Source organism: Neoarius graeffei, chromosome 17 (genome assembly GCF_027579695.1).
Source record: "Neoarius graeffei isolate fNeoGra1 chromosome 17, fNeoGra1.pri, whole genome shotgun sequence".
Lineage (NCBI taxonomy): Eukaryota > Metazoa > Chordata > Actinopteri > Siluriformes > Ariidae > Neoarius > Neoarius graeffei.
This window is the reverse complement of record NC_083585.1, coordinates 7,181,339-7,325,517: the sequence shown is the minus strand read 5'-3', so window position 1 is coordinate 7,325,517 and position 144,179 is coordinate 7,181,339. Positions and strand designations below refer to the sequence as shown.

General features: G+C 43.8%; 2 protein-coding genes and 1 pseudogene across 6 annotated transcripts; 1 reads left to right on the top strand and 2 right to left on the bottom strand.

Moving 5' to 3' along the window:
• Window positions 1-38,153: 38,153 nt before the first annotated feature.
• Window positions 38,154-131,683, bottom strand: LOC132901334 (zinc finger protein 271-like). Of its 5 annotated transcripts, none has more exons than XM_060943648.1 (6): window positions 131,280-131,683; window positions 108,120-108,282; window positions 87,761-88,032; window positions 51,394-51,461; window positions 51,046-51,224; window positions 38,154-40,296 (listed from the first exon to the last, which is right to left on the bottom strand). In XM_060943648.1, the coding sequence occupies exons 2-6, from the start codon at window positions 108,268-108,270 to the stop codon at window positions 38,252-38,254; spliced, it is 2,715 nt and encodes a 904-aa protein (XP_060799631.1). In that variant the 5' UTR covers window positions 108,271-108,282; window positions 131,280-131,683; the 3' UTR covers window positions 38,154-38,251. The 5 variants fall into 5 exon arrangements, with proteins under 5 accessions (XP_060799631.1, XP_060799630.1, XP_060799633.1 ...); XM_060943647.1 differs by lacking the exon at window positions 131,280-131,683 and adding an exon at window positions 129,880-129,992; XM_060943650.1 differs by lacking the exon at window positions 108,120-108,282.
• On the bottom strand, window positions 48,701-51,023 carry LOC132901336 (uncharacterized). The gene is made up of 4 exons (XM_060943653.1): window positions 50,612-51,023; window positions 50,442-50,495; window positions 50,231-50,341; window positions 48,701-50,123 (listed from the first exon to the last, which is right to left on the bottom strand). The coding sequence occupies exons 1-4, from the start codon at window positions 50,706-50,708 to the stop codon at window positions 49,165-49,167; spliced, it is 1,221 nt and encodes a 406-aa protein (XP_060799636.1). The 5' UTR covers window positions 50,709-51,023; the 3' UTR covers window positions 48,701-49,164.
• LOC132864576 (zinc finger BED domain-containing protein 5-like) lies at window positions 117,168-117,934 on the top strand (annotated as a pseudogene).
• Window positions 131,684-144,179: the final 12,496 nt, after the last annotated feature.

Genomic DNA, 144,179 nt, shown 5'->3' with positions numbered 1-144,179 from the left:
AGCACTCTCAAAAATGTGTGGGTTTGCAACGCCCACTTCATCACAGGTAAGATCAGGCTATTTATTAAATCTTTCTTTTTTATTCTTTCTAGTCTTCGTTTATTGATGTAGCAAAATACTTTGGTAATGTTTGTCTGATTAGCTGGGTCATAGTTACAGATTGAAACACCTCGCTCAAGAATACAGCAATGACTACCCTCTTGGTGCACAGTTTGTGATGAAGAATTTTTATGTTGATGATGGCGTTACTAATGTAGTCAACTCAGAAGATGCAATCAGACTAGTGACAGAGGCGAGAATGCTCTGTGCAAAGGGTGGTCTTTGGCTGCATAAATTCATGTCCAATGACAGTGCTGTTATGGAAAGCCTCCCCACATCAGAACGAGCTGAGGTGAAGGATGTTGAATTTGCCTTCGATGATGTCCTATTAGAACGAACTCTAGGCATCCAGTGGCAAAGAGAATCTGACTGCTTCAAGTTCAGAATCCATGTTCAAGAGCAGTCTGCCACAAGACGTAACATACTGTCCACAGTAGCTTCTGTATACGACCCCCTCGGGTTCATCGCACCTGTGCTGCTTAGTGGCAAACGAATCCTGCAAGAAATGTGTAAACACGGCATGAATTGGAATGACCCCTTGCCTCCTGCACTTACACCATGGTGGGAGCACTGGAAAAGGGATCTTGACAACCTGAAAGATCTAAGTATATCCCGCTGCTATATGCCCACTAGTTTTGGAGAAGTTGTCAGAGTAGAATTGCACCATTTCTCCGATGCAAGTACTGTAGGATATGGCCAATGCTCATATTTAAGACTCTGTAACAATAGGGGAAACATACACTGCGCACTAGTCATGGCAAAATCAAGAGTGGCCCCCCTGAAAGTGACCACAGTTCCCAGATTAGAGCTGACAGCTGCTGTCACCTCTATCAAAGCAAGCAGCATGCTTAAGGCTGAGTTAGAATATGAAATTGCAGGTGAATTTTTCTGGACAGACTCCAAAGTCATACTTTGGATATGTCAATAATGACGCGCGCCGCTTCCATGTGTTCGTTGTGAACAGAGTACAGAGAATACACCTTAGCTCAGAGCCACATCAATGGAAATACATCCTCACAGAAGAAAATCCAGCAGATCATGCGTCGAGAGGGTTGACGGTTGATGAGATGTCGGCCTCTAACTGGTTCACTGGACCCAAGTTTTTATCGGAAAAGCAGATTGATCTCTCTATGGCGATTTCACCAGAGCTGTCAGTAGGAGATCGAGAAGTAAAAGTAGCTCAAGTCCTTAACACAGAGAGTACAGATCAGCCGGGTCTAATAGACCATTTGTCCATCTTTTCTTCTTGGTCCCATGCTACCAGAACTGTCGCCCGTCTCCTGAGATGGGTAAAGAAAGACAAATCAAACCACCTTGCCACTGTCACTGAAAGAAAGAAAGCAGAACATGTCATTGTCAAGGGTATACAAAGGGAGACATATAAGGGTAAAATGAACACAATAAACAGACAAAAATGTACCACAGAACAAGTTGTTTGCTCTTGACCCCCTCATAGGAGAAGATGGAGTGCTTAAGGTGGGAGGGAGGCTCGGCAACTCTGCATTGCCTTATGCCTTCAGACACCCTATAGTCATACCTAAGAGCCACCCCATAACCAGAATGATCATTGCAGACTGTCATGAAAAGGTCAAACACCAAGGCAAAGGATTCACAATGAATGTGATAAGAGCAAACGGATTTTGGATACCAAGCATGAATAAGGTCGTGGCATCTTACATTCGACAATGCATCATCTGCCGAAAACACAGGAGACCCACCAAGGAACAGAGATTGGCTGACCTGTTGTCAGAAAGAGTAGACCGCTCACCGCCATTTAGCTATTGTGGAATAGACTGTTTTGGCCCTTATCTTGTTAAACAAGGGTGCAACACTCACAAAAGATATGGCCTTCTTTTCACGTGTTTCTGTTCTCGGGCAATCCACATTGAGATGCTGACTGACTTGTCGACAGATGCCTTTATCAACGGGCTGCGCTGCTTTATTGCTATACGCGGTACAGTTAGGCAAATAAAGTCAGATCAAGGGAGTAACTTCATTGGAGCCCGAAATGAATTGCGAGAGTCACTAAAGGAACTTGATCAAGAATGAATAGCTGCTTTCCTGTCTGACAAACAGTGCAACTTCATCATGAATGCTCCTCATTCAAGTCACGCTGGAGGAGTGTGGTAGTGACAAATAAGGACATTAAAGGCTGTATTGAACACCACACTCTCGCTCTCACCAGGAAGGATGGATGATTCTTCACTCTGTGCTTTCTTTTATGAAGCAATGGCAATAGTGAACAACAGGCCCCTCACGGTCACAAATTTAAGTGATCCAAATAGCCTAGAGCCCCTTACGCCAAACCACTTACAGCCCCGCCTAGCAGTATTGGCACCCCTTAATTTTATTCACAACTTTTGTAATATCTCCAGAAATAAATGGAAATGGACACAATTTGCAATACCAAGATCTTTTAATTGAAGGTCCAAAGGAACTGAAAAGTTGTTTTCATTCAAAATAGGCATTTTAATTTCTAAGACAACAAAAAACAGAAATACAGCAGGTGCAGGAATATTAGCACCCCTCCTTAGTATTTGGTTGCACACCCTTTGGCAGTGATGACGGCCTCCAAATGTTTCCTGTAGCCATCAATGAGCTTCTTGCATTTGTCTTGTGGTATTTTCTCCCACTCGTCCTTCGCTATGCGCTCTAGGTCTTGGATATTTGAAAGATTCCTTCTGCCAATGGCAGATTTCAACTCCCCCCAAAGATTCTCAATTGGATTGAGGTCAGGACTCATTGCTGGCCATTTCAAAACAGTCCATTTTTTTCTTTTCTAACCATTTTTGTGTGCTTTTAGATGTGTGTTTGGGGTCTTTGTCCTGCTGGAGTACCCAAGATCTTCGCCTCAAACCGAGCTTTCTTACACTGGGCAGGACATTTTGCTCCAAAATCTGTTGATAATCTTCAGATTTCATAATCCCTATGACACGGGTAAGGCCTCCAGTCCCAGATGCAGCAAAGCAGCCCCACCATTGATCCTCCACCATGCTTGACTGTTAGTAGGGTGTTCTTTTCTTTGAATGCTTCATTGCAGCACCTGTAAACATACTGCCTGTGAGAATTCCCAAAAAGCTCTACTTTTGTCTCATCTGTCCACAGGACATTTTCCCAGAAGGACTGTGGCTTGTCCAGGTTCTCTTTCGCAAACTCCAGACGGTCCTTTTTGTGTCTTTTTCAATAATGGGGTCTTCCTTGGCCTCCGCCCATGTAGCCCTGCTGTGTTGAGTGTGCGCCTTATGGTGCTTCTTGAAACAGTTACCCCAGACTGTTCCAGGTGGGCCTGCAGGTCCGTAGATGTTAACTGAGGTGATTCTGCCACCAATCGCACCAACCTTCGACGACTTCTATCATTGATTTTTCTCTTACCCCCACGCCCAGGGAGGTTCTTGACAGTTCCATGCTTCAAATATTTCTTAATAACATTACGCACTGTTGACACAGGGATACCAAGCTCTTTGGAGATGGCTTTATATCCTTTGGAGCTCTTGTGTTTGTCAACAACTGCATTTCTTGTTTCTTCAGACAGCTCTTTTGTCTTCACCATTGTGAAAAAGGGACTGAGTGAAACAGTTGGTTTTTCAAAACACAAATCTCATCATTCATTGGCCATTTCATGTCACATGGGCACAGACAGGTCTTCACAGGTGATTTCCATTTGTAATTTACCATAGGTGAGTCAAATTAGGTTTAGTTAGGTTAGGTTTTAGGACTAACAGCAAAGAGTGCCAATACTAGTGATATAGCAAGATTTACCTTTTTAATTTTTTTCACTCTAATTGTTTATTTTTTTATTTTGTTGATACTTTGCTCTTTTATATTAACCATGAGCTATCTGTAGAAAAATTCTGCATCACTACATCACTTTTGTTCAGGAGATGCTTAACTTTAAGTACATAAACTTCAAGGGTGCCAATACTACTAGGCAGCACTGTACTTACCCTTAAGTCCACAGTAGCATTGCCCCCACCAGGCAAGTTTACCAGGGAAGACCTATATACACGCAAGAGGTGGCATCATGTGCAGTTTCTAACTGAGCAGTTTTGGAGTCGCTGGCACAAAGAGTATCTCGCCAATATTGTCATTTAGACAACGCTGCCATGTACCTAGAAGAAACCTACAAATAGGTGACATAGTGATGGTTAAAGATGAGGACTTACCAAGAAATGAGTGGCAGCCCAGACGAGTGTTAGAGACTAACGCAAATAAGGATGGGCTTGTCATAAAAGTTAAAATTAGGTTGGGGGACAGAAACCTGAATCACAAAGGTGAGCTTGTATGCAAACAATCAATAGTGGAATGCCCCATACAGAAACTAGTCCTTTTAATGGAGACCTAAAAATTAGCTTAGTATCTGCCACTAATTCTCTTTACCTAAATGTGTAGGTTTGAAGACTCATGACGTAAAATGGACCCATGGTTTAAAAGGTCACTTTATGATTTATAAGGTCATTTAATATGTTAAAAATAGGTCATTTCATGATTTAAAAGAGGCTAATTGATGATCCAAAGGTATTTAATCTGCACTGTGTTAAAAATGTGTTTGAACAATTTATGATTTAAGATGTATGTATGGTGCATACTTTAAATGGGTTGTTTGAAGTTACATTGTTATGGAATGCTTATCCAGGGTCATTTTAGATTGAAATCATTCATTCCTGTTGTGACATGAACTCCTGATTTGGTGGGAGTGTAGATGACCCTGTCAATCACACTTTTGAGTTTGTTCATTTGAATCTATAAGATATAGAAAAGGACTTTTATTGATGTATTGAAGAACATTAATGCACTTTCAAGAAGGACTTTTATTGATTTAACATGTATTGCAACAGAGACTCTTATTTTGATATGTGCACTTCAGAGGAAGAAAAACGAGACTTGTCAGGGGAAAGCTGCGCATTAGCATTTAATGTTCAAATGATAGCGCACGTTGCTGATAGGGTCACCAAGCTCTTACGGTGTTTGAAGGGTGTCCCAGTGTTTATGGTGCCAAAATGTAACGTATTTCTACAGTTTAAGGTTACAGTAAAAGGTTTACAGTTCTCCAAAGACACATTTTGTAACCGTATTTACCTTTGGACTGAATTTTGTAATAAACACCGCTTTTGACATCAGTTTTTGAGCCATCTATCAGCGGAGGTAGCCACAGTCTTTTTATTAGTGTAGTGGCAACTTTTCAGGTGTCTCAGCAATATTGTGGGCATAGCGGTAAAGAAACATTGCATATTGGCCCGATATGCTGAAAAGGCCTAGTTAGAACCTTGAATTCAAAACAGAAAATATTCCTATTCAGCCCACATCAACCCTACCCATGCCAGTTTGACCTCCTTCCTAAAATTCATAAACTCCCAGAAACATACTGTTCCCTTTGTAGTTCTCCCTGGAAGACCTATTGTTTCTGAATGTGATAGTACCACCGACAATGTATCAATATTCATTGACCACTATCAAATCCCCCCCCCCCCCCCCCCTCCACCAAACACCCTTCCTACATTAAAGGCACCTACAACTTCCTGGACAGAATCTGACCCATGGCAGCCCCCAACCACACTCTCCACTTCACCCTTGATGTAGACAGCTTATACACCAACATCCATACACCCATGGGCCTACAAGCCCTATACAACACATTCCATAAATATCCAGACCCCACCACACCAGATCACATACTCTTTTAATTAATAGAAATATGTCTCACACACAATTACTTCCTGTTTGACAATAAATATTCCTTACAAATTCACAGGACTGCCATGGGTCAGAGTCTTGCAGCTTCATTTGCCAACATATACTGTACGTGAGTGAGTGGGAACAAGCTGCCTTATCCAAATGCCCACTACAACCCACTTTCTTCTTCCATTTCCTAGATGACATGATTGGAGCTAGGCCATATTCCCTACCGGGTTTCGATAACTTTTTAGACATTCTCAACTCTCACCATCCTTCTGTTCAACTTTTGGTCCCCTCCAAATCCATCAGTCTGGATACCCCCAACCTGGTCTATGCCATCACCTGTTCACTCTGCCAAATGATTTACATAGAAGAAACTGAGAACACACTATGCACACATCTCAAAGCAACACCTACACAAGATACCCAAAACCAAAACACTTACTTGGTCACTCACTTCCAAAAATATGTTGTCTCCAAACTCCAGAGTTCAGGTCTTGAAGTGAATTCAGGCTGGACACACCTGCAAAGAAAAAGAGCAAAAAGATCTTGGATATTAAAATTAAATACAATTTTTCAAAATGGACTGAACGAGAAAGAAAATTAAAAATTAATTACAAAGTATAACCGCTTTTTACTATAGAGTTGGACACCTCTCTCATCCATTCTTTTTTTGCCACTTATGAGTAACCTTATACCTTTAGAGATTTAGCTCAGTGGTTAGAATGGCTGTCCTTTAACCCAAAGTTCCAAGCTTGCACATGGCATTGTCCATAACTTAATCTCACAATATATCCTCCTTGAATGATTTTTTTTTTTTACCAGTGACCCCGTACTAACCCCCTTTGTCCTAATTGTTTGAATGTGGAGCTCATGAAATGTACAACTATAAACCAGTTCAAAAAAAGGTATAAGGAACAGATCTTTATGAGGTATAGGAAGGAGAAATTACAATAACATTCTATTGATAATGTGTGTGTGTGTGTGTGTGTGTGTGTGTGTGTGTGTGTGTGTGTATGGGTACGTACGGATATACAACCCCGATTCCAAAAAAGTTGGGACAAAGTACAAATTGTAAATAAAAACGGAATGCAATGATGTGGAAGTTTCAAAATTCCATATTTTATTCAGAATAGAACATAGATGACATATCAAATGTTTAAACTGAGAAAATGTATCATTTAAAGAGAAAAATTAGGTGATTTTAAATTTCATGACAACAACACATTTCAAAAAAGTTGGGAAAAGGCCATGTTTACCACTGTGAGACATCCCCTTTTCTCTTTACAACAGTCTGTAAACGTCTGGGGACTGAGGAGACAAGTTGCTCAAGTTTAGGGATAGGAATGTTAACCCATTCTTGTCTAATGTAGGATTCTAGTTGCTCAACTGACTTAGGTCTTTTTTTTTAGTATCTTCCGTTTTATGATGCGCCAAATGTTTTCTATGAGTGAAAGATCTGGACTGCAGGCTGGCCAGTTCAGTACCCGGACGCTTCTTCTATGCAGCCATGATGCTATAATTGATGCAGTATGTGGTTTGGCATTGTCATGTTGGAAAATGCAAGGTCTTCCCTGAAAGAGACGTCGTCTGGATGGGAGCATATGTTGCTCTAGAACCTGGATATACCTTTCAGCATTGATGGTGTCTTTCCAGATGTGTAAGCTGCCCATGCCACATGCACTAATGCAACCCCATACCATCAGAGATGCAGGCTTCTGAACTGAGCGCTGATGACAACTTGGGTCGTCCTTCTCCTCTTTAGTCCGAATGACACGGCGTCCCTGATTTCCATAATGAACTTCAAATTTTGATTCATCTGACCACAAAACAGTTTTCCACTTTGCCACAGTCCATTTTAAATGAGCCTTGGCCCAGAGAAGACGTCTGCGCTTCTGGATCATGTTTTGATATGGCTTCTTCTTTGAACTATAGAGTTTTAGCTGGCAACGGCGGATGGCACGGTGAATTGTGTTCACAGATAATGTTCTCTGGAAATATTCCTGAGCCCATTTTGTGATTTCCAATACAGAAGCATGCCTGAATGTGATGTAGTGCCGCCTAAGGGCCAGTATGGTTTTCCGGCCTTGACCCTTATGCACAGAGATTCTTCCAGATTCTCTGAATCTTTTGATGATATTATGCACTGTAGATGATATGTTCAAACTCTTTGCAATTTTACACTGTCGAACTCCTTTCTGATATTGCTCCACTATTTGTCGGCGCAGAATTAGGGGGATTGGTGATCCTCTTCCCATCTTTACTTCTGAGAGCCGCTGCCACTCCAAGATGCTCTTTTTATACCCAGTCATGTTAATGACCTATTGCCAATTGACCTAATGAGTTGCAATTTGGTCCTTCAGCTGTTCCTTTTTTGTACCTTTAACTTTTCCAGCCTCTTATTGCCCCTTTCCCAACTTTTGTGAGATATGTTGCTGTCATGAAATTTCAAATGAGCCAATATTTGGCATGAAATTTCAAAATGTCTCACTTTTGACATTTGATATGTTGTCTATGTTCTATTGTGAATACAATATCAGTTTTTGAAATTTGTAAATTATTGCATTCCGTTTTTATTTACAATTTGTACTTTGTCCCAACTTTTTTGGAATTGGGGTTGTATATTTACATTATAATTTCTTTATACAGGTTTTTGGCGTCTCAGCCAGAGCCAAAAACTTGCCTTCTCTGCCTCCTCAGATAGCCCCCTGATGGCCCTCTGCAGACTGGTGCCACGCAGGCCTAAGTCTCTCAGCAGCCGGGTTGTCGAGTCTGCCACAAAGCCTCTTACCCCTACCTCCACAGGGTATAGCCTCGTACTCCATCCGGCTTCCCTGCACTCTACCAGTAGGTCAGAGTACTTTGCCCTCTTCCTCTCGTGGGCAGCTGCCAACCCCTCTTCCCATGGCACAGTCAACTCTACCAACAGTGCTTTTCTCTCCACTGTGGTCCACAATACCATGTCAGGTCGCAGGGAGGTACTGCAGATCTCTTGGGGAAATTGAAGTTGCCTGCCCACGTCCACTGCCAGCCTCCACTCTGCACCTTGATTGAGGAGCTTTGATGATAGTATCCTTCCTAATCCGGCTGGCAGTTCTCCCTGCCTGAGGAAGTGGATGTGATGTTGGGCTCCCGCTGTCTCTCCTCTGCTCACCTCATGCCTTGCTGTTTCCACGATCTCGGCCAGCTTTCGGAGGATCTGATCATGACGCCCTCTCAACCTCCCCTGTGTCAGAGCTATCCTGCATCCTAACAGGACATGTTGTAACGAGGCGTTGTTGATACCGCATAGGTCGCAGGCTTGTTCTGTCCCCAGCCACTGATGTAAGTTACGAGGGCAGGGTAAGGTGTCATACGTTGCTCGGATTAGGAAACTGAGGCGGGCCTGTGGAGTCTTCCAGAGATCCGCCCAGCTGACAGTTTTTCTCGTCATCCCCTCCCATGTTGTCCAATGGCCCTGCTGGCCCAGAGCGATGGCTTTGACTTTGAGCTCCTCCTGCTCCATCCTGGCCATCTCAGCAGCCACCAGGTCCTTCCTCTCCTTCTCACTTGCTCTGGACCACATACGGGGTGGCTCCCTCCATCCAAGGCCTGCCCTCCCTAGCTGGACCATGCCAACACTTCCTGGTGTTGTATCCTGCTTACTACCCTCTGCACCTCCTCCTCCACCTTCCACTTCCTCCCTGTCTTAACCCGTACCCACTGGTCCTTCACCGCTGTATCGGAAGACTCCCTCAACTCCATTACAAGCCTTGCTTTCTCCTGCCTATACCCAAGGGTGATGGACTTTAGGGGCAGTTGGAGTGCATTCCATCCATACAGGCCTGTTGCTGAAAAGCACTTTGGGAGCCCCAGCCATTTACGGATGAAGGCATTGGCTTTTGTCTCCATCCGAGTTACAGCTGAGGAGGTGACCTCACAGAGCTTCAGCGGCCACATTACTCTTGGGTACAAGGTAAAGTGGTAACACCACACCTTGTACTTTCCGGGCAACTGGCTGGCATCGATCTTCTCCAGGCCTGCTGATAGCTGCTGCAGAATGGTCCTCCCCATCGACTTGTCTGAGAGACTGGATGTATATTGTCTTCCCAGACTGCGGATTGGCTGGTCAGCAATGAGGGGGATGTTTTCTCCTCCTATGGTGAACGCGGCCCTGTCATTACATTCTCCCTTGCGCATAGAGAGGCTCCTAGACTTGCCGAGTTTAAACTTCATTCTGGCCCAGCTAATCAGCTCGTCCAAGCATCTGAGCAGCCTCGACATGCATGGAGCCGTTTGTAGAAGGCATGTGATGCCGTCCATGTAACTTCATAATGGGGGAAGCCGTCGGCCCTGCGGCAGTCTGACTCCCCCCACCACCTGCCTTGCTCCAGTTAGAATGACCTCAAACGCAGCCACAAAGAGGGTGGGGGAGATGGAACACCCCATGGCAATGCCTACCTCCAGTTGCTGCCACTTGGTGGTAAAGTTTTGCAGCCTGAAGCACATGTGCATGTCTTGAAAGTAGCTTGCTATCATGGCCTTGATGTTAGTGGGGATATAGAAGAAGTCCAATGCAAATGCGATGAGTTGATGGGGCACTGAGCCATATGTTTTTTTTTTTTGTTTCCGGTTGAGAGTACGTCGTGCGCATTCTGGCTGCTGCTTCTCACCGGAGCTCTTATTTTATTTCTTTTTCTATTTTTTTTCTTTCCTGTGTGTTTGTGTAGTTTGGTGTTTGAGTGTTTTGTCCGCCAGTTGTGGTGTAGCTCCGGACCCAGTTTGGGGCGTCGGTTCCCTCCAGGCCTTGGTTCGCTGTGGGTGATGCCTGCACTCCCAGCTGTGGACTGCAGTGAGCCTGTTGCTCAATTTACATCGTGGTTGTCCAGCGCTCTGTGCTTTAATGCTTGGCGTGATGTTCTGAGCGATGTTGCTCGGTGGCGTCGCGGCGGCTGTGCAGGCGGTTTGGGACACACCAGCGCTCTGCGTGGCAGAGCTTCTCTGCTCGCTGTGTGGATCCACGGCGTCGTGTTCGAGCGATGTTGCTGACGGCGTCACGGCGGCGGTGCTGGAGATGTGGGACTTGTTTTCATGCACCTTTTGGTGGGACTGTGGCTGCTACACCACGGGAATTACATCCTGACCCCTACTTGGTGGACTTTTTACTTATTATATTTTTATTTATTTATTTTTTAATTTTTTCTTTCCTTGCCTATAATTGTAAAGCGTCCTTGGGTTTTTTGAAAGGCACTATATAAATTTAACTTATTATTATTATTATTATTATTATATGCATTCGCTATGTCTAGCCACACTACATGCAGGTCCTTCTTCTCCCTCTTTGCTGTCTGGATTTGATCCCATATCATTGAGGCGTGTTCCACACACCCTGGGAAACCGGGAATCCCTGCCTTCTGACAGCTGATGTCTATATATCCATTGGCCATGAGGTATGCGGTCATTCTTCTCACCATTACTGAAAAGATCATCTTCCCCTCAACATTCAGCAAGGCTATGCTTCTAAACTGATAGAGGGTTCTAGAGTTTTGCTCTTTAGGAATTGGGACTGCTACCGCCCTCTGCCACTCAGCGGGGATGGTCTGTTTAGTCCAGGCAGTTTTCATCAGTGTCCACAGGAGTTTCAGCACTTGTGGGCAGTTCTTGTAAAGTTTATATGGGACTCCATTTGGCCCTGGTGCTGATGATGACCTTGCCTTGTGGACAACTTGCCTTACTTCGCTGAGTTTAGGGGGAGACACGTCGAATTCTGTTGTTGGTTCAGCTGGCTTTGGCACATAGCCTGGTGAGCTCAGCTGTTCGCTCCTAGCTGGGTCGCTATACTGGGCCTGGATGTGTTTCTCTAGGTCCTCCTTGGATACCTCCAACACTCCACTGTTTTTTTTTCCTCCAGAAGGCCTCGTGCATGCCGGAATGGATTCTTGAAGAAGTTCGCCCTCTCCTTCTCCTTCCTTTTCCTCCATAGTCGGATGCGCTCGGCCCTTTGTAGGGCAGCCAGCTTTCTTCTGATGTCTCTCCAGAGGGCCTTTAGACCCTCTTTCTCTGCATCTTCTGCTTTCCTCCAATGCTTCTGGAGACGCCTTCTATCTACCACCAGGTCCTCAATTTCCTTCTCCCTCCTTCCCTTGGCCCTTTTGCCAGCTTTCCGGCTGACAACTTCGCCAAGCCTGCTGTTACATTCTTCATACAAAATCTCGCCAAACAGGTTCAGCCTCGATTCTACTGATCCACGCAGAGCATTCTGGAGGAGTCCACTCAGATGTTCATCCAGCCTTCTCCACTCCTCCGTCTCATTGGACTTTGGCCATTTGATTCTGTTCCTCTGCACTAATGTTTTCAGGCTTCTGGTTTGTGGGGATGGCCTTGTTCCTGGGTTGCTTGGGGGTGCTGCTGGGATGGATTCTTGGGGATCGTTACATTCCCTCTCTTCCTCCTCCCTCCTCTCGTCCTGTTCTTCCTCTACGACACTGGGCCCGATGGCACTGTGGTTTTCAACCTGGCCTTGGATCCCACTTGTCTGACCTGCCTGAGTAGTGCAATGTCGCTTGAAGCTCTCTCCACACTTTTTCTTCCCCATATGGACATGAAGACCCCTAAGTGTTGTCATTCTTTCCCATCCGCACCCGCACTTTCTAAGAATCTTAGTCTCGTTTGTCGTCATACTAATGTCCGTAACCGTGTGATCCATCCTGGTAGGCCCTTCTTCCATCCCGCCTCTCAGAGGGCCTTCGGGCTGTTTCTTCTGTCTTATTTTCATGGTTTGGTTTGGGTGTCTTCCCTTCGGGAAAACTAGAAGGTAGGGTTACCAACCGCCTTCTCCCTGTGCAGTCTTTCCTGCTGTCACCAGTCTTTCCTGGTTGCCCTCCAGTCTTCCCTGGACACCAACTGCCCTATTCACAGTAGTCACTGTCTCCAGAAGTGCATTTCTTTATACAGGTAGGTGTTCTCCTGCACTGCCTGTTGGCATGCAGCACCTCCACTGGTGCCTTGTTTGCTAGCTGCAGGGTCATCAGCTGGGGACCACCGCTCATAGATGTTTCACCCCTTAACCCAGAACATCTCCTGGTGGTGGGGCAGTGAACAGGGACGTCTCCCTGCTACCCCCTGCAGCTAGCATTCTTAAATCGTGCCTGCTCCCCACGCTACATCCCTCCGTCTCAGCCAGAGCCAAAAACTTGCCTTCTCTGCCTCCTCAGATAGCCCTCTGATGGCCCTCTGCAGACTGGTGCCATGCAGGCCTAAGTCTCTCAGCAGCCGGGTTGTCGAGTCTGCCACAAAGCCTCTTACTCCTACCTCCACAGGGTATAGCCTCGTACTCCATCCGGCTTCCCTGCACTCTACCAGTAGGTCAGAGTACTTTGCCCTCTACCTCTCGTGGGCAGCTGAGCCTCCCTCGTTGTCTTAGAGCAATTGCCCATGACACACACACAATACATATCAGTACATATACATATAACACGGGCAATTGCTCTAAGACAACGAGGGAGGCTCAGCCTCCTCTAAAAATGACGAACATCATGTAGGATGAATTGCGCTAGGCTTATGTTATAGCCGACCTTATAACATTGCTATTTCAGATCCAGAATCATAGAAATATATGTGCTCAACCCACTACAGTGCGAAATCATTCCCTTATAACTTTAATGTGTGCGTGAGTTTTTCCCCCTTGTGACAGAGCGATGCAGCCCAGCCTCAGTGGACTTCAATGGCATTTGGGAGCTATGCGCTTTTCAGTCTCAAAATGCAAGACGGTTATTGGACAAATACTGTGAAAATGCCCGCCTATGGACTCCCAGCCTCACATGGGAGGGACATGGCAGTTTCCGCGAGGAGACTGTTGATTGGTGAAAGCGGCCAGATATTTTCTTTGATTGACAGCTCGTTTCAACTATAGACAGGCAGCGGAGAATTTCAGTTCAGTCCCATGCAGATTCACAAGTGCTGTAGTGTATTGTAAGAGATCAGCTTACATTTCGATTTCATTCATTACATACGGTTTCTACCAGCTTTTTTAGTTTGTATATATTTTCATTGTAAATATAGTGTTGTCAAGTTTGCTATCTTAGTTCCAGAAATTTCGTTTATTTGAGTGACTGAACTTGAACTTGAGGGGGCTAGTCAGCTAGCAAGAAAGCTGCGCATGGATGCCAAGCATTGCTGATTTAATTTTGGCGAAGCCATTTGCCAGTCTTCCTTTTGAGGAAAAAATTAACATTAAAGAGCAGGGTAGACCAACGCCTCAAATTGACTTGGTGAAAAAGGTAGGGAATAATACTCGTTCCTTTCAGCTCTCCTGGTATGAGAAAGTGAATTGGCTAACAGCAAGTGACCCACATCAACAACAGTAAATAGGCTACTTTAGTAATATGTCATGGATGGACCAAAAATATAGAATCTATTTAAAATGTTTATGCTGAGTATATTATATTGGAATATATATTTTTCTGGATATGAATTAAACACAGCTACAATTTGGAAAACATTTTTAAACAAAAACACAGCCGAGAACATTTCACACTACAGACCTGGATTAAAAGTGAAGGGTTATCAAAATTGTCAATAAAACATTTCCCAGTCAAAATAAGTAAAATATAGGGAAAGTGTCATTGAATGAAATCTGTGGCACCCAGCTCTATGTTTGGCTCCCCAAGGTCAGTGCTTGTGCCTATTCCAGAACACTCTACTGTTACTGCTGAGGTTCCTGACAAAGAGCTGCTTTCAATAATGATCAATTTTTAAACAACATGCCACAATTTTAAAATATAAAATGTTAAAATATACCCCCCCAACACCACCATCATGTATATTGGACAGTAGGCTAATGGGCCAAAAGAACCTGTTATTTCACAGTTTGTGACCCTGCCAACAATCAGCTAGATCAGAGGCAAGAGTATGGGCAAAATTGATGTGTTTTTTCTTTTTTCTTTTAAAATCTGGAAATATCGTAACCGACCAGCCTCCCCTGTTTGAAAGACTACCAGCCGCCACTGCTGTACAGACTGGGAGGTCTTTGACTGTGAGGACTTGGACAATCACGTTGAGACAGTTACAGCCTACATCAACTTCTGCGTGGATAGTCTGATCCCTACGAAAAAAAAAATGTTTGCCAACTCAAAACCATGGATCACAAGTGATATTAAGAAACTGTTGGTGGAAAAAGAGCGGGCGTTTAAAGCAAATGATCGGCACAGGGAGAAGTTGATTCAAAGGGAGATACAGGTGGAAATTAATCATAGCAAGGGAATATATAAATCAAACATGGAACAACTGTTGATGAATAACGACTCACGGATGGCGTGGAGAGGAATTAAAACTATGATTGGACAAAGTAATCAGCCAAAAATTCCTGAGCACTCAGTCGAAGAGGCAAATGCCTTGAATAAACATTTTGCTAGGTGGGAGAGCGGTCTGTGGCCTTTTCCAAACTGGCCGGACAATGCAACAGAAAGCACATCAATCAGTGTCTATAGCAGGGAAGTCGAGCGGGTGTTCTCGCAAGTCAAACCCCGTAAAGCAGCTGGCCCTGACAAGCTGCTGAGTATGGTTCTCAGGACATGTCATGAACAACTCAGCCATGTTTTCTGTGACTTGTTCCAAAAGTCATTGGACACACACATGGTACCTAAAATTTGGAAAACAGCTGAAATTCTGCCTCTGCCAAAAAAAACGAAACCGAAAATTTTAAATGATTTTAGGCCTGTAGCTCTTACCTCCGTAGCAATGAAGTGTTTGGAGTGGATCATTTTGACCCACTTAAAAAAACAAACAGTAACTCAAATGGACACACTTCAGCTTGCATATAGACAGAAAAGGGGTGTGGAAAATGCAATTGCTACCATGTTAAATGGAATATACAAGCACTTGGAATTACCTTCATCATATGTACGCATCCTGTTTGCTGATTTCTCATCAGCTTTTAACACTATTCAGTCACACACCCTTATTGAGAAGTTGAGAACAATGGGAGTTAACCATTCACTTTTGAAATGGATTTTTGACTTTTTAACTGACAGAGTTCAATATGTTAAGGCAGGTAATGGTCAGTCATCTGTCATTAGTATAAATAGGGGTGTCCCCCAGGGGAGTGTCCTGTCACCCCTATTATATATACTGTACACAAATGACTGTGTGAGCCACACCCCTGAATGTTCTCTTTTTAAGTTTGCTGATGATACTGCCATAGTGGGTTTCTTAACAGGTGATGAGACTGGCTACAGACAGGAAATAGACCAGTTCTATAAATGGTGTAATGAACATTCCTTGATTTTAAATATTTTGAAAACCAAAGAAATGGTTATCAACTTTAGGAAAAGGTCCGCTCTTAAACCAGTTTCTGTACACGGGAGTGATATTGACATAGTGGAAGAGTACAAGTACTTAGGTACTATTATATACAATAAGCTCACATGGAGGGCAAATACTCTTGCAAGATATACAAAGGCACAACAAATACTTTATTTTTTAAGGAAACTGCGTAGCTTTAAGGCTGATACAGTGATTTTGAGATTGTTTTATTTAACTTTTATACAGAGTGTTGTGACCTTTGTAATTCAGTGTTGGGGGGGTTATCTGTTCAAAACAGGAATATGTTGGATAAGATTACAAAACTTGGTAGGAAAATAACTGGATCAGAAAAGTATCATGCAGATTTCTGATGAATACACCATTAATTTGGCCTTGAAGATACTGGATGATCCATCCCACCCCTCTTCCCTGAGTACTCCCCTCTCCCCTCAGGACTCCGTTATAGAATGCCACATGTAAAAACAAACAGAGCTATAACATCTTTTGTGCCAAGGAGCATTCAGCTGCTAAACAGGCTGAATTCAGACAGGTTGACACCATTCTAAAGTATGCACCTTTTATATACATATTGTTTTTTTGTTTTGTTTATTTTAGATTTGTTTGTTATTCTATGTATTATTGTGCAAGTCTGCATGTTTAAGTGTTGTTTTGTTTTATGTAATTTATGGCTCCTAAGTGCAAGACAAATTCCCCTTGGGGCAATGAAGATTTCATTCATTCATTCATTTATTTATGTCATCTAAGTATGCGGCCGCATAGGTAGCGTGGGGGCGGAGGACCCTGTCCATAAGCCACTAGAAAGTAGCGGGCACCCCAAACAGCCCAAAAGAAAGTGTGACAAATTGGTGTAAGCCAAATGGTGTGGAAAAGGCCGTTTTTTCTCGGGATAATGGAGTCAAGGGGATCTGCCAATAACCCTTTGTCAAATCCAGTGTCGAATAAAAGCGAGCCGTGCCTAGTTGATCCAGCAACTTGTCAATACGAGGCATTGGGTACGCATCGAATTTAGACACTGCGTTGACTTTTCTATAGTCTACACAGAACTGGACCGACCCGTCGGCCTTGGGAACCAAGACCACCGGGCTGCTCCGGTCACTGTGGGACTCCTCGACGATGCCCATGACGAGCATGGCCTCGAGTTCTTCCCGAACCACCTTTTTTTTTGTGTTCGGGCAGCCTGTAAGGGCGGCTACGCACTACCACCCCCGGGGGCATCTCAATGTGGTGTTCTATGAGGCGGGTGTGGCCGGGCAGGGGCGAGAACACGTCCGAAAATTCGGTCTGCAACTGGGCAACCTCCATGAGTTGGGTCGGGGAGAGGTGGTCTTCACAGGGGACCGGAGAGGTAAGCGATGTCAGTGTTCCCTTTTGAATCTCCAGCCCCAGCTCCACCTTCTCCAGAACCAACGACACCAACGCCATGGGGACCTCCTCATTCCAGAGTTTGAGCAGATTGAGATGGTAAATCTGTAATGCCCCACCCCTGTCTATTCGCCTCACCTCATAGTCGACATCCCTGACTTGCCGTGTGACCTCAAAGGGTCCTTGCCACTTGGCGATCAATTTGGAGCTCGACTTGGGCAACAGCACGAGTACTTTATCTCCCGGTGCAAACTCCCTAAGGCACGTACCCCTGTCATACAGGCGGATTTGCCATTCTTGGACCTGCCGCAAATTCTCCTGGGTTAGGTCTGTGAGTGTGTGGAGTTTTGCGTGCAGGTCGATAATGTATTGAATTTCATTTTTACTTCTTGATGGTCCCTCCTCCCAATTTTCCCGCAGTACATCTAGGATGCCACGCAGCTTACGCCCAGATAATAATTCGAACGGGGAGAACCCCGTGGAGGCTTGTGGTACCTCTCACACTGCGAATAACAGAAGTTCGAGCCATTTATCCCAGTTACGTGCGTCCTCATGTACAAACTTTATAATTATGTTCTTGAGGGTGCGATTGAACCGTTTGACTAAACCGTCCGTTTGTGGGTGATAAACGCTGGTGTGGATTGGCTTAATTCCCAGTAACCCATACAGTTCACGCAGTGTGTGTGTGACATAAACGGAGTGCCTTGATCAGTCAGAATCTCTTTGGGGATTCCAACTCAGGAGATGACGTGGAAGAGTGCTTCCGCAACACTACGTGCAGAGATATTGCGAAGAGGCACTGCTTCCGGGTATTGCGTTGCATAGTCCACCAGAACTAAAATAAAGCAATACCCTCGTGTTGACCGATCTAATGGCCCAACGAGATCCATCCCAATTCTTTCGAATGGGATCTCGATTAATGGTAGAGGGTGCAAAGGCGCTTTTGGGATGGCCACTGGATTTACTAACTGGCATTCGCGGCACGCCGTACACCACCTACGGACATCGGTGCAAATCCCTGGCCAATAAAACCGGGCCATTATTCGGGCTAGTGTCCTATCTTGCCCCAAGTGTCCAGCCATGGGATTAAAGTGAGCCGCCTGGAATACCAATTCCCGGCGGCTCTTTGGGATCAAAAGTTGTGTGATCGGTTCTTAAGTCTGAGTGTCCTGCATCACTCGGTATAATCTATCCTTCATAATGGAAAAATAGGGGAAGGATGGGGTGGTGTTTGGCTGGAGCGTTTGACCATCGATTACTCTCACTTGGTCAAACGCATGCCGCAGAGTCTCATCTCACGACTGTTCTAACGGGAAATCCTGAGAGAAGGAGGAGGAGCCGGCTGCTCCTCACTCTGACGCGGTGATGACATAGATGGCTCTGTGACAGCTCCTCTTGCCAATGCCACACCGGGACCTCCCCCTGCTGAACTATGGCAGGCCCCACTCTTCACTAAATGAGTCATTAATTCCAAAAATCCCAGCCAATCAGTCCCTAAAATTATCGACTGGGTAAGGCGAGGATTAACCGCCGCCTTTACACTAAATTTCTCCTCCCAAAATTGAATGTGGATCGACACTAAAGGATAGTTGTGAACATCCCCATGCACACACAACACCTTCACCAATTGTGCTCTCCCCAATGCCTCATCTTGCACCAAGCTTTAGTGGATTGAGGTCTGATTACACACTGACTATGCTCCGGCCCAATCGAGGGCGGTCCATGGCGCATCGGGGATCCGGACCACCGCAGCCACCTCCATTACTGAGCACTGATGCTGGAGATGCCCCAGCTCCCCGCAGCACCAGCAGACTGTCCCGAGCTCTCTCTCTGCACCGGCGTTCTGGGGCTCACTCACCTGAGGGAGGGGAGAGACAGACATGGAAGTGGGAGATGGGAGGGCACCGCGGGTGCGGCGGGCCGGCTGGGGTGGAGCTGGCCCCCGCCTCCACGGTGGGGGAATGGGGCAAGGACGAGGAACAGAAGGGGAGGGGGAGACAGAGAGAGAGAGAGGAGAAGCAGAGATCTGCTGTCCTGCCGCTGGAACAGTCACCAAGTGGTCCTCCGCCAGCTCAATGGCCTGATCCAGTGACGCCAGGTGATGGCACTGGACCCACTCCGTGGTCCCTTCGGGAAGTCGGGCGATGAACTGCTTCAGTACCACCAGATCGACGATTCCCTCGGCGTCGTGGTTGTCAGCCCTCAGCCACCGCCGGCAGGCATCCCGGAGTTGCTGGCCAAACGCGAACGGCCGGCCAACCTCCTCTAGGCACAGAGTGCAGAAGAGCTGGTGGTGTTGTTCTGGGGTGCGCCCCACACGCTGGAGGATGGCCCGGCGCAGGTCTGTGTAGACAGCCGGCTGTCGGTGGGGAGCTGTAGCATGGCCAGCTGCGCCTCGCCCGTTAGTAGGGGGAGGAGGCGCACCGCGCGCTGTTCCACCAGCCAGCCCCAGGCCTCTGCTGCTTGCTTGAAGAGCACGAGGAAGGCCTTGGGGTCGTTGTGCGGGCCCATCTTCGTTAGGTGCTGGTGCTGGCTCTGTTGGGCCATGGCGAGGGCATGGATCAGGTCCGCGAAGGGGGAGGACTCCATGGGGCTGTTCTCGTCTGTGCTCCAAGTCCTGGGTTTCAGCACCACTGTAGAACTTTGAGCGGGTGGGTGGAGCACAGAAGTACGGCAGGCCAGAACTGAGTTTTCAAAATTCTTTGTTTTTGCACTTTTCAGTGTCTTCACAATCTCCCCGCCACACATACACGCCCACACTCATAAGTCATCTGGTTGGGGACAGAGCTCCCTTCCTCTGCTCTCTCTCTCCTTATATAGGGTGCAGTCACTGGGGAAGACACACAAACACAGGTTAACTGACATCAGGTGCAGTGATTCTGCCACTTACCTTCCCTGACTCCACCCTCCGTTCACAGACAGACACTTGACCACGCCCCCGCTGCCACATGGGACAACATTTCTCTTTCAAAACTACAGCAATTGCTCTCCTCAGTTCCCAAACATTTACAGAGTGTTGTTAAAAGTAGAGGTGATGCAACACAGTGGTAGACATGCCCCTGTCCCAACTTTTTTGAAATGTGTTGCTGACATCAAAATTCAAAATGAGCACATATTTTTCAAAAAAACAATACAATTTCTCAGTTTCAACATGTGATCTATTGTCTTTGTACTATTTTCAAAGAAATATAGGGTTTCCATGATTTGCAAATTATCACATTTTTGTTTTTATTTATAGTTTACACAGTGTCCCAACTTTTTTGGAATTGGGGTTGTATAAAAAGAATAAGGTATGGGGAAGAGAGAAAGGGGGAAGGGGGGCAGCAGGAGAGATATTGCACTTTATATTGCACATTATATTGCACATTGTCCAGTATTGCTTATTGTTAGGCTAGGCTACTGCTCCTTCCCATCCTCTGTCCTCCTGTTACCCCTCCTCCCCCCCAGAGAGGAGTTGTACAGTCTGATGGCATGAGGGACAAAGGAGTTTTTAAGTCTGTTCATCCTGCACTTGGGAAGGAGCATTCTGTCACTGAACAGGCTCCTCTGGTTGCTGATGACGGTGTGCAGAGGGTGACTGGCATCGTCCATGATGTTCAATAGTTTGTCCATAGACCTCTTCTCTGCCACCATCACCAGAGAGTCCAGCTTCATGCCGACCACAGAGCCAGCCTGCCTGATCAGTTTGTCCAGCCTGGATGTATCCTTCTTGGATGTGCTGCCCCCCCAGCACACCACAGTGTAAAACAGGTCACTGGCGACCACAGACTGATAGAACATCCACAGGAGTTTCCTGCAGATGTTAAAGGACTGCAGCCTCCTAAGAAAGTATAGTCTGCTCTATCCCTTCCTGTATAAGTGATTGGTTTTGCAAGTCCAGTCCAGTTTGCTGTCCAGCCACAGCCCGAGGTAGTTGTAGGAATCCACAGCCTCCACCTCGACTCCCTCGATCAGAACTGGTCGTGACCTTGGTCTGGACCTCCCAAAGTCAATGACCAGCTCCTTGGTCTTTGAGGTGTTGAGCTGCAGATGGTTCCTGTTGCACCACACAGCAAAGTCCCTCACCAGGTTCCTTTACTCCTCCTCTCTGTCATCACTGATGCACCCAATGATGGCAGCGCAGGTCTTCAGTAGTCAGGGACACACCTTGTCTGGGCCTGCTGCTTTCCTGGGGTGAAGCTTCCTCAGTTGACCTCTGACCTGGTCTGCAGTAATGCATGGAGGAGTCTGTGTTGAGGTGGGGGAGGAGGGGGCTGCTGCAATGACTGACTGGGGGGAGGTGTGTTGAGGGAAGAAGAAGAAGAAACCTTTATTCATCACATGCACACTTCAAGCACAGTGAAATTCATCCTCTGCATTTAACCCATCTGAAGCAGTGAACACACGCACACACTCAGAGAAGTGGGCAGCCACACCAGAGCACCCAGGTAGCAGTCAGGGGTCAGGTAGCTTGCTCAAGGGCACCTCAGCCCAAGGCCATCCCACGTCAACCTAACTGCATGCCTTTGGATTGTGGGGGAAACCGGAGCACCCGGAGGAAACCCACGCAGACACGGGGAGAACATGCAAACTCCACACAGAAAGGCCCTCGCCAGCCGCTGGGTTTGAACCTGGAACCTTCTTACTGTGAGGCAATTGTGCTAACCACTACACCACCATGCCACCCAAGGAGGGATGGCTGCAGTGAGGGGGAGGGTGGGGGGGACGTGGGCTAGTTGAACCGGTTGAAGAAGTCATTCAACTCATTTGCCCTCTCCACTGTCCCCTCAACAACTCTGGTCTTTGTTTTGTGGCCTGTGATGGTTTTCACACCTTCGCAGACCTCCCTCATGCTGTTCTCCTTCAGCTTCTGCTCCACCTTTCTCCTGTACCTGTTCTTAGCTTCCCTTACGCAACGTTTCACCTCCTGCTGTGCTGCTTTCATCGCCTCCCTGTCCCTGCTCCTGAAGGCAGCCTTCTTCCTGTTGAGGACAGCTTTGACTTACTGTGTTACCCATGGCTTGTTATTAGGGTAACACCCTACAGTCTTAGCGGGGGAGACCACGTCTGCACAGAAGTTGAGGTAATCTGTCAGACAGTGTGACAGCCCCTCTATGTCCTCACAGTGTGGGCTAAGCAGCACATCCCAGTCCATGATGTCATAGCAGTCTCTGAGGGCATCTTCCATTTCACGGGACCACCTCCTGATGGAGCTAGTTGTTGCAGACTGCCTTTGAACCAGGAGGGTGTACTTCGGCTGTAAACAAACCAAGTGGGGGGAGGGGTGCGACTCTGTATGCATCCCTCACATTAGCATACAGCAAGTCAATTGTCCTGTTGTTCCTTGTTGGACAGTCCACAACCTGGTAAAAAGCAGCCAAAGTAGAGTCCAAAGTAGCATGATTAAAGTCCCCAGAAATGATCATAAATGCCTCAGGGTGCTGTGTCTGCAGCCTTGCTGTGACAGTGAATCCTCTCACATGCAGTGGCTGCGTCTGCCCTCGGAGGGATGTAAACACCGATGGTGATCACGTGACTGAACTGCTTCAGCAGATATGGCCGCAGGCTAACAGCTAGCAGCTCCAAGTCCGGGCAACATAAAACTGTCCTTACGGAGATATGTCCTGGGTTACACCAGCAGTTGTTAACATAAATGATGAGTCCCCCACCTTTGCTTTTCCCGCATGTGTTAGTATCTCTGTCGGCTCTCACAGCAGTGAATCCCCACAGGTCCACGTTAGCATCCAGTACAAGGTGTGTTAGCCAGGTCTCCGTAAAGATGAATAAGCTGCTCTCCCGATAAATCCGCTGATTGTTCAGTGTGGATAGATCGTCGACTTTATTCGGCAGCGAGTTCACATTCCCCATGATAACAGAGGGAATGGATGGTTTGTAGCGCCACCAGTTGTCCACTAGTTGTCCTTTAGCTTAGCTCCGGCTTTGCAGCCCCTGGGTTTCCTACTCAGCTCGGCCGGGATGGGGTGTCATATCCCGGCTCGTCCCATTGTTTTCAGGGCCAGCAGCTCCTCTCTCGAATAAGCGAGAAAACTGGTTGCATGTTAAAGTTAAAAATATCCAAGTGATACAAGTAAAATACACTATGTCTTCATTAGAAGAGCAGAAAACAGAGCCTAATCTAGGAATTTGAAAATAGGGGACAGATCCCTCACTAGTTGTAGAAACAGGGGACAGAAAATATTAACATGGGTAAAAATATCCCTGGGCGGCACGGTGGTGTAGTGGTTAGCACTGTCGCCTCACAGCAAGAAGGTCCAGGTTCGAGCCCCGTGGCTGGCGAGGGCCTTTCTGTGTGGAGTTTGCATGTTCTCCCCGTGTCCGCGTGGGTTTCCTCCGGGTGCTCCGGTTTCCCCCACAGTCCAAAGACATGCAGGTTAGGTTAACTGGTGACTCTAAATTGACCGTAGGTGTGAATGTGAGTGTGAATGGTTGTCTGTGTCTATGTGTCAGCCCTGTGATGACCTGGCGACTTGTCCAGGGTGTACCCCGCCTTTCGCCCGTAGTCAGCTGGGATAGGCTCCAGCTTGCCTGCGACCCTGTAGAAGGATAAAGCGGCTAGAGATAATGAGATGAGAAAAATATCCTTCATTTGTTCCAGTTAGTGGGGACAGAAAAATAAGTAATACATTGGTAGATATTTTCAAGAGTACATCTATAAACAGAACAGTTTTATTAATCTTTACTTTTAGAATATCATTAACAACATAATACTAAATTGAACTTTCAACAAGAAAAGTTAAACAAATTACTCAAAAAAACCAAACTAGCAATCATGTAGAATGTGTAGGCATATAGAGTATTAATAGTAATATATTCAGACTGATTTATAGCAACTAGCTACAGCTTTAGCTGTATTACATAACCACAAAATATGGCATAGATAGATTTTATAACAATAAACACTTTCAGTACAGAAAAAGTGTCTAACTGCCATATAACATCTACTTCCTATCATATCTTCTGTTCTTCTTAAGTTTCCAGATGTTGATGGCATTAGTAAAGTCAAAGTTATCTACTGGTCCACCTTCATATTTGATTGTCATGGCGACATTCAAGCGATGTTCACTGATGGTTGATCTTCGTGCAGTCTTGATCAGATTCTGTGCACTAAAGCCTCTCTCACAGTCGGCAGTCTGGTACGGCATTATAAGTGCTAGCTGAGCTAGAACCATCATGTTTGGAAGCGAATCTGCATGGTATTGATGAATCAATTTCCATAGAGCTTGTGTGCTGTTCGTTGGGTACTTTTGTTGTATTACCAGCTGTTTTGCAGTTTCCCATTCATCTCTACACTGGGGTCCATCAATCAGTTTTTCACTGACAACTGCATCCTGACTAACATCTTTACCATAATGGTGAACAAGAATTCCAATCTCTTTGTTACCAAATGCAGCCTGTTCTTCTTGAGACATCAACAACAGACCTCTCATGCCAAGAACATGGAAACTGGTGGCTACGTCAGTCGACTCCTTTGGAAACCTGTTGTTGATGTTTTTTGTGAGATTATCACAAAACTGTCCACGCGTTTCTTCAACTTCTTTGGCTGTTTTCTTAGCATCGCCATCTATTAGAGAAAGTTTATGGCCTTTGTATTTGACATGTGTTGCCTTCACTGTCTTTGATTTTGGTGATCTTCTCTGTCAACTCAGTCTGATAATGTGTCTTCCCCTTCTTAGCCTGAGTTATCTTGTGCATGATGTTTGTCAATGCCGGACGAACAGCTGCAATATCCAGGTCTTGTTTCTGTAGTATGGTTGACATATTTACGATGGGTGGTAGAATATCCATCAGTAAATGAACTACAGAAACAAATCTGAAGTCACACAGCGCTTTGATGAATGGGGTTCCAGACTTGGTTGAAACTTTGTCATGAGCTGTGAAGTATGTCACAAGAGGTGCCCATGAATGGTAGATAGCATAAACAGCTTTGTAAAATGCTATCCACCGGATTTTGTGGCATTCCTTCAGCTGGATGTGTGGCTCATCTAATACCTTCTGCATTGATTCTAGTTCGCATTTGCGATTGCCGGATTTGCTGCCCCCAAAATGGTAGTATAGATCTCTCAGAATTTTCTCAAAGTCCTCCAAGTAGATAACATTCTTTGACGCCTGCGAGGTGCTCAAGTTAAAGCGATGAGCCATGCAGTGAATGTTGATGAGGTGTGGCGAGTGTCCTCTTAACTTCGCTGAAACACCTCTGTGGTGGCCAACCATCACTGACGCTCCATCACTGCCAAATCCCCTCATATCCTTTAACTTTAATCTGTGTGCATCGAGGAATCCAGTAAGCGCACTGAACAATACTTCTGTATCAGATTTAGGATCTTTGATACATATGTCCCTCACAAAGTATGTGCGTGGTATGAATTGCTGGTCTACAATCCTGACAAATACCACCATCATTTTTGATACTGAAATATCAGTGGTCTCATCAGTGAAGGTGCTGTACATGCCTGCTTTGCGTATGTTATCTTTGATGTCCTGTTGGATAGATTCTGCGACACATTCTTGCAAATCTTCTCCAGAGATTCTTGATGTATAGGTAGCATTACCACCGACGGAGAGATGTTTCAAATGTGGCACTTCCTGTAACTGCTGGAAGTTCATCAAGCTTGAATATTTTTGCATTGGCAAGTCTTCTTTTGCCATCCAAAAGACTGTGCACATGACTGCTCGCAATGGGGCATCATCAGCAGAATTCACATAAGCATTCTTAGCAGCCTGAAATACAAATAAAATAAAAAAATGGTAACACGCATGCATGCGTGTGTGTGTGTGTGTGTGTGTGTGTGTGCGTGCGCTCGAGGTTGTGGAAATTTACAAAATAATAAAATATTCTTAATCCTGACCAAAAAAAAAAAATTGGCCAGAACTTCCCCTAGGGCCAAGACCAGAAATTTTTAAATTTTAAACCCCCTTACCTCAATAAAAGAATAGCATTACTACAAACTATTTATTCAAAAATGTATGCAAAAGCATAACTAATAGAACAAGTAGATCTATTCAGTATCACAAATAATAACAATGTAGCATTCACATTACAATAAAATTGAATAATATCTAGAAATCATAGGAATAAAAAAAAAAATCGTAAAAATATTCTAAGTCCTGACCTAAAAAAAATTGGCCAGAACTTCCCCTAGGGCCAAGCCCAGAAATTTTTAGCCCGCCTTCCCTCAATAAACGAACAGCACAACACAAACTGTTTGTCCTAAAAGTTATGCAAGAGCATAATTAATAGAACAAATAGTTATGTTGATCTATTCAGTATCCCAAATATGTCACTTATGTGTCATTTATTATTTAAATTGTAATTTTTGAATATAAATATACACAAAATATATTAAATATTAGTAAAGGCACATACCTTTTGGTAATCTTTGCTGAGAGACTCGGCCCCAACAGAATTCACGTGGTCTACCAACTGGGCATGTCGTTCTAATGTTGTTGTTCTGTAATTTGTACACCCCTGTGTGAAAACATTGTCTTTACGGTGCTTCAAATATAGCGTGCATTTCATCGCGCCATCACTCGTTTCAAATTCAAGCCACGGCCATGTGGTTAGCCATTTCTTTTGAAATGTGTGTTCATACTTCATTTTTTTCTACATTGCATTGTCTTTAGTGTCATCGCGTTTCGATTTCATCCCCGTTGCCTCAGGTTCATTGACGCTAACGACAGCTGAACTCGTATCTGCCTGGACTGTCACTTCGGTGGTAACATCGTCGACTTCGGTTTCATATTTCATTTTCTTCTTGGTTGGTTCATCAGTAGTACTTGCATCGGGTTGTGTAATATCGGCTGGATCAGTATCTGTCACTTCTGTGTCTTCGTTTTGTTTCCTTTTTTCTTTCAAAGGTCTTTCAACGTGACCACGCATTTTGACATTGTTATGTTTGGATGAGACAGAACGATATGCCATGTGCTTTGGGGTATTTTGAAAACACTTCACACGATTGGTTGAGATACACTGTCTTCCGGTTCAGTGACCAATGATATAATAGTTCACAAAACTGTTTTATCCGCTAAATAAACCATTCAGAATACTTCAGTCCTTTCCGATATTTTCCGATTGGTGTGTAAACAACGCTATATTTACCGCAGTGCTTGCTAGCTGGTGCTGACAAATTGATACGCACAAGATTCAGTAAAACGCGACTACACACTCTCTACTTATAAATGCGTGACAAAATGAATAGATATGCGATATCACTCTCGTGCCCAAAAAGTGGATGTGCGACAGACAGATAAAAAACGTGTATTATCGCATATTACGCGCCCTAGATTAGGCTCTGAGAAAAATAAAAAAAAATAAGTGGAAAAAAGAGGTTTAGAGCTAAAAAAATACAGAGCTACTGGAGAGGCAGCCGTCTCACACAGCGCCCCACTCATTATTCAGTGTTGCTGCTCCTAAACTTTGGAATTCCTTACCACAATCGCTTCGTGACTGTTCCACTCTCTCTTCCTTCAAAGCTAACCTGAAAACTTTCCTCTTTACCTCACACTACTAGTGTGTTTTTGTTTTGTTTTTTTGTTGGTGTGTGTAACTCCTGTGTAAAGCGTCCTTGGGTTTGTGAAAGGCACTATATAAATTGAAGTTATTATTATGAAACAGAATTTGCATTACCTCCCAACCATAACCCTAACCTCTCTCTTTTATCACTTAGTAAGCATGTATCTCAAGAGAGGATCTTTAGCTCAACAGGCTAAATGGTAGCCCATCCACCAGAAGGTCATGGGTTTCATGCCAGGCCTTCACCTCACCAGGTCCTCTCTTTCCACCCCCAAACTCCAATAGGCCTGAACATAGTTATTCCACTAACCCTACCCTACGTTAACTCTATACCTAATCCCGAAATTAACCCTCACCATTAAAACCTTACCATCACCTCAGCACCTAACCTTCACTCTTTCCCTAACCACAATCTTAAAATAAGTCTTACCCCCACTGCTAATTTTAAACCCTTCCCCAAGAAAACCCAAATGCAACATGGGGATGACTGCCTGGCATTGGTGGAATGTCAAGGAAAGGTCCTAGGAAGGACAGTGCATAACATGGCCTCCATGAAACCGAACCTTAACCCCTTAACCCTAGTCTTAAACACTGAGACCATGTCTGAGTCATGAACACGACTTGGAAGGCTGATCCATAAACGTGGGGCTTTGTAAGTGAAAGCTCTGCCCCTGATGTAGCCTTTACTATTTGAGGTGCCAAAAAATAGCCTCTATCTATTGATCTTAGTAGGCATGGCAGGTGTTCACTCAGGTGCTGTGGCTCGAGACCATTCAGTGATTTAAAGTGGTAGTATTTTATAATCAATACAAAATTGATTGGAAGCCAGTGCAGTGTGGATTAGACAGGAGTGATGTGGTTACATCTAGTTCTTGTAAGGACTCTTGCTGCTGCATTTTGAACTAACTGGAGCATGTTTATGCTCCTCCTGGAACATCCAGACAGTAAGGCATTACAATAATCCAACCTAGAGGTAATAAAAGCATGAACTAGTCTTTCTGCATCATGTAGTTACAATATTTATGTTTGCAATATTTCTGAGCTGAAAGAAGGCTATCCAAGTAATATCTCATTTGAAGCTCATGTAAAGACTGGAGCCAATCATCACACCAGTCTTTTACTGCTGCCCATGAAGAAACAGAGGAGTCATCTAGAATTACTATTTAATGAAAGAACTTGCTTCTAGCAACATATGGTCCTAGTACACATACTAGTACTAGCAATGTCTTGTCAGAATTAAGTAGAAGGAAGTTAATAAGCATCCAGCGTCTAATGTCCTTTACACATTCCTCAGTTTTATTAAGCTGGTGTTTCTCATCTGGTTTTGCTGAAAGATACAGCTGTCCCCCCCAGCATAACAGTGGAAAGTAATACTATGCTTATCAATAATATTACCTAGAGGTAGCCTATTTTGGGGAGTGGGCCAAATATAGAACCTTCTGGAACACCAAACTTTACTTTAGCATGCATACGAAAGTCGCCATTTACATATACAAACTGACAATGATCAGTTAAATAAGACCTGAGCCAACAGAGGACCATTCCTTTACCTCCAATGACATTTTCTTGTCTATCCAGCAGAATGGAATGATCAGTGGTGTCAAAAGCTGCACTAAGGTTAACCAGCACAAATAAGTTGACACACCCCTGATCAGGAGCCAGTAGTTGGTCATTTATGACTTTAACCAGTGCTGTGGCTCTGCTATGACGAGATCTAAATCCTGATTGATACCTTTTATGGATGTTATTCCCAGGTAGATATGAGCATAACTGTTATGCCACAGTTTTTCCTAGGATTTTGGAGATAAAAGGGAGGTTTGATATTGGCCTATAATGGGACAGCTGACAAGGGTTGAGGTTAGGTTCTTTAATCAAGAGTCTGACAACTGCTAGGTAAAAGGATTTAGGTACATAGCCATTGCTAAAAGAATAACTGATTGTTTTTCAAAAAAGAGGTTTGATTGCTTCTGGTGTTCTGTTTAAAGAATCATATAGGTAAGGGGTGAAAAAAAATCATATAGGCAAAAGTACCCAAGTTGAAGATTTTGACTGAATAAGTCAAAGTAGTTCGGTATCTTTAAGGAGTGTAAAACACAAATAATTGCTCATAGTCATAGTGTTGGATACTTATCAAATTGTCTAGTTTCAAATTAATAGTTTGATATTTTTGCCTGATATTTTCAATTTTGCCACTGAAAAAACTTCATGAAGCCATCGCTACTACATAATGAAGGTTTGCATGTTTCTGTGGTGGTCTTATTCCTAGTTAATTTTGCTAAAGTATTCCATAAAAATTTAAGATTATTTTTGTTATCTTCTATTATGGTGGAGAGAAACATTGAACAAACAGCATTAGAAGCTTGTCTCTGGAGTTCCAGTTGCTCTCATTCCAATGATAATTGGAATACTATCAATTTTGAATCAGTGAATCATTCAAAGTGAATCATACCATTAATCCTGGTGCTTAATAATAAATTACCAAACAGCTAAATTATGGTATATTCCAAATTATTATTGACCACTTACCATATTACATAACTTATATGCACCTTTTTGAATTCTTTGAGAGATTGGGGACTTCAGATATTTATTGGAACACAAATAAAACAGTTTGTTCAATAAATGAATTTATTATAACAAAGATAAAAAGTGAATAATAGCAGATTAAATATATACAGGGAGGTGTGCGTGTGTGTATATATATATATATATATATATATATATATATATATATATACACACACACATATACATGTGTGTGTGAGAGAGACGATAAAGTTTGGAATGTTATTTATCATTATATATATATATATATATATATATATATATATATATATATAAATAAAATGTGTGTGTGTGTGTGTGTGTGTGTGTGTGTGAGAGAGAGAGAGACTATAAAGTTTGGAATGTTATTTGTGAAAGGGAGAGCCAGGGTGTGTGTGTGAGGGGGGCCTATAAAGTTTGGAATGTTATCTGAGGTGTTGGGGGGAAGGTGAGTCCCCTCGTGTTTTGCCTTGAGACAAAGGAATTCCACCTACTTTATAACATTATCAAATTCACTGAAATCTTGATGCGGTCAAGATGTATAATAAGAGAACTAAATATGTTAGTAGTAAAGAAAAGCATGCACAGCCTATCTATTAAAAAACAATTGAGAGAACATAGAACAAAATAAATCAACACGCTGCGTGTTTTAACAGTGTAACAATAAACCTGGGTTTAAATTCACACTATTTCAATAAAAGCTAAATTCCTAAGACTGATCTTTATTTATGCCCAAAATTTTGACACAGTCTTACTTCCAGTATCTCGCTTATATGCAAGATTAGGGAGATGTTCTAAAACTTCTGAGTCTCGCCGTTGTGGAGCATGAGTCAATTCCGTGAGTCGATTCCGTGGACAGAGAACTTCTCTTGATCCGACGCGTCGTGGCTCGTGATGAGAAGGAAAGTCTCTGATTAAAATTAATGTGCACAGCGCTTCAATCAGGAGGAATTCTGGTCACTCCTAATTACAAATTAACTACTTTGAGCTGTAGTAGTTAATGAATGAATGAAAAACCGGTTATAACTCACTGAGTTTTAAATCGCGTGATCTTAGAGTCTACCGTGGCCAAAGGTAAACGAAGTGCGAAACTCTGATTCTTGCAAGAAAGAAAAGACGTCTTTATCTGGTTTTCTGGTCTCTTTATGCGTCCAGACCGCTTGGAATCCGGACACCAGAGAGAAAGAACTGGGCGTTTCTCTTTGTCTTATGCCCTCGTTGGTGCTCCCGCCCCGGCGTGACGTAGGTCAACGTGGAAGTGGGCTGATGGGAGATGTAGTTTCTAAAAGGACTGTACCTACAATCCCCCTTTTGGTCTCAGGGGTATGATGGAGTCGTAGCACTGAGAGCACGGTACCGTACAGTCTGCATGTCCATAGTCCTTGAGGTAGCCTTGCTCTGCACAGTCCATGGTGTCCTGCGAAAACTGTGTAAACTTGTGAGTTCCAGTAAGACAGTTGGAGGCAGAGGCATTTTGGGCATATAATCACTATAGGCATTGTGAGCATATAATCACTCTAGCTAACTAGATCAAAATCACATAAAAAAAAAACATTAAACATGTAGTGTTTAATTTCTTATGCATAAAAGAAGAGAAGAAATGAAGGAAGGAAAGAAGTATTAGTGTTTGGGTTGGCAAACCTAATCTTCTGGGAAGGTGATAGCCGTGGGTGGTCTGGCTAGAAAGCGTGTGCTACTGCGGCTAAAGCTGTCAGGGACGCAGACCATCTTATCCAGCTTGGCGTAGTGTCATGTATGGGTTGCCTGGGCAGACCCAGTGGATGTCTTTAGTGGAGGTGCACATCTCTAAGTCTTGTGGATTCACAAAAATGAGGATAGCACTGCCAAGACTATATGCCAGGTGTATTTGCGATGAATACACAGTAGTAATAATAGCGGATTTTAGTATTTTATCTACCATGTTATACCGAAGGGTTATTACTTTATTGGGTTGGTAAGTCTGACTGGGAATATTAGTGTACGCTTATGGTTGAGTGATGCGTACAAGCTAGGTGGACAGGATGGGCCTAGCTATCGTCCACCCCCTTTTGGAGTGAGGACTGTTCAAAAGGTTTGATTCAATTACTATGGACCCATCGATATGAGAGCGTTTGATTAGGTCTGGATGTCCTAATGCGATACGCGACGGGGAACGGTTTTCCCACGATTGAAAGGTCTCGACCAGGGTGGTAGGAACTTCTCTGAGATTCGGGCGTAGTAGGCTTTGTGTCCTTCTACTCTCGAATCGAGATTCTTTTGGGCACCTGTAAAGGTTGACTGTGGCATCGTAGGTCGACGACATATTGATGTGCGGTGTATGCAATTGCGACGGTCATGGCCTCTGGTTTGTGTAGGAGGTGCGGGGGAAGAACCGTCTCTCGCCCAGTCATCATCCCAAAGGGTGTGACTTCAGTGGCGCAATGAGGGGTGGACCGAATGGCCCTTAGCACCAAGGGAAGTTTCACATCCCAAATTTTACCATGGTTTGTGATATACTTTCGCAGCATGCTCACAATGGTTTGAATGGCTCATTCAGCCTGACCAGAGAATTGAGGGTGGTACGCGATATGGAATTTCGCCTCGACGCCTAACACGTTCCACAGCGCAGCCATTACGCCAGTGGTGAAATGGGTGCCTGTGTCTGAGTCGATGGATAGAGGGAGGTTTTTCAAAAAATTGTGGCCACTAGGGGGAGTCGCAATGTCGGGTGTTTTGACACTGGACTCGGTGTGCAAAGACATGAACTGAAGTTCATCAGAAATTTGATCTCGCGTGGCGCTTGGTTGATCGGTGTTCGCACTAATCTCGTCGCAACGGGTTTGTGCATGTTTTGTGGGGTCCAATGACTGTGGGGTTTTGTTTTGTGTGAAGCTGACTAAGTTTATGTTGCAGGGCTTGGTTGGGATTGGGTCGCCCTGTGAGAGCCGTGTCTGAGAGATGGTGGTGAAGACTTTAGCGCACGTGAGAGGAGCATTTTGTGGGTTTGCCTTCGCCACCAGGGGGGGCCCTACATCCTGACCCTCGCCTGCTGTTTCAGAGGGATCTCCTTCCCCCTTTTACGAGATATACCCATGGTTCCTGGCCTAGTCATGCCAGTGAATAGCTTGTCATTTTTCTTGGGCTCTTTTATCTTATCTGTTGAGGGGTCTGACCTCTTTTGTAACAGTTCTTCAATCTCAACCAACTGGGCTTTCAAAGAGTCCAGCTCTGAGCGGATCTTACCAGGTTGGTCTGAGTCACTGTGTCGGTCGTCTCTACCCTTACGTTTAGAGCTACGGTCGGAACGCTCCTGCCGTTTCTGGCCAGAGCGGGGATGACGGTCTTGCTGCCAACCGCCTTGTTCCCTACGACCCTTTTCATGTGATGGGCGGTTACCATAGTCACTGTGGACTTGCCTTCGGTCCCTCCTGGCCTTACCTTGCCGATTTCTCCACTCACCCTTGTGATGGCTCGGCAAGGGGCGGTTTGGACCGGGATTTCTCCGGGGGGGTCCCCCTTTTGGAACTTCGCCTCCTTCTAAGGCTAGCGGGGGCTTGTCTGCATCCTGGAGCCTAAGGACTCTGGGTTCATCATTGTTTCCATTTGCGGTTTTGACAATGGTCTCCCAGGTCATTTGGGCTAGTCGCCTAATTTCCCTCATCGAATAGCGACCTCGTCGACACGTCAGTGTGACTTGAGTCCGCATGCTTAGGTGGAGGTTATGTAAGAAGAGATATTTGAAACCTCTATCTTCTTCCAAGCCTGGTGCGCTACTACCCTGGAAATAGGCAGTACGTAGCTGTCTATAATATTCATGAGGCACCTCAGACCGTTTTTGTTTGATTTGTATAGCACACAATGTCGCAGAGGTTTCATCCGTGTATGGCGCATATTCTTCCCTCATGTAATTGCAAAGTTTCGAGTAACTATCGCGAATGTTTGGGGGTAGAGTCTCTAAAAAGGCGCGAACGCTGCGACTGGAGGTTTTCCAGATTAGTTTGAGTTTCTCTCGCTTTGTGGCGTTCGGCAGGTCCATCAGGCATCGGTCAATTTCTCGCAAATAATCATTTACATTTGTTCTTTGATTGTCGGGATCGAATTGTTCGACATCTTTGGCAAGTAGGTCAATTTGCCATAAGCGAAGAGTTTGGTGCACATCCTTGTGTGACCTTCTTGGCTCTTCTGAGCACTCACTATCTAAACTACTCTGGTGTTGTTCCCGTTTCGCACTAGATTCATAGCCTGATTCATCCGACGATGGATCAGGGGTACTGTAGCACACTGACTTGGGTGTGCTATGGTCCTGGGCTCGGGATGAGCACAGTTCGACTCCACCCTGGCTAAACGATAAAGTCGTGTAGCAAGTTGGAGTTTGGCGGGGTGTCTGGTTCTCGACCAGATAATCTATGGTGTCCGGTTCAGACGCCTCTTCCCGCTCTGAGCTTTGGCGCATTGTTGGGGGTCTTTCATGCCCCTCGTGCTCTTCTTGGGGGGTCTGCTCCTCAGCAGCCCTCTTGGCTTTCTCTAGCCGTTCGGCGCAATCATCAAGGGAGGTCTTCAAGAGCTCACGCTCCCTATGTAAATTATTATCGGCTGCCAGCTCGGCGTTGCTGGTGGTCAGCCTTTCAACCTCTCCGCGGAGGCATCTGATTTCTGAATCAGTATCTCGGAAGTATGACAGGAATAGCTTACCTAGTGCCGCTTGGACAATAAAAGTTGTTCTTTTTGGATCTCTCATATGTTTGTTCGAGTTATCTATGTTGTTTTGGCATTCACTCTTACTCGTGTTCCTAATGTTTGCCTTTTTGGAGGCAGAGCAGTGAATGAGGTCTGCGATGACCTCAAAGAGAGACACGTCTTGAGCGTTGTCTTCAATTTCTGAGACACGAGGGGATGCCATTTTACTTAGGCTGGATACTAGATAATTAATCAGTGAGTTAATTTATTAATTAATTGTTATTAATTAACTAACTATGTAATTAATTAGAAAGGTTTGTTTGGAAATGCTCTCTTATCCTAAGTTGAATAGGTTATGAGTATTTGTGATATGGTTATCACGCTACTGTTAACCGTTTTAACACACCTGGGGATAAACCTTAGCAGTTGCTGAATCAACTGATAGTTTATTTGTTGTTGCAACAATATTCAAGAAGTCAACAAACCAATCGCCTCACACAGGGCACCAATTTACTGTAGGTGCATTTGGTAATTATGAAGTGATCTCATAAAATCAGTCTCATTAAATTTGAAGGTTAATAATTAAAATGAATCAGTCTCATTTGAATTGTTTGAAGTGAATCACTCAGGTGAATCGAATCAGTGAATCATTCAAAGTGAATCATACCATTAATCCTGGTGCTTAATAATAAATTACCAAACAGCTAAATTATGGTATATTCCAAATTATTATTGACCACTTACCATATTACATAACTTATATGCACCTTTTTGAATTCTTTGAGAGATTGGGGACTTCAGATATTTATTGGAACACAAATAAAACAGTTTGTTCAATAAATGAATTTACTATAACAAAGATGATAAATTAATAATAGCAGATTAAATATATACAGGGAGGTGTGTGTGTGTGTGTATATATATATATATACACACACACACACATATACATGTGTGTGTGAGAGAGACTATAAAGTTTGGAATGTTATCTGTGAAAGGGAGAGCCAGGGTGTGTGTGTGTGTGTGTGTGTGAGGGGGGCTATAAAGTTTGGAATGTTATCTGAGGTGTTGGGGGGAAGGTGAGTCCCCTCGTGTTTTGCCTTGAGACAAAGGAATTCCACCTACTTTATAACTATCAAATTCACTGAAATCTTGATGCGGTCAAGATGTATAATAAAGAGAACTAAATATGTTAGTAGTAAAGAAAAGCATGCACAGCCTATCTATTAAAAACAATTGAGAGAACATAGAACAAAATAAATCAACACGCTGCGTGTTTTAACAGTGTAACAATAAACCTGGGTTTAAATTCACACTATTTCAATAAAAGCTAAATTCCTAAGACTGATCTTTATTTATGCCCAAAATTTTGACAGTCTTACTTCCAGTATCTCGCTTATATGCAAGATTAGGGAGATGTTCTAAAACTTCTGAATCTTGCCGTTGTGGAGCACGTGAGTCAATTCAGTGAGTCGATTCCGTGGACAGAGAACTTCTCTTGATCCGATGCGTTGTGGCTCGTGATGAGAAGGAAAGTCTCCGATTAAAATTAATGTGCACAGCGCTTCAATCAGGAGGAATTCTGGTCGCTCCTAATTACAAATTAACTACTTTGAGCTGTAGTAGTTAATGAATGAATGAAAAACCAGTTATAACTCACTGAGTTTTAAATCGCGCGATCTTAGAGTCTACCGTGGCCAAAGGTAAACGAAGAAAAGCGCGAAACTGATTCTTGCAAGAAAGAAAAGACGTCTTTATCTGGTTTTCTGGTCTCTTTATGTGTCCAGACCGCTTGGAATCTGGACACCAGAGAGAAAGAACTGGGCGTTTCTCTTTGTCTTATGCTCTCGTTGGTGCTCCCGCCCCGGCGTGACGTAGGTCAACGTGGAAGTGGGCTGATGGGAGATGTAGTTTCTAAAAGGACTGTACCTACACATTTTAAAAGTCATAGAACACTGGTCTACAGCCAAAATGCTTCTGAAATATAGTCAAGTTTTACTAATTCAAGATTGAGGAGAACAAAAATGAAACTTAAAATTGTTCATTGGCTCGTTTTCAAGATTGGCTCGATGAATAAATCTATGAGTGGGTTTGGATAGTACTTACTTTTTTTTGACAAAACAATGAATGATGCAATCATAAGTCATCTGACATCACTCTGCTGAACAAATGGTCATATCAGCTCGAAAAAAAAAAAATTCATACAGTGCTATGCACTCGAGATCAAGTCTTTGCTTGACAAGAGATGCTCCGTTTCATGAATACAAGAGACAAGCTGCCAAAAAAATAAACAAATAAAAACCCATTGCATACACACAGAACAAGGACTAAACCTATTCAGTACTTATAATTGTTTTTTGCAATTTGGTTCATAATACATTCTATTTATATAAACTTTTTTGCTGATTTTCTAGTGTTACATAAAGAGAACAGGTGAAATATCATGTAAACCAACCATAAACACACGAGACCTAGTTTTACAATTTATACTTAAAACATTACAATCTACACAATGTACATAATCTAAAATCTTAAATATCTTGAAAGCCACAGCTAATCAGCTGATTGTCACTTCTAATTCAACACACCAAATTTCATAATAGCCAATTTCATCGCTGAAGCAGACAACTTCTGAAAAATTGCTGATCAGTGTAACATGAATAAAGTTCAAAGTACAGGTCATTTTCAGTCAAAACTGTAATAACTATATTTAATTTGACAACTTTAAATTATGCAATGTCTCCGAGTTAGTGCACCTGAAGGTCTTAAATGTAACTAAATAAGCAAACATCTTTCCACACCATGATCAGTTATACGGCTTCTGTCCTACGTGAATGCGCTGGTGTCGTTGGAGATGACTGATGACTAAAACTCTTCCCACACTATGAGCAGTGATACGGCTTCTCTCCCATGTGAATGCACTGGTGTCGTTGGAGAAGACTCTGACGAGTAAAACTCTTCCCACACTGTGAGCAGTGATACGGCTTCTCTCCTGTGTGAATGTGCTGGTGTCGTTGGAGATGACCCTGCCGAGTAAAACTCTTCCCACACTGTGAGCAGTGATGCAGTTTCGCTCCTATGTGAATGTGCTGGTGTCGTTGGAGATCACTCTGCTGAGAAATTCTTTCCACACTGTGAGCAGTGATACGGCTTCGCTCCTGTGTGAATGTGCTGGTGTTGTTGGAGAGCACTCTGCTGAATAAAACTCTTCCCACACTGTGAGCAGTGATACGGCTTCTCTCCTGTGTGAATGCGCTGGTGTTTTTGGAGATTACTCTGCTGAGTAAAACTCTTCCCACACTGTGAGCAGTGATATGGCTTCTCTCCTGTGTGAATGCGCTGGTGTTTTTGGAGATCACTCTGACGAGTAAAACTCTTCCCACACTGTGAGCAGTGAAACGGCTTCTCTCCTGTGTGAATGCGCTGGTGTTTTTGGAGATCACTCTGCTGAGTAAAACTCTTCCCACACTGTGAGCAGTGATACGGCTTCTCTCCTGTGTGAATGCGCTGGTGTCGTTGGAGATCACTCTGCTGAGTAAAATTCTTTCCACACTGTGAGCAGTGATACGGCTTCTCTCCTGTGTGAATGCGCTGGTGTCGTTGGAGAGCACTCTGCTGAGTAAAACTCTTCCCACACTGTGAGCAGGGATACGGCTTCTCTCCTGTGTGAATGTGCTGGTGTCGTTGGAGATCACACTGCTGAGTAAAACTCTTCCCACACTGTGTGCAGCGATACGGCTTCTCTCCTGTGTGAATGCGCTGGTGTGTTTGGAGATGACTCCGATGAGTAAAACGCTTTCCACACTGTGAGCAGTGATACGGCTTCTCTCCTGTGTGAATGCGCTGGTGTGTTTGGAGATTACTCTGATCAGTAAAACCTTTCCCACACTGTGAGCAGTGATACGGCTTCTCTCCTGTGTGAATGCGCTGGTGTGTTTGGAGATCGCTCTGCTGAGTAAAACTCTTCCCACACTGTGAGCAGTGAAACGGCTTCTCTCCTGTGTGAATGCGCTGGTGTCGTCGGAGATGACTCTGTTCAGTAAAACTCTTCCCACACTGTGAGCAGTGATACGGCTTCTCTCCTGTGTGAATGCGCTGGTGTTTTTGGAGATTGCTCTGCTGAGTAAAACTCTTCCCACACTGTGAGCAGCGATACGGCTTCTCTCCTGTGTGAATGCGCTGGTGTGTTTGGAGAGCAGTCTGTTCAGTAAAACTCTTCCCACACTGTGAGCAGTGATACGGCTTCTCTCCTGTGTGAATGCGCTGGTGTCGTTGGAGAGCACTCTGTTCAGTAAAACTCTTCCCACACTGTGAGCAGTGATACGGCTTCGCTCCTGTGTGAATGTGCTGGTGTTGTTGGAGAGCACTCTGACGAATAAAACTCTTCCCACACTGTGAGCAGTGATACGGCTTCTCTCCTGAGTGAATGCGCTGGTGTCGTTGGAGAGCACTCTGACGAGTAAAACTCTTTCCACACTGTGAGCAGTGATACGGCTTCTCTCCTGTGTGAATGCGCTGGTGTGTTTGGAGATTGCTCTGATAAGTAAAACTCTTCCCACACTGTGAGCAGTGATACGGCTTCTCTCCTGTGTGAATGCGCTGGTGTCGTTGGAGAGTACTCTGTTCAGTAAAACTCTTCCCACACTGTGAGCAGTGATACGGCTTCTCTCCTGTGTGAATGCGCTGGTGTCGTTGTAGAGCACTCTGACGAGTAAAACTCTTTCCACACTGTGAGCAGTGATACGGCTTCTCTCCTGTGTGAATGCGCTGTTGTGTTTTGAGAGCACTCTGGTAAGTAAAATTCCTACCACGCTGTGAGCAGTGATGTGGATCTCCTCCTGTGTGAATGTGCTGGTGTGTTTTGAGTGCATTCTGATAACTAAAACTCTTTTCACAATCTGAGCAGTGGTGAATTTCCTTCTGTATATCATTACGGGAAGTATCAGAATGGATAATATCAGTTGATGTTGGCTGACGACTGGAGCATTTGGAGGGGATCTGAAGCTCATATTTAATCTCTCCTGATTCTCGCAGTCTCGCATCCTCTTCATCGTGGCATCTCTGGATGTGTTTGTCGAGGTAAATTTGAGATGCATCGGAACAAGGGCATGTGGAGCAGGAAAAGACTTGCAGCAGAGCGTTCTTTACTTCTGGAGAAACGAAAGGACAAAAATAAATTGAACATGAAATGCAACAAGATTATAAAATATAACACCACTAACCCAATGTAAGGAGTGTTTTTACTGAAACTTAATCAAGATTCTACATGAATTAAGACTGAGACAAAAACAAAAGCTTGCGGACTAAGATATAGCAGCCTCTAGCTTGGAATACTGGGAGATTCAATAAGGTCCTGGAACAGCAGCTATGCACAGCATTGGCCATAGCCCTGTGGGTCTGAGCGACCAAAGGGGAGTTGTTGGTTCCTGTTGGACATCATGTCAAGTCTAGGTAATGGAAAGCCTAGCCTTATTTACATCTCATCCAGGATTGAGAAGGAAACTCAGCCCTCACATTCAAGGTTCTGAAAGATCCAAAAATGGGCCTTATTTATCAAACTGGATATGAATAAATTTATTTGCAAATAGTTTCTAGGAGCATTGACAAGCAAATCTATATATTTTCTATCTGGATTTTATATATGGATTAGGTTGTCAAGTTTAAAACACTTATTAAAGGTGCCATTCCACCAAAAACGTTCAAAACTGGCTCTTTTTGAAATACCATAGTTCACTCCGAGTTGCATATGCATGCTGCATGTGAAAATGTAATTCTACTCCCATTCCCTGTATTAGCTTATGAAAGAAAATAGTTGGGAAAACGAGCGAATCTGAAAAAGCCCTACGAACTTGTGTAAGTTCGAAAATTCGTAGTCATGGCCTCGCCCACCTTGGCTTGCGATCGCCCATGGGAAGAAAGTTCGGATTTAAGCGCAAGGAGAGATAGCAGAGCCCATCTCGTCAGTAGCTAACGAAGAGGACCTAACAGCAAGTTGAAAACATGGCTGAACAAGTTCGTGCCCATGTTATTTGTGGCAGTAACACATCAACGTTGCATTTCTTGCCCAAGATAGAAGAGGTGCATCGGAATAAATGGTTGGAATTTATCTTTGGAACACCACCAGCGAAGTATAATGCAACGTTAGTACTGTGTTCTGATAATTTCAACCACAGTGACTTTTCAAACTTTGGTGCCTTCAGTAGTGGTTTTGCTTCGAGGTTGCATTTAATCCCTGGATCTGTGCCATCAAGATGATCGACCACCAGCTCATAAGCTGTAAGTAAAACATGAACTTTTTGTTTGAAGGTTTTTTTTACAAAATAGCATGTTCATATTCTCCACGTTAGCATGCACGACATGGTCACAAGCTCGGCAGGGATGAGAGTTTTCCGCTTTTTCTGAGTAAAAAACGACCTTTTTATATTATGCCAAATCTGTTGAGAATTTTTTTTTATTAATTTCAGGGGTTTGGGGTTTGTTCCTTCATGCTGTCCAAACTTCATTAACTTCAACGATGTTTACACATTATTTGTAAGTCGCCATCTTTAGTCTCGTTTAAATCTTGTTGAATGTGATGTAAAATTCGTGTTATCTACATTGTTATTGGTCAAAGCATCAATGTCGAGACCATAATAGCCAATCAAAACAGTTTTTACAAAGACACCCACATCCGCTTGTTCTGACCCACTGGAGGTAGCGTCACAGCGCTGTTAGCCAATCAGAGGTAACACGTTTACAAGTATTAATGAATAAGAGCTGAAATCCTGTCGTTCTCCCACCACCCACTCCTCCAGCAAACTAGAACAGCCTGAAACAGGAGAACCACAGCATTTTTTTTTTTTCACCAAAACCAGCTCACAGGGCATTCATTCATACTAGAGACCACCAAAAAATTAATGAAAAAACGATGCAATGAGACCTTTAATTTCAATTACACACAAATTTCATGAAATTAAGTTTTGCGGGATTTTGTGAAAACCAGTTGATTCATATTAAAGTAATTGATGAAAGCAAGCCAACATCCATAAATTAAGACATATAACAATAGTCATTTAATTTAAATGTAGGTGTATTTAAAAAAAAAGGGACACACTGCATCGGTTCAGATGGCATTCAAGTAGTTCTGCAGTAGTATAGGAATTTCCTTCCTGCAGTATTTGAAGAATGCCATGGTGTGATTTGTAGTAATAAAGCAGTCAAACCTCCATGTGTTTAATTGTTCATTAATTCAATCGGACCCTATTTGTTCCTTAACATGTTGAAGTTCTTCAGCTGCAAGAGTTTAAAGTGCATATCCTGGACCAATTTCTTTTTTTTTTTTTTTAATATGAAAGTATGTCCCTTTACACACTCATCCAGAAGGGTAATTTTGCACAAGGGCATCTGTCGACAGCAGAAAAAATAAATAAATAAAATGCGTCTGGAAAAATCCCAAGGGAGTCTGGAGCCAGATCCGTGACGTCACCTGCGGAAGCGCCAGCAGGCTGTGCAAGCTTTGCATGGTTTCAGTGCACAGCCTGTGTAGACCAAGCACTCCCATTTCTCTCTCATTGTCCGGTCTTTTGGAAAACGATGAGTACTAATCCCATCATGACTGGTGTTGCTACACCCTCCTACGATACATCTGTTAACCATTTTAATAATTACGTGATAATGTTGAAGAAATTTGCAGAAAACCACCAGGTCGTTTTCTCATAAACAAACCAGCGCTGACGTAGGATTCAGAGGGAGGCGTCCCGCACGCAACGTCATGAAAATCAATGTTTGGCGGGAAATCCAAATGCCAAGTTTTTTCAGAGGCAGACCAATTCGCCTCAAATGGCTTGATTTCAACTGAATTTTTCTGGTATTGCGCAAGGTAAAAAAGAATTACATTGATCTTGCTCCTGAATTTACCCGTGATATGCACTTTAAGGAGCTAAAATTTAACAGAATTAAAAAGATAAGTTCTCCATGGTATGACTTGTGGAATTATTGAATTCCATAAAAATACTAAAATTGTTATTGCTTGTTAAATTGCTTGATATAATAATCACATATGCTCCTGAAATAAAGTAAATGTGTTGCAATTGATTTGTATAATGGTTGATGGGTTTGACTGACATCTGCATGATCCAATTAACAACTTCACTTGGTTCAGACACACTGCATGTGTGTGTTCAACTAACTTCTTTCCAGCCAGCTGGTTATATTGCAATAAAGGTATTATAATGCCGCCGCCCCCCCAGTGTTTCTGTAATATGGGGAGGTCTGACATTATCCTATATTATATGTTTGCTGTGACAGGGCATTCCCCCCCCCAATTTTCTCCCTAATTTAGCCATGGCCAATTCCCACCCATCAGACTCCTCTCCAGTATCACATAACAGCTACCAACCAGGGAGGGCTATCATGTGCTTCCTCCAAGACAAGAAACACCAGTTGACCACGTTTTACTCATACAATGTCAGGGGGCTGCAAAGCACACTCGGACGAAAGCCCAATCCACTTACTTCCTATTAAACGTGCTCTCACACACCCATGACTGGCCAGTGTAACTGACAGGGCAGAGAAGAGAGAGCATGCCATCTCTCCCTCCCAGAGAGCCCAGACAATTTTGCTCTCTTGAGCTCCCAACCACAGATGATTGTGGCATCATCAGGATTTGAAAGTGGCAATATCTGGATGATGGGGAGGATGACAAGGACAACACCTTTCTGCTGTGCCACTCGGGATCCACAGGGCATGCATTTTACACTACTTCTGGTTAAACTGGGCATGATGAATAAAACTACAACAATATCTTGTGGTTTACTATATACAGTGGTGCTTGAAAGTTTGTGAACCCTTTAGAATTTTCTATATTTATGCATGAATATGACCTAAAACAACATCAGATTTTCACACAAGTCCTAAAAGTCGATAAAGAGAACCCAGTTAAACAAATGAGACAAAAATATTATACTTGCTCATTTATTTATTGAGGAAAATGATCCAATATTGCATATCTGAGTGGCAAAAGTATGTGAACCTCTAGGATTAGCAGTTAATTTGAAGGTGAAATTAGAGTCAGGTGTTTTCAATCAATGGGATGACAATCAGGTGTGAGTGGGCACCCTGTTTTATTTAAAAAAAACAACAACAGGGATCTATTAAAGTCTGATCTTCAAAACACATGTTTGTGGAAGTGTATATCATGACATGAACAAAAGAGATTTCTGAGGACCTCAGAAAAAGCATTGTTGATGCTCATCAGGCTGGAAAAGGTTACAAAACCATGTCTAAAGCGTTTGGACTCCACCAATCCACAGTCAGACAGATTGTGTACAAGTAGAGGAAATTCAAGACCGTTGTTACCTTCCCCAGGAGTGGTCGACCAACAAAGATCACTCCAAGAGCAAGACGTGTAATAGTCGGCGAGGTCACAAAGGACCCCAGAGTAAATTCTAAGCAACTGAAGGCCTCTCTCACATCGGCTAATGTTACTGTTCATGAGTCCAGCAGAACGCTGAACAATGGTGTGCATGGTAGGGCTGCAAGAAGAAAGCCACTGCTCTCCAAAAAGAATATTGCTGCTCGTCTGCAGTTTGCTAAAGATCATGTGGACAAGCCAGAAAGCTATTGGAAAAATGTTTTGTGGATGGATGAGACCAAAATAGAACTTTTTGATTTAAATGAGAAGCGTTATGTTTGGAGAAAGGAAAACACTGCATTCCAGCATAAGAACCTTATCCCATCTGTGAAACATGGTGGTGGTACTATCATGGTTTGGGCCTGTTTTGATGCATCTGGGCCAGGACAGCTTGCCATCATTGATGGAACAATGAATTCTGAATTATACCAGTGAATTCTAAAGGAAAATGTCAGGACATCTGTCCATGAACTGAATCTCAAGAGAAGGTGGGTCATGTAGCAAGACAACGACCCTAAGCACACAAGTCGTTCTACCAAAGAATGGGTAAAGAAGAATAAAGTTAATGTTTTGGAGTGGCCAAGTCAAAGTCCTGACCTTAATCCAATCAAAATGTTGTGGAAGGACCTGAAACGAGCAGTTCATGTGAGGAAACCCACCAACATTCCAGAGTTGAAGCTGTTCTGTACAGAGGAATGGGCTAAAATTCCTCCAAGCCAGTGTGCAGGACTGATCAACAGTTACCGGAAACGTTTAGTTGCAGTTATTGCTGCACAAGGGGGTCACACCAGATACTGAAAGCAAAGGTTCACATATTTTTGCCACTCACATATGTAATATTGGATCATTTTCCTCAATTAATAAATGACCAAGTATAATATTTTTGTCTCATTTGTTTAACTGGGTTCTCTTTTACTACTTTTAGGACTTGTGTGAAAATCTGATGTTGTTTTGGGTCATATTTATGCAGAAATATAGAAAATTCTAAAGGGTTCACAAACTTTCAAGCACCACTATAGTCAGTTTCGCAATAGCAAGATATGCAGTGGGCGGACTTCACGTGTCTCAAAGGAAGCTGATAGACTTCACCCTCTCTGGTTGGTCATGGTCATATGATCAAGAAGACCTACCTGGTTGGTGGAACAGGCCAAATTGAGTTCTCTGGGAAATGTTCTAGTTATTGCAAACTGCATTGTACAACAGCTTTCATCCCAGAAACACATCACAAAATGATGCAGAAAATAACCTCTATAACCTCTTATATCCCGGTCACACCACCCGAACTTTGCTGGAGCGTTCCTGGAGCGGTGAAAAAAATTCATCACCGCTCGTAACCGTTCACCACCGTTTAACAAAAGTTGGCCCCCGTTAAAGCAACGCCATATACGCTCAGCCACCGCTGATGTTTCTCGAGGGGCTCTCCTACCGCTCCGAAAGTTTTGAGCTGCACAAAATATTGCGAGCGGTGAGGAGGGGGCAATTTTCCACCCCGGCAAAGTTCACCCCCGCTCCACCAATACCCAGTCAAAGTTTGGCACCGCTAGACGCAAGTTCGTGGACGCTTGGGTCCGCTAGGCCAACGCAGAAATCTTGACCGCTGGACCACCGCTGCTTCGCCAGCGTTGCCCGGGCGGCGATTAAACGTTGCACAAACTTCGGTGGAGCGGTTGGAAGCGTTTTACGAGCGGACACGGGGTTGCTGGAACGGTGTCGGGCGTTGAAGCAGCTATCCATGGCGGCGATGAACTTTGGTTTGGTGTTGGTATAGAGGTGTCGGAGCGGGACCAGAATTTGGCTATAAATACGGGGAGAAATGGACCAGGAGCTCATTTGGAATCGAGCTGCTGTTGAGTTCAGACCTCATCTATAGCGAATTTGCTCAAAGTTACAGTAAAACTATCACCATGGATGCTGAGAGACTTTCTATGATTGGTGCACTAATCCAGCAGCAGAATCAGAACCTCCTCAGATTGCAACAAGCTGTTGACAGAAGGAGAAGAGAGAGAAGAAGGAGAGACAGAGTTGTGTGGGTCAGACAGTGGATACTGAGAAGGCCTGAACATGGACTGTATGACAAGCTGATGGTGGAGCTGAGGAATGAGGATCCACGAGCCTTCCAGCACTTCATGAGGATGCCACCAGCCATGTTTGATGAAATTGTACAGAGGCTGACCTCCAGATTGACCAAGCAAGACACCAACTACCGTGCAAGCCTGGAACCTGGTCTCAAAGTGGCAATCACCCTACGGCACCTGGCCTCTGGTAACACCTACAGAAACATGCAGTATGCCTGGAGGGTTCCCCACAACACCATCAGTGTGGTAGTCAGAGAAGTGGTAGAGGCCATCATTGAGGAGTACACAGATGAACTCTTGTTTTGCCCAACAACTGAAAAAGGATGGAGAGACCTGGCTGACCAATGGTACCAGAGATGGAACTTTGCCCACACAGTTGGTGCCATTGATGGCAAGCACGTGGCCTGTAAAGCTCCTCCTAACTCTGGCTCAGAATTCTACAACTACAAGGGCTTTTACAGCGTGATCCTGTTTGCCATGGTGGATGCTGACTACAAGTTCACCTACATTGACGTCTCAGGCAACGGCTCATCCTCAGACGCTCAGATCTACAACGAAAGTGATCTCCATCGTGGGCTGGACCAGAACAGGATCCATGGCTTTCCTCAGCCAGACCCCCTACCCAATGACAATCAGGATGTGCCTTACTTCATCATCGGGGATGACGCCTTCTCACTGCGGACCTACCTCATGAAGCCGTACAGCACCAGAAACCTCACCCATGAAGAGCGCATCTTCAACTACCGGCTGTCCAGGGCAAGACGGGTCGTGGAGAACGCCTTTGGCATCCTGGCCAACAGGTTCCAGATCCTGCTCACCACCATGCAACATCACCATGAAACTGTCAGAATCATCGTGGAAGCTTGCTGCATCCTCCACAACCTGATGCGCACCCGCTACCCAGTGCTCCAGAACATACTTGTGGACCGTGCACAACCAGATGGGAACCTGCAGCCTGGGGCATGGAGAGAAGGACGGAACTTGGAGGACACTATCGTTGTGCAAGGCCCCAAACACAGCCTCACGTGATGGGAAGAGGCAGCGAAACCTACTCAAGCATTGGTGCAACTCCCCAGCAGGATCAGTGGACTGGCAGGAGAGAATGGTGGCTATCAACTGAACACTGTGCAGAACACTGAGGAGACACTTGTGCATTGTACATATTATATATACTCATGTTTATTACTTTGTTGTAAATGTTATTTGACATTGTTAAAGAAACTTGAACGTTAATGGGGCCCCAGTATTGGAAATGCATTGAATAAATTGTGCTATGTTTGTTTGAAATGTTGAGATTATTAAAGAAACTTGTGCTAAGATTCATTCTTAATGTCATATTACATTAATAAAAGCACTTTATATTTAAAACATGTCTTGTTTAATACTTGAAAGTTTTTTTGTTAAAGTTAGAAGTTCCACACTCTCAAAAGAGATGTGTTAAAAACAACACATATTTAACACATCAGCATGTTTATATAAGGACAACACAGTTTGTGTTAATAAATGTGTTGAACTCTATAACACAGTAACTGTGTTGAACTATTTAACACACTAGTGTGTTAAAACAACAGTTTGTGTTTTATTTATTTATTTATTTGTTTTAACACACTAGTGTGTTAAATAGTTCAACACAGTTACTGTGTTATAGAGTTCAACACATTTATTAACACAAACTGTGTTGTCCTTATATAAACACGCTGATATATTAAATATGTGTTGTTTTTAACACATCTCTTTTGAGAGTGCAATAAAGGTCTTTAATCTGTAACCCTTCCCACTTGAAATAATTTCCCAATGGTTATTGCAGACCAATGCCTCCACCTCAATTGCCTGGTTAACGCTAATTAGTGTCGGGAGTTAACAGGACAGGAGTTCATTTCTGAAAATATTTGAGGAAGTTTGGACTTTAAAAATACTCGGGTGACATGGCCATAAGTGTGAAATTATTTTTGGGCCACACGGAAAATATTCAAAGAAGGGTCACACGGGCAATCACTTTATTGGGGTCACACGGGAACTTTGCAATCTGCAAAGTTTTATTTTCATTATTAAGTAAATAGTCAAGAATAGTGTAATAAAAATGCTGTTTATTAAAGCTAAAAGCTTTTGAGACCCCCCACACAAGTCTACATGCAAACAATAAACAGCAAACATTAAAACAGCTGGCCAGCTCATACCTCAAACAAAAATCACATGAAATATCTGAGCAGTCCCTTCAACACATCACAAGCAGTCTCAATTCTCCTCGGTGGTGGCCCTCATCTCTGCAAGTACATCAGCAGTCCCTTGAGGTGGTGATGGGTATGGGTGGAGCGTTCATCTCCTGCCTCTGGAGGTCCTGGAGAATCCCCCCCTCGCTGACGGCGCTCATGTTGGTGTGGTTAATGGAGGAAAAGTTCGGCATGTCTGACAACGAGTCCTTCGTTGGAGCTCCTGGGGGTGGAGGATGGCTGGCTGACTCTGGGTGTCTGCAATTGCTGGAAGTGCTGAGGCTGATGCTGAGGCTGAGACTGTTGCTGGAAGTCGAGAGGCTGCTGCTGGAAGCCGTGATGCTAAGGCTGGGAGTAGTGCTGCTGCTGCTGGTAGAAGGTGGGTGTGGGTGAAAGTGCTGAGGCTGGACGTGGTGGAGCTGGAGGAAGGGGGTGGGGGATGGGTCGTTGCATCTCGTGGAGGATGGCCGTCATCCTCTCCACTGCGAGCTGGTACTGGGCCTCAGGTAGTCGTTGGAGAGACTGGGACATGTACGTGATGAAGGGCTGCCTTGCATGGCTGATCTCCTGGGCTTGGAACAGTCTCTCCATGAGGGCGTTGGTGGCCTTCATACAATCCCTCATCTCCAGCATCGCAGGGGAGTCTTCAGGCTCGGCTCTGGTGGCGGCACAGCATGGTCTGGTGGTGGTGGAGGAGGGAGCTGGTGGGGGGGTGCCCTGGGACCTCGTGACTGCCGCTTGAGTTTCAATGAGTGAGAGGGAGCCCTCGTACTCTTCCTGTTCCTCAACGTCATGGGAAGGCTGGCGAGAGGTGCTGGCCGACGCCGAGGGCTGGGCTGCTGGAGGCTGGCTGCTAAAGTCAGAAGTCTGGCTGGCTACAGGTTCCTGTGTGAGGGGTATGCTTCTAAGTGGCTGACCTTTCCTGGGCTTCACCTCCTTGTGCAGGAAGGCACAGGTCCTCTGGATGAACAGTTCTCTGTCCATCAAGTTCGCTGCAGCCTGGCCAGACTTCTTGGAGAGTAGCTTCGCGTAGAGGTCCCGGGCTGACTTCCACCATGTCCTGAGAGCTTCAGCTCCCCCCTCAATGTCCAGCTCTCTTGCCTTCCTGGCCCAAAGCTCCGTCTTCTTTGTATCCTTGTACTTGGTGGCCCCCTTCCTCCACAAAAGTTCGTGCTCCCGGACCCACTCGATGAGTTGCTCCTGAGCGTCATCGTCAAGCAGGAGGGCCTTGCGGCGAGACTTCTTCTGAGGCTGACGCTGTTCATCATCCCTCTCCAAGTGTGGGGGCTGAGAGTCAGAGTCTGAAAAATATAACAATTGAATAAAAAAATCATAAATGTATAAATGAAACATATTATTTAGATCAATTTGTATTGATTTTTCATTGCATTCATCACATTATAATTACCTTCAGCACCAGCAGCAGCACGGCCCTCCTCAGGCTGGTCATCACCAGGGGGTAGCTCCTCATCGTCAGGCTGGTCCTGTGTCAGGGCCTCCTCGGGCTGGTCATCAGAATCTGCAAAATATAACAAATGAATAATAAATGAGCAATGTCAACATGAAAGAAAGATTATGGTTATTATTATTAAATTTCATACATTTTCATTTGTGATTACCTTCATCAGAAGCAGCTGTGTTAGCAGTGGCTGCTGTTGTGGCCTGACTGGTCTCTGCAAAATATAACAATGGAATAATAAATGAAAAAGGTTGAAGTAAAATACATAACAGTATTTTTTCACAGTTGTTAAATATTTCTTGACACAACCAGTGGGCCACATATATTTACCTGACTCCATTGCTTCAGCTGCCTGCTCAGTAATGATCTTCTTGGAGGCTGCTGCCTTTCCTTCTCCAGCCTTCCTCTTCTTTTGTCCATGTGGCATGATGAATTTCAACTATCAACTTCTATCAAAAATCTATCAGAACTTGTATCAAAACGATCTGTTCAGCTCCCGCCGAGCCAAAGCCCGCATGCGCAGAACGCCGCTATACCAACGCTCGAGTCACCGCTAAACCAACGCTCGCTACCGCTGAACCAACGCTAAAGCAACGCCAGCTTCAGCGGTGCACCGCTAAGCCAACGCCCGTGTTTTCGATTTTTTTTCCCATTTTGTGCGCGGTGACGAGCGTTGTCGAAATTCGGCCCCCCCTCCCTACCGTTCAAGGAACGCTCCAGCAAAGTTCGGGCGCTGTGACCGGGGTTTTAGACAAAAGTAACACCTTGCTGTCTGGTTGTTCCTGTAGGTGCAGGACTGAGTTCTTTGGTGTACTCCTCTTCATACCACACCAAGAGCTCCTGTCCTGGGTTAATGGATCGACAGCAACGATACAGAATTCCCCCTTGATACTCAAATGCCACAAGATTCTGTTCTTCTTCATTACGGGCACAATTCACATACCTAAAAGAGTGAGGCAACGTTTCAGAAAAAGGTAAAAATCAGATCAGAGTTACAGACTCGGAGAAAGCATGGCGGAGATATCAATGACATGAAGATAAAGTTCTTCCAACAAATGAGGAGCTGTAAAATCAAATCACTAAAACGACCCAACAGCTGGTGTACTGCTCACCTCATCCAATTCACATGCGTCTCTCTTTTGGCATCGATGTATTCTTCACACTGCATGCTCCTGTATACCTGTAGAAAAATACCACATTTTTTTTTTTTTTTTTACACGAAATCAATATATGGCTTTAAATGAGGTTTACAGAAACAAGAACAATGGCTCATGCCAATATTATTAAGCCTCATGAAGGCTGAATTAAAGGTTTTTGACTGTATCGTAAGATTCACAAAACAGCTGACAAGCTCCGAGATGAATTTAGTAACTACAGGAAAATGCAGGCAAGGCTTTATCAGAATTTAGGCAAAGGAAAGGTTTCTCATAAAAGGCTTTACTTCTGACATGGCAAAGCTGTGCTGTGAATCAGACCTCTCTGATAAATATCTGTCCCTTGTGTTTTGGTCTTTAAACAGACAGCAACAAAAATACACAACTTTAAAAGTCAGTTCTGTCCCTAAATGGGTTTTATATAAAATATTTTTAATCTGTACAAGTAATATTTATGTGGGCGCCAATGTTGTTTTAGTTCAGTGTAGCAGTGTTCATCTTTAATTTAAATGATTAAGTTTACTTTTAGTCTTGTGTCCTGAAAATAGTAGTTACATTTTAGTCTTTTTTTTTTTGGTCAAGATTACATCAATGGAACTCAATTTTAATTTTAGTCTAATTCTATCAATGCTTTAACCATAATTTCCTCAGATAGTTGCATGGTACTTGTAAAATATGCCCTGCAGTTTTAAGAGGGCCTGGGGTTTAGCCGGATTCCCCCCCCCACCATATGGCTGGTTTTGTCACTATGCAGAAGTTACAGTACTCAGCGTAAATGAGTAAACCCCCTTCAGGGCTCGAAATTCGCGGTGGTCTGGTCACCTGAGGCGACTTAATTAGTCATTTGGCAGGTCATTCCTGTCACTAGCCAGCCCGGCTGGCTAGTTGAAAATAAAAAATATATATGAAGCAAAGATTCAGACACACCGTCAACTAAAGCCACCACATATTAAGCGTGTGCCATGTCTGTGTTAATCGATGTGTTTATCGGCAGAACGGAAACTACCGAAGAATTCCGAATCATATCGTGTACGAGTCAGGCTGTCGTTTTTTTCACTACCGTGCATGCATACAATGCATCTCGTTGAATATCGTGGTAAATCACGTGTAGTATTAGACCAGGTGGGTGGAGCGCAGAAGCACGGCAGGCCAGAACTAAGTTCTCAATGAACCATTTATTGCTAGCTTTTCAGCCTTTTATCACTTCCCAGCCATGTGCGCGCACGTGTTCTGGTTGGGGAGAGCTCCCTTTCTCTGCTCTCCTCTCCTTTTAAAGGGCGTGGTCACTGGGGAAGATGCACAAACAGGTTAATCCCCATCAGGTGCAATGATTCCACCACTTACCTTCCCTGACTCCGCCCTCCATTCACAGACCGCCGCTTGGCCACGCCCCCGCTGTCACATCACGTTATCAAATTCAATAGATGTGGCCACATTATCGCCCATTTAAACACGTACGTTTTTGCTGTTGTTTACATCTACCAAAGCTACGTTGCGATGTGGAATTTTCTGAAAGGTGTACAGAAACCGCCAGAGATGGGGACAAAGCAACCTTGGTCTGAAGAGGAGAAAAAGGCCGCCGATAAAGCGTACGAGAAGGAGAAATGACAAAGGACTTATAAGCAAACGTGGGAGCAGGGTAGGCCTTGGCTGCGATACGATTTTTATGGAATAATTAATTTTTTTCAAGTTGATTCCTTGTCAATATGAAGCTCCTAATGCTTTCTCTCTCAAATGGTTAAATACAGAAAGCATGTTGGACATATTTTGGGTGCTATAGTCATGATAGTAAGTATATTTGTTTTCAATACTCATGCACCAAGTTGCCAAGTTTTCCAATATATTATTATTTGTTGATAATATATTATGGTGCTCTGTGCTGTTCTCATTTATGTATTTAACAACAGTATCAAAATACTTGGGTATTGAAATAAATGCACATTAGTCATGAACAATGGTAACTACTCTCTTTTGCATTATTTTTGACGGAAGTAAAATTCATACATGAACAAATTTTGGCTAGTTGATTTTCTGTTTGGCTAGTTACTTTGGAAAGTAACTAGTCCAGCTGGCTGGTGAAAAAAAAAAAAAGAATTTCTAGGCCTGCCCTTTGAAAAGTAACATTTTAAACAATCTCAGTGAACACAAACAATTTCCAAAATGTTGACAAGACAAAGTTTTATATAACATCTGTTTAACTTATAACGTGAAAGTAAAGTTAATAATATAACTTGGATTACACATTTTTTCAGTTTTACTCAAATTAGGGTGGTGCAAAAATGAGTACACCCCACAGCAAAAACTACTCCATCTAGTACTTTGTATGACCTCCATGATTTTTAATGACAACACCAAGTCTTCTAGGCATGGAATGAACAAGATGGCGACATTTTGCAACATCAATCTTTTTCCATTCTTCAACAGTGACCTCTTTTAGTGACTGGATGCTGGATGGAGAGTGATGCTTAATTTGTCTCTTCAGAATTCCCCAAAGAAAATAATTTTTTTTACACCACAAAGGTGAAAGCCACAAGATGAGTAGCAAAGCTTTACTCATCAGTTAGAATACTACAGGGAATTCTGAAGAGACAAGTTGAGCATCACTCTCCATCCAGCATCCAGTCACTAAAAGAGGTCATTGTTGAAGAATGGAAAAAGACTGATGCTGCAAAATGTCGACAACTTGTTCATTCCATGCCTAGAAGACTTGGCGCTGTCATTAAAAATCATGGAGGCCATATACAAAGTACTAGATGTAGTAGTTTTTGTTGTGGGGTGTACTCATTTTTGCATCACCCTAATTTGAAGTAAAACTGAAAAATGTGTAATCTAAGTTATATTATTAACATTACTTTCACGTTATAAGTTAAACAGATGTTATATTAAACTTTGTCTTGTCAACATTTTGGAAATTGCGTTCATTGAGATATTGTTTAAAATGTTACTTTTCAAAGGGGGTGTACTCATTTACACTGAGCACTGTATGTGGAGATAGTCACAAATGTAATGGTGATGAGCGCTATTTTCATATGAAGACGTTACTTTGTTCAGACCAATGCCGTGTGTGTCCTGACTCATATACCCATTAGAATCCAGGAGCATTATGAAAGCCATGCGAGCAGGGAAGTGAGCGAGTCTAGCAAACCGGATTCACTCCCGCTTCCCAACTACGGTCAGGAACGTGAAAAAGAGGGAAGCCAACATACTGGAATGGATTTTGCTAAGGATATTTCCCCTAGCTGTAAAAATTCCCTTGAGAAGTAAGCTAGGATGACTGTCTGAACAGAACCAGCTATCTTGGGTCACGTTTATTCGTCAGGGCATAATGAACAGAGATTATGTTTTGCCATGCTTTTACTGGCCCTCTCTGTTGGCCTGTCATTTTGGGTTCACATGACAGCATACGTGTTCTCACCAGTCAATCAAACCAAGTTAGCTAATGCACATTAACATTCTACACTAATACAAAAGCAGTGTGCAGCAGTGAAACAAAAGCCATGGAAAGGTCAAAAATTAAAGGAGGGGCCAAAAACAAAAACAAACAAACCAGGGATTAGAGGCATAGGCTTCCAAATGTTTAAAAAAATCTACATACTGTTTGGGCATTAGCACCCTGAATTGGCCTGCAATGCCATTTTCAAGGACCAGAATGAAGAGCTTAAAATGGACATTAAAACATAGCTATAGACTAGGCTGTTGCCTCTCGCGGTTACCAGAGGGCTAGCTCCCCTGTAACCCTAGCTATATAGGTGAGAGGCCGAGGACTATGGAAACGAAGGTCAGCACCGCCCAATGTGCCTGATTGCATGGAGCGGGAAGGGCTTTAGAGATGGGCTAGGCTGCATGTTCATTTAAAACTGCTGTAACTTGCCCAACCATAACTGACTATCATATGTACCAGAGATTTCCAAGCTTATTGGGGCTGAAGCACATCAAAGGTCAAATCAGAATGTCAAGGCACACCAAATTAAAAGTTGGCTATCGATTATGAAGAATGTCACACACATTATGATGGGCTAGAAGGTCATTTGCAAAATTTGACCCAGATTGCACTACAGCAGATTGTCAAATAATTATTAAAACAGATAGGTAACTCAGACAGGCAATTGTATAATTTATTATTATAAAACGTGAGGCAACACTCATTAGTGTTTTCCATGAGTTACCTAGACTGTAGTGACGGAAGCATTTTCAGAACACAAACACCATTTGATTTGAGACTGATAACATTAACTTTACAGTGTCCACTCCAGTCATCCACTAGTCCAAACACAATACTATGGTTATCAATTTAAATCAGCAAACAGACATCAGTAGAGAAGTTAGCATTGATAATTAGCATTCATCAAACTTGATCTTAGTTAGAGAACATTAACATCAGCATGTCTGAATCTCATCTCCTCACTTTAAAACAGTTCACAGTAAAATTTGTAGAGTTTTAGCTTATTTGAGTCAGAAAAGCTGCCAACACATCTGGTAGCATGTATTCGTCATTCAAAACACGTGCATGCTCTAACCAGAGTTCAAAATAGGTTTATTTTTGGTTAAAATGAAATTATTCTGCATGCTCTCTCCAATATTTTAAATTTTCTAAAAAATAAATAAACCAGTTGAACACAGGTAACCACTTCTGCTTCATTTCTTTGAGGGCTGAAGTGTATGCTCTAGTCATTTTTTTTAACCGTTTACGAACTGTTAAACTCCTTAACCATGCTTTGCGGGTGTGGCCTTTTTGCTGTGGCATCACCATTCATATCGATACAACCAGTGTGTTTATACTTAAATTACTAAAGCACAAAATTGTTTTGTGCAAGTTCTTCATAGATCTAAAACTCTTAATTTTGCTCTCAAAGTGCTCCAGTCTGATACATTTAACTTTAAAATAAACAAAATTATCATCTCACAGGGGAGCATACCCCCAGAGCGAGGTCCACTGACCCTAGTTTCACAAAATACTGAGGGAAACGCTATTCCTTTTTTTTTTTAATAACTACTGCCAGTGGAAAATCTACCTGTTCTTTTGCAAGTTAGGGTAGCTGTGAAAGAAATCTCTCTCGAAATCTCTCAAACGTACAAGTAGGTGACCGTGATTATACAACATATCCTAGAAGCATGTTGATGTTCAAAAATAAACTTGACGGGTAGTGAACTAATGTGGCAAGTGTGTGTGGAAGGAGAAATCATGAGACGGAGAGCTCCGCTTTTGAATATAAAAGTGTCATTGCATATCATAAAACAAAATTGGACGCCATCCTACCAGTGCAACATCTGCTTATTTTAGATTTAATTATTTATTATTTCGGTCATTTCAACTTTCAATAACATACACACTGGTTACATACAAATCAGCAAGAAAGACCGAAAAGGATTAGACTGAAGCAAAAGCTTATTGCGTCTACCCCCATCACATTTCATAAATTAATAATTTTTTTTTTTTTTAATGCCAAAGGAATTAAGGAAAGAAACAAAAAGGAAAAAAAATTAACAGTAACAATAGTATCTGTTACATTTTGTTCAATACAATTTTACATCTTTCAATTTCAAATGAACACCAAAACATACATATTGGATTTTGACGTTTTCATATTCCGTAGCATTACATATCAAGTAGCTGGATCAAATTTAAATCAAACCATTTTTTTCCCCAAACATATTTCATATCTGTTTTGTATTTACTGATAATCTTGTTTGTATGCTTTTTTAAGGCCTTTAAAGTGCTGATGACATGAACATGACTCTATGCAATTTCTTAAATAAACTATACAACATGGCAAACATGTTAGATTTCTGTTATAATTACGTGAAAAGAAGCTGTTGTTACGCGAATATCCAACTTTTAATTGCACAGCGCAAGAAAACTGGGTCCGTGGCTCGCGGCCATGCTGTGACGTCAGCGGAAGAACATGCTGCGGTTCACTGGCTGTCTACTCAATGGAAATGGCGCATGAAAACGCCGGTGAACTCTCTAGCTCTTTCTCTTCTGGGAGTCTAGAATTGTGTTGTGAGTGGGATAGATCGGAAGAATCAAGTGATGACGAACACGGGTGCATCCAACCGTACAGGTTTGAACCTGTTACTGTGCAATCTGAGAGCGACTCCGACCCCGAGATGGACAGCGGACAGGCAGACAGCCCAGCATTGAACACCACAAGGTTGGATAACAAGGATTGGTAGGTCAACCCGTATTTGTTCAAAATGTTACGGAATCAATATTTTAATATTGTGTATTGTTGTCTTGCATGTGTAAACACTGCTTATATCATGTAAGCCGTATGCTACACTGAATACATAGTTCCTAATGGAGCATGCAAACGGCTAACATAAGCTTACGACTATGCCTGATCCGTGATACATTTAGGATAATATTGGCAGGCACGTCTTCTAGTTTATGGCTTCTTAGTTTTATCCTTGAATGAAGCAAAATATTTGATAACCTACATCAGCGTAAGCAAATGACAATCTGTAGCCTACTTGTCTGGTTAAGTTAGCTTTCCCTCAGTGTTTGCTTTGAGAAACAAGCTTTCACAAGCAAATACATGACTGATATCATGCCGACTTTATGATTACATTTATGATTATCATGAATGTGTACTCTATGAGCGCTCTGGAGCGAGTCACTTCCAAGATGGCCCCGCAGACCGCATGGTTACTATTTTTAGCATCATGTCGGAGCACTCTATAGCTCTACGTACCTTTATCTTATGTCGTTTCTTAACACGTTCTGACAGTTGGACTGTGTTTGGAGGAGTCCCCTTGTCCCAGGCGACTGCTGGATCCGGCATAGCTACTAGCAGACCCCCTCCGGAATACTGTAGGCACTGCTGATGGTAGTAACACACGTTTGTGCTGAACTGAACACCCAAGAGATTCTTTTAAGCTGGGAAGGGTGTCAAAACAATCTAAATCGAAGTGTTCAGAGCACAGGACGGATGTTGGTGAGGGCTCCCACTTGTCACGAGTGCGCCTGACTTGCTTCACCCACTTCGCATGCAGCTCGGGATCTCTGGGAAACTTGAATAAACTTACCCCATCCTTGTGGGTTTTGGAGCAAAAGCCGGCAACACAACGCGAAGGCATAATAACTAATATATATATATATATATATATATATATATATATATATATAAAATGTATAATAAAAATACTAATAATGATAAACTGAACACCTGCCGCATCAACAACAAACTGGTAAGTTAGGAGGAAGGTTCTTTCGCTGACGTCATATAGCCCCTCCTCCTCCGTTTCCTGGGTGCTGCAGCCCCGTCAAATTTGCCCAAATAGCCGCGTTTTTTATCATAACTTGTAAAATAGGCGCCTTCGTGAATTAATATATGGATCATCGGGAATTACTTTTTATGTTATAAAACATCGCCAAAGATGTCAAAAACGTGTCATCAGCACTTTAAGCGTATTACACAGTTTAATTTCATTTTCAAGACCATTCCATAAATTAACTCCCTTTATAGATATACGCCTCTGTTTCACATTTGTTCTGAACTTTGTTTTAACAAACATGAGTTCCTCTCAATTCATAATGACACACACTGATTTGAAAGAACCTCTGAATAGAGTCAGGGATAGTTTTGTTTTTAAACAAACTGAGCAGTTTTGTAATCCACAAAATTTAAGGCCATTCAAGTTTATAAACAACTGATTGGTTGGTTCACTATAACATATGTTGTGTATGATCCTAATAGCTCTTTTCTGCAATATGAAGATCGGGTTTGTGGTTGTTTTACATGCATTTCCCCAGACCGCCACACAATAAGTTATGTATGGAACAAGCAGAGAATTATAAAGTGCGTGCAATGATTTTTGTCTTAGAATGTGTTTAGTTTTATGAAGTATTGCAATAGACTTGGACATTTTTGTTTTTACATGTTCAACTTGACGGGTAGTGAACTAATGTGGCAAGTGTGTGTGGAAGGAGAAATCATGAGATGGAGAGCTCCGCTTTTGAATATAAAAACGTGTCATTGTATATCGTACAACGAAACTGGATGCCATCCTACCAGTGCAACATCTGCTTATTAAAAATAAAGAAATAAAATACACTCACCGGCCACTTTATTAGGTACACCATGCTAGTAACGGGTTGGACCCCCTTTTGCCTTCAGAACTGCCTCAATTCTTCGTGGCATAGATTCAACAAGGTGCTGGAAGCATTCCTCAGAGAGTTTGGTCCATATTGACATGATGGCATCACACAGTTGGCGCAGATTTGTCGGCTGCACATCCATGATGCGAATCTCCCGTTCCACCACATCCCAAAGATGCTCTATTGGATTGAGATCTGGTGACTGTGGAGGCCATTTGAGTACAGTGAACTCATTGTCATGTTCAAGAAACCAGTCTGAGATGATTCCAGCTTTATAAAATGGCGCATTATCCTGCTGAAAGTAGCCATCAGAAGTTGGGTACATTGTGGTCATAAAGGGATGGACATGGTCAGCAACAATACTCAGGTAGGCTGTGGCGTTGCAACGATGCTCAATTGGTACCAAGGGGCCCAAAGAGTGCCAAGAAAATATTCCCCACACCATTACACCACCACCACCAGCCTGAACCGTTGATACAAGGCAAGATGGATCCATGCTTTCATGTTGTTGACGCCAAATTCTGACCCTACCATTCAAATGTCGCAGCAGAAATCGAGACTCATCAGACCAGGCAACGTTTTTCCAATCTTCTATTGTCCAATTTCGATGAGCTTGTGCAAATTGTAGCCTCAGTTTCCTGTTCTTAGCTGAAAGGAGTGGCACCCGGCGTGGTCTTCTGCTGCTGTAGCCCATCTGCCTCAAAGTTCGACGTACTGTGCGTTCAGAGATGCTCTTCTGCCTACCTTGGTTGTAACGGGTGGTTATTTGAGTCACTGTTGCCTTTCTATCAGCTCGAACCAGTCTGGCCATTCTCCTCTGACCTCTGGCATCAACAAGGCATTTCCGCCCACAGAACTGCCGCTCACTGGATATTTTTTCTTTTTCGGACCATTCTCTGTAAACCCTAGAGATGGTTGTGCGTGAAAATCCCAGTAGATCAGCAGTTTCTGAAATACTCAGACCAGCCCTTCTGGCACCAACAACCATGCCACGTTCAAAGTCACTCAAATCACCTTTCTTCCCCATACTGATGCTCGGTCTGAACTGCAGGAGATTGTCTTGACCATGTCTACATGCCTAAATGCACTGAGTTGCCGCCATGTGATTGGCTGATTAGAAATTAAGTGTTAACGAGCAGTTGGACAGGTGTACCTAATAAAGTGGCCGGTGAGTGTATGTCCACATAATATATATTAACTCAAAAAAGACACACGCACAAAGCATTCACACACTGCTGTTTTTCTTTTAAAATTGCACGGTCCCTTTAAAACAAGCAGTGTTTAGTGCAGTTATGGCTCTTGGGTAGAAGCTCTTTTTCAGTCTATAGACCAGGCATGAAAACGGGTCGGGGTGAAAAAGGTGAGAAGGGTGCGCGAGTGGTGACGTGGCCTCTGGTGTCATTTTATTTTGTTTGGGGGATCCTCCCCCAGAATAAATATTATAGCCTCCTTACTAAGTATACTGTATTGACATTTGCACAAAGACATACAGTACAAATACAAATTCAAATACATGTAGTTATAGTGAAATTATGCCCTGGAAAAAATGCGAATAATAGAACGAAGAAAGTGGAGAACACACAAGGAATAGTGATCATTTTTTCCTTTTATTTGCCTGGATCACCAGTGTCTCCATGGCCTGCTTTCGCCGAGTTGCCACATGTTTCAGCCTTGCCCGCTTCTCTCCTTCAGCAGTCTGTTTCTTGGCCTGCTGAGCACTGCAAGTTGCTTGAGAGCCATACTTGCTCTGCTGCTGCTGCTTTTCCTCCTTGTTCACCCTTTGCTGGTGTTTGTATGTGGCTGCTGCAGAGTTAATGTTCTTGCACAATGTTCTGTCCACTTCCCCAAACTTCACGTCCTCCCTTCTAAAGAGCTGCACAGTGGTCTTCCCCCTGGACATCAGCGTGTACTTGACCGTCTGTATTGCATTAAATGTTTCCACATTCATGTTGCCACTCCTTTGATCAATTACATCATTCATCAGACTACATGAGGACTTGACTCTAGGTCCATGAAAGATGGAGAGGCAACACTTAACCAGTGCACTCAGGGAGGGGTACTTGTCTGGTTTGTTGAAGACATGACCCCACCACTCCATGATGCTCTCTCCCGCCTTGAAGCTGGGGATGGTCAGGTCAACACTGAACCGCACAAAAGATTGTCAAAAGATGTGCGCGCCCTCTTTTGAATGCTGACGTAATCAAGCCGGAAGTTTTGTTCGTTTTGATAGCAATCAGGAAAGTTTGAAAAAAGTAGGAAATTCAGTCCGATGACTCAATCCAGCTTCTGGTGGTCTGGTCTGCACTCTGATGTATGCACGCTCTGGCCAGCAGGAGAAGAGGTGCGAAATGATGCTGCTTGCCCTTTGCAGCGAGATGTACTCGTTGCTATCGCGTCAATATTAAAGCAGGAGGAGGAGGCGCAAACCGGCACGAACTGTCTATGGATGTGAAGCGACCTCCTTGCCCTTTGGGTCAATATCCCCCCCCAATGTTTTTTCTCATCAGATCTACACGATTCACGTAGGTCACCCATTTTGGTTTCAAAACAGCGAATTTTGCCAAAAGGTGAGGGATTTTCATGTATGATAGACCCCTTACACTGACATCACATTTACGTTAGCAATGGTCACTACCCTACCCTATACCTGGGAGACAAGCAAACTTTGTTTACATACTGTTCACATACTGAAACCAAGCAAAGATGTCAGACGTCCGTTGCTGTTGTCTGAAGAAAACTACAGCTAAAAAAGCTCTACTAACGGATTACTTGGATAATCTTAGTTATAAAGAAGTAAAGGATACATGGAAATTAGAGTTTATTAGTGGCTATGATCTGTACAAAATTCCTCAAAAAAATTGCAAAGAGTTTGAACATATCTTCATCTACAGTGCATAATATCAAAAGATTCAGAGAATCTGGAAGAATGTCTGTGTGTAAGGGTCTAGGCCGGAAAACCATAGTGGGTGCCCGTGATCTTCGGGCCCTTAGACGGCACTGCATCACATACAGGCATGCTTCTGTATTGGAAATCACAAAATGGTCTCAGGTATATTTTTTCCAGAGAACAGTATCTGTGAACACAATTCACAGTGACAGTGCAGATATGTGGCCTAGTGTTAGATACATGTTGGAATGTACTTTCCTTTTCCTGAAGAATCTGGACATGGAAGAACAGTTTAAAAAAAAAAAAAGGAGCACACCCCACTACATAAACAAGAAAAGCTTTGTGTAAAGAATTTTTACCGACATCAGCTTTGGGGAACAGAACGCTGCAAAAGCCTGAGCATTTACTCTCAAAGGACTACTACTTGAACTGTGGGCTAGATGGTATTCCCGGCCCGCCATGTCTCAACAACCTCAAGGATAAAGAGCTATTTGCACTCATTTATACACTGATATTTATGATTTGTTAAAAAAAGAAACAAATCTCTGAAGTATTATTATTTGTAAAATAACGTTCTCTTGCTCTAGACTTTCAAACAATGTTGTAAGATTTTATTTTAATTTTATCTAATAGTGGATGGTACAATAATTACAAATGCAAACAGAATTGGCACATTCCAGTTGTAGCTGTAGTCATATAGCTAACTATAAATCACCCTTGTAATAATAATAACTTCAATAAACTGTTCATGTTCAGTTCCCTCTTCATTTATTCTCTATTCAAAAGGCACAACTGAGTCACACAGGTTGATAAGTGTGCAACAGACTAACAATTTTATCCAAAATAGTTTTTCCTGCCTTACTCGATTTATTTCCATTTCACATGCCTGCAGCTGTTGTAAAGTTCAGTGTGTTTGTGTAGAACTCTCTCAAACTGTAGGTTCATTACTACACTCTAATGGTGCTACCCAAGGTTCAAGTATAAATTTAGTTCGGGTGCCAGGGAGGCCCAAAATCCTGCCACTTAACTACAAGTAACCACCGCCAGCAATTAAAACAATAACAAAAAGTAGGTTTTAAATGTGCATATTGTTTACTTATTCACCAAAAAAAAAATAATGGCATCAATACAACTCCATAACAAGCTTATGCTCCCAATACAGCAAAAGGGGCATGAAAAAAAAAAATGTCGTGTAAACCCAGTGTTCATGTGTGGGTGGGTGTGTGTGGGCTTGTATGTTTGTGAATGTTAGCGTGTGTAGAGGGAGAGAGCGTTTGTAGTTTCAGTCAGTTGTAGCGCTTGGTAAACGAGCAACAAGGGGCATGTGGATTACGGTTTAACTCACAGTTCTGGAGCTGGCTGTGTAAACTGGACTGTCCTGGATCCGAAGCTTCAACAGACCTTAGCCATCTGCTTCCCGCATTGGGCTTGAAGTAGCTATTAGCCCCTCTCACCTGTGGCTTGCGATGTTCCTCCGTCACGGAAATCTTGCTTGGGTCGGCTTGCAATCTCCGCCGCAGATTCAGTCATCGGCAACAATGTACAAGTCTTCCACTCGGTTTAGCTTCTACTCCAGAATCGTACCTTCATGCTTTGCTCGCACAGGAACCAAACGGAGCTCTGCACTGCTCTGCTGCGCTACACTTCCTCCTAGCTACGGATGCAGCATAGTGACATTTTAAAACAAGCGCTTCGTCAACCATGCGTGGCCACTCCCCCAATCAGCGTTCGCAGGTGTTGTGTGTTGTGTGATGAAACAAATGTTAATGAGGTGAGTGCTGTGTCGTGTGCTTCTGAAGGTGACAGTCACAGGGGAAAACGTTATGTCTCAGGGGCAGAATGTATTTTGCCACATTCCCCCCCTCCATGGGAAGACAACCCATGGTTGGCAAGAGACATGAGACTAAGTGAAGCCGAGAAAGTCTTCATCATCGGAGTCGTCCTCAAAGACTTTAGACAGTGCCTCCATTTCCTGTCTCTCAATCTCAGCTGCTGTGGGAAAGCAGGGTTTGAGGTTGTTGACATGGACATTGCTCAGGTCTTCCCCAGAGTCTTCCCGTACCACCTCAAAGTTCACAGGGCCCAACTGCCGCAAGACTCTGTAGGATCCCTTCCACTTTGGTGCCAGCTTTGCAGAAAAGTGTTTGGCCTTAGATGACGGAGCATGGTTGCGCATCCACACTCTGTCCTTAGGTACGTACTGAACTTCTTTTCTGTTCTTGTTGTAGTTCCTAAGTTGTCTTGCCTTTGCTTTCTTACTGCTAATGCATGCTTTCTTTTGCAGATCTTTTAGGTGTCGCACAACATTGTATCCGGCGTCGTCAGGGGTAAGGTTTTGTCCTCTGAGGAGTTTGTCCATGGGACTACGCAGCTTTCTCCAAAGGTGCAGCTCGGCAGGAGTAGTCCCAGTCGTCTCATGAACAAAAATGAGCTGAAGGCAAATCGGAATTCAGGTAAGTATTGGTCCCATTTTCGATGGTTCGATTCATGTTAACCCAATTAAGTCAATTTGGTTTGTGGATGGTACGTTGTGGTAAGTTTGGGGGTGACTGACCAGGTGTGACAGAGTTCTTTGAACAAGCTGGACACAAACTGAGGCCCTCTATCAGACAGGATATAATTGGGTACGCCCCAGCGGGTAAGTATTTCATCACAGATGATGCAGGCTACCACGGCAGAGGATGCTGTATGGAGGGGAAATAACTCTACCCAGCGGGTGTAATGATCGACGAGGACAAGTAGATATTCATATCTGTCCGGACTGCGAGGTAGAGGTCCCATGAGGTCAACTCCAAGCATCTCATTTGGATAGCTCACAGTGGTTTGTGGAGTTTCCCACATGGCTTCTGGTTGTCTCTTTTGCGTGTCTGGCAAACTGTACAGGCACGAACATAGCTCCACACTTCGTCCCACATCTTAGGCCAGAAAGCCACGTTGTGAATACGTTTGTAGGTCTTGAACATACCTTGGTGTCCACACCAGGGGGAGTCATGGTATGCTTCCAAGAGTGGAGGTATTAGTGTCTTTGGTATCCACACACGAAAGTGATGCAGAGATGCCTACCCCAAATTTTGAATTTCAGTATTCTTGAAAACATTTTTCAGTATTTTGGAATGACTTTCAGTAACATTAATTTATGCGCATTTCCATTATAAAGAGGTATATATACACCAATATGTTTAACATTTAAATTATTAAAAAGAACTGTTTTGTGTGAATTGAATAAACAAAACGCGAGCAGCCATCTCAACTGAATTTCCACTCGACAAATTTCTAGAGCATACAATATATCACATTTTTATAAATACAATAGTGTTCCCTGTTTGCAGACATTACGGTTGACTACCAATCACTGGCATTGAATGTAACTCCTCAAAAGTATTATATTATATTGCCTGGCAAAATGTTCTACCTGTTAACGGATTCTAATAAAATTAAAAAAAAATTTCTTATTTCATGCCAAAGAGAGTCCGACATTGTTATCTTAATGTCCCAATATATAAATGCTTCAGAAAAGACATTGAATAAAATTACATTTATAATTGTATTTAAAACAGTGGAATGATCAATTTTTTGCCACAATCCCAACAGCACTAGTCATAAAATTCTGTTTTTGATCATGCTGCATGTACATTTGCACTTGCAACACTGAAAAGACTTTGAATTAAAGAAGTACAGCCAGTGTTTGATATTTCAGTGAATAAAAATCAGACATGTAAAAAGAAACTGAATAAGTTTAACTCGCATTTCATGGCACTAATTGGCAAGTTCAACTCCAAGCATAGGTCAACCATTACCGCTTCAGCACGTGTCACGTTCCGTATCTTTTCATCCACAGATTTCGTAAAAAAAAAAAAAATACTGCTGGATACCCCCAGATTTACTTTCCGCCTGACTCACCATTTCAGCATACTCCATATGTTTTTTGGAGTTGACATGCCGCGTGCAGTCATCGCAACCACCATGAGTGATGTTAATGTCAGTTCTACACAGTTTGCAGTGCGCATATCCATTGCCCTTTTGACTGGGTGTAATGCACGGCCATTCTACCGTATTGAAAATAGCGCAAACAAATGTTCGGAATCTGCGCATGTCACACACAGCATGTACAGAATCTGCGCATGTCACACACAGCATGTGTGGTTGTCGTAAAAATAAATAGCCTAGCCGTGAATTGCGCATGGATTGAAAAAGTCGCTTGGACATTTAAAAACAAATCACTGGAATTTAAGACTTTATAATAATTCCGTACAGAATAACACTGTTTGCCGTAACATCGTATTTATGTAACTTTTCCGGACAAAATACGGCCAAGCCGTACTCGTAGGCATCTCTGGTGATGCTTCTAGTCATCGCCATCCAGCTTGATCATTCTGTAAAGCAGGTCATCAACCACGGCGTAGTTCTCTCCGACGTCTTCACAGCCTTCAGCCAGATCTTTCATGATTTTCTCTATCTGGGGGTCTTTGTGCTGTTCCTCCCACAAGGTCATGGTGGAGAAGGGAAAATCTTGTGGTTCCTTTTGGCTCACAGCCAACATGCACGAAGGCCCCACAGGACATCGAGAAAGGGCGTCCGGTGCTACATTGAGTTTCCCTTTGCAGTATTTAATGATAAAGTTGAACTTCTGGAGGCGAAGGGCCCAATGGAAGAGACGACTGGAGGTCTTGGTGCTGCTGAATACCCACTGCAAGGAGGCATGGTCAGTCACTACTGTGAACAGTTTGGGTTCCAGGTAGTGCTGCCATTTTTCCAGTGCCCAAACGACCGCGAGACATTCCTTCTCTGTCGCGGAGTAGTTCCTTTCAACCTTGTTTAAACTTCTGCTTGTGAAAGCAATGACCTCTTCATGGCTGATCCCCTTCTTTTGTGCCAAGATGGCACCAAGCCCCAAGTCACTGGTGTCTGTGTAGACGAAGAAAGGAAGTTCTAGGTCAGGATGACCAAGGACAGGAAGAGACGTAAGGTGGTCTTTTAAGGTTTGAAAAGCTTTCTCACACTTCTCATCCCACTGGAAGACACGACCTTTCTTCTTGAGAGTGTTGAGTGGTTCTGCGATTTGAGAGAATCCAGGTACAAACCAGTGGTACCATCCTACAAGGCCAAGGAATCTCTGCACCTCCTTGATCATTGTTGGAGCCGGGTAACCCTTGATGGCCTCCACCTTCATGGGGTCTGCAGTGGTTCCTTGGGCGGAGACGACATGGCCCAGGTACTTTATCTCCTTCATGCAGAACTTGGACTTTTTCAGGTTCAAGGTGAGTCCTGCTGCTTGAAGCTTTTCCAGAACAGCATGAAGGTCTTGGAAATGATGTTGGATGGACGGTGAGTAGATCGCAATATCATCTAGGTACACTAGACACACTTTTCCTTTAAGCTCAGCCAACACCAGATCCATTAAGCGTTGGAAACTGGCTGGGGCATTTTTGAGTCCAAAAGGCATGACTCTGAACTGGAAAGTGCCCATGTGGGTCACAAAAGCTGTCTTGGCCACACTTGTGGCATCCATGGCGACCTGCCAATAGCCACTGTTTAGGTCTAGAGTGGAGAAGACAGTGGAGCCGGCAAGTGACTCTAGAAGTTCATTGATGTTGGGCAGTGGGTATGCATCGGTTTCTGTGACTGCATTTAACTTTCTGTAATCAACACAGAACCTAAGTGTTCCACATTTCTTTGGGACAAGGATGACTGGTGAGGTCCACCCAGAATAAGATGGTTCGATCACACCTTGATCAAGCATGTCCTTCAGATGCTGCTCCACGACTTGACGTTTTTGCATAGACATCCTGTAGGGTTTTTGCTTGATCGGCACTTCACTGGTGGTATGGATGTGGTGCTTTAACACATCAGTCCTTCCTGGCTACAAAGAACATAGATCTGGTTTGGACTCCAGAAGCTGTCTAAGACCAGCCTTCTCCCACTCTTTCACCTCAGCATTCTCTACTGCAAGATCAATGTAGTCTTGAGCGGTGAGTGCCACAGGCTGTGGGAGCAAGCAAGGAAGGGGTATGCAAGACATAAGAGTAGCCCCGAGTGGTGCAGTGTAAAGGGTGGTTTGTTCATCATTCTGCTGGAACAGATATCTCTCTGGTCTCCCCTTGAAACTGTAATGACAGTCAGCTGCATGGATTTGCAGTCCACTGTGAAATAAGTAATCGAGGCCAAGAACTGCTTTGTAGGCCAAAGCTTTTGGGGACAGGACTGCTACCTCATACGTGCATGAAACCTCACCCAAGTTGGTTACTTCAGCCTTTCCAAGGGGCGTCTCAGTCTCTCCATTAGCAAGGAAGAGAGGTCCACTTGTCCAAGGCTCCAGGTCTTCCTTGGGCCTTTTGAGAGCTTTCCAGACCTGTTCGTGGATGAGTGTATAACTTGCCCCAGTATCAACGATAGCCCTGCCATTCCAAGGTCCAATGTTGACTGTGACTACCAACTGCCGGGGAATATTGAAGGTGCTTCCCGATGTTGTGGTAGACATACCTTTGATCTGGTTCTTCGAACTCTTTGTAGTGGTAAGGTTGATGTTGCCATTGCCTTGCTGTGCTGGCTTAGATGGTTGAGAGGCGTTCTTGGGACGGTGTTGTGTGGACTGACGGCCTCCAGGAGATGGTTGGTATTGAGGGCAAGAGCCAGGCGGATGTTGACCTTTACAGCGCCAGCACATAATAGAAGGCATGTCCAAGTCTGTAGATTTGGGAGTGTTTTTCGCCCTCTGTGCACTTTTGTCATGCGTACCATGCTGTGTTTCATACAAGGACTGTTGTTCCAAGTCTTTTTCCAGCTGATGGCCGAGCTTCACCAACTCTTCAACATTCTGAGCCCGACCCCGTAGGTAGGTAGCCAGCCATGGTTTGACATTTTTTAGAATGAGCTTCACTATCTCAGCCTCAGTGATGGTGGGTTTCCATTGTTTACAAAGGGCACGGTGAGAGAAGGTAAAATCACGGATGGACTCGTTTTCTTTCTGCCGTCGGTTTCGTACTCGGTCCGTGAGCTCCTCTTCGTAATCATCAGACAGGAACGCTGACAGAAACTTTTTCTGGAACTGGGCCCAGGTAAGGACCTCAGTCATGGCAATCTCCCACCAATCTCTGGCTGTGCCGTGCAGGACAGCTTGGAAGGTAGTCAGAATCTCTGCGTCAGACAGAGGGTGAATGGCTAGAAAGTCACGGCACTTAGAGAGGTAAAGGACAGGGTCTGGATCGTCGCTTGCCTTGCCAAAGGTAAGAAATTACAGTTTTAGAACTTTTAGATGATCAGACTTTGTTCCAGTAGGTGGCATTGTGGGCATGAAGCTGGAGTGGCTGGGCAGTGAAACTGGAGTGGCTGTAGCGTGTGGGGTTACTGATGGCCTCATGCCAGCAAGAGGAGATGTGGTTGAGATGTGTTGCTCAATCTTTTTCTCTAACTCCGTTATCTTGTTGGTAAGTATGTTGTACTCTTTTGTTGTGTGCTGGTAGATGTCCTAAAGATGTGTTTATTTGGTTGGTAATTCTAACACAGCTGTCCATGTTCTGTGACAGGTGTCCACAGTCTGCTGCAACAGCCCTCCTCTGGGACAAGATCTCCTGCTGTACCTCGGCCTGTAACTGTTCGACCATGAAGCAGATTTCTTCCAGTTGTGTAATACTGTGGTTTTTAACTTCTGTGATAATGGTTTTAATGGCCTTCAGCAACTTATCCCATTCATTCTCTGTTTTCTGTTTTTGCTGTTTCAGACACTACCTCCAACTTGGCCTCCAAGTGAAAGAGGCTCCTGGCCACTAGTTTAGTGACCTTACAGAGTTGAGCGTCCTGTTGTTCCAGTTTCTGAAATATCAGGGCCCAGTTGTCAGAAGTTTTTAGCGCCAGTGCACCGAGCTTTCATGCTCGTGTTGGGAGCTCCATAGGCAAGTCACGCTGCACTGAGGTGTCTGAAGACCATGATGGAGAAGTGTCCAAATCCATATCTAATGGAGAAGAAGCTGCAGCCTGAGTGTAGTCCGAACCAGTAGTCTGTAGCGCAGCTGTTAGCAGGTTGGATGGCTCAGCGGTCAATGAAGGGGGCGCTGTAGACACAGTAGGCAGCTGGTCTGCAGTAGCAGTACCAAGAAGTCCAGGGCTAGTGAGAATGAAAGAGGCATCACTATGCCAAGGAGGATGGAGGAACACCCGATGCTCAACTTGAGGTTTGCTTATGTCAGGTGGTGAGGTTTGTGTTTCAGGAGACGTGGGGACGTCTGTGTGGCTCTCCCGTTCTGACATTGTGGCTTTAGACAGCTCACCATGCACTAAAGGTTGTGTTATTGATTATTAAATGATGTAAAAAATGATGTTTGTAATGTTTGTTTTTGTGTGTCTGTATGTTTGTAGCAAAAATGTGCCCCACTTGAAAAGTAACAAGTTACACAGCTACCAAAGAGACATGTGAACACAATAGGGAAATACCCAAATAATTATCACACAAAAAAAATTCAGCAGTGTGATAAAAATTCAACACAGACCTGAGCACAGGTTCAAAACACCAATATCAGCACAGTATCAGTGATAACACAGCATAGCAGTGATGGCACAGCATAGCATACACACCACCATACAGCGCTCAATTCAACAGTTTTTTTTTTTTTTTTAAGTGTCCCACAAGTCCAAAAAGTCCAAAGAGCAGTCACTAAGCACTACTTAAGTCCACAACAGAGTTCATGTTCCAGAGAATGTTATTTTTCTCCTTGTGTGTGTTTCTGTTTGTGATGCAAGTGTGTGCACGCGCTTGTGTGCGCGAGTAGTGTATGTATGTAGGAGTTCGCAGCAAGCGAGACAGGGGAATCAAACGCTCATTTCAGTTAAATTACAGTTCAAGTCCCTGTTCGGGTGCCAATTCTGTAACGGTGCTACCCAAGGTTCAAGTATAAATTTAGTTCGGGTGCCAGGCAGGCCCAAACTCCTGTCACTTAACTACAAGTAACCACCACCAGCAATTAAAACAATAACAAAAAGTAGGTTTTAAACGTGCATATTCGGTTTACTTATTCACAAAAAAAAAATAATGGCATCAATACAACTCCATAACAAGCTTATGCTCCCAATACGGCAAAAGGGGCATGAAAAAAAAAATGTCGTGTAAACCCAGTGTTCATGTGTGGGTGTGCGTGTGTGGGCTTGTATGTTTGTGAATGTTAGCGTGTGTAGAGGGAGGTGTTTGTAGTTTCAGTCAGTTGTAGCGCTTGGTAAACGAGCAGCAAGGGGCATGTGGATTACGGTTTAACTCTCAGTTCTGGAGCTGGCTGTGTAAACTGGACTGTCCTGGATCCAAAGCTTCAACAGACCTTAGCCATCTGCTTCCCGCATCGGGCTTGAAGTAGCTATTAGCCCCTCTCACCTGTGGCTTGCGATGTTCCTCCGTCACGGAAATCTTGCTTGGGTCGGCTTGCAATCTCTGCCGCAGATTCCGTCATCGGCAACAGTGTACAAGTCTTCCACTCGGTTTAGCTTCTACTCCAGAATCGCACCTTCACACCTTCCTGCTCGCACAGGAACCAAACAGAGCTCTGCACTGCTCTGCTGCGCTACACTCCCTCCTAGCTATGAATGCAGCATAGTGACATTTTAAAGCAAGCGCTTCGTCAACCATGCGTGGCCACTCCCCCAATCAGCGTTCGCAGGTGTTGCGTGTTGTGATGAAACAATGTTAATGAGGTGAGTGCTGTGTCGTGTTAGTGTGCTTTTGAAGGTGACAGTCACAGGAGAAAACGTTATGTCTCAGGGGCAGAATGTATTTCGTCACAACTCTGGCTCCAGGTTGACATTTTGCACAGGACTGAGTTCCTCTGATCACAGAAGCAAAGCTTCAGCTTTTGCTCTTAATCTTTTCTGTTCTTTCAGGATGTATCAGGAGCATGTCGCTCCTTGTTGGGTTTTTTTTAACGAATTATGTCAGCGTTGTTTGTTTGGTGCCCAATCTGGGTTTTCCATGTCGAATAAGGAAGTTGGTTCATCTGGAAGAAAATCATTTGATTTTGTCTGAACACTTTCATGAAGAAGCTAATTCAAATGTGAGCAGAAATAAAAGGAAATTCTTAAACTCTTCCATACTCTGTTGCGCCTGTATTTTCTAAAAAATACATTTTAAATAGTTGCAAATTTCTCTGGAGTTTTCAGGCTTAGCTCCTCTCGCTGTATTCTCTTTAACCACTCATTTCTTAATTGTTCTGAAGATTTTTCTTCATAGCAGGGAAATGGTAAGATCTTTTATCTATTCCTCGATTTAAATGATTGGAACAACCAAAAACAGTGCAAAAATGAACCATATTTAAGACTGGTTAAGCCTTGCTTACACGAAAACTGGTGCCTTTTCACCTGGGGGTCAATTATCACGTGATACGTAACGTCATGTGCAAGGGGTCTATTTGTCCATTTCTTAATTGACCTGAACTGCCTGCCCAAGGGCAGCAGTTCAAACAGAGAATTTCTGGGGTGGGACGGATCTTCTAATATACTGAGGGTTCATTTGAGGCAGCAGGAACTGTAAAGCTTTTCCAGGCAGGGAAGAGGGCATCCGATTAGATTAGTTAAAACTTTATTGATCCCTTTGGGTGGGTTCCCTCAGGGAAATTAAGATTCCAGCAGCATCATTACAGATAAACAGAGAAAAGAAATAGAGAAAACTTCTAGATAAATTAAAATAAATTAAGTATCTACATATAAAAATATATAAAAAGAATAAGATATGGGGAAGAGAGGAAGGGGGGAAAAAAGCAGCACATTCAGTGTTTCCCACAGACCAGGTAGCAATTTGTGGTGCTCCACTGTGCCGATGAGGGAATCATGCACGGTGGTGTCGTGGCGGTTGGTGGAGTCGGTCATTGGGGTGTATGCAAAGTGTTTACAGCGGGGGGTGTTCAAACACACAGTATTTTTCTTCAGAGTCACCTGCTGGGACTATTTTAAAGCTACAAGAAGCATTTGAGATTATTCAGTTCAATCTAAATTCTTTTAAGTTCTTTAAGAGAAGACAGCTAAAACAATTTTTATCAGAACCCTGCCTGGTTTCATTCCTCGACCCAACTTTACATTACAGGGCAGGCCATTAGTTTGCTGGGCTTGATGTTGGTGGAAAACCTGTCTTTTAAATTTATGAAAATTATTCACCAAAATTGAAGTTTAGTTTTTACTAAAGATGCACCGATTGCAATTTTTTGGGCCGATTCCGATTTCCCATGGAGTGTGACCTGCCGATACCGATTTTGGCCGATTCCGATTTCATTTTTTCAAACCACTTCACAGCACACACAAAGACTAATTTCTTTTTATCTTTTCTTGAATAGAACATTCTGCCAGATTTTCATTAATAAATTTTCAACACCTCAAAAGGTTGAAAACAAACAAAGAGACATTGTTCTTTGAAAAATATTTCTTCATGTTTGGTATTAACATTAATTCTTGAAATAAGAAATTCACACAAACATTTTTTCTTTTCCCATCCAATATCTGGCACAAAAACAACTTCCCCCTCATATTATTTGCCTACTGCTATGGAACACACTTTCATAAGCCTTAGATCTGAAAACTTATACCTTATAGAACAACCCATTTCTTCATTCAGTATCAAAATACAAAAATAATTTCCAGTCAGGGGCGGCACGGTGGTGTAGTGGTTAGCGCTGTCGCCTCACAGCAAGAAGGTCCGGGTTCGAACCCCGGGTCCGGCGAGGGCCTTTCTGTGTGGAGTTTGCATGTTCTCCCCGTGTCCGCGTGGGTTTCCTCCGGGTGCTCCGGTTTCCCCCACAGTCCAAAGACATGCATGTTAGGTTAACTGGTGACTCTAAATTGACCGTAGGTGTGAATGTGAATGGTTGTCTGTGTCTATGTGTCAGCCCTGTGATGACCTGGCGACTTGTCCAGGGTGTACCCCGCCTTTCGCCCGTAGTCAGCTGGGATAGGCTCCAGCTTGCCTGCGACCCTGTAGAAGGATAAAGCGGCTAGAGATAATGAGATGAGATGAATTTCCAGTCATACTTACACCATAGCCATTCGATCATCTTTGTCAAATGTGTATTTGTAGAGTAATTTCCAATGGAATCAAGTGCAACCAAGGTTGTAAAACAAACAAAGACATTTTTTTCTCTCTCTCTTTGTACAAATCTAACTAGATGTTTGGTAATAGGCTAACGTATTAATTCCTGTAATAGGAAATTCACACAACCACAAACATTTTCTTCTTTTCACATCCAATATCTGGCCCAAAAAAAAAATTCATTATATTTGGATATCCAAATATAGTGATTTATTTTTTTTTGTTAACGGCGCGCGCACCGGAGCTCGTTAGGCGCGTAGGACTGACACTGTTCTGCGCAAGCGCAAAACAATCGCACTAGAAAGCATGTTCAACCTGCCAGTGTAGCTGCAGTCTTTTTAGTTGCAAATTACGAGCATTTCCACTTTCATCTCTATGTGATACACAAGTTTTGATTGGCAGAAAATCGGCATATTTTAATTTTGACCGGCCGGTCATGGCCGATCACGTGAAAATCGGCTGATTCCGATCAGCAGCCGGTCAATCGGTGCATCTCTGGTTTTTACCTGAGTTTTTTGCCTTTTTGGTGGCAATCTTTCAATCATTCTTTAGTTGACAATCAAGGAATAAATTGCAAAAAAAACAAGCTGGAGGTTTTTATTTTAAATATTGAACTCAACACTTGCCTCAACCAATGCTAAAATGAAATAAATAGTATAATGTAACAAAATAATAATAAAATATCATAATTAGATGTAAGAAACCACTTAAGGTAACACCAAGGCAACTAACAATAATGAAAAAGCATTACCCTAATTGGTGCAATGCCTGCATGCCCTATCAGAACATTTAATTCTGCCTGGCTTCCTGGGGGGGGGGGGGGGGGGGGGGAGAAAAAAAACAACTCCAGTGCCCTATCATAAGGGAAGTCATTGCTGAAGCGGGATAAACGGGATAATGCAATAAGGCCGGTTCCTCGCGTCAAGCTGCTACTGTATGCATCAAAATTGGTTTATAGCCTAACTCAGGGATGTCCGTTTCCTGTAAGCCAAGAAGGCTATGATAAAGCTCATCACGAGCACGACATAGGCTACCTTTTAAAATAAGGGGTCGGAAGGCGAATCGGGAAGGCTGCGTTATTTTTAATTAGCCTAACAGACCTACTTGCAGTCCGGGTATATGCGCAACGGCAGGCCTGTGTACACGCCTCTCTCTCTCGGTCTCTGTGTGTGGGTGTATGCGCGCGCGTGAACGAGAAGAAAGAGCACTATGAATGAACGGAACGATACGCAACGGAATTGTTTTTTTCCAAAATCGCGAGTCTGATTGTGTGGCGATAGGAATCCATTGTGTGGCGCTGCGCCACACAATGGTCTATGTATAGGAAACCCTGACATTGTCCGGTATTGCTTATTATTAGGCTAGGCTACTGCTCCTTCCCGTCCTCTGTCCTCCTGTTACCCCTCCTCCGCCCCAGAGAGGAATTGTACAGTCTGATGGCATGAGGGACAAAGGAGTTTTTAAGTCTGTTCATCCTGCACTTGGGAAGGAGCATTCGGTCACTGAACAGGCTCCTCTGGTTGCTGATGACGGCGTGCAGAGGGTGACTGGCATCGTCCATAGTGTTCAATAGTTTGTCCATAGATGTCTTCTCTGCCACCATCACCAGAGTCTCCAGCTTCATGCTGACCACAGAGCCAGCCCGCCTGATCAGTTTGTCCAGCCTGGATGTGTCCTTCTTGGATGTGCTGCCCCCCCCAGCACACCACGGTGTAAAACAGGACACTGGCGACCACAGACTGATTTAACATCTGCATGAAATTCCTGTGGATGTTCTAGGACCGCAGCCTCCTAAGGAAGTATAGCCTACTCTGTCCCTTCCTGTATAAGTGATTGGTGTTGCAAGTCCAGTCCAGCTTGCTGTCCAGCCACAGCCCGAGGTACTTGTAGGAATCCACAGCCTCCACCTCGACTCCCTCGATCAGAACTGGTCGTGACCTCCCAAAGTCAATGACCAGCTCCTTGGTCTTCGAGGTGTTGAGCTGCAGATGGTTCCTGTTGCACCACACAGCAAAGTCCCTCACCAGGCTCCTATACTCCTCCTCTCTGTCGTCACTGATGCACCCAACTAGGGCTGTGTGATATGGGAAAAAAATGAATATCCTGATACATTTTCTCCATTTCATGATATACATCTCAATATATTTAAATCTCCTCTAAAGGACCCCATGAAATCTAACTTTTACTCTTTACTGTTTTCACTACAATCCCTGCAGATTAAATAACATTCTTGGTTAACTTTACAGGTGGTTTTCAACACATTTTACATTTCATGTTAGTGATTAATCACAATTGAATTGAAATAAGACTATTTTTATTCAACAAAGATGTGGCACAAACTGCAAAAACAATCTTGAAAATTGCAACAAAGAGGCAATACAATACAGAGCTGCTCAGAGCTCAAATTAATATCAAATCAAATCAGTGCAAGCTCAACACTGAGAAAGACATTTAGCCTAAATAAGAAAAGTGCTCATTCATTAAATTATTTTAAAAAATAGATCTCCAAGCTATTAACCTGACTACTGAGAACCACTGGAACATTCACAATAGAGAGAGAGATTGAGAGAGATCTGCAAAACAATTTCTCTCTTTGCACACTTTTGAACTGAATGTTTTCTGGCTCTGCCTCTCAGATGTGTATAATTCCGGTATTGCCTTCTCTGTAAAATGTCTGCGACCAGGCAACTCATATTTGGGATCGAGTGTGTTTGGTAATTTTTGGAAGCCTGGTTTTTCCACTATACTAATTGGGATCATGTCTTTGGCAATGAAGTTAGTGATTGCATCCGTTATAGCTCTCCATCTCTGACTCGTTTTTTCATATGGGGTGGCTTTGGAGAATGAGGCCGCCATGGTCATTTGTTTAGCTTGGGGGGGGTTTAGCGTACCGGGTGAGTTTTCAGGTGATGGAACATATTTGTAGTGCTGCTGCCTTTCGTGATGACAGGGTTTTTTTGCACGCTTTACAAATTGGCATTTGCTGTTCCACGTCCTCCTCACGATATCCCAAAAAAAAAAAAATGCCAGATGACTGACCCCTTACTAGTTCTCTTAGGAACCAATTCGTCCGCTTCCATTTTTCATTTGTCGCTGAAATTGACACAGCTTACACGGTAGCCTATGCAACACCAGCGATTGCATGAACTGAGTCAGCGCTGTAAACCGAAACTAGAAAATATTCCCGCAAGTTCCTTTCAGCACCGAGATGTCGCCCGGGATTGGTTGGCGAGTGCATGACATTATTGTTTTTTTTTTTTTTACGCTTAGGCAACCTCTCACATTACTGCCTGAGGGACAGGGAGAAAACCACCAGAAAATGTTTTAAACAAACGCAACAAACACGAAACAAACGCAAGTCGGAAGATGACCATAAAATACTCGATAGTTACGATATACTTTTATGTATCTCACACAGAATTTCCGGATATATCTCGAGTATATTCGATATATCGCACAGCCCTACACCCAACGATGGCTGTGTCATCGGCAAACTTCTGAATGTGACACAGCTCCAAGTTGTAGCAGAAGTCTGTGGTGTACAGGGTGAAGAGAAGAGGGGCCAGCACCATGCCCTGGGGTGCTCCGGTGCTGCTAATCACAGTGTCAGACGTGATGTCCTTCAGCCTGATGTACTGCGGCCTGTCAGTGAGGTAGCTGGAGATCCAAGTGACCAGGCAGGGATCCACTCGCATCCTGTTCAGTTTGTCCTGAAGCAAAAGGGTCTGGATAGTGTTGAAGGCACTCGAGAAGTCCAAGAAAAGGATCCTCACTGTGCCATTTCCCTTATCCAGATGCGAGTGGGCTCGGTGTAGCAGGTAGAGGATGGCATCTTCCACACCGACACCTGCCAGGTACACAAACTGCAGACAGTCCTGGGCATGTTGTACCTGGGGTCTGAGGAAGCTGAGGAAGAGCCGCTCCAACGTCTTCATCAGATGTGAAGTGAGTGCCAACTGTCGGAAGTCATTCAGCTTGCTGGGCCGATTCTTTTTGGGAACTGGAATGATACTTGATGTCTTCCAGAGGGTGGGCACTTTCTCCAGGTGCAGGCTAAGGTTGAAGATGCGTTGGAGTGGTTCACCCAGTTCAGCAGCACAGGTCTTCAGTAGTCGGGGACACACCTTGTCCGGGCCTGCTGCTTTCCTGGGGTGAAGCTTCCTCAGTTGACCTCTGACCTGGTCTGCAGTAATGAATGGAGGAGTCTGTGTTGAGGTGGGGGATGAGGGGAGGAGGGGGGCTGCTGTGATGACTGGGGGGAGGTGTGTTAAGGGAAGAGAGATGGCTGCAGTGAGGGAGAGGGGGGGATGTGGGCTGGTTGAACCGATTGAAAAAGTCATTCAACTCATTCGCCCTCTCCACTATCCCCTCAATGACTCTAGTCTTTGTATTGTGGCCTGTGATGGTTTTCACACCTTCCCAGACCTTCCTCATGCTGTTCTCCTTCAGCTTCTGCTCCACCTTCCTCCTGCAGCTGTCCTTAGCTTCCCTCACACAGCGTCTTACCTCCTGCTGTGCTGCTTTCATCGCCTCCCTATCCCTGCTCCTGAAGGCGGCCTTCTTCCTGTTGAGGACCGCTTTGACTTCCTGTGTTACCCATGGCTTGTTATTAGCAGGGGTGATAGCGTTCCGGCGCCGCGCCGGATTTCCGGCGTACCGTGGCTGGGGAAAAAAAAAAAATCTAGTTCGCCCATTGTCCTGTGTCATTCTGAGATGCGCAGATAGACAGTAAAGGGAATTCGCATGATATGGAACTACCACTAGTTCCATATCATGCGAATTCCCTTTACTGTCTATCTGCGCATCTCAGAATGACACAGGACAATGGGCGAACTAGATTTTTTTTTTTCCCCAGCCACGGTACGCCGGAAATCCGGCGCGGCGCCGGAACGCTATCACCCCTGTATTAGGGTAACACCGTACAGTCTTAGCGGGGGAGACCACATCTGCACAGAAGTTAAGGTAATCGGTCAGACAGTGTGATAGCCCCTCTATGTCCTCACAGTGTGGGCTAAGCAGCACATCCCAGTCCATGATGTCATAACAGTTCTGATGCCTGAGGGCATCTTCCATTTTAGGGGACCACCTCCTGATGGAGCTAGTTGTTGCAGGCTGCCTTTGAACCGGGGGGGGGGGGGGTGTACTTCAGCTGTAGAAGAACCAGGTTGTGGTCAGACTCCCCCAGTGAGGGGAGGGGTGTGGCTCTGTATGCATCCCTCACATTAGCATACAGCAAGTAAATTGTCCTATTGTTCCTTGTTGGACAATCCACAGCCTGGTAAAAAGCAGCCAAAGTAGAGTCCAAAGTAGCATGATTAAAGTCCCCAAAAATGATCATAAATGCCTCAGGGTGCTGTGTCTGCAGCCTTGCTGCGAGTGAATCCTCTCACATGCAGTGGCTGCGTCTGCCCTCGGAGGGATGTAAACACAGATGGTGATCACGTGACTGAACTCCCTTGGCAGATAACATGGCCGCAGGCTAATGGCTAGCAGCTCCAAGTCCGGGCAACATAAAACTGCCTTTACAGAGATGCTGATGATGATGCCCTTTATTGTCACTAATCACGTACCAGCAAAATTAGCCGTCAACCTGTCCATACATATACAACATACAATTGACATCGGGTAGACAGGACAGGAAGACAGGGATGAAGATAAAAAGGAAACACAACATGAGGAGAGATAAGGAAAAAAAGACCCCCCCCCATTATGCTCCTGTCAGGAGTACAGTGTGGGAACATTTAAAAAAAAAACCTTTGCACATAAGCACACAACAACACAAGTATACTTTAAACACGGGACTTGAGGGGGGAATCAGGGGTAGGGGGTAAGGGGGGAGGGGAGGAGGTAATCCAGCGCAAGCAAGCAGCCATCCGTTCCTGCAGCCATGAAGGCGCTGGTCACACACCTGCTTGTCACACTGGGGGTAAAAATGGTGACCGCGGAAAGTTGGAGAAGGAATGCAAGAGTGTCTCCCGGAAGTGACCTTCAGGGGGAAATGTTGCCTCAGCAATGGCCTGAACTGAGGCCGGTGCGGTCTCAGGGAGCCAAATGTTAATAAGATAGAAATTGTTTGGTCTTTCCAGATGCAGTCTTTGCATGTCCACACCACTCATCCATATCTGTCCATTCCATCCATTCTATTCAAATTGATCTCTGAAAAATGTATTCCTTGCAAAGCTGAAAGCTGCTCCGAGATAACCATTTTGTGGTTAAAGTTGTGAATGTCCACAGTCCGAGTGCCAATAGCTTTGCCCACCACTCCAATCATATCGGGCAGCTTTGTGGGGCTTTGAACAGCTGTCACCGTTGTCTGATTTCCTCGCTATACCAGGGAATGCCTAATCCAATCAGCAAGTCCTGTAATCATGGTTCCGAATAGGTCGATATCTTCAATGTCCTCCACAAAAAGAATCACCAGGCACACGACCTGCCACTGCTACCGCGCGTCCATCGTGTAACCAGCCGCAAATGTTCCGGCAGGACAGACGGGTTCCCCCGAACCCAGGCTTCTCGTCGAGAAAACCGTGTCAATTTCGTTAGGAGACGAGTTTATCAATTCCATGCTATTTTTAGTTTAGAAAGTAATGCAGGGAGAGTCTCTTCAAAAAGTACAGCAGACGAGACAAAAGACAGAAGCACAAGCAGGGAAAAAAAAGGAGGGAGAAGGAGAGCAGAAAATGTGACCGCCTTCCGTGGAAGCACGGAGAGATATGTCCCGGGTTACACCAGCAGTTGTTAACATAAATGATGAGTCCCCCACCTTTGCTTTTCCCGCATGTGTTAGTGTCTCTGTCGGCTCTCACAGCAATGAATCCCCACAGGTCCACATTAGCAACCGGTACAAGGTGTGTTAGCCATGTGTCCGTAAAGGTAAATAAGCTGCTCTCCCAGCAAATCCGCTGGTTGTTCAGAGCGGAAAGCTCGTCGACTTTATTCGGCAGCGAGTTCACATTCCCCATGATAACGGAGGAAATGGATGGTTTGTAGCGCCGCCGGTTGTCCGCTAGCCTAGCCTTTAGCTTAGCTCCAGCCTTGCAGCCCCTGGGTTTCCTCCTCAGCTCGGCCGGGATGGGGTGTCGTATCCCGGCTCGTCCCATTGTTGTCAGGGCCAGCAGCTCTTCTCTCGAATAAGTGAGAAAACTGGCTCCTGGTTGCGTGTTAAAGTTAAAAATATCCATGTTATATAAGTAAAACACACTGTCTTCATAAGACGAGCAGAAAAGTAAAAAAAAAAAATGGTGGGGGGAAGAGGTTTAAAGAGATAAAAAAATACAGAGCTACTGGAGAGGCAGCTGTCTCACACCGCACCCATAGATCCACATTTGATAATCTTCTGGGTGGTGGTGACAACCCTCTGGAGCACTTTTCTCTCTGCTCCTGTGCAGCTGACAAACCACACACTGATGCAGTATGTAAGTATGCTCTCTATGGAGCAACAGTAGAAGGACACAAGCAGTTTTTGAGGGAGGTCATTCATCCTGAGGATCATCAGGAAGTAAAGTCTCTGCTGTGTGTTCTTTATCACTTGTGTGGCATTAGAGCTCCAGGTCAGCTCCTCCTCTACGTGCACCCCAAGGAACCAGAAGTCCAGGATCCTCTCCACACATTGCGCACTGATGAGAATAGGCTGAAAGTCCGTTTTCTTTTTCCTGAAGTCCATGATCAGCGCCTTGGTTTTGGTGGTTGAGGACCAGGTTTGTTGTCTCAGCACCACCCAGACAGCTGCTCCACCTTGTCCTGATAAGCAGACTCCTTCCCCTCAGGGATGAGCCACACTATGGTAGTATGATCCGCAAATATGATGCCATTACGGGAGTGAGCAGGGTGCAGTTGTAAGTATAGAACTACTACTTTTATAATCCTAGAAAAAGCCATGGCACAGCAGTTATGCTCATATTTACAAACAGGGTTCCTACAGATATTTTATGTTGAATTTACTACCTTTTTACTACCTTCACAATTTTTTTTTACTACCACAGCGACAATGTGGATTTGGACATTTTCTCACAATTTAACAAGGTAATCTTTGAGTGTATGTGTTAGTCCAAGTGAATGTGCTACATATAAGTTAGTGACAACTCTACCCAAAGAGTTGGATTGATGAGACAAGATAGAAAGAAAATCTGAACGTACCAGTAGTGTAACTCTTTCTCTTTGGACGCATAATAGAACCTCCCATTGCTAGGGCTACACATGGAGTAATGCATATTTGCATAAAAGAAAACAAACTTCCACATACAAGTTATAATTTTATTGAACTGTGAAACTGTGGCCCATAACCTCTTAACGGGTACACAGATTTGCACTAAACCTTGTGTGTCAACACTTCACATTAGGTACAAGATCTGATTACATTTTGTCGGCCAACACTTTCAAGATGGCCAACCTTTTGTTTGTGGAATAATCTTTTGAACAGGTGAACAGATTTGCACAAAAAATCTTATGTGCTTAGGTACATCAACTCATTAAATTTAAATCAGGTCAAATGGCAAACACAAACCCACACACACACAAAGCGCACCAGGCGCGCACACACATGGGTGCACACACGCATGACAGACAAGACACACACCCTAAAGATACAAAACACACATAACCCAAGCCCTATTTTGGCAGTCTCTCAACACATTGCCAAGTTTGCTTAAGATAGTCATTTGCACCAGTCCTGTAGTCGTGAAGGCCCGTGGGCAGAGTCAACACCATCCTCCCAGAGATCAGTGTTTTAGAGGGTTAATCTTAATCATTTGAACAGTTCAACAGATTTGCTCATCGCATTTTGGATGCCTCAAATGGCGCGCACACACAACATACCAGGCACACACACACAACGCATTACATGTGCCTCAGTTGTTTGACCATTTCTTTGATCAACTTTTCAATGAACGCCTCTCGCCGATTGCCATCTACTGCCTTTAGCCAGTCTTTAAAATCAGGTTCCTCCAGCCAGAGGTCTGAAAATTTGCATTTCCCCATTGTTTAATTCTCGTGCAGATGTCGCCAGTCAGGTTAACAGATAGATTCGACTAGAGCCATATAAACAAAGTCAGTCTCGTACTAAACAATCTCTGGTATAAATTTATACTGGATTCGACCGTTATTGGAATTCAATGCGCATGCGCCACCAACTCCTCACTGCGGTCCTCCTCGATACATAAAAATAAATTTGCCCAAATGTAGTAATTTATGGATATTATGGCATGCAGGTTAATTAAACGAATTAGAAAACACATAGACCCAGTTGGATGGGGGTCAAAAAAATTTACTACCACGTCAGATTACGTTTACTACCTTTTACTACTTTTTACTGGCCATAATTTAGCCTATTTTAATTAACTACCTTTTACTACCTTTTAAAACCCCGCGGAAACCCTGTACAAAGGAATAACATCCATGAAATGTATCAGTCAGGATTTAGACCTCATCATAGCAAAGAGACAGCTCTGGTTAAAGTAGTAAACAACCTACTGTTGGCATCTGATCAGGGCTGTGTCTCGCTGCTTGTGTTGCTTGACCTTAGTTCAGCATTTGATACCATTGATCATTCCATTCTTCTGGACAGACTAGAAAACATTGTGGGAGTTAAGGGAACAGCTGTCTCCTGGCACAGCTCTTATTTAACTGATTGCTATCAGAATGTTGATATAAATGGTGATATTTCTAGACATACTGAGGTAGTTTGGTGTTCCACAAGGTTCTGTCTTGGGTCCACTGCTTTTTTCTATATACAGTATACATCTTTTTTCTATATATAAAAATAAAAAAAATAAAAAAACTCTGGGTGATATTATTCATAAACATTAGTTTCCACTGTTATGCTGATGAGACACAGTTGTATGTTTCTACAAAACCTGATGAGAGACACCAGCTTAATAGAATTGAGAAATGTGTAAAGGACATTAGACACTGGATGCTTATTAACTTCCTTCTGCTTCACTCTGATAAGACTGACGTACTTGTACTAGGACCACATGCAGCTAGAAGTAAGTTTTCTGATTACACAGCAACTCTGGATGGCCTTTCTGTTTCTTTACGTGCAGCAGTAAAAGATCTCGGGGTGATTATTGACCCCGGACTTTCATTTGACACTCACACCAATAACATTACCCAGTTAGCTTTCTTTCATCTCAGAAATATTTCTAAGAGAAGAAATTCAATGTCACTACACGACGCAGAAAAATTAGTTCATGCTTTTGTTACCTCCAGGTTGGATTATTGTAATGCCTTACTGTCTGGAAGTTCCAATAAGTGCATAAACAAGCTCCAGTTAGTTCAAAATGCAGCAGCAAGAATCCTTATTAGAACTAGAAAATATGACCACATCACCCCTGTCTTATCCACACTGCATTGGCTCCCAATCAAATTTTGTATTGATTATAAAGTACTACTATTGACCTTTAAAAGCACTGAATGGTCTCGCACCACAGTACCTGAGTGAACTTCTGCTCCTCTCTGACCCACCACGCCTACTTGGATCAAAAGGTGCAGGCTATCTGCTGATACCTTGTATAGTGAAGGCTACATCAGGGGGCAGAGCCTTTTCTTACAAAGCCCCACAGTTATGGAATAGCCTTCCAAGTAGTGTTTGGGAATCAGAAACAGTCCATGTTTAAGTCTAGGCTGAACGCATATCTGTTTAGCCAAGCCTTTTGTTAAGTGTGTTTATGAGGGAAAGGAGTAGATCTGGAGAGCCCTCAGACAGAGTGTTTTGGTAAACTGGGATGTATGGATGCTGTCAGTCCCCCACTCGCTTGCTCGCTCGAGTTTGTTGATCCTGTAGTGGCTGCTGCTTTATGTCAAGGGGTGCCCTCATGCCTGTGTTACCTTCTGGCTCTCCCCTTTTAGTTATGCCGTCATAGTTAGTTTTGCCAGTGTCCCTGCTTGGGACTCTGGCAAAACATATACTGTTCCTACTCATCAGGTGACATTGGGCATACCCAACAACCTGTGTTTTCTCTCTTTCTCTCCCCCCTCCGTCCTTCTGAGTTACATGGCAATCCTGACCTCTTCTGCTGCTCAGACCTGCCTGATCCATTCTGATGCCCTACATCTGGCTGGAGTCTCATCACATCGCTCCTGTGGAGGATGGCCCCATATGGACAGTTGAAAGTCACACTTGGAAGATGCTCTGGACACTTACAGTAATGCTTTTATGGCTGAGGACTACAGCTGACTTGCTAACTTTAAGACTGCAGTTGTCATTAACAGTTTTGCACTCAAGTTTCCATCAATGAAGAGTTAGAACATCAACAAAACTGACTTCATGTTAAAAATGTTATCACATTGTCTCATCACCCAAATGAGGATGGATTCCCTTTTGAGTCTGGTTCCTCTCGAGGTTTCTCTCTCATGTCGTCTGAGGGAGTTTTTCCTTGCCACAGGTTTGCTCATTGGGGATAGATTAGGGATTAAATTAGCTCATGTTTTAAGTCACTCAAATTCTGTAAAGCTGCTTTGCGACAATGTCTATTGTTCAAAGCACTATAAAAATAAACTTGACTAGAGGGTGAAGAGTTCGGAGCCATTGCTGAGGCAATGTGGGGGGCCTTCTCTCACCCTCTGTGAGCGATCAGACAGGAAGTTCTTTATCCAGAGGCAGATGGATTGAGACAATCCCAGGTCTGTCAGGTTGGACACCAGTCTGTGAGGGAGAACGGTGTTGAATGCTGAGCTAAAGTCCACAAATAACAGCCTAGTATAGCTCTCCTGCTGCTCAAGGTGACTGAGGGCAGTGTGGAGAGTTGTAGCTATGGAGTCCTCTGTAGACCCGTTAGCTCTATATGCATACTGGTGTCTAACATGGGTGGGGGACTTGCGATGATGCAAGTCTGAACCAGTTGCTCAAAGCGCTTCATGATGACGGGAGTAAGTGCCACTGGACAGTGGTCATTCAGGCTGCTAATGGTCTTTTTTTGGCAATGGAAGATGGTACAGGACTTCAGGCAGGGTGGGATGGTGGACTGGGATAGGGACTGATTGACTTATGTGACATCCTATGCTCTGTACATAACATGGTTCTAGATGTTTTATTTACTACAAGATACATGCCTATCAGAAATACTGGACAGAGGTGGTCAATTACTGCAGGAGTCTTGGTCAAGGTGGCTCATTGCTATTTAGCCCCTAATGTTCCCCAAGCTTTAACATTAACAGCCCCATGAGCCTTTGCACTTTGGCAAGGCTCCGTGGAACTGGCAACAACTAAAAGCGACTGCCTTTTCTGGTCGCTACAATAATAATCCTCCTCCCTGGACCCAAATTTATTTTCAAAATGGAATTCAAGGCCATTTAGATTTTTAAAAAAATGTAAAAGTTAAAAAAGTGACTACCTACAAACATTTTTAATGAAAAAGTACAGTCATTGTTGACTTTTAAAAAATATTTTATGAGCCTGCATAAAAATGCATGGGGTTGCTCAAAATTCCACAGCACACTTCACTTTGTCTCACAGCACGCCGGGTATATACTGTACATATCTAAATCAACCCTCACTGAACCGATGTTCAAATTATATTTTGTCTGCATTTGTGAATTAACGGAAATGAAACGTCGTCACACCAACTGTAGACCCCAGCATCAAACCAACTCGCATAGGTGGCAAATTTTGTGGCATCGAAAACCATTGGCTCGTTGCTGTGGTAACAAGTTTTATATTAACTTTAGCATTAATTATAGTTAACAGTATCTGTTCAGATCCTGTAGTCTCATACTTCTCTGTTTATCCTCGACATTTAGAAAAGAAGCAAACCAAGTGTAAATGAATAAATTTCTTGTTTTTGTGTCCGTGTGTGTGAGTGAGTGAGTGAGTGAGTGAGTGAGTGAGTGAGAAGCTACCATGTGCATGCAGCAGAGTCAAGGAAAACTTGGTACAATTTTTCTCAACTGCATTTGGGAAAACAGACTATAATGGAATGTTGATAATGACGACTAATATTTTGTGTAATACAGGAAGCTGACCATGTTTAGGAGTCGTTATGGGAGGACCTATGTTGGTGACTACCTGGGCTTGTGATTTTATGGGACTTTCATGAATAATTATACAATAAAGGAATATTTGCTTGAGCATTACTTGAGCACTGAGGTGTTACTAGTATTTTTATTAACAGGTAAGTTCCACCACACTGGCTAAAAGAATCGATGTCAGATCGCATTGTGCTCAAACTTGCGATTTACACCACTACTCCACATATCTGCGAGAAGAAACTGATATTAATTGGAGCTACCTTCATCTAGTCATCATATTTTGTTACATAAAAATATACAATCTTTATAATAAAATTTATAAACTCACAACCGAGGAGTCTCCACTGTTCTTGGCTTCCTCTCGGTTCACCAGCTCTCCCTGGCAGGGTCCGAAGTGTGCACCTACTGGAACAGTCTCCCCCTTATTAAACACTCCCAGGTCTGCATCAGGAATACTGGACTTCTGGATTTCTAGCCCAGGAGGAAGAGTTTGTCTGGCTCGGTCAGGGACTCCCATGGGAACAGGAGTATCAGGGATGAAGAGGGGTGGTCCATGAACCTCGCATTTGTTGAGGAAGAAGGATTTGCAAACTTCACAGTCTGGGAGTAGAGAAAACACAACAGGAAGAAATGAGGCCCAAATGTGTGTGCAATCTGTTTGTCTATCTAAGACCATATACGGTACATTAGTGCCATATAAACATTATCCTAAGAAAGCTTGCCAGTAAGGTTCACTGAGCATCTGGTTGAGACTAGAGGTGTCCATCAGGACTGGGATCAAACCGGACACAACAAGGTACCAGTATTGGCAAAACATATGGAAACACCTACCAAAATGAGAAAACACCACAATTTGACCTTTTGTTCTCAAGTTCTCTTAATAAACTAAACATTTTCATCATAAACAAATGTTACAAGTAACCAGAGTAAATCATTCCAAAATATCAATATTTGGTATGGAACCCTGACACAAGTGCACTGACAATCAGGCATGCAATCATAAAGTTTATGAATAAAATCAAGTGGAATTGATCTCCATATGTCTTGCAACACTTCCCAGAGCTGTGGCAGGTTTGAAGGAGCCCTTTTCACCTTCTCTCGCTCCATGTAGTTCCAGACTTGCTCAATTATATTCATGTCAGGACTTTGGGCTGGCCAATCAAGAATTGTCAAGCTGCCATCTTGTTCTTTGTTTTGTAAATACTGTTTAACCATCCTGGCTGTGTGTTTTGGGTCATTGTCTTGCTGGAAGATAAAAATTGTTGCCAATGAGAGCTCTTCCAGAAGGCACAGCATGATGGATATTAGAATAGAATGCCTTTATTGTCACTATACACATGTACAATGAGATTAAAGCATCTCCAATAACAGTGCAAAACAGCATGTAGAGAGAGAGAGAGAGGCGGGGGGCAGGGCTCGAAATTAACTTTTTTTTCTTTGTGTCCCCCAGTGGTCCCGAATTCTGTGTTGTATTGTCCCGAATGGAAGCAATAGTGTCCCCATTTTTTCCCTCTCTGAAATAACCAGTGGTTAATATTATCATATGAAGTTACTATTATATTTGTAACTATGCGATTTTGAACCCTTTATATCATTTTTACAATAAGTCACAAAACACAAGTGACACATGTCCTATACATCATCTACTTCAAAATTAGTTATTGCATTTTCAGTTTATTAAACTTTGGCGATCTCACTGTATGAATAGATACCCATTTATTTAAAGGGGCCAACTACCTCATTCAGAAAATGTTTCAACTCACTACATCTGCAGTACACTTTAGTTGAAAATAAGACCCCTTTTATGTTCATTTCATCTACTTGTACCTTGAATATCTGTTGGCATTTATAAGCCCAACTTATCATTTTCACCATTACCGTTATCCATTTTTATGTAATATACCTGTTGCCCCATTCAGAGATGTTTTGAAAGCCATCAGCCATACCATCAATAGATGCAATGCCCTTGAGCAAGGCACCTACCCCAACATTGCTACAGGGACTGTAACACTGTAAAAAACCGTAAAGTCACTTTGGATAAAAGTGTCATCATATATAAGTGCAAACAAAGCAATGTAATCCAAGTTTTTTTTTTATTGTAACCTTTAGTCATAGAAATCATTTACATTATTTACAGTGCTTAATGTCATTTTCTTTGATCTAGATAAATTTCCCATTCATTTCTATGGAATTATTTGAAAAACTACACACATTTTCAAACATCCGCTGCTCTGGCATGCTTTCACCTAGAGACATGATTCAAACTTTAAAACGTAGAGAAACTTCTCCTCTGTGGATCTGGCATTCAACTTTTTGCTAGGTTCTATACTTTTGGATCAGTCCCAGCTCAAACACCATGTGGGTACCTGGAGAAATTCCGGCTTTATAATGGGTGTTTATTGCGTTACACACCAATGGAGCTCGTTAAGTTAGAGTGTAGAGAGCTTGGAAAAATAGCTCAAACTTTCTCATTTAAACTGTTTTCAGCCCCAATTTTCACTCTACACACACAATTTTCTCAAAAGTAGTAGTCACACTTGTCCTGATTCACACAATGTGTCCACCTACACGATAGGACTTGCAGTTTTTGAATGAGAAGCCTGAAAGTGAGGAGAGGACAGGCGCGCAGCCCCATAGACTGCCATTATAAACGTGGCTGCGCTTTGACTGTTAAATCAGAAAAGCTACTCATTTTTAACTCGCTCTAGTGTCCTCAATTTTTACACTTTTTACACTCCTCAATTTTTACATTTTTAGACAAAAAAAGTACATCAGTGTGTTCAGGAGACCCTTGTGGCACTCAATGTGAAATAAGTTTGTGAATATCTCCTTCCGTTTTCGTGTAAACCCCCGTTGTTTGGAGGGAGCGCTCTGACGGAAAGCTGCCCTTTTTGTGTGCCCCTCCCCCACCCGCACGCTGAGCAGAGAGAGACAAAAATACAGTCCAGCTCAGCTCCGGCAACTGTGACTGCTACGCGCACTGCATCACTCTCACGATTTCCCCCGGGGGAATTGTCGTCTCTAGATCTATTTTTTTCCATTGTCCCGGGATTGTCCCAGATATGATAATTTTGTGTCCCGATGACATTTTTTATGGTCCCCGGGACACAGTTTCAAGCGCTGGGGGGGTGGGGAAGGGGGGGGGGGGGGGGGGGGGGGAGTGTGTAAGGGGGGGTAAGGTGCACAGTCCTGAGGTGTATGTGTTGTGTTACACATTATGGAGTGAGGTATTGCTCATTGCACATATAAATTATTGCACAGAGAGTGTCACATAAATTATTGCACGAGAGATTCACATTATAAAATAAAAAAAAATAAAATATTACACATTTATGAAGTACTGCAAGGTAAGGTAGGTGCACAGACTTGGTGTGTGTGCTGTGTGTAAGGAGCACAGTCCTGAGGTGCATGTGCTGTATGTAAGGTGCACAGTCCTGAGGTGAGGTGAATGTGTTGTGTTTCACATTATGGAGTGAGGTATTGCACATTATAAAAAGTATTGCATAGAGACAGTCCCTTATAAAGTACTGCACATTATAAATTATTGCACAAGGAGAGTCACATGGTAAAATAAAGAGACTATAAAAAGTCAGAGCATATTCAAGTTCAGGGCGGTTATGGATTTTGGAAAGAAGCTGTTTTTGAATCGGTTTGTCTTTGACCTGATGCATCTGTAGCGCCTCCCTGAGGGCAACAGGTCGAACAGATCAAAGCCAGGGTGGAAGCTGTCCTTGATAATGTTTTTAGCTCTGCTAAGGCAGCAGGAGGTGTAAATGTCCATCAGGGAGGGGAGGGGGCAGCCAATGATGTTCTGTGCTGCCTTAACTACCCTCTGGAGCCTCTCCCTGTCTACAGCAGTGCAGCTGCTGTACCATACTGTAATACAGTACGTCAGCAAGCTCTCGCTGGATGAGCGGTAGAAGGTCAGCAGCAGGTTGGAGTTTAGGTTGTACTTCCTGAGGAAGCTCAGCAAGTGTAGCCACTGCTGAGCCTTCTTAATGACTGCTGTGATGTTTACTGACCAGGAAATGTCGGCAGAGATGAGGACGCCGAGAAACTGGAAGGTGTGGCCCCTCTCCACATACACGTTTTTGATGTAGAGGAGGGCCTAGGTCGGTACTGTGCTTCCTCAAGTCAACAATGAGCTCTTTGGTTTTCTTGGTGTTCAGAGCAAGGTTATTTTCTGAACACCAGGCTGCCAACTTCAGGACCTCCTCTCTGTAGGCTGCCTCGTCTCCCTTTGAGATGAGTCTGACCACTGTGGTGTCATCAGCAAACTTGACGACGAGGTTGTTGTTGATGATGATGCCCTTTATTGTCACTAGTCACACGTACCAGCGAAATTGTTGTGGGTCGAACTACAGTCGTGGGTGTAGAGGCAGTACAGGAGGGGGCTCAGCACACAGCCCTGTGGAGAGCCGGTGCTCAACGTGCGGGTGGAGGAGAAGTGGGGGCCAAGTCTCACAGTCTGGGGCCGGTTAGTAAGAAAGTCCTTTAACCAGGCACATGTGAGGGGGGGAGGCCGAGTGTCAAGTTTTCTAATAAGGATGTCCGGGATTATTGTATTAAAAGCTGAACTGTAATCCACAAAGAGTATGCGAACGTAGCTCTGCTGCTGTCCAGGTGATTTAGCGCAGAGTGGAGAGCTACGGCGATGGCGTCCTTCGTGGATCCGTTTGTGCGATATGCGAACGGGTAGGGGTCGAAGTCTGGGGGGAGGTGGTCCTTGATATGCTGAAGAACTAGCTTCTCGAAGCACTTCATGATTACCGGGGTGAGGGCCACAGGACGGTAACCAATCATTCAGGCTGGTGACAGGAGACTTCTTCGGCACTGGGATTATTGTTGCAGATTTTAGGCAGGGCGAGATGACTACCTGAGCCAGGGAGAAGTTAAAGATCCTGGTGAAGGTAGGGGTGAGCTGGTGGGCGCATGCTCTGAGCACCTTACCAGGTACACCATCTGGGCTGGCAGCTTTCTTGAGGTTCACTGCCAGGAGCACCCGTCTGACATCGTGCTCCTGTACAGTGAAAGGAGTGGTGTAGGAACTGTGTGGTGGTGGGGGCAGGGCAGGAGCAGATGAGTGCTGCTGAGATGTTTCAAAGCGAGCAAAGAAGCGATTTAGCTCCTCTGCTAGCAGCGCACTCCAGTCTCCTGTTGGCGCATCACAGTCTCTGAAGTTTGTGATGTCCTGAATGCATTACCACACCTCCCGTGTGTTGTTGCTGGACAGGTGGGATTCTATGCGCAGCCTGTGGTCCGCCTTGGCTTTATTTATTCCTCTTTTCAGATCAGCTCGAGCAGCTCCATCATCTGACCTGAAGTCAGCATCGCGAGCCCTGAAGAGCGAGCGGACCTGGCTGGTCATCCAGGGTTTCTGGTTTGGGAAGACCCGGATGTTTTTATCCATCGTCACATTCCCTATGCAGAACTTGATATAGTCCAGCACCGTTCCTGTGAATGTCTCCAGCTCCTGGTGTTCAAATAAGTCCCAATCTATCTGTTTAAAGCAGTCCTGTAGTTTGGAGAGTGCATTGTCAGGCCAGGTTGTGATGGTCCTTTTGGTGGGCCTGGCTCTGCGCCTGAGGGGGGTGTAGGCTGGGGAGAGCAGGAGGGAAAGATGGTCTGACTGGCCGAGGTGGGGGAGGGGTATGGCTCTGTACGCATGCTTGATGTTGGAGTAAACATGATCCAGAGTGTTCTCCCCTCTAGTAGAACACTTAACATGTTGGTAAAACTTCGGCAGTACAGTCTTCAAGTTGGCCTTATTAAAAGTCTCCTGCTATTATGTGAACACCGTCAGGGTGAGCTCGCTGCTGTTTGTTAACGGTGTTCAGCAGGAGAGAGAGCGCTGTGTTTACACTGGCATCAGGTGGAATGTACACAGCTGTGACAATCACTACAGTTAGCTCTCTTGGTAGAAAAAAAGGGCGGCATCTTACAGACATGTACTCGAGGTCTGGGGAACAGTGTTTATATATAATTGTTCCGTTGTTACACCAATTGTCATGCACGTAAATACAGAGCCCCCCTCCTCTATTCTTACTGGAGTTCTCATTTCTATCCCAGTGGAGCAGAGTGCGGCCTGCTAGCTGCAAGCAAGCATTGGGTATTTCCGGATGAAGCCAGGTTTCTGTGATAATTAAAACACAGCAGTCCCGAACATAGTGATTTCCAGCGAATTGTAATTCCAGATCATCCGTTTTATGTACCAGGGATCTAGCATTGGAGAGATACAGGCTTGGTAGAGGTGGCTTGTGTGGTTGTTTTCTTAGCCTTAGCATAGCACCGGACCTGCAGCCCCGCTTCTGCTTCCTCTCCCTCCTCCGTCTGCGCCGCCTCCTAGACCCGACAACAATCCACGGAGAGCCCGGTGGTCTCACTATGTCATCTGGGATGTTATGCGTGAAGAGAAAGTGGCTCGAAACAGATATCTGGTGTTGGTCACCGATGGCTAAAAGTGTCTGGCGGGTGTACTGGATGTTCGCAGAACCGATGGTGCACAAACAAGCAAAAAAGAAATACAAAAACAAAGAACACTGAAAAGGAGAGCCATAAGCTGCTGCACGCTGCCATCTTGAGTCATTTGATTTATCCAAATCAAATAAGGATTTGCCTGTACTTGTCAGCAGTGAGGGTCCCATCTATTTTGTAGAGATGACCAACTCCATTGTAGGTGACAGCTCCCCATACTTGCAGGACCCCTCCGCCATGTTTTACTGTGGGAGAAATACAGTTTGCCTTGTATCTTTCTCCCTTTCTGCACCCGACTTACTGTTGCATAGTATTGCCAAATAATTCAAATTTCTTCTCATCTGAGAACATGACCCTTTTCCACTGCTCAGAAATCCAACTCCTATGAATTTTTGCCCAGTTAAGTCTCTTCTGCTCACTTCCACCTCTCAACAAAAGTTTTGCGCACTGACACATGACCTTTGAGGCCTTCTGCTGAGAGCGTCTTCCTAACCAGGTGTGGGGAGACATCCTTGCCTGTAGCATCTTGGAGGTCCTGTGCCAGTTCCTTGCTGGATTTTTCCTCTCTCATAGGGATGTAGTCTTGAGGTGCTGGACATCGGCTTTAGTCAACTTTTTCTTCCTTCCTCTGCCTGAAATGTTCTTGAAGTTCCCAGTCTTCTGGTGATGCTTGAGGCATTTCCAGACAGCACTGTGGGTCACATGCAGTTTCTTTGCTATGGCTCATTATGAATGGCCCTCCTCCCGCAAAACTTTCATCCCAATACCCTGCTGTTCTGTAGTTTCTCTCTCTGATGCCATTTCTGCCTGTTGCCTGGCTGTAGTCAGAGGATAAATACAACCCCGATTCCAAAAAAGTTGGGACAAAGTACAAATTGTAAATAAAAACGAAATGCAATAATTTACAAATCTCAAAAACTGATATTGTATTCACAATAGAACATAGACAACATATCAAATGTCGAAAGTGAGACATTTTGAAATTTCATGCCAAATATTGGCTCATTTGAAATTTCATGACAGCAACACATCTCAAAAAAGTTGGGACTGGGCAATAAGAGGCTGGAAAAGTTAAAGGTACAAAAAAGGAACAGCTGGAGGACCAAATCGCAACTCATTAGGTCAATTGGCAATAGGTCATTAACATGACTGGGTATAAAAAGAGCATCTTGGAGTGGCAGCGGCTCTCAGAAGTAAAGATGGGAAGAGGATAACCAATCCCCCTAATTCTGCGCCGACAAATAGTGGAGCAATATCAGAAAGGAGTTCAACAGTGTAAAATTGCAAAGAGTTTGAACATATCATCATCTACAGTGCATAATATCATCAAAAGATTCAGAGAATCTGGAAGAATCTCTGTGTGTAAGGGTCAAGGCCGGAAAACCATACTGGGTGCCCGTGATCTTTGGGCCCTTAGACGGCACTGCATCACATACAGGCATGCTTCTGTATTGGAAATCACAAAATGGGCTCAGGAATATTTCCAGAGAACATTATCTGTGAACACAATTCACCGTGCCATCCGCCGTTGCCAGCTAAAACTCTATAGTTCAAAGAAGAAGCCGTATCTAAACATAATCCAGAAGCGCAGACGTCTTCTCTGGGCCAAGGCTCATTTAAAATGAACTGTGGCAAAGTGGAAAACTGTTCTGTGGTCAGACGACTCAAAATTTGAAGTTCTTTATGGAAATCAGGGACGCCGTGTCATTTGGACTAAAGAGGAGAAGGACGACCCAAGTTGTTATCAGCGCTCAGTTCAGAAGCCTGCATCTCTGATGGTATGGGGTTGCATTAGTGCGTGTGGCATGGGCAGCTTACATATCTGGAAAGACACCATCAATGCTGGAAGGTATATCCAGGTTCTAGAGCAACATATGCTCCCATCCAGACAACATCTCTTTCAGGGAAGACCTTGCATTTTCCAACACGACAATGCCAAACCACATACTGCATCAATTACAGCATCATGGCTGCGTAGAAGAAGGGTCCGGGTACTGAACTGGCCAGCCTGCAGTCCAGATCTTTCACCCATAGAAAACATTTGGCGCATCATAAAATGGAAGATACGACAAAAAAGACCTAAGACAGTTGAGCAACTAGAATCCTACATTAGACAAGAATGGGTTAACATTCCTATCCCTAAACTTGAGCAACTTGTCTCCTCAGTCCCCAGACGTTTACAGACTGTTGTAAAGAGAAAAGGGGATGTCTCACAGTGGTAAACATGGCCTTGTCCCAACTTTTTTGAGATGTGTTGTTGTCATCAAATTTAAAATCACCTAATTTTTCTCTTTAAATGATACATTTTCTCAGTTTAAACATTTGATATGTCATCTATGTTCTATTCTGAATAAAATATGGAATTTTGAAACTTCCACATCATTGCATTCCGTTTTTATTTACAATTTGTACTTTGTCCCAACTTTTTTGGAATCGGGGTTGTACTTTTTCTAATGAATTATTTGTAGAGACCACATGATTTAGTTAATGGTTTTCACCAGTGGAATAATTAGCATAATTAGCAAAATTTGTTCATATATGAATTTTACTCAGGAGTGAAAGTAATTTATTTCTTGCCAGTACTAATATTTTGAGTCAGTGAGCGCGCGCTGAAAAATACACCTAATCATTTACTATTGTCTACTTTATCAAGCATTCAATAGGACTTCTTATCACTCAGTAGTACTAGTATAGTACTTTTTTTTAATCACACTATCACTCTTTCATCCACCTGTATCAGTTTTTGATTATAAATAAATTGCAAACACACAATTTCAACAGCACAATCGTTTTAATAACTTTTTTTAGCTGAACAGTTGAAAACTACCTTTTCATTTTGGACATTCTGTCTACTAAAACACTTTGGATACCAGCTGCGCACGTTGGCGCAAGATGGTTAGTGCGCGGAGCCCACTGCTTATCTCACACGTTGTCTGTCGAGTGAAACACGGAAGGAATTCACTTCAGACATAATTCAGAGACAGGTCAGAATGAGTTATATGCAATATATATTGAGGAAAACGTGTTGCTTTTGGTAAATTGACATTAGCAGGTGTGTTATGCTGAAAGTGCTTTTTTTTTTTTTTTCCAGCAACAGTATATTTTTCTATCCGGTTCAGCCAAATCTTTTAGTGGTACGCTGGACCGGCCAGGACCGGCTTACTTTCACCCCTGATTTTACTTCTGTCAAAAATAACACAAAAGAGAGTAGTTACCATTGTTCATGACTAATGTGCATTTATTTCAAGAGCCGGAGTATTGTGATACTGTTGTTAAATACATAAATGAGAACAACACAGAGCACCATAATATAATAATCAACAAATAATAAATATATTGGACTCCCCCCCCCCCCCCGGGTCTGCAGGTTGGGATGTCTGTAAACCAATCAGGATGCTCTTTGTCTAGCATGCACTTCATGAACAGGAACACACGCAGTCTCCCTCACGCACTCCGTCATCTGCGTGATACAGACATTAATGTTTCGCGTGCATGCTCTTGCTTGCTTGCTCTAGATTCCGTGAGATATTCGCCAATTTGCGGGCATCAGGGAGCAGTGTTGCCATATACTGCTGACGTTTTCCAGCCCAAAATATGTTCAAAACCCGCCAAAATGCACTTAAAACCGCCCAATCTGGCAACACTGTCAGGGAGCCACTATCAATATGCGGGAGACTCCCGGAACTTCCGGGAGATTTGGGATGTTTATTATATGCATGCGCAGTAGTGAAAAAACTGACAGCCTGATGAACACAGACACGGCACGCGCTTAATATGTGGCGGCTTTAGTTGACAGTGTGTCTGAATCTTCGCTTCATACATCTTTTTTATTTTCAACTAGCCAGCCGGGCTGGCTAGTGACAGGAATTACTTGCCAAATGAGAAATTAAGTCGCCTCGGGCGACCGGACCACCACAAATTTCGAGCCCTGTATAAGTAAACACCCTTTCGGCAGTTAATTAGGATAACATGTCACAGCAAACAGTCATAAAACAAGTTGAAACACACACAATACCTTGTTCCCATTTCCAGCTAGGCGCTTAATTATCCATAATAAAACTTTACATTGCAAGGCAACGCCTTCAAAACATCTTTTCCTTCCGTACACTCTTCAATTAGCTGCCGTTCACGTGTGAACACCTATGGCCAAGTTGCTGACTCTCAGATGAGAGTACGCCAGAAGGGCTTCAAAATAAAAAGACCCGAAAACGTAAAAGGCACTAACAAAAATAAAACTTCCTGTAAGTAGATAACTTGTTTATATACCATCAGTAAGAGTCATTTACACTCCCACCAATCATGAGTAAATAATGGAACAGTATACGGTTTACATTAGGCACGAATGATTTCAAACTGAAAATGACCTTCCCTATAGAAATAACTTGTTTAGAAGGTGGAAAACCCTTTTAAACCATGAACTATGAGCTTATTAGCTATAGCTAGAAGGTATTATTAACTATAGGGTGAACAGGCTTAAATCAGTCTCCAGCAGCAAGACTAGCTTCTGGACTGGGGGCTCCATTTCAGACATCTTGTGGAGACGCTCCTTTTTCTTGCCAAGCTTGCTGTCACCGAGGCAGACCTCAACTCTCCTTACTAGTCCGTCTTTGTCAGTAGTGGTTTCTGAAACTCTGCCCAACCTCCACTCGTTCCTGTGCACATCCTCTCCTTTCATCATTATGATATCTCCAACTTGCAGATTTCTCCTGGGAGTATGCCAGCGCTGTCTGAGGGCAATGTTGGCCAGGTATTCCTTTCGCCATAGACTCCAAAACTGTTCTGCCAGGTATTGAACATGTCGCCACCTTTTCTTGCTATACATGTCTTCTCTGATGAACTCACCTGAAGGAGGCAAGGTCTTGACAGATTTTATAGTTGGGAGATGATTAGGGGTGAGTGGCTCGAGGCTGTGTGTGTGTGTGGGGGGGGGGGGGGTGGAGGGGGGGGGGGTGTCACTGAGGTTGTTAACAGTCAGTGGATGGCTGTTGACGACTCCCATAGCTTCATGGAGGAAAGCTCGTAGGGAAGCATTGTTTAGCCTACCACAAGAAAGAGCAAGCGTGGCCTTAGGCCAAGTTTACATCAGACCGTATCTGTCTCGTTTTCTTCGCGGATGCACTGTCCGTTTACATTAAAACGCCTGGAAACGCCGGGAAACGGGAATCCGCCAGGGTCCACGTATTCAATCCAGATCGTGTCTGGTCCGGTGCTGTGTAAACATTGAGAATACGCGGATACGCTGTGCTGAGCTCTAGCTGGCGTCGTCATTGGACAACGTCACTGTGACATCCACCTTCCTGATTCGCTGGCGTTGGTCATGTGACGCGACTGCTGAAAAACGGCATGGACTTCCGCCTTGTATCACCTTTCATTAAAGAGTATAAAAAGTATGAAAATACTGATGCAAATACTGCCCATTGTGTAGTTATGATGGTCTTTAGGCTTGCCATCCTTCCACTTGCAAGTGGTAAGTGACGCGCATGCCCGACATGCACTGAGATCACACACACAGCGGCTCAGTCCCAAATCACTGCTCGTGCACTCCACTTGCGCGCTCTGTGAACTGCGCAGGGCTGGAGTGTGCACCCTCCAGAGGGCACTCGCTGTTCAGGGCGGAGTGATTTGGAGCGCAGGATGCCTGCGGAGCTGAGCGTATCCGTGTATTGGTGTTGCTGTGTGCACGCGACTCGTGTATTGGCGTTGCTGTGTGCACACTAATCGTTTTAAAAACATTAATCTGATGATCCGCTGATACGGTCTAATGTAAACCCCACCTCAGGATGCCTTTCACTGTTCTAATCTGTCTCTCCCACAGCCCTCCAACATGGCTTGAATAGGGTGCATTCATGCTGAACTCGCATTGTTTCTCAGCAAGAAATGCAGCCAGCCAGTCTGCACTGACTTCTTTGGGTTCATTTTTGGCTCCAACAAAGTTGCTTCCTTGATCAGACTTGATTTGACGAAGAGTACCACGTATGGCAATAAAGCATTGCAGGTCATTTATGAGGGCGTCGGTGGACATGTCGTCAAGCATCTCAATATGGATGGCGAGGGAGCTAAGGCAAGTGAAGAGAAGACCATACACCTCGTTCTCCTTACCCTGCTTTGTGAAAAATGGACCAAAGTAGTCCATTCCACAGAAGGTAAGGGGGGGGGTGATGGTTCCACACGTTCAGGGGGGTAGATCAGCCATCCTTTGCTCTTCCATTGGTTTCCGAAGCAGTCTACAGGTAACGCATTGACAAATGTAGGATGCTACTGCCTGATTGATGCCAAGAATCCAGTAGCCATGGGACCTGATGTCATTAATGGCAAGACCTTTGCCTTGATGTTTCATCCTTTCGTGGTGATGAGCAATGATCATCTTTGCAATGTGATGATCCTTGGGGACGATTGCAGGGTGCTTGATGGAGTCAGGAAGAGAAGAGCTGCACGGCCTACCTCCCACCCTGAGGATGCCAAATTTGTCGAGGAAGGAATCAAGTGAGTATAATGGATTTTGAGATGGTAGGGGGATCCCTTTGCTCAGCCGTTTCAACTCCTCTTGATACACATTTTTCTGCACGTCTATGATTATGCAATGTTCTGCATGTTCTCATTCTGTTACAGTGGTGACTGTTTGATCTGTTCTTGCTGATGCACCCTAGTATACGTGCAACAGCTTGAGTAGCCAGTGACCAAGCTGAGAGCTTAGATAAAAGTGATCAACAAGGCTTACTCATTCTGTGGTTCTTGTGCCAAGCACAAGAGCACTTCTGACCTCTGGATCTCCGATCATTAACTCTGGAATCTCAGCAACAGGCAGCTTCATTTCCTTGTTCCATAAGAACTTGGGTCCAGTGAGCCAGGTGGATGAACGAAGATCGCTGGGAGTCAAGCCCCGAGAAGCATGGTCAGCAGGATTCTCATTGGTTGGGACGCATCTCCATTGCTGAGGGGCCAAGCTGAGATGAATCTTCTGAACGCGATTAGCCACAAAAGGTGTGGAATCGTCATGCTTCATTGTTGATGTATCCCAAGATCACCTTAGAATCAGTCCAGAAGAACTCCTCAATCCCAGTAGATGCAAATTCGTCCTTAAGCATGTTGCTTATCTTCACAGAAACAACTGTGGCTGTTAGTTCCAATCTCGGAACAGTTGTAACCTTGGATAGTAAGACACGTGCCTTTCCTACAACTAAGGCACAGTGAACATCTCCCTCTTCATTTTGAAGCCTCAAGTACGAGCACTGGCCATAACCCTTAAGGCTAGCATCCGAGAAATGATGCAGCTGCGTCTTTGTGACCTTTCCAAATCCAGCAGGTGAGTAGGTACGGGACATGGTAACATTATCTAATTGGGCTAGATCACTTCTCCACTGTTCCCATTTTGGATGAAGTTCGTCTGGTTGAGGATCGTCCCAGCCTGTGCCTCGCCTATACATCTCCTGAAGAATGATCTTCGCTTTGAGCAGAACAGGTGCCACAAACCCAAGAGGGTCATACAAGGAAGCCACTACAAACAGGATGCCACGGCGTGTTGCAGGCTGATCCTTTAGGCTGACGTTAAGCCGGAAGTGGTCGGATTCCACATCCCACTGAATCCCTAGGACTCCCTCAAGTGGCAGGTTGTCAAAGGGGAGGTCCATATTTTTCACATTAGTTGCTTGTTCTGAGGGTGGTATACTCTCTAGGACATCTCTGTCGTTCGACACAGACTTGTGTAGTCGCAGACCACCCGTGGTGCACAGTTTGCGAGCTTCTCTGGCAAGCTGAATAGCATCTTCGGTGCTTTCAACACTGGCAAGCCCGTCATCTACATAAAAAGCCCTCAAGATGAACCGGGAGCCTTTAGGGTAGAGGTTGCTATTCTCTTTAGCTAGATGCTTCAGCCCATAGTTTGCGCATCCAGGAGAGGAAGCAGCACCGAACAGATGCACCTTCACCCGGAACTCGCTGGGCGGTGAGTTCAAGTCTCCTTGCTTCCGACAGAGAAAGCACAGGTAGTTGCGATCAGCCTCATACACACGGAAGAAAAAAAAAAAACGTTCCATCAATTTTGCACATCAGAGCAACAGGGTGTTGTCGAAAGCAAATGAGAACACCACTCAACTTGTTCAGCATGTCAGGACCAGAGAGGAGGTGGTCATTTAGGCTGGTTCCTTCGCATCTGGCGGCCCAATCGAACACTACGCAAAGCTTTTCCGGCTTCTTTGCATGGGGAACGTACCATCTCTCACCTTCACTCCCACCATCTTCAACCTGCTCTGTATCTCCCTTCTCGATTACCTCCTCCATGAACTCGACATACTGCTCCTTATACCTTTAGTCCCGTTGCAGTTTCCTTTTCAGGTGGTTGAGGCATATCATGGCTGAGTCTTTATCATCAGGCAAGCTAGGTCTGTTTTTGAAGGGCAGGGCATTTCATAGTGGCCATGCGTGTTTTTCCGCATACCCTCATCTAGCTTATGGAGGAAGGCAATGTCGTCTTGTGACACTGCTTTGCTGTCTTCACTGCCATCCTTGAAGTCAGATCCTAGAATGCGAATCGCATTGGCAGAAGTTACCAGAGGCAGCTCTTTAACCATGATTTTGTGACACAGGCAACTTGTGCTCAACGGATCATGGCCTTGGGCTGAGCGCCCCACAATAGTCCATCCTAAGTCTGTCCGTATTGCACAGGGTTCCTCATCTCCTCCTAGGATTACCTGCCTTGATGCCATAGCGCTGGAGCAGTTGTAGCCTATAAGAGGTCCTACTTCACAGTCTTTTAGTGGTTGGATTTCGTCTGCCATTTCTCTGAGATGACTCCATTGTTTAGCCGTCTCAAGTGGAAATGCGAGCATGGTTAACGGGTATGCAATCCTTCGTGTATGCAACTGGAAGATCAACCTGAATAGCAGAACTGTATCCCCTTACACGAAGGCTGGAGACACTCTCACTTTGGAGAACTGTTTTTTCCACTCATGGTGGTCAACTTCAACTTCACTGGATACTTGTCAGCAATTAGACGGTCACTCACTTCTTGGTTAACGAATGTTCTATCGCTTTAAGTGTCGAGTAGAGCATAGACAAGCTTCTCAGCTGTTGAACTGTTTTTAGTTGACACCCACACTGGTATTACCATCGATGTGTAGGATGAGCCTTCGCCTGTTACACAGTGATGTTGCAGCAGCAGCAGCACTTGGATTCATCCCTGTTTCAGATGAACACCTTTCCTTTCCATAGTTGTAATCATGGAGGACTGTAGGATGCCTTCCTTTGCAGTTGTCACAGAAGTGACTATGACGACAGTCTTTTGCGCCGTGTCCAGATTTTAAGCATCCGTAACATGGTTTCTTCTACTTTATGTGGTTCCGTCATTCTGCCAACATCCCTGTGAACTTGGGACATGCATGAAGTTGGTGTCTGTTATCTTGACAAAGGATGCATGGAGCTTTAGCCCTTTTCTGGTCTGACCTTTGATTTGTGTTGTCTGTAGCTGTGTGAGTGGTGAGAACACTGGCCTTGTTTCTCTTTGTGTCTCAGATTTCTCTTCAGGTGTTCGAGTCTGATGAAGGAAGAGCATGAAGCGATATAATTGGATTGCAGGCAATCTCAGCTTCAGTTGACACAAATGTTGCAAAGTCCTTGAAACTTGGAAATTCTTGCTTCTCGTTCAGGCATTGGGTGACTTGTCAGTTCCAGTGTGAAGCTGGCCAGTCTGGTAGTTTGTGGGCAAGCTTCTGGTTCTCCTCACAGTCATTTAGTATGTCAAGACCCTTGACGTGAGGCATGGCATCTTGACAGGCATTCAGAAAATCTGAGAAGTTTGAGTCCTTGAACATCCTTAGGTTGAATCCTTGGCCAATTGGTGAGCTTCTCTCTGAATGCTCACTGAATGGTGAATGGCTGGCCAAAGCGATGATTCAGCTTGTTCCAGGCCTCCTGATAGGCTTCATCATCATTCCGGAAGAAAGTGCCTTCTAGCACCTGGCATGCTGGACCACCAACGTATTTCTTTAGATAATATTTTTTTCAACTGGTGTGATTGCTCTTTGGTCAATGAGTGAGGTAAAACGCTGCTTTCCATTCAATGGAATTGCATCACCATTGAAGACAAATGGTTCTGGAACAGGGAGCCTACTTAAGGCTATGCTGTCTTGAAAGACCCGAACAAGAAGGGAAACATCTGTGTGAGGGGGGTGTTGCAACATGAGATAGAGGAACTGCAGTTACAGGCACACTCTGTTTCATCGTTAACGCAGTCAGCAGCTTTGCGTTCCGTCTCTTTATCATATACCTTTAGCTTAGCTTGAGCTGCCTGCACTTCCTTCACTGCCTGCAATCGCTCCAACTCATGCCTTTGTGCCTCCAGAGCCTTCTGCTGTTGTTCCTCTAACTCTCGGATGACTTCTCTGTCTTTCTTCTGCCCCCATCATTTCATAATTTGCTTCCTTCACTGCTAGCTCTGCAGCTGCACGCTTGGCTGCCATGGACGAAGCTGTGGAGTGTTGGTCAGACTTGCTGTGACTTGTCAAGGAAGCAGCAGATCCATAGACAGACTTTGCATAGTCACGGTGGAGCAGTTCATGAAGGCGGCGTCTTTCCATGTCTTCATTAAACTCACCTTCGTCTATTGCTCTGCCGTAGGCAATGGCGATGATTTCTGTGGTAACTGATTCACAAGTGTCAACTCCTCTTCTCACGCCGGTGGAAGGTGTGGCAAGATCTCGAATTCCAAAATACAGGTTCATTACGTCTTCCTTCACTTCCTTAAGCTCTTCAATGAGAGGCAAGAGCTCACTCTCTGACATGTACGTCTTCAGCTGATCTCTTGCTTTGCATATGTCGAGCTTCCATTTTTTGTACATGGAGAGCAGCCGTTTCTCCTTTTTCTTGGCCTCTTCATCTTGTAGTGCACGCATTTTCTCTGTCAGGTTCCGCGCATGTTCAGAGCGTCGAGGCCCTTCAGGTTCCTTCAGGTCAGGTGTCTCAGATACAATTGCCACTGAGTGGAGCTCACTCTGGAAGTCTTGAACTTTGTGCTGGGAACCAGGCATCTGCTCCTCTGTCTCCTTGAAGCTACCTGACTTTGACATTATCAACTCAATTTGAAATTATTAAGTCAGAAGAAACCTCTTAAGTATGATCAAACCTTGGCAATAAACTAGGGCTGTCAAGCGATTAAAACAATCGCGATTAATGTCGCAACAGTCATAGTTAATTCGCGATTAATCGCACATTTTTGTCACATAAAACATTGTAATTCTCTTATCAGCATAAAAAAGTGAATGGGCTTGCCTTATACCAATGTTTTTTTTTTATTGCAAAGCATAACACGTCTTGACACAGCCACTGCAAAGTGAAACCTAAGCCGAACACCGGCGCGGTGCTAGCAAGAGAACCATGAGTGAAATGATCAACTGTTTGAGTTAGTCTACAACTCTAATCAGAGAGATAGGTTAGACAGTGACGGTAGGCTTGACATGCTTGATAATATAAAGTACACCATTATATTAAGTTTAAGTTGTTCGGTGATAAATATTGCATTGAATCTGATCTTTACTGTTTCAGCTCACTTAACACATTTTGTACTTTTACACTTTCTGCCTGTTGATGCGTCGCGCTGTCCAATCAGAGGCGGCCAAATTTGCATATTACAGGAAGGATTTCTGGGATAGCATTGAGTTTACAGTTCAGAGGGATCTGGCTTCTTTAGACGCTGTCTTCTTAAAACTGAATAAATATTTAAAAAGACCCAAATTAGCCAGTCTTTTGAACAGCTCTTTTCAAAGAACAGATCACAAAGATGCGGATCCCATCAAAGAGCCATAAATCCCATCTCTACTAGCGCGCCCTGCCCGCGCTGGTTCTTTGGGGGAGGGCAGAGGACTCTGGCTGTGCGGGGCGTGGCATTACAGTCTAGCTGCTGGTTTTCTAAGCAAAGTCTCTGTTCCAAGTTCCTGGCAGTTTCAAAAACTTATGAAAAACCTACATCATGTCACAGAGCGTTAATCTCGCGATAAAAAAAAATTAATCGCCGTTAAAATTGAGTCAAGTTAACGCGTTAATAACGCGACATTTTTGACAGCACTACAATAAACAAAGTTGCTGTAAATATCCAGGTAAGTATTTACAATAAAGGCAAACCTTCAAGTACTTGAAATGCAAAATGCAAATATCAGAATATGAGCATGAACAACTAGCAGAGCTGCATTAACATACAGACACTCAAACAACTGTAAATGTCCAGGTAAGTACTGTAATGAACACACTTCTCAAAGTACTTGGTATGCAAAAAATATAAAAATGTCCTTAATAAAAAAAAAAAGTGCATATTTGAATGTGTCCATGTGTGAGTGTAAGCAACAGTTCCTTTCCTTTGCTGTAGATGAGAAAATGAGTATGAAAAGTTGACTGGTTCAGTCTAAAAGGGCTGTTCATGTGGAGCTCACCTTGTTGCAGTCTGTAGACTGTAATATAGGTGTGTACTCTCAGTTCTGCTTCAATGTCAGTGAATGTGACCATACTTGACCATTGCATCGAATCCATGAAACCGCTGCCTGGATTGCCGAAGTGGATCACGTGCTGACATGTCGGGACATGTTCATGATGAATCCATGTAGACAGCACATGGCGAAGTAGTAGCAGCAGGCACGCCGTGAAGACCCTCCATCATGGCCCGTCATAATGGCAGCAAGTCGTCAGATCCATGAGGGCAAGCTCTTACTATAGCGAACCCCAGCCAGACAATGATGAAGCTTAATAAATGCTTCTTGAAACATCAGTATGTTCAACCGTCATCCTTAATTTGAATACAAATATACTTCCTTTCCTTCACAACCTTTCTTCACAAACACCGCAAGAACTGCATATGGATAAATAAAATAAAATTAGCTCTCAAGCATAAACGTTTCCATAATGCCAGTTAACCACACATGTGGACATTTATCAAATATTCACTCACATACAAATCGGTCAAAGCACATGAAAAGCTAGAAAACCAGCATTAACACGACATTACAGCTTATCCATGTAACACCCTTTCGCATAAGCTAACCTTAGCATGACTAATACAACAACGATATAAGTAAACACCCTTTCGACAGTTAATTAGGATAACATCACAGCAAACAGTCATAAAACAAGTTGAAACACACAATACCTTGTTCCCATTTCCAGCTAGGCATTAATTATCAATAATGAAACTTTACATTGCAAGGCAACATCTTCAAAACACCTTTTCCTTCTGTACACTCTTCAATTAGCTGCCGTTCACGTGTGAACACCTATGGCCAAGTTGCTGACTCTCAGATGAGAGTACGCCAGAAGGGCTTCAAAATAAAAGACACGAAAACGTAAAAGGCACTAACAAAAATAAAACTTACAGGAAGTAGTTAACTTGCTTATATACCATCAATAAGAGTCATTTACATACAGCATGAGCTTCAGTTGAAAAAGAGGAGTTTGATGGCTTTACATGTCTTGGAGGAAGTACACGTTAGCCTTCACTCACACGGTTAGAGACCTGGCTAGTGGGTGGATACTAGCAGGTGACCACACTGGACAAAAAACAGGTGGAAGAAAGAGGGAAAAAAAAAAAAAACTATAATCTTCTAATGTGGTGAAGACCCAGATATCAGTCAGTAAGTTTCCCCAAGATGGAAGAGTCTTCAAGACAGAGGATTTTGTGCTTTCTAGTTTCTAAGTCACACGACATGCCACTTTTTTTTTTTTTTGTCTCAGAGTAAAACACAGGAGTGGCTGGAGAGAATGACAGACATTAGGCCACATTAAATGTAAACAGAAACAAATTAAACATTCATTAAATGTGTCATTCATTAATAAATTAAAAATTACAATAACAAGCAAATCACTATGGTTTGAGGGGAATCATACTCTTTGGGCCATGCTGTTATATGAAAATAAAATCACACGGCATAGATTTTTTACACACACCCATCGTGTGATATTCCATACTTTTTTTGTTCAGGTTAACATCAGCTTATAATGACTAAAGTATTTTAAATAAGTAAGTTTCTCTCACTCCTCGCTACCATGTTACACGCTCTATAAACAAAGTTCATACTTAAATCAGTAAAGAATCTAAATGTCACAATTTGTTGATTAAAATAAGAGAGACTGAGGCTACATCCCAAATGTACTGTATTGCACTTTTAGTGCACCAGATAGTGTGCAGGGTAGAATAAACAGTGAGTGTTACTGAGCACCAGAGTGGCCTAATGTCTTACAAAGATAGTCTTTATCGTCAGGATCTTCCACTTTAATGGAGAGACCTTCAGGTGGGTTGTCGAGATCGTTGTAGATATTCAGCTCCAGCGTCTCCTCTTTCTTCACACAGGCTTCTGAGGTCTCTCCATCCATGGATGTCTCGGTTTTCATGTCCTCACACAGCTAAAGATCAAACAACAAACCTGTTAGGGCGGGACAGTATCCATCCCACTCGGGAAGGTGCTGCTCTCATTTCTCGCAGCATAGCTCATAGTTTCAGAACAGGCCTAGTTAATCTGTGACAATCCAGTGCCAACACCAGGGAGCAGACGGACAGACTAAACTGTCTGCCTGCTACCTGCACAGAGTCATCACACAGGTACCATTACATTGAAGCATGAACTGTTAATGAACTTCTTACTGATCTCTCTCACACACACACACACACACACACACAAAACCCCGATTCCAAAAAAGTTAAGACAAAGTACAAATTGTAAATAAAAACAATGCAATGATGTGGAAGTTTCAAAATTCCATATTTTATTCAGAATAGAACAGAGATGACATCAAATGTTTAAACTGAGAAAATGTATCATTTAAAGAGAAAAATTAGGTGATTTTAAAGTTCATGACAACAACACATCTCAAAAAAGTTGGGACAAGGCTATGTTTACCACTGAGAGACATCCCCTTTTCTCTTTACAACAGTCTGTAAACGTCTGGGGACTGAGGAGACAAGTTGCTCAAGTTTAGGGATAGGAATGTTAACCCATTCTTGTCTCATGAAGGATTCTAGTTGCTCAATTGTCTTAGGTCTTTTTTGTCGTATCTTCTGTTTTATGATGCGCCAAATGTTTTCTATGGGTGAAAGATCTGGACTGCAGGTTGGCCAGTTCAGTACCCGGACCCTCCTTCTATGCAGCCATGATGCTGTAATTGATGCAGTATGTGGTTTGGCATTGTCATGTTGGAAAAATGCAAGGTCTTCCCTGAAAGAGACGATGTCCCTGATTTCCATAAAGAACTTCAAATTTTGATTCATCTGACCACAGAACAGTTTTCCACTTTGCCACAGTCCATTTTAAATGAGCCTTGGCCCAGAGAAGACGTCTGCGCTTCTGGATCATGTTTAGATAAGGCTGCTTCTTTGAACTATAGAGTTTTAGCTGGCAACGGCGGATGGCACGGTGAATTGCGTTCACAGATAACGTTCTCTGGAAATATTCCTGAGCCCATTTTGTGATTTCCAATACAGAAGCATGCCTGTATGTGATACAGTGCCGTCTAAGGGCCCGAAGATCACGGGCACCCAGTATGGTTTTCCGGCCTTGACCCTTACACACAGATTCTTCCAGATTCTCTGAATCTTTTGATATTATGCACTGTAGATGATATGTTCAAACTCTCTGCAATTTTACATTGTCAAACTCCTTTCTGATATTGCTCCACTATTTGTCGGCGCAGAATTACGGGGATTGGTGATCCTCTTCCCATCTTTACTTCTAAGAGCCGCTGCCCCTCCAAGATGCTCTTTTTATACCCAGTCATGTTAATGACCTATTGCCAATTGACCTGAGTTGCAATTTGATCCTCCAGCTGTTCCTTTTTTGTACCTTTAACTTTTCCAGCCTCTTATTGCCCCGTCCCAACATTTTTGAGATGTGTTGCTGCCATGAAATTTCAAATGAGCCAATATTTGGCATGAAATTTTAAAATGTCTCACTTTCAACATTTGATATGTCGTCCATGTTCTATTGTGAATACAATATCAGTTTTTGAAATTTGCAAATTATTGCATTCCTTTTTTATTTACAATTTGTACTTTGTCCCAACTTTTTTTGGAATCAGGGTTGTACATATTCTTTCTGTAAACTTAATTCATACATTTAAGTTTTCTTTTCCTTTAAATATATGTTTTACTCTTAATCCAGTCCATTTAATAAAGTGCCAAAATTGAAACTTTAATATGCCGTTGCCTTACTTTTCTTTTCAGTGTATCTTAGTTATACATATATTATGGTAATTGCATCAGAAACATTCTAAAATTAGTTATAGTAATACAGCAACTTATTTTAAGGCGGCAGTTCTTGGGTTCAGATCCCTTTGTGATCAACAGGAGGTCATGATGATCGATTCTCTTCATTGGATTGCAGAAAATGGAGCAAACCACTGTTCATATTTTCATGCACATTTTTGTTACAACACTACTTGATCATAGATAATTAAGGTATCCTGCAGATTTTTCAATCTATCATATACCCAAGTAATCAATAACAAAACAGTTTAACTTGCATATTGAACTTTAAGGTGAAATTTCAAATGTGTATACATGAATACTATTTAGGTCAGAAGTCATTGAAACACTGGTAAAATCTATCCTATAAATTAGTGATTCTCAAACTGTGGTACGCGGGCTCCATTCGAGTGGTACACCAAATGATTACTTAATTAAATATAAATAAAAAAAATGACCGTGTGGGTTTCCTCCAGGTGCGCCGGTTTCCCCCACAGTCCAAAGACATGCAGGTTAAGTTAACTGGTGACTCTAAATTGACCTCAAGTGTGAATGTGAGTGTGAATGGTTGTCTGTGTCTATGTGTCAGCCCTGTGATGACCTGGCGACTTGTCCAGGGTGTACCCCGCCTTTCGCCCGTAGTCAGCTGGGATAGGCTCCAGCTTGCCTGCGACCCTGTAGAGAGCAATTCCAGCGTTATGGACGTGACACTTGAACTCAAAATGGCAACAAATGACCCAGTGCATGTTTTATTGTCTCCCAGTATTTAAACAGGTGTTGCATATTTTAAGGCTGTACCATACTGGAGAAGTGATAGAACAAGAACAATTCCCATAGTACATCTAGGGCATGCCAGAAAATGCCAATAAAAGATGCGTTATGGATGTGACAGAAAAAGTATCACTTTTCTTGGGTGACTGTACATTTTTATCAAACTCTGTGAAATTGTAAACCTAATGTCGAAATGGAGATATCCATTTGATAGAGGAGTCCAAGGTGAATATTAAAAAATCTTTGTTTAAAATATTTTGTATTTCATGCAGAGTTTCGGAAGGAAAAGTCAGCGTTATGGATGTGACGCGTCTGAAATAGACATGGCATATGTTTAGAAAATCAGCAATTTAACCACCATAACCCTTTGAAAAACTCTCTAAATATCAGCTAAAACTATCAAAGTTCTTAAATAATATTTAGGATGGCTATTGTTTTGCTGTTTTGTGGATTTTAGCATACATTTCTGTGGCTTGTGGCAATAATATAGAATTGTACATGATCAAAGTTGGTTTTAGCTTGGGTTTACATTATAAGAAAGAAAGACTGACAGTGACATATTAGGTTGGTTACAAATTGGTTCAACTTATTCACATCTGTAAAATACAGGCCTAGGTGATATCTCTGGGAGTGGTTTTGATGTATTACATGTTGCTTTATTTTTGCATGGTGAGGTTGACATTTACATGGAATTGCCCTAGAACAGGATATAGCGGCTAGAGATAATGAGATGAAAATAAAACATGAAATACTATCCATAACATCTGAATGGATGAAAATATCTCATCAACCGATGACAAGAAAATGAAAGGAGATACAAATTAAGTTAATAATTTAAAAAAAAGTTTGCAAGTGCTTCTGGGTAGCCATACATAACGTACGTACGCATTCCCACCATTTCTCCTGACAGACAGTTATCCGCCATTGGTAGCTACAGACGAGGCTGTGATAGAAAAAGGTGGCGGTGGCTTTGCTAATTATGACGATGTGGCAGCGGGGGCGTGGCCAAGCAGCAGTCTGTGAATAGAGAGCGGGGTCGGGGAAGGTAAGTGGCCAAGTCATTACACCTGGTGTCAATTAGTGTGTGTGTGTGTGTGTGTTTGTTGCAGGGATGGAGTATAAAAGGAGGGGGAGAGCAGAGTCTCCCCCGACCAGAACGCGTGTGTGATTGAGAGAAGCTGAAAAGCTGATGAAAATAAGTAAAATAAAGAAAGTGTGTGTGAATACCAACTATCGCCTGCCGTGCTTCTGTGCTCCACCCACATCAGGGATTACTACAGTGGTGCCGAAACCCGGGAGATACAGAAGGGAACCACCCCATGGAGTCGTCCCCATTTGAAGAGCTCATCCTTGCTCTCGCTACTGCCCAGCAGAACCAGCATCAAGTGCTGATCACCCTCCCGAAAAAGCAGCAGTGCTTCTAAGCCTTGATGCTGGCCCAGCAGGAAGATCGCCAGGCGTTCCGGCACCTGGTCACGTCAGTAGGGCTGTCGGCCACCGCAGTCGCCACCCTCACGAAGATGGGACCGCAGGACGATCCGGAAGCGTTCCTCGCTCTCTTTGAGCAGGCAGCCGAGGGGGTGGCCACAGGAGCAGCGCGCCTCCTCCTGCTCCTGACTGGCGAGGCGCAGCTCGCAGCTCCCTGCTGACAACTAACTGGTCTATGCTGACCTAAAGAAAGCCAATCTGCAGCGGCTCGGCCGCTCCCCGGAGCAGCAACATCGTCAGCGCTTCCGGACGCTGGCACTGGAGGAGGTCGGCCGGCCATTTGCATTCAGCCAGCAACTCCGGGACGCCTGCCGACAGCGGGTGAGGGCGGAAGACCGCGACGCTGAGATCATCAATCTGGCGTCACTGGAGCAGTTTATCCCTCAACTTCTGGAAGGAACGGCGGAATGGGTCCAGTGTCACCGCCCAGCGTCGCTGGAACGAGCCATTGAGCTGGCGGAGGACCGTCTGGAGGCAACTCCGACGGCAGGCAGACGAGGCGTCTCCCCTCACTTCTCTTTTCCCTCTCTCTCTCTCTCTCTCTCCTGTCTCTTGTCCCCCTCTCCACCCCATTCCCCTGCCACGAAGGCGGCGGCTGGCTCCTCCCCAGCCAGCCCGTCGCACCTGTGGTGTTCTCCCATCTCCCTCTTCTGTGTCTGTATTGTCTCCCCCTCAGGTGAGTGACACCCATAACACCAGTGCATAGTGAAAGCCTGGGCCGGTGTGCTGGCGCGGTGGGGAATCGGAGCATCTCCAGAGTCAGAGCTTCACAAGGGAGGTGGGTGCTGTCATCCGGATCCCCGACACGCCAGAAACTGGCCCCGATCGGGCCAGAATGCATCGCATACCGGTGAGTATTCAAGGGGATACATATCACGCTTTGGATTCCAGTTGTAATCAGACCTCAATTCACCAACACCTGGTGCAAGGTCAGGCATTGGGGGGAGCACAAGCGGTGAAGGTGTGTGCGCACAGGGATGTCCACCATTACCCACTAGTGTCTGTCCATATTCTATTCTGGGGCCAAACGCATAGACTAAAGGCCGCGGTTAATCCTCGTCTTACCCACTCGTTGATTTTGGGTACTGATTGGCCGGGATTTAAAGAACTAATGGGAGTATTTAACATATAGTGGGTCCTGCCCTAGTAGGTCACAGGAAGATCCCGGTGCGGCATTGGCTGGAGCTGTCACAGAGCCGTCTACATCAACACTGCGTCAGAGTGAGGAGCAACCCACTCCTCCTCCCTCTCTCGGGGATTTCCCGTTAGAGCAGTCGCAAGACGAGACTCCGCGGCATGCATTTGACCAAGTGAGAGCAATCGATGGTCAAACTCTTCAGCCATGCGCGGCACCAATCTTCCCCTATTTTGCCATTATTAAAGAGAGATTGTACCGAGTGACGCAGGACACTCAAACTAAGGAACAAGTAACCCAGTTGTTAATCCCAAAGAGTCGTAGGGAACTCGTGTTCCATGCGGCTCACTTTAATCCCATGGCTGGACACTTGGGGCAAGACAAAACACTAGCCCGAATAATGGCCCGGTTCTATAGGCCAAGGATTCGCGGGGATGTCCGTCGGTGGTGTGCGGCGTGCCATGAATGCCAATTAGTAAATCCTGCGGCCGCTCCAAAAGCGCCGTTGCATCCTCTTCCTCTAATCGAGACCCCGTTTGAGCGAATCGGGATGGATCTCATCAGGCCATTAGATCGGTCAGCACGGGGATATCGCTTTATTTTAGTTCTAGTGGACTATGCAACACGATATCCAGAAGCAGTGCCTCTCCGCAATCTCTCAGCACGCAGTATTGCGGAAGCGCTCTTCCGCTTTATCTCCTGGGTCGGGATTCCGAAAGAAATCTTGACAGACCAAGGCACCTCGTTTATGTCACACACACTGCACGAGCTGTATGGGTTACTGGGGATGAAGTCTATCTGCACCAGTGTCTATCACCTGCAAACGGATGGATTAGTAGAGCAATTTAACCAGACACTCAAAAACATAATCCGGAAATTCGTTAGTGAAGATGCGCGTAATTGGGATAAGTGGCTCAAACCCGTTATTCGCAGTACGAGAGGTCCCGCAAAACTCCACAGGGTTTTCTCCCTTTGAATTATTATATGGGCATAAGCTGCGCAGCATTCTGGATGGGTTGTGGGAAAATTGGGAGGAGGGACCTTCACAGAGTAAAAATGAAATCCAGTATGTTCTTGGCCTGCACGCAAAACCCCACACCCTCACGCAATTAACCCAGGAGAATTTACGGCAGGCACAAGAACATCAGAGCCGACTGTATGACAGGGGCACGCCCCTTAGAGAGTTCACGCTGGGAGACAAAGTACTCGTATTATTGCCCATGTCGAGTTCTAAATTAGTCACCAAGTGGCAAGGGCCCTTCGAGGTCACAAGGCGAGTCGGGGACGTCGACTATGAGGTGGAACGAACAGATAGGAGTGGGGCACTGCAAGTCTACCACCTCAACCTTTTAAAACGTGGAAATGAGGGGGTCCCCGTGGCGTTGGCGTCAGTAGTCCCAGAGAAGGCGGAGCTGGGGCCGGAGGTAAAAAAAAAAAAAGATAACATCTCGGACCACTCCGGTCCCTTGTGGAGACCACCTCTCGCTGACCCAACTCACGGAGGTAGCCAAGTTGCAGAAGGAATTTTCCGACGTGTTCTCGCCCCTTCCGGTTCGTACCCACCTCATAAAACACCACATCTAAACGCCCCCGGGGGTGGTAGTGCGTAGCCGCCCTTACCGCTTGCCCGAACACAAGAAAGAGGTGGTTCAGGACGAACTCAAGGCCATGCTCGAAATGGGCATAATCAAGGAGTCCCACAGTGACTGGAGCAGCCCAGTGGTTCTGGTTCACAAGACCGATGGGTCGGTCCGGTTCTGTGTGGACTATAGAAGGTCAACGCAGTGTCTAAATTTGGCACGTACCCAATGCCTCGCATTGAGGAGTTGCTTGATCGGTTAGGCGCTGCTCGCTTTTATTCGACACTGGATCTAACAAAGGGATATTGGCAGATCCCCTTGACTCCTCTATCCCGAGAGAAAACAGCCTTTTCCACACCGTTTGGCTTACACCAATTTGTAACGCTCCCTTTTGGGTTGTTTGGGGCGCCCACTACGTTCCAGCGGCTTATGGACAGGGTCCTCCACCCTCATGCTGCCTATGCGGCCGCCTGTCTAGATGACATAATCTACAGTCATGATTGGCCGCAACACTTGGAACACCTGAGGGCTGTTCTAAAGTTGCTGAGGCGGGCGGGCCTCACAGCTAACCCAAAAAAGTGTGCAATTGGGCGGGTGGAAGTATGGTATCTGGGGTTCCACTTGGGACATGGGCAGGTGCGTCCCCAAATTAACCAGACTGCAGCGATTGCGGCCTGCCCGAGGCCCAAGACCAAAAGGGAGGTGAGGCAGTTCTTGGGGCTGGCTGGCTGGCTGGCTATTATCGTAGGTTTCTACCTAACTATTCAGACGTCACCAGCCCGCTAACCGACTTCACTAAAAAGGGGGCTCCAGATCCGGTCCAGTGGACAGAGCAGGCCTTCTCTGAGGTAAAAGCTGCACTGTCTGGGGGGCCACTTTTACACTCCCCTGACTCCTCTCTCCCCTTTATTTTGCAGACTGAAGCATCAGACAGGGGGTTGGGGGCCATTTTGTCCCAGGAGGTGGAGGGCGAGGAGCGCCCGGTGCTGTACATCAGCCGAATGCTTTTGCGCATCAACAGCTAGTACAGCACAATTGAAAAGGAGCATCTTGCCATCGAGTGGGCAGTCCTCACCCTCCGATACTACTTGCTTGGGCGCCCTTTCACTCTCTGTTCGGACCACGCGCCCCTCCAGTGGCTCCACCGCATGAACGATGCCAATGTGCAGATCACCCGTTGGTATCTCGCTCTCCAGCCATTTAAGTTCGAGGTGATCCACAGGCCGGGGGCACAGATGGTGGTGGCGGACTTCCTGTCCCGTCGGGGGAGGGGGGGGGGGGTCAGCTTCAGGCCGGATGGCTCCCCGGCCTGAGTCGGGTGGTGGGGGTATGTGGCAGCAGGGGCATGGCCAAGCAGCAGTCTGTGAATAGAGGGCGGGGTCGGGGAAGGTAAGTGGCTAAGTCATTACACCTGGTGTCAATGTGTGTGTTTGTTGCAGGGATGGAGTATAAAAGGAGGGGGAGAGCAGAGAAGAGTCTCCCCCGACCAGAACGCGTGTTGCGTGTGCGATTGTGTGAGTGAGAGAAGCTGAAAAGCTGATGAAAATAAGTAAAATAAAGTCTGTGTGAACACCAACTCTCGCCTGCCGTGCTTCTGTGCTCCACCCACATCAGGGATTACTACAGACGAGTACGACAAAATTACTGTTGTGGCTTAAATCCACGAATGGGAGCGTGGATCAGGAGAGAGAGAGAACTGAAGAGGACGTGTGTGAGCCAAGAGCAGATGCTAACGACAGTGGCAAAACCAGCCCCAGAACTGCTAGAAAATGGCAGAAACCAGTGAGGAGGAAGTATGACGAAAAATACATAAAACTGGGATTCATTTGGAGTGGGACAGAGGAGCTGCCCAGGCCACAGCGTGTTGTATGTGGCGACGTTCTGAGCAATGAGTCCATGAAACCATCGCATCTCAAACGGCATCTTGCAACCAAAACACAGCACTAAAGGACAAACCAATGGATTTTTTTTATGAAAACGTGATGAACTGAAGCAGTCCAAGTCCACCACTCTGTCCTATGGTACACCCGTAGCCAAAGCACAGGAAGCTTCATATCGTGCCAGCCTCCTGATCGCCAGAGCCGGTAAGCCCCACACAATCGGGGAACAGCTGTGTTTACCATTAGCTAAAGAGATGACACGCATCATGTGTGGAGAGAAAGCTGCCAGAGAGTTAAACTTGGTGCCGCTTTCAAATGACACCGTGTCAAGGAGAATAAACGACATGGCTGATGTTAAAAATACACTGATTGAGCGCATTAAGAACAGTAGATATTTTGGCATACAGCTTGATGAGACTACAGATGTTGCAGATTTGGCCAATTTATTGGTTATGTGAAAATGAATATGACGGTGTGGCGCAAGAGGACTTTATGCTCTGTAAATCACTGGAGACCAGAACTACATCAGAGCAAATATTCCAGTTACTGAACAAGTTCATCCAGGAGCATGGCTTGGACTGGGAAAAGCATGTGGGTGTATGTACTGACAGAGCGAGGGCCATGACGGGTCGCAACAGCGGGATAGCAGCTCGCATCCGAGAGGTGGCACCCGAGATGCGCTGGACTCACTGCAGTATCCATCGTGAGGCGCTGACAGTGAAGAGGATGCCTGATGACCTGAAGTCTGTGCTGGATTGTGCTGTAAAAACTGAACTTCATCAAGGCCAGACTGATGAATGCTCACTTATTTCATGTGCTCTGCAAGGAGATGGGCAGTGAGCATGTCCAACTCTTGCTTCATACTGAAGTAAGGTGGCTTTCAAGAGGAAAGGTGCTTTCGAGGCTTTTCGAATTGCACAGAGAGGTCCAGATGTTCTTGCAGGACACAAATTTCCCCCTGTAAGACATTTTTGAGGACACTTTGTGGCTCAGTCAGTTGGCATACTTGTCTGACATTTTTTCACGTTTAAAAGACCTGAATTTGGGACTAAAGGGACTCTCCATCAATGTTTTTGATGTGCAGGACAAAATCAGTGCACTGCTGAAAAAGTTGGAGTTATTTGAAATCAAAAAGTCAAGACAGGTGATGTTTCAGCTTTCCCTGCTTTGGACAGTTTTTTTTGTCTGACAATGACCTGATGCTTGATGGAGTCAGGGAGAACATCACTGCACACCTCACATCACTCAGACAACAGTTCTGCAATTATTTCCCAGTGATGCCTAAATATGAAGCTAGCAGCTGGATGAGAAACCCTTTCAACATAGACACCTCTCACATGGCCTTAATGGACTTAACTGTTGTTGAGCAGGAGAGGTTAATTGAGCAGGAGAGGTTAATAGAGCTGTCTTGTGACGAAACACTGAAGGCATCTTTCAGAAAGCACACATTGTTGGACTTTTGGATAAAGCAGTACAGTGAATACCCTGTGCTTTCTGACAAGGCTGTGCGATTTCTCCTTCCTTTTGTGACCACCTACCTGTGCGAGAAAGGCTTCTCTTCACTTGTTGTCATAAAAACAAAAAGTACAGAAGCAGGGTGGATGCTGAGCCAAACCTGAGACTGAAGCTGACCTCCATTGACCCAGACGTTGCAGGACTGTGTTCAGAGGCATGCACACCCATCACATTAAGCTCAGTAAGTTGTGAAATCAATAGTCTGCGTATATTTAACTACAGCCGTTATTCTTAATGCTTTTCCTCACTTTTTTGTTTTATTCTTAATCTTCTTGTTCTTCCTCTGTTTGTGGGTGTGTTTCTGTTTCAGAAAGCAGTCACTGGAGTTAAGAAACGGCAAGAACTGCAGCTATACATAGCCTGTTTTGATTTTTTTCAAGTACATCAAGTACAGTACTTTTTTTTTTTACTTAAGTACAGTACAGTTATTTAACTTAAGTACATTTTCATTTAATCTTTAAGAACTGCCAATATTTTAGTACAATGTTTATCTCACTTATGTGCAATTAATTTTATTTAATTCATTATTTAAGTACAGTGTTTTATTTTCCTATATTTAAACACTGTTACTGTTCAAAGTACTGTGTGTAAATGTTACAGTGGCCAACAATATTGAATACTTGTTAAATAAAACCTCCGCCTTGTTTTTAATGAATACTTCGGCCTACTACGCTACTGTATTTTAATGTTGGTCATTATGGTGGTACTTGGAGAGCCAAGTATTTTCTGAGGTGGTACTTGGTGAAAAAAGTTTGAGAACCACTGCTATAAATCATGTATCTAAAACCTCTCAGAGACCCTGAAAATGCACCCGAGAGCATCCATTTTCAAAAAATTTTTTGAAACCACTCTAGTTTCACTTCGCGCCATTGGCACTCAATTGTCTGTGTCTTATGCCAGAATTTAGGGCTTTAAAGGTCTCCTTGCATCGTTTTTTCATTAATTGTGCGGTGGTCTCTAGTATGAATAAATGCCCTGTGAGCCGGTTTTGGTGAAAAAAATGCTGTAGTTCTCCTGTTTCAGGCTGTTCTAGTTTGCTGGAGGAGTGGGTGGCAGGAGAATGACAGGATTTCAGCTCTTACTCATTAATATTCATGACATGTAAATGAGTTACCTCTGATTGGCTAACAGCACTGACACGCTACCTCCAGTGAGTCAGAACAAGCGGATGTGGGTGTCTTACTACGGCGAGAGAGAAGGAACAAACCGCGAAAGGAAAGATACCATGCGCTGACGTCATTGAGGTGCGACGCGAGGAAATAAAAATTCAACAAATGTTTGGGTTTTTACTGAACAAACAAACGAATAAAATGAACAAGTGACTTAAAAAATAAATGAACGTGCGTGTCTTTGTAAAAACTGTTCTGATTGGCTATTATGGTCTCGACGTCGATGTTTTGACCAATAATGTAGATAACACAAATTTTACATCACATTCAACGAGATTTAAATGAGACTAAAGACGGCAACTTACAAATAATGTGTAAACATCGTTGGAGTTAATAAAGTCTGAACAGCAAGAAGGAACAAACCCCAACCCCCCGAAATTAATTAAAAAAAAAAAAAAAAACTCAATGGATTTGGCATAAGGCCATTATTAAAAAATGTTCTGTTTCCGGTCCACCGGCCGGGTGAGTGCCGTTTGTGCGGATGAAATTTTTTTTTTAACGCCGTTTTTTCGACATTTTTTTCGGGTTCGTAAATCTAACTTGACATTTCCGCATTCCCAGGGCTTTCCACTAAGGCTCATACTAGCCAGCCATGACAAATAAGTAGCCAGCCGGGGGGAGTAAACACAAAAACTCCTGTGCACGCAGTTCCCAGGGTTAAATGTATTTTCCACAGACCATTTATTTATTCACTTTACTCAAATACAAAGTAAAATGGCAGTAAATCTTTTCTTGCGTATTGCATCATGAGGCGTTCCTGGCTTGTAAATCTCTTATTTTCGGTGCATGACACATTCACGCAGCTGAGTGCGCGCGCACACCGCATGTCGGGGCGCAGATGAATTACTCTCCCTTGATCAACGGTTCAGTTTGACATTGTCAGTCCATTAGATAAACATTTAATTTTATTAAAATCGAAAATTAATATTGAGAGCCTGTGGGCTACAAAAATAATAGTCATTAAAGTAGCCGGCTGGACTTGTGTAGTCGGCTGTACGGCCGGCACTTGTGGAAAGCACTGTCGAGTCAGCTCTGCGCATGCGCCACAAAAAAATAGCAGCCACCATGAAGGAAGGAGATCCGGAGTTTTCAAACATTTGCTTAAGTGTGAAATCGCAAAATGGTATTCTAGCAAACAACAAAATAGTAAAGATTCAGAAAAAATAAATCATTCAGTGATCATTTTAATAGTGTAATTTCATCCGAACTAGGCCTAACGGTTGATTTAGAACTACAAAAAGTCCGTGTGTCAGACATTTTAAGTACCTTTGTAAAAGTTTTGCAAATGTTGCAGTCAGCATTTAAAATGCTAACTTAGTTTTTGTACAAGTTTCAGTTGATTTAGCTGTCATTTTATTAAATGTGTCTGCTTTTGTAATAAAAAAAAGTACTAAAAGAAAAAGCAAACACAGCATTGCGATTTCTTATCCATCCATATATAATAAAAAAAAAATTAAAAAAAAAAATCCCTCCCTCCCAACTGAAAAGGTCGGATTTTTTTAAGGATGATATAAAAAGGTCGTTTTTTACTCAGAAAAAGCAGAAAACTCATCCCTGCCTAGCTTGTGACCATGTCATGCATGCTAACGTGGAGAATATGAACATGCTATTTTGCAACAAAAACTTTCGAACAAAAAGTTCATGTTTTACTTGCAGCTTGTGAGCTGGTGGTCGATCATCTTGATGGCACAGATCCAGGGATTAAATGCAACCTCGAAGCAAAACCACTACTGAAGGCACCAAAGTTTGAAAAGTCACTGTGGTTGAAATGATCAGAACACAGTACTAATGCCGCATTATACTTCGCTGGTGGTGTTCCAAAGATAAATTCCAACCATTTCTTCTTCACTTCTTCTATCTTGGGCAAGAAATGCAACGTTGATGTCTTACTGCCACAAATAACACAGGCATGAACTTGTTCAGACGTTTTCAACTTGCTGTTAGGTCCTCTTCGTTAGCTACTGACGGGATGGGCTCTGCTCAGTGTTGCCAGATACTGCTGACGTTTTCCAGCCCAAAATATGTTCAAATCCGCCAAAATGCACTTAAAACCACCCAATCTGGCAACACTGGCTCTGCTATCTCTCTTCGCGCTTAAATCCGAACTTCCTTCCCATGGGCGGTCGCAAGCCAAGGTGGGCGAGGCCATGAATACGAATTTACGAAGTGACAAGGTTGTATGACTTTTTCAGATCCGCTCATTTTTCCAACTATTTTCTTTCATAAGCTAATACAGGGAATGGGGGTAGAATTATATTTTCACATGCAGCATGCATATGCAACTCGGAGTGAACTATGGCATTTCAAAAAGAGCCAATATTAAACGTTTTTGGTGGAAGGACACCTTTAAGTTTTTTTTCTGGGGAAAACACTGTTCGGGATAGACTAGAAAATGTTGTGGGAGTTAAGGGAACGGCCCTCTCCTGGCTCAGGTCTTATTCAACTGATCGCCATCAGTATGTTGATGTAAATGGTGATTTTTCTAGACATACTGAGGTAAAGTTTGGTATTCCACAAGATTCTGTCTTGGGTCCACTGCCTTTTTTTAATAAACTTATATATATATATGCGCGTATGCTGAGGACACACAGCTGTATGTTTCTGCAAAACCTGATGAGAGACACCAGCTTGATAGAATTGAGGAATGTGTGAAGGACATTAGACACTGGATGCTTATTAACTTCCTTCTGCTTAACTCTGACAAGACTGAAGTACTTGCACTCGGACCACATGCAGGTAGAAGAAAGTTTTCTGATTACACAGTAACTGTGGATGGCCTTTCTGTTTCTTCATGTGCAGCAGTAAAAGACCTCGGAGTGATTATTGACCCCAGTCTTTCATTCGAAACTCACATTGATAATGTTACCCGGATAGCTTTCTTTCATCTCAGAAATACTGCCAAAATAAGAAATTTAATGTCACTACATGACGCGGAAAAACTAGTTCAAGCTTTTGTTAACTCCAGGTTGGATTATTGTAATGCCTTACTGCATGGATGTTCCAATAAGTGCATAAACAAGCTCTAGCTAGTTCAAAATGCAACAGCAAGAGTCCTTACTAGAATTAGAAAATATGACCACATCACCCCTGCCTTATCCACACTGCATTGGCTCCCAATCAAATTTCGTATTGATTATAAAATACTACTATTGACCTTTAAAGCATGGAATGGTCATGCACCACAGTACCTGAGTGAACTTCTGGTTCTCTCTGACCCACCACGCCTACTTGGATCAAAAGGTGCAGGCTATCTGCTGGTACCTCATATAGTGAAGGCTACATCAGGGAGCAGAGCCTTTTCTTACAAAGCCCCACAGTTATGGAACAACCTTCCAAGTAATGTTCGGGAATCAGACACGGTCTCAGTGTTTAAGTCTCGGCTGAAAACATCTGTTTAGTCAAGCCTTTTGTTAATGGTGTTTGAGGTAAAGGTGTAGATCTGGAGGGTCCTCAGACATAGTGTTTTGGTAAACTGGGATATGGATGCTGTCAGTCCCCCACTCGCTTGCTCACTCGAGTTTGTCGACGATGTAGTGGCTTCTGCTTCATGTCTCGGGGCTCCCTCATGCCCATGTTACCTTCCGGCTCTCCCCTTTTAGTTATGCTGTCATAGTTAGTTGCCGGAGTCCCTGCTTGTACTCAGTGCAAAATGTATACTGTTCCTAATTATTCAAGTGACATTGGGCATATCTAACAACCTGTGTTCTTTCTCTCTGTCCTCAATATGTCCCTCTGAGTTACAGGTCAGTCCTGGGATCAAGATGCTGAACCTCTTCTGCTCCTTGCACCTGCCTGATCCATCCTGGTGCTCAGTGTCTGGTTGGAGTCTCATTGCATCGCTCCTGTGGAGGACGGCCCCATGTGGACAGTTGAAAGTCACACCTGGAGGATGCTCTTACAGTACTTACAGTAATGCTTTTATGGCTGAGGACTACAGTTGACTTGCTAACTTTGGGACTGCAGTTGTCATGAACAGTTTTGCACTCAAGTTTCCATCAATGAAGAGTTTATAACATCAACGAAACTGACTTCATGTTAAAACTGTTAATGTCAGTCATGTTGTCTGTTGTTGCCCAAATGAGGATGGGTTCCCTTTTGAGTCTGGTTCCTCTCGAGGTTTCTTCCTCATGTCATCTGAGGGAGTTTTTCCTTGCCACCGTCACCACAGGCTTGCTCATTGGGGATAGATTAGGGATAAAACTAGCTCATGTTTTAAGTTTTTCAAATTCTGTAAAGCTGCTTTATGACAATGTTTATTGTTAAAAGCGCTATACAAATAAACTTGACTCGCTCCGCCTCTTCTTTTCCGGAAAAAGCCAATCCTCTCGCTCCGCCTCTTCTCCTGTCTCGGAAAAAAGTAAAAACTTCTTCCTGAACCAGTCCCGTTGTTACAGTTCACTGCACAACAATAAGGCATGGTTTTTCTTTGGAAATTCCCGAATGCACATCTGCACTCAAGCCAAACGGCAACGCAAGTAAACGGAAGTGGACTCAACTCAAGCGGTTTGTTTGTCTTGAATGACGTCACGCGCCGAGTAGGGTTGGGCGGTATCCAAATTTTGATACCTTTAAACTGTCTCTGTGTTTTCCCGGGGTATACGGTATTACCGAGAAAAAAAAAAAACATTTTGTTTCGGCCTACTGTGTAACGTGCGCCTATGCCTCAAATGTAGTATTTAAAAGCAGCATAGCGAATTGTGTGCATTGTGGTATGGATTAAGCAGCAAAGCGAATTTTGTGCATTGATGAATGGATTAAGAGATATTTCAAAGCATCACGCAACTCTTCCTTCATCTTGAAAATAGCATTCAACTGTCGTTTACACATGTCTGCGTTGAAACGCCATTTGCAGCACTATTTCACCTACTCCATCAAAAAAAAGTACACGATGAGCAGGATCATACCCTTTCAAGCATGGGAAATAAAAAAAAAGGAAAAGAATCAACCAACACCCAAGTCCGTTTAGACTGCGCGATAAACCATATTCTTCAGCGCAAATGAGGCGAACCTAATTCAAATGCGTGATAGCTGCACAAGGCAAAATCATATGGGCCCACGTCATGCCATAGCAGGGAAATTAATAATCAAATGGCCTTACCTTGCTTAAAACGTTGTCTTGATCACATAACTCCTTACAATTATTCCACTTAAATCCATACGGTTTAACACACCCAACAAAGATAGCAAGCGCATTGCTAATTCCCACCAGAAACCTAACAGTTTACGCTACGATGTTTTCTTCCGTTTCTTCAGTAGATGACATTTCAAACGTTTATTACCCACATCCCAAATGTCATACGTTATATTATTTTACCTTGTTGTTACTCATGTAACCTACTCAAAACACAACTCATTGGAGAGATCTCGTGGAAGTGGAGTACCCCAGGCTATGGTGTGCCTTAGGGGACATATTAGATTTTTCATTTGGTTTGAAACCAAAATACTGCCACACTGCCGATGTTTTTTTTTTTTTGCCACTAACTCATTATCTTGACTTGCCATCTTTCAACCGCGGTCTCAGTCTCTTTTTTTTTTTTTTTAGATAGGACAGTATAGAGAGACAGGAAATGAGCGGGGGAGAGAGAGACGGGATCGGGAAATAACCTTGGGTCGGAATCGAACCCGGGTCCCCGGATTTATGGTACGGTGCCTTAGCCATCTGAGCCATGACACCCCCGGTCTCAGTCTCTTGCGAAGCTTTCTGTCAGACTCCAAAATGTCACGCAGGGTTGCCATGGTAACGACATAAACAACCCTGCACGCGATGAAAACTTCTTTAGGAAATTGATAGAATTAGTGAAAATACGATCACACAGTTATTCGGGATGATCTTCAATTTATTATTTTATATTATGACCTCATGTACTCCATATTTATTTAGATATTATATATATTTTTTTAAATGACGGTAATGAGACCGATACCGTTGGTACTTTTGGATACCTCGGGATACCTTCTTACCGTAATACCGCCCAACCCTAGCGCCGAGTGGTCACGAAAATTACCGAACAGAAATTCGCTGCAACCCGCACTAACTTTTTTTAATGATTACTTATTAACAATACTTCTTGGGACCAGAAGAAAATTACAGGGGTTTTTTTTTTTTTACATATAAAAGTTTCAAAATATGCATAAATTGAAAAATGTTGCCTATGATCTTTAAGCATTAACAATAAATCTAAAATAGTCATTTTTATGATTAAAAGGATTCATATAGGTAGCGGTCTGAGTGAATGACCTTGACATCCGTGACATCACAGCAGGAAGGCTATCGGGCTCATCGCCATTTTCGCTATACTAAAACACAGAGCTGACTGCAACTTCAATCCTCCATTTTGAGCTCATTTATCACCATGCCATATAGATGTGTTGCTGGTAGGTGCAGCAACACAACAGAAGGTGGATTCATGTTGTATTCATGGCCCAAGAATGTTCAAAAGGCAATGATTTGGACGCATTTTGCGAGAAATTCACAGGCACATTTAACTGATGACTTGTACAAAACCTCTGATCTGTTGAGGAGCGTTGGCTATAAGCTTGTATTGAAAGAGGGTGCAGTACCAATAATTAAAGGAAAAGAAAACTACAAGAAAAAGAAAATTTCAGTTGCACCAGTTCTCACGGAGTGTGAGCCGAGCAGTAATGGCGGAGTACTCAGCATGGAGAAAATGGAGAATGAGTGGACCAGTCGTCAGATTTCTCCACCGGATATACTTGCCTCAGCAGCACTCTTACCCTTGTGTGGAAGAAGTGAACGAACAAAGAACTGAAAGTCAGATTGTTTTGAAACGATCGACCTTCAAGAAGCGAGAGCACAGACGGTGCCGACTCTCATTTCACTCTCATAACATGTTTCCCTGCATTTAGATTAACCCATGTAACTTGTATTGTGCGTTTAAGTTACCGGTATAAGATTATTTAATTTGCTTCAGAATGTGATTGTCTCAGTCCATCTGATTAATTAGCCTTTTATGTTTTCAGTGAAAATGCATGCATGTACGTTGCCTAAGTTATAACACCTATCCTGTTTTAATGAGAGTCACATAAGACTGTCAGTTCAATTCCATCCAACTCTCTAGACGGCTTTGTTCTCTGGCTTCATTTTGTAAGGTGAGGGTCTCCGTGGCCGACGTGTTCCTATCGGATTCACTTTCAGATGGTTCGAACTGATACGGTTCTATGTGTATCGCAGTAGCATGTACACACACTCCAATTTCAGGACTACCGCAGTCAGATGCATTACTATCTGAGGATCTGAAGAATCTCCAATAAATCCGAGCGAAGAGGCCATTGCAACCGCTCTCGCCTGCAGTCTTGCTTTGGTCTATAGCTGTCAAAGACCTTGACCTTAAAGTGCATATCCTGGACCAATTTCGTGGTTTTTTTTTGCTTTTTTTATATGAAAGTATGTCCCTTTACACACTCATCCAGAAGGGTAATTTTGCACAAGGCCATCTGTCTACCGCAGAAAAAAATAAAATAAAACGCATCTGGAAAAATCCCAAGGGAGTCTGGAGCCAGATTCGTGACGTCACGTGCGGATCCGCCAGCAGGCTGAGAGAACTTGCATGGGTTCAGTGCACAGTCTGTGTAGACCAAGTTTAGCAGCTAGCGATTTTGCATTGAAATATGGAATTGGCGCCTGAGCTTCTAAACCCATGGATTCATGCATCAATGCTCGTCTATCTGTTGTTACATAAATCATATTTTTTCTATTTACTATTATGTATTTATACATTTCTTCATTTAGAAGAGTACTGGCTACTATAGGAAAAAGATTTCATAAGCTACACACATGGAATTGGCTAAGCAGGGTTGTATATACATTTAATGTGTTTGACAGGTCCCAAGATCTCAAGCCCTGACACGCATATCCCTTGATACATGTGAAGTAAAATGTGACCTTGGGTGCTGTGCGAGACGGCTGCTTCTCCAGTAGCTCTGTAATTTTTAGCTCTTTAAACCTCTTTTTCCACGTTTTTACTTTTCTGCTCTTCTTACAGTGTGTTTTTCTTCATATCCCATGGATATTTTTAACTTTAACACGCAACCAGGAGCTAGTTTTCTCACTTATTCGATAGAGGAGATGCTGGCCCTGAAAACAATGGGACGAGCCGGGATACGACACCCCCTCCTGGCGGAGCTGAGGAGGAAACCCAGGGGCTGCAAAGCTGGGGCTAAGCTAAAGGCTAGGCTAACGGACAACCAGTGGCGCTACAAACCATCTGTTCCCTCCATTATCAAGGGAATGTGAACTCGCTGCCGAATAAGGTCGACGAGCTATCCGCACTGAACAACCAGCTTATTGATTTTTACGGAGACATGGCTAACACACCTTGTACTGGATGCTAACGTGGACCTGCAGGGATTCACTGCTGTGAGAGCCAACAGAGACATTAAAGCATGCGGGAAAGGCAAAGGTGGGGGACTCATCATTTACGTGAACAACCGCTGGTGTAACCCGGGACATTTCTCCGTAAAGACAGTTTTATGTTGCCCGGACTTGGAGCCGCTAGCATCACCATCTGTGTTTACATCCCTCCGAGGGCAGACACAGCATGTGAGGGGATTCACTGTCACAGCAAGGCTGCAGACACAGCACCCTCAGGCATTTATCATCATTTCTGGGGACTTTAACCATGCTACTTTGGACTCTACTTTGGCTGCTTTTTACCAGGCTGTGGACTGTATCTTTTTAATTTCCCTGAGGGAACCCTCACAAATGGATCAATAAAGTTCTATCTAATCTAAGTGTATTATCGCCCAACGCTTTCATGTGCATCAATAAATAACATTATCCGTGTACTGCACAAACACAGGAACACCTAATTTAGAGTATAGTGTCTCTCATTTCTTACCCTGGCAACAGTCGACTTGTGAATTGCCAGTTTTCTTGGTCTTTTTCTCGCCTCTGCTTTGGTCCTCGGCTTTTTCTGGGTGCCTCGCGTGAAGCGCTCCCATTTCTCTCTCACTGTCCGGTCTTTTGGAAAACGACGAGTACTAATCCCATCATGATTGGTGTTACTACACCCTCCTACGATACATCTGTTAACCATTTTAATAAATTACTTGATAATGTTGAAGAAATTTGCAGAAAACCACCAGGCCGTTTCTCATAAACAAACCAGCGCTGACAAGGATTCAGAGGGAGGCGTCCCACACGCGACGTCACGAAAATCAATGTTTGGTGGGAAATCCAAATGCCAAGTTTTTTCAGAGGCGGACCAATTTGCCTCAAATGGCTTGATTTCAACTGAATTTTTCTTGCATCATGCAAGGGAAAAGAAAATTGCACAAAATGCAAAATGTGACAGATATTTGACAAAAGATTAATATAAAATAGGAGAATTACATTGATCTTGCTCCTGAACTTACCCAAGATGTGCACTTTAAAACTGGTTATTGCTGTGATGTCACGCACTCAGGGCTGGCTCGCTCAGCTCGAATGCCAACTTTGCGGTCGATTTTAACTCTCAAAAATATTTTTTTTAAATGCCCATTTATGCAGCATACAAGAGTCAAGGATAGAGATACTATCATCTCAGAAATGTATTTAAAATAAAGGCTCTGCGTATAAAACCAGAGCGAAAACAGGATGCAGAGCTGTGCGAGTTGGGCCTATAGCCCCGAGTTAAAATAAGAGGTTTCATTGCTGCCAGAGCTAATTGTTAGACACAGTTCTCTCTCTCCAGGGATCAGAGGCTTCGAGCTCAACACTATACGATTCTTCCAACAACAAGACCTCCCGGTTCGGGAAACCATGCCTAAAACAGTCCCCTATGATTTCATTCATTTTCAGTGTGTAAAGCTTTCTGCTCAACACACTGCAGAGGGGGTGATTCTGCCTGATTAGCTTAATAATAATAATAATAATAATAATAATAACAATAATAGCATTTTTAATAAATAAAAACCCCAAGGGAAAAAAAGTCTGTGAGAAATCGAGTGGGAATTTCGAGAAATAAAAGTTGGAATTGCGAGGAAGTTGCAATTTAGAGAAATAAAAAAAAAAAACCCACCCGTGATGGAAATTAACTTGAAGTGAAGATTATTTAAATACTTTAAACATACAACTAAACAGGTTAGCCAAACTACAAATCTCTCCTTGGATAAATAGTGCACTATCTAGGGTGCACATGGCATTATTTCATACTGAACATAGTTCCTAAAACAGTAAAGTGGAGATATATTTGGGATTCGACCACACACCTTCAGTTTAACTTACCTCAGGGTTTTAAAGCAGAACAAGGTTTTAAATCCTCAGAGCCAGACACAATAACGTGTTTTTATTTGTATAAATCGAGGGACTAAAGCGGCTCAGACGAGCAGCGTTTTTTTCTTCTCCAGTGTTTCCTAGCGGTTGGAGAAGCAGCTACAGGACGCGTTACCGCCACCACCTGGACTGGAGTGGAGTTTCAGGGTGGAGGACGCCTATCCCAACCCTCACACACTTTTACTCATAACAATTAAAATGTCATTTTAAAAAAGTGTAATATTACATGCCTGGACCCGTTTGATTGTTCTGAACATGTCTGTGCTGTTTTTTTTTCTGCTGGAAGTTAAAATTCTCTGTGGTTGGTTTGCTTCCAGTGGAACTGGTGCATAGCACAAAGTGGGCAGAATAATAAAGACTCCTCTGAGGCACAGAAAGCCAGCATCTATTTGAACTGCTGCTCATGCAGCATAGCACCCCTGCTGTCTACCTACTTCCATATGTATGAGCTCACAGACATTTGGCTAGTGTTACTTGTGATTAACACCCCTCCCTTCCTGACTTTTGACAACATCAGGATTTGAACTCCATCTCCAGATGACAGGGTGAATGCTTTTCTGCTGCACTAATTAAGCACACCTGCCCAATCAGCTTTCTGTCAAAACCTTGTTGATGTCTACAAAAAAAAGTCTGTCCAAGGTGATATTTCATGAAATAAATAGGTATGCTGTATATATATTTATTACCCTGTAGGTATACTCAGGGCCGTGCAAAGACCTTTGGAGGGGCAGGGGCTCAACATTCAAAAAAGGGCACTTGGAACAAATTTTTCACACAAGTTAACTTTATTCAAAACTAAATTTCAATTGCAACTGAACATTCTGTGTGTGTGTGTGAGATCCATCTAAATGCTGCAGTATTCTTCAAAGCAGCAGTCTCGGTTTGCCATGTTCTTGAAAATGTCTATGACAACACTGTATTGCCAGCAGAAGAAGGTCTGACAGCCTTTCTTCATGACAAAGGCTGCGGAGTTTTGTCTTCACTAGCTTTAACTTTGAAAAGGAACGCTCTACCGTTGCAGTTGACGCAGGTAGTGTTCCATATATTTTCAGCAGCCCATCTTTATGTAGCCTGTGGAATTAGTACCACACAGGACACAGTTCTTCTGGGGTTTTCAGTAAGTTTTATTTTCAAGCATAGGTGCAAAATAACTAGACTACAACACGTCTTGGGCCGCATCCATTCTTCACTCACGGCTGTAGACTGTAGCTAAAGAGTTCAAACTTATATACAAACAATACGGCAGTAGGCTTGCCTAACAAAACAAAATAAAAGAACAGAAAAGATCATAAACAACCACAACCCATTTTGCTAGCATTTACAAATTAACAACTGATATTTTCTTTACTTACAGGTTTCGTTATCCTAACAGGTACAGCCCACGTTGCTGGAGGAATCTTCACACATCACGAACAATCTTGAAACATCGCAGTTTATACAGTCTCTAATAACTTGTTGATCTCATATCCCAAACATCATGTTACACATCTTCAGTTTTGATGAGGACTTGTGTAACAAGCAACTTATAAAATAAGAAAAACATACTTATAGTGCAATTTCGTTGAAACACATTTCAGTACAGCGCATTCTGGTCAAAAACTAAGTACGGCAAGCAAAACCGCTCAAACTTCATTCCAAACTCCATGTACATTTCAACCTCATCAAATAAAATGGTCAAATACTGCCACCTACAGGATACCCTCCCACAATTCTCTCTGGACATTGATACACTTCGAATTTGGCATTCATCACACTGTAACCATACACATACATGTTTATAAATTTATCTATTACCACCTGGTTACATTCTCCCCTGCATATGTCAGCATCCTCGATGACTTAATTGGTCTATTAAGAACTCATTACCCCCAGTCATATTTCTGACAAACTTCACTTACAGTTCACACAGCCTGTGAAACCATCTTTTTGCTCAGTGTTACTGCATTACAAGCTGACCTGGGAAGATGAAAAGGATTGCTATGTATCCCAGCTGTGGTTCTTGAACTCCGCTTAAGAGGAGGTAAGTTAGATCTCAGATCCGAGGCATTTGGCACTTCTACCCCCGCTTCGGAGGGTTCACCCTCCACCTCACCAGTGATTGGTGAAGAGTCGTGATCTTGTTCTAATCCAGAGGCTACAGCATTTTCATTGCTTTCAATCTCTACTGATGCACTGTACTCATCAGAGGTAAGTGGGCTAGCTACTTCTTCAAGCACCACAAAATCAGGTTCATGACAGTCATCAGACATACATTCCTCCATAATCACAGGCATATCCCCATTAGAATCAAGCACTTCCTCTGTGGTTTGTCTGGACACGGGCAAATCACATGGTCTCAACTCTGTTCTATGTACCCTTTTTGTGGGACCTCCCTCTACAGGCTCGACAGTATGCGTAGTACCCTGAATACCCACTACCTTATACACAACAGGACTCCAGGCATCCTGGATTTTGTTCCTCCCTAAAGGATGATGACGGAGGTAGACAGTTTGACCTAAAACCACCTTGGGGCAAAAGACTCTCTCATTCAGCAAGGATATTCTTTCATTGGCTTTCTGCTCTGAATACTCTCTCGCTCTTTCATGGGCCTGTCTTAGTCTCTCCTGATGCACAGACAACCAGTCTACTTTCCTGTCTTCCGAGGCCGTGTCCTGACCCAGTAAGGCATCCACAGGTAATCTGGGTTGTACACCAAACAGTAGAAAATGTGGTGAGTACCCCGTAGTGGAATGAGGGGTCACATTATATGCATAAATCAATTCAGGGAGATGTTCAGTCCATCGTCTTTTTTTCTCAGGGGGCAGAGTACGTAAAAGGTCATGCAATGTTCTATTGTACCTCTCACATTGTGCATTACCCTGAGGTCTATATGGGGTGGTACGGGTCTTTTTCACACCATAGAGCTTGCACAATTCAGCAATGACTTCGCTCTCAAAATTTCTGCCTTGATCTGAGTGTAACCTCTCAGGCACTCCATATTTCATGAACCATTCCTTCAATAAAATCTTAGCAGTAGTGTCAGCTTTCTGGTCCCTAGTAGGATAGGCCTGTGTAAATTTGGTGAAAACATCCGTGACAACTAAGACATTCTCACAGCCATCAGATGCTTTTTCTAACAGTGTAAAGTCCACTGCTATTACTTCAAGAGGTCTAGATGCCAAAAAGGCTTTAACGGGCGCCCGAATTTTTGGCTGAGGCATCTTGGTAAGTATACAGCGTTCACACTTTTTCACCCAGCTGTCTACATCTTCATACATTCCAATCCAAAAACACCTCTGTTTCAGAAGGCTAACCGTACGTTCAATCCCTTGATGACCCATACTGTCATGAACACTGCCTAGGACCTGTTCTCTGAGGCATACAGGTAGGAGTAGTTGCCAACACTCACCATGTTTGGGGTCATGTACTACCCGATACAACAACCCATCTTTAACCTTAATCAGATTCCACTGCTTAAGGAGACGCTTAACAGGGCTTGTTAAGCTCAACCTTTCTCTGTAGCTGGGTTTCTTTTGCCTATCCCAGAACTGCTTAAACTCCTTCAATATTGCGTCATTGCTCTGAAACTCCACTAGTTGGTGCTTGGTGTACCCTGGTAGTGTAGGTGTATTGCCTTGTGGGTCATTACCTTCCACCATCCCAGACTCAAGTGCACGGATTTGTCGAACCCTGCAACAATGTACACCAGCCTTCACCAGGTCAGGGCTCAATGCAGTCCCCCTATTCATTAGGTTACAGACAGCAAGACAGTCATCAAACTCAGAATCACCATTCGGCTCAGGCTCCCCTGCAAACTCCTGCCTAGACAAAGCATCAGCAGCAGCATTACTAGAACCAGGGCGATACTTCACTTCGAAATCAAATACAGATAACTGCCCAACCCACCTCTGTTCGACTGCACCTAATTTCGCAGATTTCAGATAACACAATGGGTTATTGTCAGTCAGAACTACAAATTTGGATCCCAATAAGTAACTTCTGAATTTTTCAGTTACTGCCCACTTTAATGCCAGTAATTCTAACTTCAGGCTACTGTAGTTACGGTCATTCTTTTCTGCACTACGCAGTCTCCTACTTGCATAGGCTATTACACGCTTGTGGCCCTCTTGTTGCTGGTACAAAACAGCACCCAAACCCTGCTGGCTGGCATCTGTCTCGACGATGAAAGGGAGTGTGAAATCGGCAAAGCCTAGAATGGGAGCAATGGTCAGTTTTTCTTTAAGGCTTTCAAATGCACTCTGGCACTCCGTAGTCCAGAGTGAGTTAAACTTAAGCGACCGTTTAGGCTTTCCCTCATATAAGCAGCTATTTACAAGATCGTGTAGGGGTCCAGCCAGTTTAGAAAATCCCTGTATAAACTTCCTGTAATAACTACAGAATCCTAGGAAAGACCTCAATTGCTTTACTGATGTGGGGATTGGCCACTCTGTCACAGCAGCTACTTTATTAGGGTCAGGGCCTACACCATTAGCCGACACCTGATGTCCTAGGAACTGAACTTTCTCTTGCAGGAAGTTACATTTCTCAAGCTTCACTTTTAACCCCGTTTCTGTTAAGCGGGACAAAACAGTCTCCAACCTGCTGATATGATCCTCAAAGTTCCCTGAAAACAATAAAATGTCGTCCAGATACACTAGCATGACCTGAAAGATGAGATCACTCATGGTAGCTTGCATTAGGCGTTGAAAGGTGGCAGGCCCGTTACAAACCCCAAATGGCATTCTAAGGTATTCAAAAAGCCCGAAAGGTGTAGTGAATGCGGTCTTGGGTCTGTCCCTTTCACTCATGGCCACTTGATGGTACCCACTTGCCAAATCGATGGTCGAGAAGAATTTCGCCCCCCTTAAAGCATCAAAGCTCTCATCTATCCGTGGTAGTGGAAATGCATCTCGCCTAGTCTTTGCGTTTAGTTTCCTGTAATCAACACATAACCTTAAGCTACCATCAGACTTGCGAACTACCACAATGGGTGATGCATATGCACTTGTGCTTTCCTGGATTACTCCCTTCTTTAACAGTTGGGCTATGTGCTCCCTAACCTCTTTGTACTGGGTTGGCGGAATCCTACGATAGGGTTGTGCCACAGGAACCGAGTCAGTCAAGTGGATCTCATGTTGGACTTTATCAGTATAACCTAGGTCATCCTCATCGGATGCAAAGACAGCGGAGTATTTCTCTAGAAGACTGCTCAGCCTGGCTTTCTGTTCTGGTGTACCCCCAATGTTAAGCCGATCTACAATGGGCACCTTACTGGTAGGCTGAACATTGCTGTCAATGCTAACTTGCTCAAGATCTGCTGAGATGCGGTGAAATCTGACTTCACAGGACTTGTCTGCATTTACTACATCTGCAGGTGTCAGTAGACCTACCCTAGTTCTAGGACGGAGCCAAATGTCCTCTGGTGATGTGTTTATTACTTGCACTGGAAATTCCTGCTTCCCCATAGGGACAAGAGTTGGCACTACTAAGAGTCTTCCTGGTAAGGGGGTACTAACAGGCTCCAGCAAGAGGGCTTTCCCTTCACCCCTGTTTTTTCTTCCTCTGGCCATTATGGTAGCAACTGATAATGCTGGGACATGAGCAAGATCCTCTCCAGAAACACAAGCAAAGGAAGACTGATGCACAACATCCACTGACTGTACTTTCTGAAAAGCTTCTCTCCAGTCAGAGTCTAGATGGCCATTGAGTGTGGTGTCAAACTCTGCATGAACGATCTGCCAGCACCTACTGATAATGTTCATTCCAATTAACCCAGGTACCGTGGAGGAGTTGGGCGAATCTTTAACGATCAAAAATCCACAATCTGGTAACACCATGCCCATAGTTTCAACATCTAATTCAAGGTACCCTAGATAGGGGATGTCAAGCCCGTTTGCAGCCGTTAGCTTTAACCACCCAGATGTTGAAAGCATGTGTTGGTTGTGTCCTGACAAACTGTCCCGGAAGAAACTCTCGGATATAGTACTAACCTGGCTGCCAGTATCCAGTAGACATGAGGTGATAACCCCCTTTATCCTTATTTCAACTACAGGACATTTCCCCACCGCCCGATGAAGTAATCTTTCTTGACTTGTCCTGTCAGATGAGCCAATAACCTCCCCTCGCATTGCATGGCTCTCAGCAACCGAGGGAGTCAGTTTTCCTGGTGCGGAACTTGGGGCTGCCCAGCAAGCCTCTGGGTGCATGTTTTTGCTAGATGCCCTACTCCATTGCACTTGAAACAGATGGGCTGCCCATCATCAGTAAAACGTGGCTGCATCCTAGGCCTACGACCAGGTGTCCTATATGTTTGTGTCGTTTTAGACATGGTCGACTCCTTAACTGCTTTAGTGAGTTCAGCTATAGCCGTGTCCTGTTCCACCAGCCGCTGTTCTTGCCTAAAGACTACTTCTAATACCTCATCAAGTGTGGTGGATTTGTTCTTCCCAATACTAACAGCGGAACACTGGGTGTGGCTCGTCACCTCAGACACTCTTGACTTCACTATTTTTGTGGTAGTTGTACTTTCTTCCACTGCCCACAACTCTGCTTCCTTACGAACGTCTTTAATGCCCCAGGTAGGTTTCTCTCTCACTAATTTTCTAAGTTCTCGCTTGAGCAATACATCTTATAAACCTTCAACGAACTGGTCCCGTAACAAGATTTTCTCATTGGGAACGAGCCCTGGGGACTGTTTGACTGCCGCAGTCAGTAAATGGGACAGAGCGTGTGAGTAATCACTTAGTTTTTCACCCTCTGCTTGTTTGCGGTGATAGAAGGACTGTAAAAGTTGAGTGGCACTACGTTTCTCACCAAAAGCTTCACAAAGACACTTAAACACATCATGTGTGTGCCTAGCCTCATTCCCTACACACATTCGCACCTCTTCGAGTGCAGGACCTCTTAAAAGGGATATGACAAAGTCAAATCTTTCCTCTAGTGTTTGCTCTCGGGTTCTTAAGGCCCTCTCAACTTCCTCTACGAACTCCTCCACATTTCTCCCATCTTTACTGTAATCACCACTGAAATTCTGAATCTGGCGTTCTCTTGGTAGGTACACATAGGATCGTGGTGCCCTATTGGCCATTGCTTCAGCTTGCAACCTACTGAGCTCTGAAACTTGATCCTGTAGTCTATTCAAAGTGTCCTCTGTCCCACCACTATCCCCGCCAGCTGCATTCTGCTCTGTATCAGAACCACTACTCTGTGACACAGACATTTTAGGTGTTCAACAATAGAAAGATTAACACGCAATTAAGTTTTAGTCATTCAACAAAAAAAAGAGAAAAAAAATTACTTCAACTTATCAACAGTCTTAACCCAGGACGGGCTGTCCTAATGTGGAAGCCTTCTTCCCTTGTGTTCTTGGAAGTGTAGCAGTCTCTTAGGTTTCCAAAGTGAAGTGGTCGACCTCTCTCTTGGACTCGCGTCGTGTTCCACACACCAGCGCACTCAATGCCTCTGCAGCACCGTCGCCATGCGAATGTCTCTCCTGCACAATCGTCACCACTGCCGTATTGTTCAACTGGTTTAGCTACGCTATGCACCTAATGGAAAACTGATAACCCCACTCCTGGTACCAAATTGTGTAGCCTGTGGAATTAGTACCACACAGGACACAGTTCTTCTGGGGTTTTCAGTAAGTTTTATTTTCAAGCATAGGTGCAAAATAACTAGACTACAACACGTCTTGGGCCGCATCCATTCTTCACTCACGGCTGTAGACTGTAGCTAAAGAGTTCAAACTTATATACAAACAATACGGCAGTAGGCTTGCCTAACAAAACAAAATAAAAGAACAGAAAAGATCATAAACAACCACAACCCATTTTGCTAGCATTTACAAATTAACAACTGATATTTTCTTTACTTACAGGTTTCGTTATCCTAACAGGTACAGCCCACGTTGCTGGAGGAATCTTCACACATCACGAACAATCTTGAAACATCGCAGTTTATACAGTCTCTAATAACTTGTTGATCTCATATCCCAAACATCATGTTACACATCTTCAGTTTTGATGAGGACTTGTGTAACAAGCAACTTATAAAATAAGAAAAACATACTTATAGTGCAATTTCGTTGAAACACATTTCAGTACAGCGCATTCTGGTCAAAAACTAAGTACGGCAAGCAAAACCGCTCAAACTTCATTCCAAACTCCATGTACATTTCAACCTCATCAAATAAAATGGTCAAATACTGCCACCTACAGGATACCCTCCCACAATTCTCTCTGGACATTGATACACTTCGAATTTGGCATTCATCACACTGTAACCATACACATACATGTTTATAAATTTATCTATTACCACCTGGTTACATTTATCCTCTCTTTCCTTGGCATCTTTGCATAATGCAGGCTTTCACTTATTTAGAAAATGTTTCCCTATGTTTTAACTCAACTAACCTAAGCTACTATAACATAATAGTCTTGATAGAATATGTTGTGGACGGCGTCATTCAGCCTTAAGTTTTCGAAGCTGCTAGAATATGTTATTAACGCCGTCGTTCAAACTAAAGTTTCCGAATCTGCCACGTTAATGAAATGGATGGAGCAAACGGTTTAAATATAGCCTAGGCGGCTTAATTAAATGATAAACAACCCTACGCATTTACTGTTGTGTTCTAAGCTGCACAATATTGCATGTTCAGTTAAGAAATGAAAGGAGACTTTCAGTGTGACCTTACCATGCCGTTCCTCCCACTGTCAACCGCCTGCATGCGCTTTCTGCGTGGAGGTTCACTGAATGCATGATGTCACGGATTGATGCCCGCATTTACATAGAAAAACGTTATTTTATAAATCTATAATTTCATATATTATTGTCAAATTGTAGAGAATATTGATGTTGGAGCTAACTTATCTTTTACAAATATTAAAAAAAAACCAACAACAAAACAGTCCCTATGAAAAGGGCACTTTGGACAGCAAACAGAAAAGGGGCAGGGGCTAGAGCACCTGTAGCACCGGTTCACTGCACGTGGGTGGGTATACTTTTAGGGTGGTGTGGTGGTTAGTGCTGTTGCCTCACAGCAAGAAGGTTTTGGGTTCAAGCCCAGTGGCTGGTGGGAGGGGCCTTTCTGTGTGAAGTTCACATGTTCTCTTGGTGTCTGTGTGGGTCTCTTCTGGGTGTTCTGGTTTCCTCCAAAGATATGCAATTAGGTTAACTGGCTACTCTAAATTGCTCATAGGTGTGTATGAGTCTCCAGAAAGGAACTGGCCACTGAACTGCTACAATTTTAGCCAAGTCAACCAAACATGGCTTGGCTGAAACCTGGATCAGGTTCAGCAGTTGACTTCAGAAAACCCAAAATAAATTAAAACCTGTGCACCAAATTATTGTTTTTTTTTCTCTGTAAAAGATGTATGTTGTAACATCATTATTCCACAGAATAAATCCTTGAAAGGCCAATATTGCCATCACCTTCATGCCCACCCAGCTGTTCACCCAGTTTTTTTTTTCCTAGCAAATAAATCATAGATATGACACAAAACCAGTTTTTAATAGCTGAACTTTCTGGCTTCATGGAACATAATTCAAAATCATGAAATGAAATGAAATTAATGGCATTTTCCCCCAGATAAAGTAGAGGGGGAAATTATGGAATCACTCAATGTTGAGGGGAAAAAATGTCAGAATCTGAGCACCTCAGGGGGGAGCTCTGTTAGAGCTGCACCAGAATCCACAATGGACTCCACTTCCCACAAATACCCACAGCCTACTATAGTGGCCCACAAAGTCTACAACAACAACTTTTTCTTCAAGGTTTTACGGCAGCTGGCATCCACAGTGAGTACGTTTACATGCACGTCCAAATCAAGCTACTGTCGGTAATCGAGCAAAGGGTCCCAGCAGGGGTGCCAGAGAAATCCAATCCTACATGCACAAGTGAAATCGGGCTATTGTGCAAGGTGCATTGTGCACCCGAGCCACACCTGGCGCTACACGCCCCATCGTGTTGGTACACTTCCGGTTGTCGTCATGAAGAAGAGCTATAGTGTTGCCAGATACTGCTGACGTATTCCAGTCCAAAACATGTTCAAATCCGCTAAAATGCACTTAAAACCCCCCAATCTGGCAACACTGGCAGTTCCGTGTTCAAGCTGTTCAGCTTGCTCTAACAGACTGTATGGCTACAAACTGTCCGGCGCAGACCACTGTTTTGTAAGACAACTTATTTTGCACAATAATATTTTTCTAAAGTCCATTTTTTGCTTACAAATTTTTTTTTTTTTGCTTACAATTTAACTTATGTCTTAATAAACACACAAAAGTTCAATTGTTTTGTTTTTATTGACATTCTTCAGATGTTGGACATATATTTGTGTGTGTATATACACACACGCACAAATACAATGACTTGTTTATGTACACAATTCACAGCTATGCAACAGCTGTACAGATGTATTTGGTGATACAGTAATGGCCCTTTTCCACTACCCTTTTTCAGCTCACTTCAGCTCGCTTCAGCTCACTTCAGCCCGACACGGCTCGCATTTTGACTACCAAAGAACAGCACGACTCGGCTCGCTTCAGCCCTGCTTAGCCCCTAAAACTCGTACCGTTTTGGAGTAGGGCTGAAGCGAGCCAAACCGAGCCGAGTGAGGCTGGGGGCGTGAGCAGACACTCCCCTGTGCACTGATTGGTGAGGAGGAGTGTCCTCACACTCCCACACACGCCCTGCGAGCACGCTGGGATCTGTAAACACCGTAAACCCGGAAGAAGAAGAATTACGAATTATGAGAATTTCTGAAGCCTTATGCGCCTCGCCTCATCTATACGCTCTTGCCAGTATCTGTTGGCGTTGTTGGTGACAACAAGCCACAGCACCAAGACCAGCAACACTAACGACTCCATGTTTATTGTTTACTATTCGGGTCGTGAGACTACCGCTTAAAAGCTCACTGATGTCACTGTTTGCGCTGCTTAACGACATCACGTGACTTCCACCCACTTTCACTAACTCCACCCAATGTGTCCACCCACTTCCAGCCAGCACGGTTCAGCGCGGTTGTAGTCGAAATGCAATTCCAACAGCCCCGCTCAGCTCGACTCAGCCCAACTCAGCACGGCACGGCTCAGCCCGACTCAGCCACGTTTGTAGTGGAAAAGCGGCATTAGTGAGCTAAATTTTAACAGTGCAAACAATGCCACAAAAAGAAAAGATTCATGCCGTTGTCATGATTCGTTGTCATGCCGACCGAGGCTGTTGTGTTTCCCTTGTGGTCTCGTCACTCGTCACTTCCGGAAGGGGCAGTGCTGAAGTAAGTAGCTCGAATACGTAGCTCAATAGGGTTTACATGCACTAAGTAGCTCGGCAGAAATCGCATAATCTAGGTCGTGTAGCTCGATTCCAAGAAATCAAGTTCGGTTCAATTTCAGCCGAATCAAGGTGTATACATGGCATTTTGAACTTCGATTTCAGTCGAGCAACGGCAGAAATTCGATTCTCTCTATGTGCATGTAAACGCACTGAGTGTTACATGACTGCCATCTACAGATTTTTTCTATATTCTTATCACTTCATTTTCAAGCCGTCTTTCGAGTCCAGTTGTTCTTGAAAATGTAAATAACCATTTCTTCCCCTTCACAGTGTCTCCATATTTCAATATACTTTTAATACTGTCCTCTACCTGGCCTATTTTCTGGAGTTCTGTCATCACTTATTGCCTCTCATACCTAAATTTTTAGCATGATGTGAAAATATGCTCAACTATCTCAACTTCATGGCATTGATCACAGAGACTCATTAGATGTTTTCCCATTATGTTAAGTCTACTGTTAAGATTACTGTGTCTAATTCATAACCTGCTTATTATTATTTGCTCTTTCTGGTTTGATCCCCTACTTTTCAACATATCTCCTTTATTTTGGATTGAGTGCAAATGTCTCCATTTTGTTTCATTATCCCATAACTGTTGACACGGGTGGTTTACCTTTCTCCTCACTGTGCTTTCCCCTATGATTTTGATAATTTGATGCCAACTTCAACAGGTTTTTTTTATTGCTTCTTTTGCTAGTTTGTCCACTCTCTCATTCTCCTGGATGCCTGAATGTGCTGGGAATGTGCTGGGACTGAAATGAATGTGATATTTTCCCCTTGATTAGTCATTCTTGAATTGGTAAACAAGATTTCATGAAGCAGATCTTGATGACTCCTGGCTGAACATGTCTTAATGCTTGTAAGTGATGACATGGAATCTCATCTCATCTCATTATCTCTAGCCGCTTTATCCTGTTCTACAGGGTCGCAGGCAAGCTGGAGCCTATCCAGCTGACTACGGGCGAAAGGCGGGGTACACCCTGGACAAGTCGCCAGGTCATCACAGGACTGACACATAGACACAGACAACCATTCACACTCACATTCACACCTACGGTCAATTTAGAGTCACCAGTTAACCTAACCTGCATGTCTTTGGACTGTGGGGGAAACCGGAGCACCCGGAGGAAACCCACGCAGACATGGGGAGAACATGCAAACTCCACACAGAAAGGCCCTCGCCGGCCATGGGGCTCGAACCCGGACCATCTTGCTGTGAGGCAACAGCGCTAACCACTACACCACCGTGCCACCCCCTGACATGGAATCACTACATATTAATATATTTCTGCAGTCTACCTGATCAGTCCATTCTAATGCTAACAGTATGGCAAACCATTCCACTGGATATACACTCAAACAATCAGAAGTTCTCTTACTCATTTCCACCTGGTAACTGGGCACAGCAACTGCAGAACGTGTTGCATCTGTTTGCAAATCTTTTGATCCATCTGCAAAAATCTGAATACTGTCATTATATATAGATATTCCGAGATGGCGCCATGCGCCTGCCAGAGCAACTCCCAGTGTTGTGTGTGTGTTTGTGTACATCTTTAAATCTTTGAGTTTATTGATTGCGTACAATGTCAAGAATGTGTCTGTAGCAGCTTTTAAACTTTTTATCGATCTACATTATCCTTGGATCACTTCTGATGGCTCAAAGTCATGCCTGCAATCCTGCCATCATTATATACACCCATGACCAGTTGATTGCCCTGAAGCGTCCAAGTTTATCGGCCAGGGAAAGACCCCCAATTCCCAAGGAACTATGCAGAAGACGGAGGGGATGCAGAGCTGGTGTTAAACAAAGGATTAAGAGAAGGAGGTTTAAACCCTGTATCCCAGCTGTTATTATGAGAAATGTGAGGTCCCTGGCTAATAAAGTGGATGAACTGGTTGCATTAGAGAGGGCCCAGAGGTAGTACAAGGAGTGCAGTATCATGTGTTTTCACTGAAACATGATTATACGAACAGATACCGGACTCGAACATAACCATCCCTGGCTTTTTTACAGTTTGAGTCGACAGAGACACTGCGGCGACCGGTAAGAGGACAGGTGGGGGACTTGCCGTTCTCATGAACTCCAGGTGGTGTAACTCGGTACACATTTCAGTTAACACCGTATTTGCAACCCGAACATTGAGCTACAGTGGATATAAAAAGTGTACACAGCCCATAAAAATGACATGTTTTTCTGATGTAAAAAAAAAAATAATTAATATATATATGCACACATACATATTATATATATATATACATAACACACACACACACACACACACGTGTGTGTGTGTGTGTGTGTGTGTGTGTGTGTATCTATACACACACACAATGGTGCTTGAAAGTTTGTGAACCCTTTAGAATTTTCTATATTTCTGCATAAATATGACCTAAAACATCATCAGATTTTCAGAGAAGTCCTAAAAGTATATAAAGAGAACCCAGTTAAAGAAATGAGACAAAAATATTATACTTGGTCATTTATTTATTGAGGAAAATGATCCAATATTACATATCTGTGAGTGGCAAAAGTATGTGAACCTCTAGGATTAGCATTTTTTATTTATTTTTAATTTTTTTTAACCAGTGAATTCTAAAGGAAACTGTCAGGACATCTGTCCATGAACTGAATCTCAAGAGAAGGTGGGTCATAAAGCAAGACAACGACCCTAATCACACAAGTCGTTCTACCAAAGAATGGCTAAAGAAGAATAAAGTTAATGTTTTGGAATGGCCAAGTCAAAGTCCTGACCTTAAAGTGCATATCCTGGATCAATTTAATTTTATATATATATATATATATATATATATATATATATATATATATATATATATATATATATATATGAAAGTATGTCCCTTTACACACTCAGAATCAAAATCAGAATCAGAAGCACTTTATTGCCAGGTATGTTACACACACAAGGAATTTGACTCCGGT

Bases quoted from the DNA above. Each gene is read 5' to 3' on its own strand.
- LOC132901334 (XM_060943648.1), bottom strand. From the start codon at position 108,270: ATGAAAACCGAGACATCCATGGATGGAGAGACCTCAGAAGCCTGTGTG. The intron at 88,033-108,119 runs GTAAGACATTAG...CTCTACTCCCAG, and splicing joins TGACGATAAAGACTATCTTT to ACTGTGAAGTTTGCAAATCC. The intron at 40,297-51,045 runs GTGTTACTTTTG...TCGTTTCTCCAG, and splicing joins AGGAACAACCAGACAGCAAG to AAGTAAAGAACGCTCTGCTG.
- LOC132901336 (XM_060943653.1), bottom strand. From the start codon at position 50,708: ATGCCACATGGACAAAAGAAGAGGAAGGCTGGAGAAGGAAAGGCAGCA. The intron at 50,342-50,441 runs GTAATCACAAAT...TATATTTTGCAG, and splicing joins CACAGCTGCTTCTGATGAAG to ATTCTGATGACCAGCCCGAG. The intron at 50,124-50,230 runs GTAATTATAATG...TATATTTTTCAG, and splicing joins TGCTGCTGCTGGTGCTGAAG to ACTCTGACTCTCAGCCCCCA.